This window comes from Oncorhynchus mykiss, chromosome 3 (genome assembly GCF_013265735.2).
Source record: "Oncorhynchus mykiss isolate Arlee chromosome 3, USDA_OmykA_1.1, whole genome shotgun sequence".
NCBI lineage: Eukaryota > Metazoa > Chordata > Actinopteri > Salmoniformes > Salmonidae > Oncorhynchus > Oncorhynchus mykiss.
This window is the reverse complement of record NC_048567.1, coordinates 55,831,847-55,973,260: the sequence shown is the minus strand read 5'-3', so window position 1 is coordinate 55,973,260 and position 141,414 is coordinate 55,831,847. Positions and strand designations below refer to the sequence as shown.

The following is a 141,414-nucleotide window of genomic DNA, read 5'->3' as shown; positions in this document are numbered from 1 at the left end:
TTACCATTACTAGTACACTAGTACACCTCTCCTCCCTGTAGTTAAAACAATTCAAAAGTGAGTTTTAACCCATTTTTTCCACATTCTAGCAATTGTTTTCATACCATAACATAACTTACCATATCCACAGCCAAGGACAGTCCAAAACCTCTTTCTTACTGGCCCTGCTTAGCTGCGCTCTTCCCATGACCATCCTTGACTAATTGCAGCTTGCTTTTATGCAGTAAACAAGCCATTTGTTTGTGTCATTCCTTTATCCCCAGAAATACCAATCACCTCTGTGTTTCAATTTAAGCATAAAAGTAAACAATGACACTGTGCTGGAAAGCAAAATGTAATTTCATGAACATTACATAGGTCTCTAGTCAACGGTAGTTGGCTATGCTGTAGGCTTATGTCAATAACAGCCAAGTAATGAAGCCGGGAAGCAAAGGTTGATATAATGTAGTTTGTTTTTTATGACAGGCGATGTATAAGACGACTTATTATTTTGGCAGGCTGATGGAAAACTAACTGAAAAGCCACATTTGCCCCACAATACGTTTAAGAAAGACCTTAATCACAAAGTACTTGTGACATCCAGATCAAAACGTCAAAACACATTTATTAGTCAAAAGCATTGAATCGTCCATAAATGCTCATTGTTGTTCCATAGAAGGCCTGAAGGTTCTACCGTGAAACTGGCGAATGTTAGAGCCTTGTACTTCACAACTTTATATAAGAACTGTCTTGTAATGTGAAAGGGGATGTGAAATAGGGTATAACAAATGACTGGCTTTAGTGTAAACCCAGTGGCCAAAGCTGGTTGAAATGCATCCATTGGACTAGTTGTACTGTCATTTCAACCTGTTTTGCCCACTACGAAGGGTCCAGTTGTACCTCACAACCCCCAGAGACTAGAAGAGTGTCTAGTTATTGGCCATGCTTTGTTGTTGTCTATAGTTAGTTCATGTGCCCATGCAGAGCTGCTGTATCATTCAGAGACTGGGTTCATGCACTGAACAACGAAGTAGTAACTTTTCCATCTCATTTCATGAAGCATCCCAGGACATGAGTGGTGCCTGTTGAACATAGATGATCATGTGACCTGTAAATGTCTTATGTATGACTTGACTCTTGGAACTTTTACATGAACATTGTGAATGTTATCTGTTATCAGAATCTGTCTTGTCTTACCCCACATCGTATTGCTTTATTACTTGGCTGTTAAACACAAGATTACTTTATGTTGAGAGGGGTAAAGTAACGTGTGTCAAGTTGTGACACGATGTGATGCCACTACGAAGACTGTGGTAAGTGGAGCAGAGAGTCAGTTAGGTTTATTGGCATGTTAAGGAATTCTCAAGACGTTTAACACACACTGACCAAGACAAAACGCAGCTTAACAAATATTGCCCTTAGAAATATTGAAATAATTGTATTTTACAAATATTGTTGGTTATAGTACATAGCTCATTAAACTCTGCATCTAACCAGAGAATGATCCAGTATCCTTATTGTTTTCCTTTAAATATTTGTATCTTTCTATTATTTGATAGGTGCGTTCTTGTAAACAAGCTGCATTCATATATAATGAAATATGACATATAAATAAGATCAAAGGAAGAAGTAAGACCAAAACAACCTTGTAAAAATCGGATTCTTCTCGTTTAACTGTAGCAGGTACCGAGAAATAAAAGGAAGTGATTAACAGGTATTTGAATTATGGTTTGTACAATTAGTAAACATATTTACATGATGTTCATCAATGCATTTTTATGATCCGTAATAATAACTGTATATGATTTAGGCACAGTTAAAGTTTCAATATCACTGCAACTATATGAATGTAGGATTTACAGGGGCACTCATCATTATTGATGGGATGCCTCAAATTCACTACGTTCCCCAGTCAGCACTATTGTATACAGTTAGGATCATGGTATGGATAAATTCAGCCACAATACATGTACAGCTGGCTAATCCCTTATGGGGCACCAAACAGGGAGAGAGCGGATTCATGCTTTGTCTGATTAACAGGCCAAAACACACTAGGCCACACTAGGCCACTAAGTACGAGCGATAGCTGTAACGAAAAGTATTTTCTCACGTATAATGTGGGATTTGGTGATTAATCTCTATTTTTATACATGAAAAAAATATATTCTAGTAATGATTAGGTGTTTTGATATGTAACAAGGAACATTCATGGTTGTGGTGCTGTGCTGATTTGTGTAGGGTTTAGATATCTACAGCCTACTGTAGAACAAGATAAATAATCTATCTCTAATGCTGTATCAAGAAGCGTATTTGGACTGCATGAAGAGGTTTATTGAAATCAACAAACTTTGCATGAATTATCAGTGAGGGTTTCTAGCAATGGGGTTGAGTTCTGAGAAGATACCAATAACCTTCTCAAAGAGAAGTGGAAGACATAAAAGTTTTTTTGATTACGAATCAAAGTTTATTGTGGACAAGAGTGACAGTTGATAGTTCAAATTGGAGCTCTCGTTCAGTTGAAGTCGGTGATCCTTCTGAGGGAGCCGATCTTGGGGCTCAAGCCTCCCCAGTCGTTGAACCTCCTGTACTCGCCGGGCCTCACATAGTACTGCCTGCCCTTGTAGTTGGGCTGGTCGTACATCAGCCAGTGGCCGTCCATCACGTTGCAGGAGTTGATGTCGGACATACGGAAACGGTCCTGGACGTTGGGGCAGTCGTCGCTCAGCTCATTCATCTGGCCGCCCATGTCAGGACGATCGTACATTCTCATTCTGTACTGGCCACGGTGCTGTAACGGGATCAAACAGGTGTTACATAGTTATTAGACAGTAACTGCATAGTTACTGCATAGTTATTACGTAGTTAAATAGTTATTACATGGTTACTGTATGCTCAAATGCAGTGTCATTTGTATATTTCTTACATTGACTTAAATATAATGGTGATTTCAGAGATAAACGTTGCTACAGGCTTTAGTTGGCATTTAGACTAGAATGTTAGAATGTTACATTCAACAAATGTGTGACTGATTCATCTGATGGCAGCTTCATGTTATATGTAGGTAGCTTATTTATGCACAACCACTCTTTCATAATTAATCAATAAAATACATGTAATACAATTACAGAATTCAAATGTATCTGGTTATGACTTTGGCTCTGCTATAAAACTAAATATATGCATATATTTGCATAATTCATTGATAAACTGTTACTTTCCTTCAACCCACCGTACAACGTGTTGGCCCTAGATGTATTACATGTATTACTTGTATTTGTATTTGTGTTACTTGTATTTGTTTTACTTGTATTTGTTTTACTTGCATTTGTGTTACTTGTATTTGTTGTACTTGTATTTGTTTTACTTGTATTTGTGTTACTTGTATTTGTTTTACTTGCATTTGTGTTACTTGTATTTGTTGTACTTGTATTTGTTTTACTTGTATTTGTGTTACTTGTATTTGTTTTACTTGTATTTGTGTTACTTGTATTTGTGTTACTTGTATTTGTGTTACTTGTATTTGTGTTACTTGTATTTGTGTTACTTGTATTTGTTTTACTTGTATTTGTGTTACTTGTATTTGTGTTACTTGTATTTGTGTTACTTGTATTTGTTGTACTTGTATTTGTTTTACTTGTATTTGTGTTACTTGTATTTGTTTTACTTGTATTTGTGTTACTTGTATTTGTGCTACTTGTATTTGTGTTACTTGTATTTGTGTTACTTGTATTTGTTTTACTTGTATTTGTGTTACTTGTATTTGTTTTACTTGTATTTGCATTACTTGTATTTGTGTTACTTGTATTTGTTTTACTTGTATTTGTGTTACTTGTATTTGTTTTACTTGTATTTGCATTACTTGTATTTCGAACCTCACTCACCATGGGGATCATACGGCAGGACCTGATGCAGTCATTGATGCCAATCATTTGCTGGTTATCTGAGTACTCTCCCCTCCTCACAAAGTACTGGTTTCCCATGTAGTTGGGGCGCTCGTAGACCATGAAGCATCCGCTCTCAACTTTGATGGAGTTGCAGCGGTTGAAGTAGGAGTGCAGGTCGGCACAGTCGCTGCTGCACTCATGAGAGTGACCCTGGAAGTTCCTGTCTTCGTAAAAGATGATCTGCAACCAACCACATCACAGAACATCATTATCCCTAAGATCTACAGGACTACTGTTGCTGAACTGCATGAGATCTGTCTGCTAAACTAGTAGCATTATTTTATGTATTTGTAGAAACTGTGCATGTAACATTTATTAAATACTATAAAATATTACTGTGAAACTGTTCCGTTTTAATGCATACAAATCTGGAATGTTGTAAAACCATGGCCTTCTTCCTTACCTTTCCCATAGTCATGTTGGCGGTGGATGGGGGTGACGGCTCAATGCTCAATGTCCCTCAATCCAGCACTGTCTTTTATAAAAAAAAATCACACACACAGGGCAGCTGTGTGATTGCACAGCACAAAGTATTGTCATTCAAATATATCCCTCAGTCATAGTGTGTCAATGGTGGAGGTGGGTGAAAAAAATCTGTTTCTGTATAGATGGCAGCGCGTAACCAGTTATTGTTCTCTCCCCCATATTCATCACAATTCTCAGAAAACACTACTGTATACCAGACTGATACAGTACACTGCACAGCATCAGCAAAACCTATCAACACCATATTCATTATACAGTGGTAGCCAGCTAGATGTTAGAGTGCCCATACACGGACCTGAAATGAAAAAATAGTAGTATTTCTTTGAACTTTTTAAGAATCCACTTAGCCTAGTTTATTCATATAATTCAATCTTTGTCAAATAAATACATGGTAATTATCCATTTACAGTAGCATATGTGTTGTATACTGCATCTAATCAGAGTGATGAACATGGCCCACATAAGACATAGATCTACCTTTACCAACATGGTCTTACCTGTCCTCGATATTGAGAAGCCATGCATGGACACCTTTGCTTTATAATTCACTGTTTCATGAAGTCAAGGTTACATCGCATAGGGGCTGCAAATGAAAATAAGCTAGGTAGCTAAAATCCAGTGAAACAATTGTTTTGCATGGTCCCTGACAAATATATCAGTAAGATAAATAGCCAATCAAATAGAGCGATCAGAATATGCATCTCTATAATAAACCAATTGTCTGGCCGATATTTGAATTGTGTGATATGCCATCTGGTAATTGTGGTGGGATTATTGAATAGTTAATTACTAGAATATCAGAGTTCCATGTTTCCATTTGTTTATTGTAGCACTGAGTCATTGGTCAAGAACAGAGCCAGACTTGCTACCATTTGCAGACTGAATGTGATCAAATTATATAGTCAGAGATCATCATTGATAAGTATTGGTCCATCATATACAAATGTCAATATTACATCAAAAATTAAGAACCTGATCAGCTGAACATGCCATAACAATACAGGTATTTTAAAATTGTGAAGTGTTTATTGCATTGGTCCTCTTTGTTTTTGTCTGAAGATATTCCAATTTAAAAGTATAATTTTTGCCCATAGGCTTTGTAATCAGTTGTCTCTCCTTGGAACTTCTTATATCCCATTATGTCGTTGTGGTTTGTTCGACATCTTCTCTGATTTAATTTTCACCTTCTCTATACTTTTATGTTTGTGTTTTATACCAATAACAGGAAATTAGATTATCCATTAACGTGCAGTGAAGGTGGGGTATACAATCTCTTGACTTGAGTGATTGAGCTATTGTCCCACCATGAGTCCTAGCTATCCACAGAGATGCCAGCCACAACGTCCAATTAATTGATAGGATGGTATGTTTAGTAGTCCATGATTCGTCGAATAGAACCCACTCTGGCACTCCTGCCGCCCCATTCGCTGAATCTCCTGTAATACCCAGGCTTTATAAGGTACATCCTCCCCCTGTAGTTTGGGTGCTCGTAGAACAGCCAGTTTCCTCCTTTCACATTGCAAGAGAAAATGTCATTGATGTTGAAACGATCCATGACGCTGGGACAGTCATCCACCAGATCCATTATCTGCCCACCATACTCTATTCTCTCAAAGAGACGCATGTTGTAGGATCCAGGCACCTGATATTGATTTGAGAAGGTGAAAAAAACATTAGAATTGTGCCATCTTAGAACTTCTATCTTTATGTGATAATCAGAGGAGCGTTACAAATCATTATGGTTACACACCCCCACCCCCAACCCCACCCCCACCCCTACACACACACACCTGCACCAACTTGTTACAAATGTAATAAGTGACATTTCATCACAAGATTAAAACCCTTCAAGAATTTAGCAATGATCTCTCAGGAGCATGTTTATGCAGAATTCCACACTTTATCATTTGCATAATTTATGCCCCAAATTAGAATGCTCCAAGTTTACCTTTTGAGAGTGAAATATATATAGATTCCACTATATATACATCTGAACATACTTTTATAGCGAATGTACTATTTGTACCATGGGAAAGTGAAATAAACATAGAATACAAGTAAATGTTTTGCTTTTATTTCAGGAAAAGGTTAACTGGAGCAATATATTCATGAACTTTTGATAAACTGTTCATGAATATACATTTATTAACTTCATTTTTGTAATGGCAGTCCTACAAACAGAGAGCTCACCGAGGAGATGATGTGGCATGAGTTGATGTTGTCATTTGTGCCCATCCAACGATTGTAGTCAGGATACTCTCCTCGACACAGGTAGTACTGTTGACCAGTGTAGTTGGGCTTCTCATAGATCATGAAGCATCCACATGTCACCTTGATGGAGTTACACCGGCTGAGAAGGCCGAGCATGTCTGTGCAGTCACCATTGCATTCAAAGTGACGGCCACCATAGTCCTTGTCTTCGTAGAAGATGATCTAGGCATAAAGTTTACATCATGTTGTTAATATTCATAAAGACAGAACATTGAAGATTGATCAAGGATTAATACAAAGATTAATTGATCAAGGATAAGCTTAATCCTTTCAATTCTAATCAATGGTGGTACAAGAATACCAGAACACAAAAACACTCACATGAATTCAATGGGAATGCCTGAAATTGATATTGCCATGCACACCCTTTTTACTATTCTACTCTATGATCCCTCATAGCTGTTTCGAAGGTTTACCTTCCCCATGGTAGCTGGGCTTGTTGTGCCTTGTCGGTGTGGTCTGCCCAGCCCTTTGAAGACTCCACCTGTCACATATATAGTGAACATGAATTGCAGACTCTGCATGTGCCATTCATATTGTAATACCCAGTGGTCCTTTGCACATAGTGCCATTGTGTCGTCCTGAAGAGGTCAAAGGGGAGGAGAAAAGGTTGGGTACACCTTTTTTCCCAAATGGACAGGTTATGGTAGCATTTGGCTATGACCAAGAGATCATGTAGCTTTATTTTGTATGTACTCAAACATGGCAATGCATGACCGTTGGTTGGTTTGGTAATCGTAGCTCCTGCAGTGTTTCTTTCTTTTAGATTTCGTGCCAGCCATTAGTTATAATTATTTGAAGTTATTCTCTCTTTATGAAATATACATTTCTCTATTAAATATATTATGTTATTCAATACATTTTTGTGAATATTTCATGAATTACACATTTTGTAATCACAACCATTACACTAAGTAAACCCAGGGTATGGACACCTCTTTGTCAAAAGGTTTTAATGATAGACTAGAGAGGTTAATCCTATAGTGAATATCACATACATCTTACCATTATATAACGAGACAATAATACAATAAGTGGGATTCACACAAGGAAATATTTGTCTGTTTGGTCTTTTTCACCTTTTTGTATGTTTCTGCTTTTCTTCCAATTGAAATGTGATGTGCTTTCCAATGTCTCCACACTACATAACTATACTTTGATGAATGGGTTGAACTGAACTATTTGGGATGGGTGGAATCTATCACACATATTTCTTTCAGTATATAGTATATGATAGTATAGATTCTGTTCAGTATATAGTATATGACAGTATAGGTTTTTTCAGTATATAGTATATGACAGTATAGATTTTTTCAGTATATAGTATTTGACAGTATAGGTTTTTTCAGTATATAGTATATGACCGTATAGGTTTTTTCAGTATATAGTATATGACAGTATAGGTTTTTTCAGTATAGGTAATCTAAAAAACAAATGTATTTGCATGTATGTTATTATCTGTACTTGGTATTATTTTGCCACCCTCAGTATAGAAATAGGCCTACAGTGGGAGATCCTATTTTAAATGCAGTTACAAAAATCCCAAATTGTATGTAGCTTGGCACTTAAAATATATTATTTAATGTTGTATTTTCTTAAATTAAATGTAATTATGAAATATTTTATACATTAAATATTAAATGTGAAGACTAAAGATTGATGTTGAAATTGAAATACAAGTGATGTATGTTTACAAATGCATGTCTCAAAATATAAACTTGATGTGAGTCACATTCGTATGTTATTTGAAAAGTATTTGATTTATTGTTTCAGTTATATAGGATAGTATGTTTCCAATCAAATCCTTCATCCTATCCTTACTATCTATACATAACTCTGATTTCTTTGTTCGATTCAGTTATTTGTAAGAAATTGTTCTTATATGTACTATTCTCCAACATAATATGTTCTCCAATAGCATGACAACACAACTCGCTACTAGGTAGTATGTAATCAGACATATGAGCATACAAAATTGACTAACTATGATAGTTTATGCATAGACAAGATAGTTCTGGCCCTTCAAATATTTAGCTCTATAGGCTTCACATATCTGCACCCTTGGCCTCCAGTGGAAGCAGGGAGGTCCTGACGTCTATGAGGCCTAGTAGAGATAGCCACATAGTACCTTGTTACGTTAGAAAGGGCTTTATGAATGCATTTATCTGTGGATGTGTAACTCTGCACAGCAGCCACAAATGCACAATATCGAGTACAGTATGTTAACTCCATTAAGGAGGATAAACTTTTCAGTTGAATGGCCTTTGTGTTTTTAAGACATCTCAGAGTATAATTTTCTCATAAATCACTGGCCTTTAGACCGCTGTGAGCACTGAAACTGGTTTGTTTGGTTAACACTGAACAGTAATGAGGGTAGAGCATGAATGATCCAGTACAGTATAATAGAGATCACGCTTTGACTCCTGTCTGATCAATACTGCAATAGCTTTATTGATCCCTCTAAGCAGAGCGAGGATGTCGGGTGTCGTGGTGCCACCCCTGCTGCTAACATCCACACTGGAGAGCAGGCCTGCAATGCTCAGAGAGCAAGAACAAAACTGAAAACACTTGAGCACTGACACCATTTTATTCAGTGTGTGAAACAAGGCATAAAGTAGACATTTTACAAGGACCTTTCCTTCTTTAGAGGTCCATAATGCGCCTGATTGAGCCGATCTTGGAGCTCATGCCTCCCCAGTCGTTGTATCTACGGTACTGGCCGGGCCTCAGGTAGTAGTGGCGTCCTCTATAGTTGGCCTGATCGTACATCAGCCAGTGGCCGTCCATCACGTTGCAGGAGTTGAAGTCGGACATACGGAAACGGTCCATACAGTTGGGGCAGTCGTCATCCAGCTCCATCATCTGGCCTCCCATGTCAGAGCGGTCGTACAGCCTCATCTTGAAGTTACCACGGTGCTGGAGGGGACAGAAAAGAAAACAGGGTTATATTCCATGATCATCTGTGTTCTAAATATAACTTTTCTTTATTGTTAATTAACACGCCAATACAAAAACGACTATTTAGATGCTCACAGAAAGGCTAGCAATCTAACTGATTTAAGGAATTGAAGATTGATTATGTAAATGTTTGATGATTAACCACTAAGGATAACATGATACACCCCCCATAGATGGTTTGGTGATATACTATGATCAAAACCTAGATTATGTGTAAGTACTCTCAAATACACAGTGATACAGTAAGTAGATCATATGTGTTTGAGAAATAATGGTATGGGACAGTTCCCTTACCATGGGGATCATGCGGCAAGACTTGACACACTCGTTCATTCCCATCATGCGCATGTAGTCGGAGTACTCTCCCTTCCTCAGGAAATGCTGGTGTCCCATGAAGTTGGGGCGCTCGTAGATCATGAACATACCGCTCACCACCCTGATGGATTGGCAGCGGTTGAACATGGAGTGAAGATCAGCGCAGTCACTCATGCACTCATGGTGACGGCCACCGAAGTTCTTGTCCTCGTAGAAGATGATCTGATGGAAGAACAAGGATCATGTTTGAAGTAGCATTAATAAGGAAATCAATGGAAAAACAACAAAGTAAAGATGTGATATAGGCAGCCTACAGATATACTGTATGATGAAATTAGTCTAAATAACACCATATATGTGTTTGATTAAATATACAATGTGTTTGTATGTGTGCTTGCATATTTCGTTTCTGTAAATGTATAATGGCCTAAAATACAAACCTTTCCCATCATATTTGCGTTTGGTTGGTGAGCTGCTTGTTCTGCTTGCTGTGCTGGTGGCCAATGAGGTGGCTTATCTTTATATACATTCCCCTAGGGGGAAAGGTAACATTGCATGTGTTGTTATTCAAATCAGTCATGCCAGCATGTCAGCACAAACACAACATACAGGAGTTTTGCTACTCTTGTCCAACCATGGTGATGGCTGTGTTCACATCCTAGCGTCCAGAAAAAGCCGCACCCATCATTGACAGGCAGGCACTGGAAAGATCAATGAGCTGATGCCAGTCAGAGAAAGTATCACAATTGCTAAACCAGACCCAGGTTAACAAGCAATTTAATCAAATTAAGTAATTTGCCATCATATTTAATTTAATATTGTGTACTCAAATCATCACAAATGTATGCATTTCAATCACTTGAGGTTGATGGACTAAGTGTTGATATGTATTATAGCTATACTTTTTTGGTATAGTCAAAATACTTCATAATGATCTTATAAAACAATTTGATCTGTGATTGTGCATGTTTAGCTGGGTGGTATGTTGATTGATAGATCTGATAGCCATTTACTGTATATGATGAGTAAACAGTTCTCTTTACAGGAAGATACCAAACACGTGTTGCTATGATATGTGTTACATATTCATAGGAGGATCCTTTCAAAACAATAAAAACTCACACATGAAATTCCATGCTTTTGTGTGTGGCCCGTTTTTCCGATTGGGAGCTTTGCCAACATGGTATGTTTTTAACAGTGTAATCCTGTGTTGTACTATTTATGGCATAGAACCCTGGGTGAACACATCTATAGGAGAGGCAGCCAATAGCACCCAGACCCCGCCCGCCCGCCATCCATCCATCCACCCTTCTCTCTAAAGCTGTGCGGAAGAGTGCTGTGTCACTGTCTTCGGAGGACTATGCAGACTTGATATCAGAATGGGCTGTATTCTATTGTCCATGTCAGATTTGCATATATGCCATTAGCAAATCAATTGTTTTCCTCTTACTTTGATCTGAGAGAGAGCACACAACTTCAGGCTATATTATACTCCTAAACCAATGATTTAAATATACACTAGATCACAAATGGGGGCGCTGTGTTGAAGCCACAGTGCCACCATCTTGGCACTCCCCCAACGCTGTAAGTACACGATTTGAATATGAACTGGGTCCATATCAAAATGGTTCCCTTACTACTGGCCTATCACCAAACTGCATTTACAGTATGTGTTGCAGTGAATTGGTTTCAACTTCACCCAAACTGTTTAGCTAGCCTATTCAACAACAAAAAATCACAAGAAACATTCACAATAGATTAATTTATTCAGACTCATTCAGAGTTACCTTTGTAACTTAATAATGACCAAATATCTATTTCAAATTCATAAAATATATTGACACAGTCCTGTGTGTTAGAATAGGCATACTCTTCTATTGACAAGCCAGTGCCAACTAGAGACGAGCTGCGTTTAGGGAGGCAGAGAAGGTGTTCTTATCTAAAACTCGGTGATCCTACGGAAGGAGCCGGTGGTGGCACATGTGGCGCCCCAGTCACTAAACTTCCTGTACTCTCCAGGCCTCATGAAGTACTGGCGGCCGCGGTAGTTGGGGTGTTCGTAGAGGGTCCAGTAGCCCTCCAGAACGTTACAGGAGTAGACATCACGGCTGCGGAAGCGTTCCTGGACAGACTCACAGTCCTCGGCGAACTCCATCGTCTGGCCCTGGAAGTTGGGGCGTTCATAGATGCGCATGCGGTATGGGCCTCCGCTAGTCTGCAGGAAGGGAGATAGGAATCAGGGTGTTCAGGACATTCTAGATTCTTGCTGTATTGTGATATTGTGTTGCTCCATGTCATTCAATATAATAACCGTCATGTCCTACCAAGGAGATTCACCCACTCAATCAGGTTCTCATCACAGAACCTAGGAATTTGCTGTTTTTTTGTAAAGAAGAAACCCAAATGTGTTGCATTATCAACCTGCCCTCAGAATGGATGTGAACATTCATAACCACACATCAATCAGAAGGTAACCCCATTCACTCCATAGGTAAAATATTCTACATTCAAAACTTTGTCATCGTTTGATTGATGTCTGAAGTATTACTGAATGGAGTATCAGCCTGGCAGGATAACACGGCAACACCTCAAAGACAATTAGGTTGCTCACATAGGAGAAGGTACGGCAGGAGCGGATGCTGTCATTGTATCCCATCCAGTGCTGGTACTCTGGGTACTCCCCTCTGGTCAGCACGTACTGATAGCCTGTGTAGTTGGGACGCTCGTACAGCACCCAGCAGCCGCTATCTACCTTGATGGAGTTACAGCGGCTGAAATGGGGGTGCATGTCAGCGCAGTCTGCATCGCACTCATAAGAGCGCCCCTGGAAGTTGCTGTCCTCGTAGAAAGTTATCTGTAGTCGAAATGGGAGGTAGGAGAGCACACAACTTAAGACCGTAGTATACACCTGAACCAATTGTTTATATATTCACTAGATCACTGATAGGGGGCGCTGTGTTGAAGCCACAGTGCCTCCATTTTGGCACTCCACTCTACATTTGTTTTTGCCACATTTATTCCATTACAGACACCTTAATGCATACTTTGAAATTATATTATGTGAGCTAAACATAAAAATAAAAGTATCATTTTTTTAGATTACTAATGTTTACTGTCCACACAACAACAAAAAAAGACTTAAATACATGTAATTTTGTCCTTGAAACATTTAATTGAAATACTGTGGAATTCCATTCATTCCTATGGAGGACTGCTCTCCTGGTGAGTGCCAATATGGCCAACAGGTGGCTTCAAACCCTCTCATTGGCCAATATATAGAATCAGCAATACAGGGTTTATATACTTCATGGTCCTGAAACCCACAATGGACTCAACCGTCATATGTTGTTAAATGCATGCATATGATTTGTGTCATTTCCTCAGTCTAATCAACATCACCAATTTCAACACAATGCCAATGTTTCAAAGTCTAGGTAATGACAATAAATGTGTGGCCTTACTGTCCTGTTCAGAGACAGTTAGACCCAGGGGCGCCATGCCGTAAATCCTGAGAATTTTGATTTAATGATTCATTGTGTGTGTGTGTGTGTGTGTGTGTGTGTGTGTATATACATACACACACACACACACACACACACACATACATATACAGTGCCTTGCGAAAGTATTCGGCCCCCTTGAACTTTGCGACCTTTTGCCACATTTCAGGCTTCAAACATAAAGATATAAAACTGTATTTTTTTGTGAAGAATCAACAACAAGTGGGACACAATCATGAAGTGGAATGACATTTATTGGATATTTCAAACTTTTTTAACAAATCAAAAACTGAAAAATTGGGCGTGCAAAATTATTCAGCCCCCTTAAGTTAATATTTTGTAGCGCCACCTTTTGCTGCGATTACAGCTGTAAGTCGCTTGGGGTATGTCTATCAGTTTTGCACATCGAGAGACTGACATTTTTTCCCATTCCTCCTTGCAAAACAGCTCGAGCTCAATGAGGTTGGATGGAGAGCATTTGTGAACAGCAGTTTTCAGTTCTTTCCACAGATTCTCGATTGGATTCAGGTCTGGACTTTGACTTGGCCATTCTAACACCTGGATATGTTTATTTTTGAACCATTCCATTGTAGATTTTGCTTTATGTTTTGGATCATTGTCTTGTTGGAAGACAAATCTCCGTCCCAGTCTCAGGTCTTTTGCAGACTCCATCAGGTTTTCTTCCAGAATGGTCCTGTATTTGGCTCCATCCATCTTCCCATCAATTTTAACCATCTTCCCTGTCCCTGCTGAAGAAAAGCAGGCCCAAACCATGATGCTGCCACCACCATGTTTGACAGTGGGGATGGTGTGTTGCTTTTACGCCAAACATAATGTTTTGCATTGTTGCCAAAAAGTTCAATTTTGGTTTCATCTGACCAGAGCACCTTCTTCCACATGTTTGGTGTGTCTCCCAGGTGGCTTGAGGCAAACTTTAAACAACACTTTTTATGGATATCTTTAAGAAATGGCATTTTTCTTGCCACTCTTCCATAAAGGCCAGATTTGTGCAATATACGACTGATTGTTGTCCTATGGACAGAGTCTCCCACCTCAGCTGTAGATCTCTGCAGTTCATCCAGAGTGATCATGGGCCTCTTGGCTGCATCTCTGATCAGTCTTCTCCTTGTATGAGCTGAAAGTTTAGAGGGACGGCCAGGTCTTGGTAGATTTGCAGTGGTCTGATACTCCTTCCATTTCAATATTATCACTTGCACAGTGCTCCTTGGGATGTTTAAAGCTTGGGAAATCTTTTTGTATCCAAATCCGGCTTTAAACTTCTTCACAACAGTATCTCGGACCTGCCTGGTGTGTTCCTTGTTCTTCATGATGCTCTCTGCGCTTTTAACAGACCTCTGAGACTATCACAGTGCAGGTGCATTTATACGGAGACTTGATTACACACAGGGGGATTGTATTTATCATCATTAGTCATTTAGGTCAACATTGGATCATTCAGAGATCCTCACTGAACTTCTGGAGAGAGTTTGCTGCACTGAAAGTAAAGGGGCTGAATAATTTTGCACGCCCAATTTTTCAGTTTTTGATTTGTTAAAAAAGTTTGAAATATCCAATAAATGTCGTTCCACGTCATGATTGTGTCCCACTTGTTGTTGATTCTTCACAAAAAAATACAGTTTCATATCTTTATGTTTGAAGCCTGAAATGTGGCAAAAGGTCGCAAAGTTCAAGGGGGCCGAATACTTTCGCAAGGCACTGTATATATATATACACACACACACACACACACATATATATATGTATGTATATGTATGTATGTATATACACATACATACATACATACATACATACATACATACATACATACATACATACATACATACACACACACACGTCTATTTTTATGCAAATCTAAGCATACCTCTTAAGCTGTCTGCATCCTCCTGACTGGTGGTTATTTTGTTTAAAGAAACTAAATATTCTTCTCTGCTTAAATCTGGGTAAAATATTGAAAGTAATGTGAGTATTATTCAGTACATTTAGTCATTGGTTCCTTTTCTAAAGTATACCAATCTTGCCAGCAGGCATACCAGATAAGATAGTTAAACAGCCTACCTACTCTAACTTGATTGACAGCCTGAAATGATTTCAGGCGGTAGCTAGTTATGAGGTTGTGAGTTTGGGAACCTATCTGGGCAAGCTAAAGCCAACTTCATACAATTGCTATGTGGCTAGTAGTAGCCTATTACAGAGAAAAAACTAACAAAAAAATAAAGTGCAGCCCTAATTTTTTTAGCAGGACAAATCTGAGGGTGCACGTGCCCCCTATGGGCATGACGCCTTACTTTGACCTAATATAGTTCTGCTATGATGCATGTTTAGGCTGTGAGTTAAGTTGCAATGGGTTAGCAGAGGGCTGGGAGGAAGTCTACACTGGTTCGGCCCACTATCTTACAGTGCAATATAGAGACAGATAGTGAAAGTGTCCCCTCCTCCCAAGGTCTTACCTTACTCATCCTGGTAAATCTCCCTGGAGCCCGTCCTCTACAGGAGTGATGATCTGGCTCACCAGGCCCAGGGACCACTATATAAACCTCAATCGGCGGATAGGCTGATCCCACTTTATTTGTTATTTTAATGAACAGGGATTTGGTGGCCTGGCTGCGCTGCCAAAAGTCTTGATCCTGGGCATACAGTAGAGTTAAAAGCCCTGATTCATCAGTGCTAAAAGTCCTAGCGGGCACATTACAGACCAGATCTGACCCTCACTTTTTTCTATGTCCAATCAGACTGTACACATTTATCCACTGATCCGCCAAAACAGGATTAATGTTTACCACACAGAATGTTCGAAGTCATCACAAAGGCAAAGCAACCAAGTGTCTGTCTAACCATCTGGTGAGAGAGGGTGAGATATGGGTTCATGTAGTCAGGAGTTAAAGTGGGGGAGCCCTATTTGGGGAGCGGGGTTCTCAACCTAACCCTCCGGCTCAAACCTAACTTAATTTCCACACACAGGCTCAATCCTAACCTCATCCCTTACCCTAGCTTCAAGGCCACACCACATCTCAAACCTTAATTCTAGCCAATGCCATAAACTCAATCCTAACACTAGCATAATGCCTAACACAAGCATAATGACCACACCTCAGTTTAACTCTAACCCTAGCCATAATTGCAATCCTAACCCTAATTTAATGTCCACATCCCGGCTCCTGTTCCACCATCCCAGACTTCCATATTCAAATAGGGCCCAATTCAGAATTAGGAAAATGTACGCCTTTCCTAGGCACTTCTTAGTAGATGGTATTCAGACTTACCTTATGCAGGTGCTTAAATGGGCTTTGCAGGCGTGATTCACCTGCACGCACTGAATGCCTTGTTCACGTCATGTCAGAAACTCGGGACATCACAGTTAAAATTAACAATAGTTATTTGCGTAGAGCTTCCCATTGGTTGATTCTGGTACCTCCCAAGTGGGAAACTCGAGATCCAACTCTTCCACCTAGGTTAGCAAGTCAGAAATGTCAGTTTCCGACATGATGTGAATGCAGCATTAATTTTATTAAACTGCTGAAAACCATCCCACCTGCTGGCCAACAGATTGTTCTCGTGGCGATTTCATTCAATCGGGTTTTCAGTATATTTATCTAAAGTCATCCATTTGAATGTTATTTGGTGTACCTTTAATTAGAATTCTCTCGACAGACTCACTAGAATATCTGAATATTAGGGATCAATTAAAGAAAGTCATGTAAATATTAGTCTCCTTTTCATCACCAACTGGTAGATTAAAAAATATTCTAATCTTGCATAGTATTTAGGGTAGGAAAGTATTTATGAATAATAATAAAAACTGGTTTGGTTTGGAGAGCCTTCACACACTAAATGTATAGTGGTTTGATTCATCCTGAAAGTTACCATATTCAATTGTTCAAGCCATTAAATATTGAAATGTGAGAAAAGTGTACAATAGGTGTTGAACAGTAGTCTATATAGTAGTCTATAAATCTACCCTAATAATCCTCACTAAACATGGAACTGTGATGACAACGGTCCAGACGTCGTGAAAAGTGCTCCAGGCACAAGGTTTAAACTGCTACTTATGATCTGTGTTCCATAAGGCTACATGTCCCGAATTATTGCACAACTTGTAATACGTTAGCCTAATATGATCGACTACTCCTAGCAATCCACAGGAACAACCACATAAACATGACAGAAGAAGGAAAGGTAAACCAAGGATGTAATGGAATGATGCAAAATGTAAGGAAAACAACACTAAGGCGACAGTTATAAATGTATGTGGGTATTACTGACGGTGGCTACCAGATAGTGGCTAATAATATTTATATTGTGTAATATTTTACACAATATAAATACCGTGTAAAGTCCGGCATATAATTAAAACATTCTACAAATCATAAATCAACTTGGTAAATTTGGCGCTATACTGTCATTTGATTGGGTCTCCAAATGTCATCCCTGCAAATTATAAGGCCATATGACTGGTTTCACATTTGTCTCCAGCGATCACAAAGTAAAATATAGTAGATCTAAAACAATTGTTATTTACATTTACAATCCTCTTATCCAAACGGTTTACTAATTGACCTAGCTTTTGTCAATAGCTCTCATCAAAGTGTAAATTACCGTGCATGGATAATGATGTTATCAGAAAAAAGCAGATGTTGTTCCACTTGGAACCGACAGATTGCTCACGTGTAAAGGAATTGGAATTAGGAGGGAATTAAGTCAAAGTCAGAATACAGTGTATACAATGGGGCAAAAAAGTATTTAGTCAGCCACCAATTGTGCAAGTTCTCCCACTTAAACAGATGAGAGAGGCCTGTAATTTCATCATAGGTACACTTCAACTAGGATAGACAAAATGAGGAAAAAAAATCCAGAAAATCACATTGTAGGATTTTTTATTTATTTATTTGCAAATTATGGTGGAAAATAAGTATTTGGTCACCTACAAACATGCAAGATTTCTGGCTCGCACAGACCTGTAACTTCTTCTTTAAGAGGCTCCTCTGTCCTCCACTCGTTACCTGTATTAATGGCACCTGTTTGAACTTGTTATCAGTATAAAAGACACCTGTCCACAACCTCAAACAGTCACACTCCAAACTCCACTATGGCCAAATCCAAAGAGCTGTCAAAGGACACCAGAAACAAAATTGTAGACCTGCACCAGGCTGGGAAGACTGAATCTGCAATAGGTAAGCAGCTTGGTTTGAAGAAATCAACTGTGGGAGCAATTATTAGGAAATGGAAGACATACAAGACCACTGATAATCTCCCTCGATCTGGGGCTCCACGCAAGATCTCACCCCGTGGGGTCAAAATGATCACAAGAACGATGAGAACCACACGGGGGGACCGAGTGAATGACCTGCAGAGAGCTGCGACCAAAGCAACAAAGCCTACCATCAGCAAGGGCATTGAAGATGAAACGTGGCTGGGTCTTTCAGCATGACAATGATCCCAAACACACCGCCCGGGCAACGAAGGAGTGGCTTCGTAAGAAGCATTTCAAGGTCCTGGAGTGGCCTAGCCAGTCTCCAGATCTCAACCCCATAGAAAATCTTTGGAGGGAATTGAAAGGCCGTGCTGCCCAGCAATAGCCCCAAAACATCACTGCTCTATAGGAGATCTGCATGGAGGAATGGGCCAAAATACCAGCAACATTGTGTGAAAACCTTGTGAAGACTTACAGAAAACGTTTGACCTCTGTCATTGCCAACAAAGGGTATATAACAAAGTATTGAGATAAACTTTTGTTATTGACCAAATACTTATTTTCCGCCATCATTTGCAAATAAATTCATAAAAAATCCTACAATGTGATTTTCTGGATTTTTTTCTCTCATTTTGTCTGTCATAGTTGAAGTGTACCTATGATGAAAATTACAGGCCTCTCTCATCTTTTTAAGTGGGAGAACTTGCACAATTGGTGGCTGACTAAATACTTTTTTGCCCCACTGTATGTTGACACAACTTCCTCTCTTTGATCTCCACCCCAAACGAATAGCGGGTGATTGGCATGCTATTCTCAAGGTCAGAATATGCATAGAGAAAAAAAAATGCATAAAAAATACATTCCATTTAGGAGCGCTTAACTCGGGTCAGAATTCCCCCATAATTAGCACTTAAACACTACATGCCTGATTGTCACATAACTGATATACATATGTATTTTTTAATTGAACCTTTATTTAACTAGGCAACTTTGTTACAGACAGTGAATGGTTTATTGTACAGTAAAGTGTGTACAGTAATGTCTGATGTAGTCAAACATTTGTATTGCTTATAGATGGACATGGTCTGAGCTACAACCTAATATAGACGAAACCCCTAGTGACATGATAACACACTGGAGGATTGATACTTACTATTGGCCAGGGTTCCTTGAATGTGAAGGCCCAGTAGTAGCAGGCTCATAGTAGCAGGCTCATAACAGGGACGTCACAAATTTCACCCAGTGTAATAACACAGGAATAACCCTGTAATAACCATGTAATAACAATATAATAATGGTGTAGTAACACAGAAGAGGAAAGGACTTTGCTTAATCCTGTAGAGATTATTGTGGTACTTCATAATGCTCTGCTTGTTCTTTCAAGGACTCACCACTGTCCTGTGTAGGGGACAGAAAACATGGACAGTAAAGAGGAGTTCTAGTTCAAAACACAAGAAAGCAGTAGAGTCCATTCCAGCAGTATTTTTCTACTTTATAACAAGGTTGGGATGTTTGTTGAAATAATGATCAAATTCACAACTGCTTTAAATGTCACGTCTACACTCCCCTACATACTTATTTGGAAAGTGAAGCTAAAACTTTTAATTTGGCTCTACACTTCAGCATTTTGGATTTGAGATCAAATATTTCATATGAAGCGACAGTAGATTCATACTGTTTTACTGTTTAGAAATGAAAGCACTTTATGTATCTAGTCCCCACATTTGACGGTGTCATAATTATTTGGACAAATTCACTTATAGTGTATTACATTTAGTCAAAAGTTTTGTATTTGGTCCCATATTCCTAGCACGCAATGACTACATCAAGCTTGTGACTACAAACTTGTTGGATGCATTTGCAGTTTGTTTTGGTTGTGTTTCGGATTTGGTTGTGCTCAATAGAAACTAATGGTAAATTATGTATTGTGTCATTTTGGAGTCACTTTTATTATAATTAAGCAATAAGGCACGAGGGGGTGTAGTATATGGCCAATATACTGCGTCTAAGGGCTGTTCTTAGGCACAATGCAACAAACCCCGGGGTGCCTTATTGCTATTATAAACTGGTTACCAATGTAATTAGAGCAGTACAAATAAAGGTTTTGTCATATCCGTGGTATTCGCTCCGTTATAAACTGGGTGGTTAGAGCCCTGAATGCTGATTGGCTGACAGATGTGGTATATTAGACCGTATACCATGGGTATGACAAAACATTTATTTTTACTGCTCTAATTACGTTGCTAACCAGTTTATAATAGCAATAAGGCACCTCGGGGGTTTTGGTATATGGCCAATGAGCATTTAGGGCTCAAACCACTCAGTTTATAAATAACAATATAATATGTTTCTGAACACTTCTACATTAACGTGGATGCTACCACGATTACTAATAATCATGAATGAATCATGAATAATGATGAGTGAGAAAGTTACAGATGCATAAATATCATACCCCAAGAACAAACTTCCCTGTTATTGGTAATGGTGAGAGGTTAGCATGATTTATTGGATTTTCCATGTAGTCTATATTAAAGGCAACTCCATTTAATATAACAGGCTTTTCAAATTCAATATTGGTGCACAATTTCTACTTAAAATATCAAAGGGAGATAAAAGGTACTCTCGTGGAACGACCCTGCTCAGAATATGGGACCAAAAAACGAAACTTTTTCCTGAATGTAATACACTATAAGTGAATTTGTCCAAATACTTATGACACCTTCAAATGTGGGGACTAGATACATAAAGTGCATTCATTTCTAAACAGTAAAACGGATATGTATGAAGAACCAAATAAAAAAATGTAGCTTCACTGTCCAAATACATAGGGGAGTGTATGTCTATGATTGCCACTCACACAGAGAAAGGAGTTAGATGTGGATGAGGAGGACTGCACCAAGGCCCTCCGTCCATCAGGGGCAGCACCTCGTTTACCCTGCACAGATAGCCATCGCTTCAAATTCTGGGCTGAAGGAAAATAATCAGAGAGAAGGTCGAGCCAATACTGGTCAGGGTTCTTACATAACTTGTTCTATACCGTAAACACAAGTGAGGAATGGCAAGTCACATGTGAGCAAGGTAGAGGGAGACTGGCATAGTTGATGCGTTTAACGAATGGTAGTGTAGGATGAACACGCACGCACACATCTCTCATACACACACACTGACATACTGTGCTTTCTGGAGTGGTCCACGGCCTTGAATGAGCCCAGCATGGCAAACGGGTGATAGGACAAGGTGAAGGGATGAACAATGGCGCTCTGTAGAGACAGTCATCAGATACATTTTTCTATTTTTATTTTAAGACCTTCTAATTAATGTTTTATAATGTAGTGGTACATTTAGGCCTACTGAATATGTGTACAGAGCAACACAGCATTATACCACAGCAAATGATCATTATAGACGACCAGATAACACTACACTGAGGCTGAAGGCCTACTTACTATACACTGAGGTGTTTTTAATGTTTTATACACTCAGTGCATGTTATATATGATATCCCATAATACCTTCTTCCCACACAGACAAGTCTAGGCTGTAGGATTAGGCTATACTAACACTGGGGAAATGTGCAGTATTCTAAACTCAGTCTACCTTGGAGTGCTGGTGGGGATAAGCGGCAGACGGTTTGGTGGTGTAGAGGGCAAGAATGTCTTTTACAGGCAAGCTATTCTGGAGCAGAGAGGACAACAGAACGGAGGTTAGAGCAGAGGGGAAATATAGTTAGTAACACAAATCGCAATAATCATAAAAGGACCACATGGTCAACCCAGGGAAAGATCATGATCTAGGCAATGCTGCCCAGTTTGAAATATACTGTTGCAGTTGATTTAGAGATTAAAGGGGGAACTTAAACTCAACAAATTTGTAACATTGTACAAATTGCAAGCGTAACATACTGGATCATACGAAATAGATGACGTAATACACAATTGTGTGCTTGAGACCCGTTTTGGCTCGTGAGCACTACTTTCAAAACTACTGGTGGAAATTATACAAAACCTTTATAACGTATCTTTAGTCAAAGTTTAGCAACAGAGGAGCATGGCTTTGGAGACTGGTGATTCATTGTGTAGTAACAAGGGAGGTTAGCTTAAGGGTCATTGACACTTTGGACTGAGCCGTGGTAGTAGACTCCCAACTCTGCCAAACGCTTCTAGATTACAAGGGTTACTAAGGGTCAGTAAGACTGCAGACTGAGCCATGCTAGACTCACAACACCTGGCATACTGTATGCCCAAGTACTCAGTCTACTCACCAGGATCATCCCAGCGAAGGAAGAAAGGATCATGGCTTCTCTCTCCAGGTGGTTGGGGTACTGGTCATTATAACCTGGGCTGCCCACTCCACTACAGGGAACAAAGTCAATCAATCCAATTTGATTTAGAAAAATCATTTTCATATCATCAGTTGTCATAAAGGGATTTACAGTAACCTGGCTTAGAGCTAAAGCCAATGCAGTAGATAAGGAAGTTAGTAGAAGTCTTCATGTCTCAGATAAGGTTACTCAGGACGACACAATCAAGTGGTATTGTGTTTGGAAGTCAATGTTTCAATGTACTTACACAATGTCTCTGTCCATCACATCATGTCGCTCCTCTTTCTCTAGCCACCAAAGGGCAACACTTATGGCCAAGTCATAATGGGCCTGGATGGAAGTACAGACAGATTAGGTACAGGGTTTGAATAAATGTTGAAATAATCATAAAAACAGTCAACCGTTTAACTGTATATAACATCCCACATTAACCCCTGGTGGAGGATGGTGCACTCCAGAACGTGTGTTGAGATTCCTACCAGGTCATCCAGCATGCTAGTGGATCCTTTCCCCTTGGGGTCAAAGCCATTCTCTCTCAGTTTCTGACCAATGTAATCTCCCCTGTTCAAAACACAAAACTCTTTCAAGCGCCTGAAGAAATAGAATGGCAATTCATCTAAATTTCCTCTTCCCACAAACCATTCCTCTAAATCTATAATTTTATAATCCACAGAAAGCAACTCACAGAAGGGCTTCAATGTCTCTTCTCAGTCGCCTTGTCTCCATTTCTCTGAGATAGCGCTACTCATGCAGAGGGATAACTCCTTGGGGGTCCTGTAGCCTACACAAAACTAGGTTTGCAAATATAACGTCAAAGTACTTGACAATGACCGTAGGAGTTGGCATGGCAGCACAAACCGATCTTGGACCAGGGTAAGAAATTGGAGGAAGGGAAGTTACATTGTAGATAAAGGATGGAGATGGAAAGAAATCAACAGGTGATGATATAGTATGATACTGCATGTCTGTTTGCGTATCCACGCTGACCTCAGCTGGGGCTCATATACAAGACATAGTATATGAGACATAAGACATAGTGCAGACTGCAGAGTAGTCTTGAACCTGGCACCTCTCTGGCCCTAGACAGGGTCCAGGAAATGTGATACAAGCCATTAAACTCACATCCAGCAGAAGACAAATATGTTTTTACTAAACCTTTAATCACTGACGATTATTGTGCAGGCTGAAGTGCTTAAGCAAGGCAAAAGCAAGGCGATTAGAAGTAGGTCTAGACTTTGTCTGACAAAGATTTGGCCTCACAACCTTTTCCCACAACTAGTCTCCAAAATGAGATGTTGACCTAAATAGGTCACTGTTGATTTACATAACATTTTATGTAGCATGTGCCTGGTAAAATGGGTGCTTATTCAAATCTGAGTTACATGATCAAATTGGCTATCTAAATCCATATAACATTACAGCTGGTCATATTTTTAATACAGAGACACACATTCATGTTGTAAAGCAATCTGTACTTACCACACGATGCAGAATTATCAGCAATGGTTACACCCAAAAACTGCAGTACTACTCCAAATGTCAGAGTAGCACAAAATCACAAATGTGTTTCATGTAAATAAACCAACCAAAAGACACACTGCAAACGGTAGCCGCTTCAGGGGACACCTGCTTGTGGAAAGGCTGTGTACAGTAGAGACCGAGGGGAGCAGAAAGACAACCACAGCCTCCTAAGTGAACAGCCTACTCTGAATAATTCACACAGGGCCTCCAGTCAATCACTCACACAATACAGGTCCAGATTATTTTAGAAACATAAGGAGGTGCGTTGGTCGGCACTTAACCATGATGTGATCCAGCCATAGATTAGCTAGATGGTGCAGTCAGTCACCTAAGGATGAGTTGAACAACCTTAAGCAATAGCTAGCTGCCCCAAAGGGTATAATTAAAGTTGTTTTGTAACATGCTCCTTTGAATCATATTGCAACAACTTTAAATATACCATTAGAGGCAACTAGCTATTGCGTAAGGGTGTTCGACTTACCCTTAGGTGACTGACTGGACCATCCAGATAATGTATGGCTGTATCACATATCTGTTACTGTCACAAAACAAAAAATGTGGTATTTCTTACAGGCTTATTCAATTATTTATTCCTTCATGACTAATAAAGTGGGTGCTACATTAACAAAAGGATTTTCAACCTAAAATGTATTGACATTTTATTTGTAAACTTATATTAAAACAAAAGGGAAAAACAATAAAAGCATTGGCAATACGTGTAAGAATTAAATTAGATCACAGAATAAAGTCAATTAACTGAATGCATGTTCTCCAAACTGTCAGGTTTATGTGTGTCCTTCTGTTGTCGTCTTTTCTTCTTCTTCGCTTTAAAAATGGGAGAACTCAGGTACTTGGTGTCTGAGAACTTATCTCCACGTCTCATTTTGCTGTTAAAAGAAAGAAACAGTTGAATAATCAAGGGCTGGTATCATAGCCTGATAGAACCAACCTGACCACTAGCAAAACCAACCTGATCACTGTGCAAGCTACTGATAACATACTACTAAAGGTAAGCTTTAGTTTCATTTCCAGAGCATTCCTCACCAGTTAATGGGTGGCAACTTGTAGCTAATGGCAGCTCCCCGTCGCCTGGCCCGTCCTGTGTCCTCATCATCCGTCCAGTTGGTGTTGGTTAGTGACTTCAGGGCTCTTTCTGCTACTGTTGGTAAAACATAAACCAACCATTAGAATACCTACATCTCACACAAATAAAAATACAGTCAACAATAAAATCCTTCGTACCTGGAGATCTTTCAGCCATAACCTCAGCCGACTCTTTATATACAGCAACCTTGTGAGCAGAAGAAGCAACCCTTTCAGGGCTTGAGGCTGGAGTGTCAAATCCAGTCTCATTTGAACAGCTGACATCCACAGAGGACTCCCACGGAGGCCTATCGTCCATGAGCAGCTCCCTCAGGCTCTGACGTACTCCCTCACCACTGTCAGGCAATTCTGTGTTGGTCTCAACAGTTGATAATGACACATTAGATGTCCGGCTGTTTGTGTCACCATCATCCTGGGACAAGGAGTCAGGAACAATGTGGTTCTTCCCGTTTCTGGTGGAATCGCTAAAACGATTGGGTATGACAAAAGTGGCTCTACATCTCGGTTTAGGGCCATGGTTGGACCGGGGCTTGAAGCTGCTGACTTTGAAGTCTGGACTCAGGACCTCAAGTGAAGACAAACGTTCATGAGTTTCACAGCTCTCCTCAGCGGTGGCAGAATGTGTGAAGACGTGCAAAACTTTGGGATCCGCCACAGGCTGTACTTCTGCATTTTGTGCTGCAGTGCGTACACCTATACTACTCTGGCTATCCAGAGTAGACAAAATATTACCTGCAACCCCAGGCGCCAATTCTTTAGTGATGCTACTTTTAGTCTTTTTTTTCCTTTCCTTCACAGGGGCAAGACAGTAACCCTTCTGTGAATCACTCTTCATTCTTGATTTTGCCATCTCCACTCTCCTGGCTTTCTTAGGCTTTTGCTTTGCAGCAACTGAAATGGGGTCACCGATCTCCCATGGGGGCATTTCTTCCTCAACGCATAAGCTTTCTTGGCCCTCTGAATTCCTTGCAGGTTCCTGGGTAGCAAGCCATGGACGTTTAGAGGAGGCATGAGTTTCTTCAACCCCAGAGTCTGTAGTCTTGCGCCCAGCAGCTAGACAGTGATCTGGGTGAGGTCCAGTCAGATGCTCCTCTATGCTTTCTTCCCAGACCGTTTCTTTCCCTTCTTCTGCAACAGAGTCATACCCTGTAGTCGGAGTGCACGCCAGCTTTTCAGCCCAAGCATCATCTAATATTGTACTGTTCAACGAGGAGCTGTCCCTGTTCACCGAGACCACAAACGTCCCTCTGCCTTTCACTTTGGTGGGTCTCTTACTGCTCCGTGTAGTGGACCGAGGTCTGGAAGCCCTGTGTGATTCCCTGTATTCATGCAGGGTGGTATCCATGTCTACATAGGCTGTGCACCCTTCAGGAGAATGAGACTCCTCTTCAATGAGAGATTGAGGCAGAAGGAATGGATCCTTTTCTGTTTCAATGAGTAATTCATGGTCCACCATGACAGGCTGTGCTTTAGTCTTCCTGCGTTCTTTGGATTTCTTCTGGCCCTTTCTAGATGTAGGCTCATTAGAAATCACAAAATTAGAAATCACAAAAGTCTTGTGACCTTTAGTTTTAGTGACTTTGTTCTCCGTGGCATCTATGACCAATGGGTTTGCCCCAGCTAGTTTAAATACAGACTTCTGAGCTTCAGGGTCATTGAAAAAGTCATCTTCAAACGGGTCAGGTGAGACACTTCGATGGGATTTGGATTGGAGAGGCACTCCAAAAGTTTTTCTGGGGTCAAACGTTTTTGGAAAATCTTGTGTTGTTTTATGGGATTCTCGGGTAGGTTTTTTGTGTTTGGTGATGCGAGAGGTGACATAAGTCTTTCTGCGGGCAACAAGGGATTCTATTTCACTGTCTGAGTTCTCTATGAAGTTCTCTTCTCGGTGTTCGACATCCACACCCTCCGCTGTAGGGTTGTCTGTATGTAGTGGTGTTGCGGAAAACACCTTTTGTATCGCTGTCGGCAGCTCCACGTTTACAGCAGAGCTCTTCACCTCTAGATTCTCAACAACACGTGTTGGCCCACAGTTCTTATTTCCAACCTTCACTAATAGACAAGGGATTTTTGTCTTTGGCACCTTCAGTTTCTTCGGTCCACCAGCTTTCTTGGGCTTGGTCTCCACTGTAATGATTTCAGCAGCGCTGTCCCCAATAGTTATCTCCATCTCTGTATCATTGATGGTGGTCTTCTCTGCTTCCCCGACAGCAGTCTTTATTGCATGCGCCAATGTGGTCTCCACCTTTAAGCTGTTTGGATGGTGCACAACTTTATCAGTACCAGAGGGCTGTAGAATATTAGTTGTGGAGACAACAGAAGGCAAGACTGCTGGGATAGGGTCAAGTCCAGCGTCAGAATAAATCTTTGACCACTTTTCCACCTCATCTTTTAGGCTACTGGATTGCCGGGATGTTCTCTTTTGGGTCGATTTCAAAGTATTGTCCACTTGTTGCTCCATCTTATTAATGCTGTCTGTAGGTTAAGAATAAATGTGAGTTACTGAAAACCTTCAATAACCAACCTAATGCTGAAAGGTCATGCATTCCAAAATGTGGGGTAGTTCTGAATTCTCCATGCTCCAGCCCCCTTACCTTTACTGGCATTGGACTCTGATGACCTACTTTGGGTCCCAAAAGGATTTGTGGACGTGGTTCCTCTGTCATTTACTACAACCTCTTGGCTCATGCTGGTCTGTTTTGAAGGGGACACCAAATCCCTGGACTGCTCTGCTATGATAAGAGGTATCTGAACCGCTACCCTAGAATGAAAATAAATATGGGGGGAAATGTGTGAACAGAAATAATTAACAATAAGACAGTAACTGTATTGCTGTAACAGCAAACATGAATAGGAGTCTCATTATTACCTCTCCATCTGACCATTTTCCTCTTTTTTATCGGGGGGTGGCTTACTGCGGTCTTCAGATATTTCAGGGGAATCCTTTAAAAAAAAGAAAAACAATTTAGCAGGGCTTTACGCTGACATTTTTTTTTACAAGGAGCACGTGCTCCTAAGTAAAAAGTTTAAAAAAATGTTGTTTTTTAAAATTAGGAGCACGGTGAATGTATTTGAATAATAAGAAATGTGTACTCATAAGAAATAACTAAAACTTCATGAATAAAACGTTTCTGGGGCATTCCATGCTCAATCAAGTACAATGCACCCTCAAATATTTGACTCACTTGTGAGACAAAAACCTTCAGCTGCCCCTTTAAGGGGCGGGAGCCGTTACCGTGGTAATGGTGGGACTCCCATTCAAAATGAGATTCTCCAACGTCCCTTCCCTAACAGTCGAGAAAGTTCAAGCTAGTATGTGAACAAAACGATGTAAATAGCAAAGAAACACAAGAAGAAAGTCACACTTTAATAGACTTTTGGGTAAACTCAACCAACTGTATGCCTGTGCACTTCTAAAAATGAATCCTTCAGCACTACACTCAGTGAGCACAGGGTCCCAGGCACTGTTGCTGCTCCCCAGACCACTGAGGTAGATATTACTGTATGAGCAGATACTGTTGCACAAGGTGAGATAAATAACTATGTAGAGTCCTGTGTGATTAGCTACCAGTTATGAAACAAATTGGCAGAAATAGTTTTGAAAATAGCTACGGTAGCAATTTATTTAGCTATAAATCACAACTTACACATGTGCTCATACTCTACTTTTTCAGTTCGCACACATCTACTTTTAGGTGCATATGTGAGTAAAATGGTTGCAATGTATAGAGCCCTGTTTAGCATAGTAGCATAGAGGACATACTGGAAGAGGACTTACATTTTCATCAGAGAAGAGGTCCACAGCCCTTTCCAAGTTATCCAAAGTGTTGCGTTGAAGGTCTTTCAAGATTATAATCTAAAAGGATATGTTGTTTTTAGTTGTTGCTTTACAGCACGAGATTTCTTTATGTAATGAATAGCGCTATAGAAGTTGAATAAACAATTTTTCTCATTATTACCTGTCAACAACTACCATGCTTTTATGTCAAACTAACACTGAAGTCTGTGAGAGAATAGATCAATATTGTTACGAAGAGCACCTCTAAATAAGTGACCTGGTAAGGAGCAAAATTTGGATCCCACTAGGTCTTATTCAAAGAGATGGACTCAGAGTCCCTCTCTAACCCACCAGTTGGTTGTGCTTGAATCTGCGAATAGCCAGGTCAAAATTCAGAGACTCCACTTGTTTCCGTAGGTGCACAGTTTCCACTTCAAGCTGTCTGCTTCTCTCCCTCTGAGCCACCAAGGCCAGAGCCAGAGCCTTGTTGTTAGTCTTCAGGGAGACCTTGAAGAACGAGGATGTGTCTAGAAAATACATCAAACAGAAATTCTAAATAAACATATGATAATGCAGTATGACTTACCAAGTTACCTGTCATTAACCAACAATAGGCTATTACGCTACTTACTGAGAATCTTGGTCTTTATCTTCGATGCCACTGTTAGGGAGTTATTTTTAGCAGCCTTCGAGGGCATAGGTTTCTTCCCTGGTAACATAGTTGAGAGGATGGTCCTTCCCTCAGCTGACATGTTCATCCTGATCCTGGAAGCATAAAAAGGACAGTTGATCAGCCTTTAGTCGACAATCAATCTACCAATAAAGAATGTGCACGCGCCTCCTAACTACCAAAATGAATATGCAAAATCACAACTGCACAGTTTCGCTACTAAAAATAGCTATAGCCTGCTGTCAGAACTAACGTTATCTAGATAGTTATAGCAATGATACTTATTGACATTTCATCTGTTATCATAATCGTTAACTACAATATACCTAGTTTACGTTAGCTAGCTAACTTGCTAGCCAAAATTAAGAAGTTAACGTTAGACAGTTAGCATAGCTAGATTACGTTAACTTGCTAACGTTACTTACCGGGCGTTATGTCTTCTTATTTAAAGTGGACGGATTTGCTATAGCTATGTAATTGGAACGTTAATATAGCCGGTGAAAACGTTAACTAGTTGTATTTACATGCTAGCTAGATTACCGGTGGCTCAGCTTAAACATAAACATTCTAGCAACCAACCGGCGCCGCTGTTTCAAGTAAAAAATAGGCGTGCTCTTTGGACTGCAACGAGCTAATCACAGCTGAGATCGCTCATTCTAAATTCTAGCCCTGTCTGGGTATAGACCAATCATGTCTATAAACCCTGGATAAACAGACCAATCATGTCTATAAACCCTGGATAAACAGACCAATCATGTCTCTAAACCCTGGATGACTAAGAGGGCGCTGTATTGAAGCCACAGGGCAGCCATCTCCTCAAGTATAAATGTTTTGGAAGCTATAGAAATGCAATTATTCATGTCTACATTCATTTTTACACGTTTATTCTATTACAGACACTCTAATGCACACATTTAAATTATATTATGTGAGCTAAACATAAAAATAAAAAGGAAAAATATATTAAAACATTTTCCTTAAAGTATTATTCTTTAGAGAGTACTAATGTTACTTTCCCCAATAAAACAACAAAAAATACTTAAATACATGTCATTTTGTCCTTGAAACATTTGATTGAAATAGTGAAGAATTCCATTAATTCTTATGGAGGACTCCTGCTAGTGGGAGTACCAATATGGCCGACCGATGACCTCAAAGATTCGCAATGGCAAATACATACCGTTTGCAATCCAGTGTTAATATACGTCATTGGTCTAGACTAGCCAGACAAATCAATCTAAATTCTTCCCCTGCTCTGTGGTTTGCTACAAACTTGCAAAGAAGAATCGAACGTCCGTGGGGCCTGATCGAGAAAAAAAATAAACAGGGATGTGAAGAAGATGATGTAGGAAGTAACAAAAGTGGATCAATATATTAGTAATACGTGTATTCCTGCCTTGACGTGTACATATATTGTTCAGGGGTTCAAAGGATCCCATGAACGCTATAACTGGAAGGAGCAGGTGTATTCATTCCTGAGTTCTGCGTTAATCTATGCAAGAGGCCAACAAATGATTACAAGAGACTAACAAATGATTCATGTGTATTCAACAGAAATGGTTGCGGTAATTGTTCAGGGGGTGCTCTTCTGCACACCAGTATCTCTACTTGCACATCATCATCTGCTCATTTATCACTCCAGTGTTAATCTGCTAAATTGTAATTATTTCGCTACTATGGTTTATTTATTTTCTACCTCCTCACGCCATTTGCACACACTGTATATAGACTTTCTTTTTTTATATTGTGTTATTGACTATGCTTGTTAATTCCATGTGTAACTCTGTGTTGTTGTTTGTGTCGCACTGCTTTGCTTTATCTTGGCCAGGTTGCAGTTGTAAATGAGAACTTGTTCTCAACTAGTTTATCCGGTTAAATAAAGGTGGAAAAAATAATAATAATAATCCTTACACTTTCAAAAATACTAGTCGAGTAAGACATGGGAGAGAGGACGAATTTTGGCAAAGAGATGTATTAAATCAGTAGCGGATTTAGGTACGGGCGAGAGAAACATTTAGCAATTTTCTAACAAATGTAATGCAAAACTACAAATTTTTCAATGGGGCAGAGAGAAATGTGCCGTTTTGAAGCTTATTTCCTGCAATTCTACCAATTTTGCAATGGTGTGGAAAAATATTTTCGCAGTTTTAAACACCCACATAAACTGAAAGACAATGCCTATAGCTTATCCATGATGTTGCGAAACAATTTAAATCAATACGTAATCGTTCAGGTAATCCTTCGCGCTTCAGCAAACAAAGGAAATAATTAGTCGAAGTAAGACATATTTGGGGTTGAAAGGGGAAATACGAAGTGGTAACTTTGGATATTTTCCATGCCAATTCCATCTGTTTCCCCTATGAAATGACGTGCTAATACTTTGTCATCTATGTTTCGTTTCAGGGCAGGGCTTTTATCTGAATGTTATCACCCACCCGCATGGCATTGTTTAGTAATGCGAGTAATGAAAAGCCACCCGCGAAAGAAAATTCCACAGACTTCTTTATCTATTTTGTGCTGTTGTTACATTTGTGTTAGTGTTTCGTTTCGTGTCCAATGCGCTCAGGGTGTTGTTACATACAGTATCATTTGCGCCAGCATCATGAGCAAAGTAATTGTTGCCTATCATTTCACTTTCCCTAGCCATGGCATGAGCACAACCGTTGCACCGTGTCCATTACAAAGTCAAATCTAGTCTGAACCGTTAAATAGTTAGGCTATCCATATAACCAGATGTTATTTAATATTTCTATGGCGGATTCGCGGCAGCAATTTATGAAACGTGCAAAAACTTTGGACGTAACAATATATGGCAAGGATATTGGTTTTCCCTATCCATCTGTGGCAAAGTTTCCCCTAAATACTTATGTCAAATCCAGCTCCAGAACTAACCATAGCCTAGCCAGCTGGCTAATCTTTTGGATAAAGTATAGCAACAACACATTAGCCATTAACTAGCTACAATTGAAGTTGGAAGTTTACATACACTTAGGTTGGAGTCATTAAAACTCGTTTTTCAACCACTCCACACATTTCTTGTTAACAAACTATAGTTTTGGCAAGTCAGTTAGGACATCTACTTTGTCCATGAATCAAGTAATTTTTCCAACAATTGTTTACAGACAAATTATTTAACTTATAATTCACTGCACCACAATTCCAGTGGGCCAGAAGTTTACATACACTAAGTTGACTGTGCCTTTAAACAGCTTGGAAAATTCTCGGCCTGGTCTCAGGATGGTAAGTTGGTGGTTGAAGATATCCCTCTAGTGGTGTGGGGGCTGTGCTTTGGCAAATTGGGTGGGGTTAAATCCTTCCTGTTTGGCCCTGTCCGGGGGTGTCATCGGATGGGGGCCACAGTGTCTCCTGACCCCTCCTGTCTCAGCCTCCAGTATTTATGCTGCAGTAGTTTGTGTCGGGGACTAGGGTCAGTTTGTTATATCTGGAGTACTTCTCCTGTCCTATCCGGTGTCTTGTGTGAATTTAAGTATGCTCTCTCTAATTCTCTCTTTCTCTCGGAGGACCTGAGCCCTCGGACCATGCCTCAGGACTACCGGGCATGATGACTCCTTGCTGTCCCCAGTCCACCTGGACATGCTGCTGCTCCAGTTTCAACTGTTCTGCCTGTGATTATTATTATTTGACCATGCTGGTCATTTATGAACATTTAAACATCTTGGCCATGTTCTGTTATAATCTCCACCCGGCACAGCCAGAAGAGGACTGGCCACCCCACGTAGCCTGGTTCCTCTCTAGGTTTCTTCCTAGGTTTTGGCCTTTCTAGGAAGTTTTTCCTAGCCACCGTGCTTCAACACCTGCATTGCTTGCTGTTTGGGGTTTTAGGCTGGGTTTCTGTACAGCACTTTGAGATATCAGCTGATGTACGAAGGACTATATAAATAAATTAGATTTCATTTTATTTATGTTTGGAGGAGAACACCATCCCAACCGTGAAGCACTGGGGTGGCAGAATCATGTTGTGGGGGTGCTTTGCTGCAGAAGGGACTGGTGCACTTCACAAAATAGATGGCATCACGAGGGAGGACAATTATTTGGATATATTGAAGCAACATCTCAAGACATCAGTCAGGAAGTTAAAGCTTGGTTGCAAATGGGTCTTGCAAATGGACAATGACACCAAGCATACTTTCAAAGTTGTGGCAAAATGGCTTAAGGACCACAAAGTCAAGGTATTGGAGTGGCCATCATAAAGCCCTGACCTCAATCCCATAGAAAATTTGTGGGAAGAGCTGAAAAAGTGTGTGTGAGCAAGGAGGCCTACAAACCTGACTCAGTTACACCAGCTCTGTCAGGAGGAATACGCAAAAATTCATCCAACTTATTGTGGAAGGCAACCCAAAACGCTTGACCCAAGTTAAACAATTTAAAGGCAATGCTACCAAAATACTAATTGAGTGTAAACTTCTTGCCCACTGGGAATGTGATGAAATAAATAAAAGCTGAAATAAATCATTCTCTCTACTATTATTCTGACATTACACATTCTTAAAATAAAATTACTTAAAAATCATACAATGTGATTTTCTGGAAATTTGTTTTAGATTCCATCTCTCACAGTTGAAGTGTACCTATGATAAAAATTACCAGACCTCTACATGCTTTGTAAGTAGGAAAACCTGCAAAATCGGCAGTGTATCAAATACTTGTTCTCCCCACTGTATGTATGTACAGTGGGGCAAAGAACTATTTAGTCAGCCACCAATTGTGCAAGTTCTCCCACTTAAAAAGATGAGAGGCCTGTAATTTTCATCATAGGTACACTTCAACTATGACAGACAAAATGAGAAAAAAAATCCAGAAAATCACATTGTAGGATTTTTAATGAATTTATTTGCAAATTATGGTGGAAAATAAGTATTTGGTCACCTACAAACAAGCAAGATTTCTGGCTCTCACAGACCTATAACTTCTTCTTTAAGAGGCTCCTCTGTCCTCCACTCGTTACCTGTATTAATGGCACCTGTTTGAACTTGTTATCAGTATAAAAGACACCTGTCCACAACCTCAAACAGTCACACTCCAAACTCCACTATGGCCAAGACCAAAGAGCTGTCAAAGGACACCAGAAACAAAATTGTAGACCTGCACCAGGCTGGAAAGACTGAATCTCCAATAGGTAGGCAGCTTGGTTTGAAGAAATCAACTGTGGGAGCAATTATTAGGAAATGGAAGACATACAAGACCACTGATGATCTCCCTCGATCTGGGGCTCCACGCAAGATCTCACCCTGTGGGCTCAAAATGATCACAAGAACAGTGAGCAAAAATCCCAGAACCACACGGGGGGACCTACTGAATGACCTGCAGAGAGCTGGGACCAAAGTAACAAAGCCTACCATCAGTAATACACTACGCCGCCAGGGACTCAAATCCTGCAGTGCTAGACGTGTCCCCCTGCATAAGCCAGTACATGTCCAGGCCCGTCTGAAGTTTGCTAGAGAGCATTTGGATGATCCAGAAGAAGATTGGGAGAATGTCAGATGAAACCAAAATGTAACTTTTTGGTAAAAACTCAACTCGTCGTGTTTGGAGGACAAAAAATGCTGAGTTGCATCCAAAGAACACCATACCTACTGTGAAGCATGGGGGTGGAAACATCATGCTTTGGGGCTGTTTTTCTGCAAAGGGACCAGGACGACTGATCCGTGTAAAGGAAAGAATGAATGGGGTCATGTATCGTGAGATTTTGAGTGAAAACCTCCTTCCATCAGCAAGGGCATTGAAGGTGAAACGTGGCTGGGTCTTTCAGCATGACAATGATCCCAAACACACCGCCCGGGCAACGAAGGAGTGGCTTCGTAAGAAGCATTTAGAAGAAAATAAATAATTAAAATAATTAAAAAATACAAATACAAAAAAATACAAAAAAACAAAAAAATGTATTTGTATGATAATGTGTAGATAGATATATGTGACGGCAATCCTTAGCGCCCCCACCCCTCTCCCCCCTCACAGTTGTGAGCTATAATTTTAATTGATTTTTTTATTTTAAATTCCACAAACTAGGGAAAAGAAACATTTAAAACTAATCTACGCCTGTTCTGATAAAAACCTTAGGGCATCTAGCCTCGGGGGATGCCTTGCTTGACCACACCCTCCTTCCTTGCTCCTGGCCTGCCCTGCCTCTTCCACCAATCCATTTGTTTCTTATGGACAGAAACGAGCAGAAGCTCTGAGCTGTGCGATCAGGTCCATTGTTTACTGGTCCATTGTCTCCTCTTATTATCTTTGGTTCATGCGAAAATAACAAGCATGGCGGCGCCCGGAAACTATCCATCGTCAGATTACTTTCGATTTCTAGAGAGTGTCAGTTATTTCGATCAATGGTGAGCTTTCCCGTGATGTGAATAATTATAGATAGTAATTGCTATTAGCAAATTCATATTGTAGTTTCTGTCAGCCGAGAGTTATTAAAATATGACGCTTGTGTGTTGTCAATCTTTCCTCTGTTAGTGCTAGGACAAATGTAGTCTACATTTTTCCGGTTTGGATGATTGTATTATGCTGTAGCTACTTCTGTGAATGTCTGAACATTGCATCCAAAAAATAAACTGCTCACATTCTGGACTTTGTAAGGACTGTGTTTGTGCAAAATGTTTCTGAAAAAAGTGTGGCCAGCTCAAATACTGATTGTTGCGTCATACCGAAACTGGAGGTTCTAAATAAGCGTTCTAATCACCGGTTTGATCATATACTACAGGAACCACTGTAGAACGATCCACCCGTATGTTGGTACGTGTGATGATGACCTAGTGCAAATACAAATAATTGTTGTGGTTAAATTCCTATCGCATTTTAAACTCTGATGGTTTTGTCACATTTTTGTTGCATTATATATCGAACATACCCTCTGGTATTGACATGTGCTCTCTAGCCATCACCTGGCAGTAGATCGTCTACAGTTGGGCTAGGCCTACAGGCTTCATGAGTTGGTGCGTTCATGAATTCACTTTGGAGTGCCAGAGTGCGCTCTTGATGTTCGCAAATTCAGAGCGCCATAGCAGAGCTGATGAGGTTGTTTTCATCTTATCTATAGCGTTGGTTGGTGACTAACTGCGTCTTGCAACAATTGAATTACGTTTGTTTTGCCTACTTTTACCAACAACTTCAGTCATATTCAACTGAGTATTGCGCATTCGTTAATTCATCAGTTATTAAATTATTCTTGCACACTCAAACAAGAGTGCTCTGAAATCGGAGTAGATAGCCAGAGTGAATTTACGAACACAACCTATGTAAGGGATACTCAACCAAGCCTTGGTCCAAGGGCTGTAAATTCTACGGAAAATAATGAATGACGTGGAAGGTGTTTGACCTTCCACCGAGTTGCATTTTCCAGAGAACGCAGTGAGCCCCAAGTTGAGTATCCCTTTCATACCATGGCTATAATTGAACACGTTTTCCACTAGAAATGTGTTCAACATTCACTGAAGTAGCTAGCAAGTGTGCTAGGTAGCTACAGTATAGCTACAAACAGACTCGCTGTTTGCCTTATTCTGGAACGTCAGTGGTCGAAGCGAGTTCGTTGCAATTGTGTTTTTATTTAAAAAAAATAAAATAGTGTTTTTATTTCCGGCAACATTCGCGTGACGCTAGCGCACGCAAGAGTGGAACTTTCGTTGAGAGCTTGATAGTTTTTCACTGACAGAACCGCACAAAATCCTAAAATCGATCAACCTGACAAGCATTATATGTTCAGTACGAGGCTGTCACAATAATTGGATGAAGAGGCAGTTTTTACATTGTTTTGAACACCAACCACCACTACGTCGATCCCAATGTACCCGTGGAGCCCAATACACCGAGGTAAAGTTTCAGGTTGGATATTCGCCTGTAATTTTCCTTACGTTTACCAACAGCAGTTAGGGACCGTCAACATAGTGACAAATCAAATGTTCCCAATTTCAATAGCTATTTAACCATTACCATTAAATTAGTTCTAGCTAACCCAATGGCATAGACACACATTGCACATTTTTATTTTTTGTCGATCTGCATCTCGCACTATTTTCAATTATTTGTTTACATTTTTGAATTTTAATAGCTCCTTGGTCATGTGACCTAATGACTTCAAACAAGGTTCAGTATGTCCACTGACGACCCTTCTATATTGCACACCCTTTAGTTAGTCCATTTTCCATTTTCATCTCATTTTACATGAATTTTTCCAAATTTAAATAGCTCCTTGGTCATGTGACCTACTTACTTCAAACGTGGTGCAGAATGTACCCTTCTGTATTGCACACTTGTTTGTGTACTGTACAATAACGCGGTTTAATGTACATTTTTCAGTTTTAAATATCAATAGCTCCTTGGTCATATCAATTACACACCTAAGAAGCGTGCAGTGGATATACACCCATAATGCATAACCTCGTATGTCTCTTCTATATTGTTGTACATTAATATTAGTTTGATAATTAGGGGGGTCAGTCCAGTGTTGTGTTTACCCTTTTCTTTAATATTTATCTATACAAATTGGTAGTTAAGTACTTATTTTCCCAGTTTTTTTTATTTTTCCACAGTATTTAACAGCTAACAACAATAGGAGAGAGACAGATAATATCTCCTTTCATCGTTAATATCAACTATAAAGGAAAAGAGCAAAGTACGAGAGTCATGCTATTAATTGTCCAAAGCAGGGATGGAGAGTGAGCTAGTGAGGTAGGCTGGTCAATACATATACTGAACATGTAACCATGGTAATGGTGGCCAGTAAAGCAATTAATAAAAATATAATATTGACAAATTAAACAGAAATTGTAGACCTTTAGTCTTTCCAACATGTCAACAGACACTTAACTTCAAATAAGTATGAAACATTTCACAGTGTTAACTTTCTCTTTATCCCTGGTTGATGTACATTTCAGAGCCTCTTCAGTGTGGATGGGGTATAGCATACATTTTCAACAACAAAGACTGTACTTCCAGTTTGTGTTCTTTACTCTGTTGAACTGTTTTGTCTTCATTCCTAGTTACAGCACATGGAACCACCGTTGGCATGCAAACATTCAATCTAAAACAAAACAAAGCGTAACACGTTATAAATAATATCAAATGTCAATGTAGTATGACGAATGATGAATTAGCCATCCATTGTGTTATATCATAAATTGTCTTACATGCCATCACTGTTGTCAAAAGATTAACCCAGTCAGTCTTTGGGCCATATCCAGGTTCTTTATCAGTGGCACACATGAAGCAGTTGTTGGCTTTGTTGAACTCTGAAATCATAGGCATGAACTGAACATATGGCTGTCCGACACAACTACATAAAAATAAAGAATTTACATTTACTTTGAATTTAAAGTCATTACATACCAGACATTTTTTGAATATCCTCAGCCATTTCTTTTCGCAGTTGCTCCATATGTTTTTGAAGGTTCCATATGAATTTGGGAGGGGATGTTGGGGAAGTTCTGTGCAACTTCCTTGGCCATCTACACCAAAAAATAAAATAGTTTTTTTTACCTAATTGTCACATAACAGCTAACCATTCATTATTGAAAATATAACTATCAAACCTGCATTATAAAGACCCCACAGCTGAAGGTGTCCTGCTGCATGGTGTGAGTTATTTCCCCTCCTTTACACTTTATGGGGTGGCAGGGTAGCCTAGTGGTTAGAGTGTTGGACTAGTAACTGGAAGGTTGCAAGTTCAAACCCCTGAGCTGACAAGGTACAAATCTGTCATTCTGCCCTGAACAGGCACTAGGCCGTCATTGAAAATAAGAATTTGTTCTTAACTGACTTGCCTAATAAATAAATAAAAATGTCCACCCAGTCATCTTTTCCATGGCAGGATCTTCTCATTTTGAAATATTCTCCTTTTTATGTAAACATAAAGGAATTCTGCCTAGTTATAGGCAAATTAATACGCAAGCCAAATTTGTATGCTGTTTTCCTTATCACTATAATCTAGTAGTAATTTAGTAGTAGAGGTAATTTCCTTTATGCCCCATTCTACACACACAGCCTAAATTATAGGCACTGAACCATTTACAGGACAATAATAAAAGTAGCATATAGGATCCAATATAGGATCCAACCCTATCACAGAGTGAATAAATGTAGAGCGTTTGTAGACTTTAAGAAAAAAATAGTAAGTAACAGTTTCATCAGTACGTGCTTAAAGAAAGTAATATCACAAAGATCACAGATGACAGTGCCCACCAAATCTATGACAATAGAGAATGAATTGTAAGCACCAAAGTGTGTTTGTCGAAATAATATCTGAAAATGTCAGTTGTTGAACATAATCATTTTATTTACAATAGCAATTTATGATATATGCAGTTGAGGAATATAACATGTACCAACACTACATGTAGGACGGACGTAAGACATTCCCACATACAGTATTTGATTTTTTGGATTTCACCTTTATTCAACCAGGTAAGCCAGTTGAGAACAAGTTCTCATTTACAACCTGGCCAAGATAAAGCAAAGCAGTGTGACACAAACAACAACACACATGGAATAAACAAACGTACAGTCTATAACACAATAGAAAAGTCTACAGTGCCTTGCGAAAGTATTCGGCCACCTTGAACTTTGCGACCTTTTGCCACATTTCAGGCTTCAAACATAAAGATATAAAACTGTATTTTTTTGTGAAGAATCTACAACAAGTGGGACACAATCAGGAAGTGGAACGACATTTATTGGATATTTCAAACTTTTTTAACAATTCAAAAACTTAAAAATTGGGCGTGCAAAATTATTCAGCCCCTTTACTTTCAGTGCAGCAAACTCTCTCCAGAAGTTCAGTGAGGATCTCTGAATGATCCAAAGTTGACCTAAATGACTAATGATGATAAATACAATCCACCTGTGTGTAATCAAGTCTCCGTATAAATGCACCTGCACTGTGATAGTCTCAGAGGTCCGTTAAAAGCGCAGAGAGCATCATGAAGAACAAGGAACACACCAGGCAGGTCCGAGATACTGTTGTGAAGAAGTTTAAAGCCGGATTTGGATACAAAAAGATTTCCCAAGCTTTAAACATGCCAAGGAGCACTGTGCAAGCGATAATATTGAAATGGAAGGAGTATCAGACCACTGCAAATCTACCAAGACCTGGCCGTCCCTCTAAACTTTCAGCTCATACAAGGAGAAGACTGATCAGAAATGCAGCCAAGAGGCCCATGATCACTCTGGATGAACTGCAGAGATCTACAGCTGAGGTGGGAGACTCTGTCCATAGGACAACAATTAGTCGTATATTGCACAAATCTGGCCTTTATGGAAGAGTGACAAGAAGAAAGCCATTTCTTAAAGATATCCATAAAAAGTGTCGTTTAAAGTTTGCCACAAGCCACCTGGGAGACACACCAAACATGTGGAAGAAGGTGCTCTGGTCAGATGAAACCAAAATTGAACTTTTTGGCAACAATGCAAAACGTTATGTTTGTCGTAAAAGCAACACAGCTGAACACACCATCCCCACTGTCAAACATGGTGGTGGCAGCATCATGGTTTGGGCCTGCTTTTCTTCAGCAGGGACAGGGAAGATGGTTAAAATTGATGGGAAGCTGGATGGAGCCAAATACAGGACCATTCTGGAAGAAAACCTGATGGAGTCTGCAAAAGACCTGAGACTGGGACGGAGATTTGTCTTCCAACAAGACAATGATCCAAAACATAAAGCAAAATCTACAATGGAATGGTTCAAAAATAAACATATCCAGGTGTTAGAATGGCCAAGTCAAAGTCCAGACCTGAATCCAATTGAGAATCTGTGGAAAGAACTGAAAACTGCTGTTCACAAATGCTCTCCGTCCAACCTCACTGAGCTCGAGCTGTTTTGCAAGGAGGAATGGGAAAAAATTTCAGTCTCTCGATGTGCAAAACTGATAGAGACATACCCCAAGCGACTTGCAGCTGTAATCGCAGCAAAAGGTGGAGCTACAAAGTATTAACTTAAGGGGGCTGAATAATTTTGCACGCCCAATTTTTCAGTTTTTGATTTGTTAAAAAAGTTTGAAATATCCAATAAATGTTGTTCCACTTCATGATTGTGTCCCACTTGTTGTTGATTCTTCACAAAAAAATACAGTTTTATATCTTTATGTTTGAAGCCTGAAATGTGGCAAAAGGTCGCAAAGTTCAAGGGGGCCGAATACTTTCGCAAGGCACTGTATGTACAATATGTCTCTTTAGTATCTTAAACACAGACTGTCTGAGCAAAATTCGGTGCCGACCTTGCTAGGGGCCTCTGAGAGATGAGGGAGGACAGGGAGTACTTCTCACGGTCCCTAATCTTTGTCGGCTGGGTATTGATAAAGTATGTGCGTAGGATACCTACTGTTCGTGTGTATGTAGGTGCGTATGATATCTACTGTTTGTGTGGAAGTATTTGCGGCGCTATAAAATTGACGTCTTTGTATAGTGGACTTTAGAACGTTCTCGTGAATAAACTGTACTGACCTTTTGCATAAGCTGAGTCTTTGACTAATTATTATTAAACCTATGGTCTTACAAACCTTGGGGATTGGTCAAAGCTATTGATTGTTATTATCATTGGGATTGAAAATTCTCATGACAAGCTTTCAATCTACTTTTCCATGGCTGGAGCCTGCCTAGGAACGAACACCCTAGCCAGCCTGTAGACCTCCCTGGCTGGATGTGTGTCCCAGTGCTTTGACAACTTTGAAGGCCAAGTGGAATGCATCATGGAGAAGGTCAAGCACCTCTCTCCAATCCCCATCTTTCTCAATAGCTCATCTGTCTTGGCACCATACCCACATGTTTTTGCTGTTCCATTCACTAGGTAAGAGCCCAGATCCTCCATGACATTGTATGCAGACACTTCTGTGGGATGGTGGGTTCTTTCCAGGAGTGACAGAGCTGTCATCACCCATCTTCTCTTTCTGGCAGGCTTCTTGAGGAAGACAGATGTCATCCATGTCACAAGTGATCCAACTTAAGAGACGTATTTGTAGTGCTGCCAGGTCTCACCCACCAGATTGATGACATGGCAGAGACAGGTTACATGTACACTGTTGGCCATCACTCCTTTCAGAACCTCCTTGTATGCCTTCAGGCAGTAGGAGGCATTATCTGTGACCACTGCTCAGGCATCATTCAGGTTCAGATCGTTGCTGTGGAGGGAGGCTAGTATAGCTTTGGGAAAACGTGCAGTAGTTGCATCTGTCCATGAAAATGACATCCACCAGAAAGTATTGGTTTTCAACACCTGCAATGAAAGATAAGGAATAACTTGAATTATGTTTTAACCAAAATGAGTGTTATTTAAATTAAGTGTAAACACAATGTAGATACAGCTATAGTTAGTTAGATGGAGAGGCAGACAGCTGCTGACATTATACATCGCTATATTTCACCACGACAGCTTGTCGTTTGGAATTTCACAATTTGCATGCGGACAATTCACATTGCAGGATGTAAATGAACCCTATTGCAACGGTATACTAATAGGCTGTTAAGTTAACTCACCAATGACGATGTTTAGAACGCTGTAATCCCTTGCATCTGTTGTCTCGTCAACAACCACCGCAAACTTCTTCCCACGGATCTTCAGTAGAACGGCAGTCATATGTTGGTCGAACACATCAGGCAGTTGAGTTTGACAGATGCTGCACTCATTTTCGGGCAACGATCCTCCCTGTCTGCAATGCTTCACTAGAAACAGCTGTAGCTTTCTTATCTTTTCTAAGGGGATGTCAGACACCGTGCACACAGCCACAAGTCTTGAATCTGCTGATGTGTTTGCACTAGTAATGGTAGTTTCAAGAGGCCTGCTCTGGCTAAGACTGTGCTTTTCCTTGTTCTTCACATGGACTTTGACTTTAAGTTCTCATCACACGTATTTTTACGGGTCCAATCAATAGTATGTTGACAGAATTTGCAAAACAGCTTATCGCCTCACTCAATAGTACAATGGGTATTGCTCTGCTCTGAATTTAGGGTTGATATTTTTTTTTACTGCTTGCCCGTCTGACGGCCTCTTCGACATGTTTCTCAAAGTGACAGCAAAGTTGTGAGGTGACGTAAGGGTCCCACACACGACAAAAGTAACTATGTGGTCCACAGAGTATCCACAGTCTTCCAGCCACTGGGAGGCCATCAGCTCATTATCTTCAAATACATTAAAATGGTACAGCCACAAATAAATATTCCTTTCAGTCCAATTTTACCTGGGATGCTACTGACTGTTGGTTCAGCATTAACACACTTATAGAGCAGACTCCCCACAGGCAGATTCAGGTGTCTCAGGCTCCTATTCAATTCCTCCTACGAGTGGAATGTAGGAGTGGGAAGCAGGGTACACTTTTCTGCATATTGGTCACTGGCCACTGGCGCAGCGGTCTAAGGCACTGCATTTCAGTGCAAGGGGCGTCACTACAGTCCCTGGTTCGATTCTAGGCTGTATCACATCCGGCCGTGATTGGGAGTCCCATAGAGCGGAGCACAATTGGCACAGCGTTGTCCGGGTTTGTCCGGGGTAGGCCGTCATTGTAAATAAGAATGTGTTCTTAATAACTGACTTGCCTAGTTAAATAAAGGTTAAATAAAAAATAAAAATGTTAAGCCTGACTGTTTTATCATTCTGTGTCTAGATATGGCAGTATTGCGAACTTTCATCTATAAAAGGAACGAAGAAAATAGACTATAAACATCAATTACATGACCAAGTAATGCGAAGATTGATCATATCATCTAAGAACTCTATCATAAAGTTAGCCTATGGATTGTAGTACCTGTCACCACAACACATGTAGGCGGCTTGTAAACTGTAATCGCTTATGTTGAGTAATGTTAGACATAGAAATGCAAGTGACTTTGCTTACGAAAATCATCCAGCCAGCTCTATTTCTTCTAGGGTGGGGTTTATCGGCGGTTGGCATCCAACGTTATGGTGCATTACCGACACCTACTGTACTGGAGTGTGGGCCAGAGACAGGGAGAAACTAAATCCTACCTGCCAGCCCCGTTGCTCTTTTAAAAAATAACAAAATATTTGAGACTATATCTAATGACTTTCTACTCAATATACTATTTAAACTAATTCCTGTATCCCCCCCTTCTAGATCTCATCCTCCCTCTTTCCCTCCAATGTCCACACTGTAGCAATACATGCTCCACTGTCTGTTTCCTGGCAATACTCACATTTTCCTGTTGGATGCTTTCCTATCACATGTAAGGTCTTATTCAACTGGCTGTGTCCCACTATTAATCTTGTAAATATAGCCTCTCTTCTGTCTCTTCCTGCCGTTCTCCCCTCCCCAACTTTCCTCTGTACTTGAAATAAATGCCTGCCCTCAGTATCTCTATTCCACTGCTCTTGCCATTTCTCCACCATCACTTTTTGCTTCTGCCTTGCTCATTGAAACTACCACATCAACATCCCCACTACTTAGTGCTTGTTTAGCCAGTATATCAACTGCACTCCCACATAAGCTGGGACCCATGTAAATATTAGCTGTATATCCATTTGTTTACTCCTGCCATGGGTTTGTAGCACCTCGTAAAGCAGGTCTTGTCTTGATATAAAAGGACTGGAGACTCAGCATCAAGACTTCTCTTAAACAAATCAGATGGATCAACACCCTCCCTATCTTTCTGTAGTCTCTCCAATACGTTTAGATCTACTACTGGAGGTGGGAGTAGCCATGGTGGATTTACAGGAATAGCTACCGTTGGGCTAAACTCCCTTCCATACATTCCCATCTCCTTCGCATGGGTATTACCCACCCAAACCTCTAGTTATGTCTTCGCTCATGTTCCCAGCATGCCTGTAAAATCCCTCAGCCGTCTCTACTGATCCGTTGTAGGATACAAGTACCCAAGTAGAGTGGTAAATTGATTGATGCTTGATTGGCTGGGCTGAACATCTGCCTTCAAAAATACTAATCCCTTTCCCTCCTCCTGGTGAAACTATTTGTGTTTTCCCAAATGTGAACCATGTTTTGTTTTTGTTTATTTGCTAAGATGTGTTAGCCACCGCTCTGAGGTAATTCGCTAGCGTTGACGGAAGTTGTAAAACGGAAACAAACACAATCGCGTTCGAATGGAACTGTGTCAAGTGGGCGGGGCTACACAAGGCGGTAGCTATGTTTCGCTAACCAGAAACAGAATCGGTATTGTTGAATTCGATGCTCATAATAGCAAGCTAGTTCGGATGGTTTGGTTAAAAATACATTTTAAAAATTAAAGTTTGGTTAGCCAAAAATATATCATGTATGTTTGTTTGGTTACCACGACAACTACTGTAGCGATCTGGTAAACGTGTTATTCTTCCAGCAAATGAACATATTTCTAGTGGCAAATGTGTTCAATTGTAGCCTTGGTATAAAAAGGATAATCAACTAGGGGCTCTTATTTTCTGGAAAATAATGCAACTCTGTGGAAGATCAGATCAACTCCTCTAGCGCGGTGTGGAGCACACCTTCCACATAATTATTTAAAGCATAGCCCCTCTTTGATTATTCCTTACTTGTCAAATGGCAGCCTAGCCTCGATCAACCAGAATAAGACCCTCGATATTTATTGGAAAATAACATCAAGCTCATCACCTTGCACTTTCACCACCCTGTGAAGTTCATCATAGTTTAATCTCTAGCCTAATAGACTGCACGATTTCCCGAAAAGTCGTATAGTGCGAGGATAACGTAATCGCTTAACTCCACGTTTATTTCAATATGATGGTTATTATATAAATATTTGCGCATTAAAGCGTTTCCACCTTCATTTCTCCCATAATTGACTTTATCAATAACAAAACGATCACACCTTGTCTAGCAAAACTTGTTTTATCAACAAATGTGTTGTTTCCATCAGGCCTGTAATTACATTTTTTATCCAACATGTACTTTACTCGCATAAAAAGGTCGGATGGAAACCCTGTTAGAAACCAATATGATTTACTTCACAGGCTGGTGAAGGTACAAATTGATGAGCAATCACACTGTCAGCAGCATCTCTAGTTGCCAACTAGAGCCGACTGCTAGCTGGTTTCACGTCTCAGGCCCTCAGCCTGTGTGGCGAGAGGGCGGAGTTAGCAGTTTGAGAGTGAACAAGCAAGCCACTGTTCATAATTCCACTCGAACGCGAAGAGGCAGGCGCGATTAGAACTCAGTCAGATCAATCATATAAACGTTCTGAGCTTTGATCAATGCTGGGAGCAATATTCAGATATTGACCCGTAATTGATTGTCTTTATTGTGTACTACATATACACTATATATAGAAATGTATATGGACACCCCTTCAAATTGGTGGATTTGGCCATTTCAGCCACACCCTTTTGCTGATAGGTCTATAAAATCGAGCAAACCGCCATGCTATCTCCATAGACAAATATTGCCAGGAGAATGGCCTTACTGAAGTGCTCACTGACTTTCAACGTAGCACCTTGATAGGATGCCACATTTCCAACAAGTCAGTTCGTCAAATTTCTTCCCTGCTAGAGCTGCATGTTCAACTGTAAGTGCTGTTATTGTGAAGTGGGAATATTAAGGAGAAACAACAGCTCAGCTGTGAAGTGGTAGGCCACACAAGCTTTCAGAACAGGACTGCCTAGTGATGAAGCACACAGCACATAAAAGTTGTCTGTCTTCAGTTGCAACACTCACAACCAAGTTCCAAATGGCCTCTGGAAGCAACGTCAGTACAATAACTGTTTGTCGGGACCTCCATGAAATGGGTTTCCATGGCCGAGCAGCTGCACGCAAGCCTAAGATCACCATGCACAATGCCAAGTGTCGGCTGGAGTGGTGTAAAGCACCCCACCATTGGACTCTGGAGCAGTGGAAACGCATTCTCTGGAGTGATGAATCACGCTTCACCATCTGTCAGTCTGACGGACGAATCTGGGTTTGGCAGATGCAAGGAGAACTCTACCTCTACCTCCTGCAATGCATAGTTCCAACTGTAAAGTCTGGTGGAGGAGGAATAATGAACCAAATCTTGGCATTGCGCATGGTGATCTTAGGCTTGTGTGCAGCTGCTCGGCCATGGAAACCCATTTCAATAAGCTCCCGACGAACAGTTATTGTGCTGACGTTGCTTCCAGAGGAAACTTGGCAGTGAGTGTTGCAACTGAGGACAGACGGTTTTTACGCGCAATGCACTTCAGCACCCGGCTGTCCCATTCTGTGAGCTTGTGTGGCTGAGCCATTGTTGATCCTGGGAGATCCCACTTCACAATAACAGTGCTTACAGTTGACTGGGTCAGCTCTAGCAGGGCAGAAATTTGACGAACTGACTTGATGGAATGGTGGCATCCTATGATGGTGCTACGTTGAAGGTCACTGAGCTCTTCAGTAAGGCCATTCTACTGCCAATGTTTGTCTATGGAGATTGCATTGCTGTGTTCGATCTTATACACCTGTCAGCAACTGGTGTGGCTGAAATAGCCAAATCAACTAATTTGAAGGGGTGTCCACATACTTTTGTATATATAGTGGGGGGGGGGGGGGCTTTCACCAAATTATAAAGAATTACAGGTGTCCTCGTATGTAGTTATGGCTACTCCCTGTATATAGGCATGTTATTTTTACTTTTTATTGTTTGTTTTTTCACTGTATTTATTCCTTGTGTCACTATTTCTATGTTTTATTTTATTTTTTTATCTTAAACTCTGCATTGTTGGAAAAGGACCTGTAAATAAGCATTTCACTCTCAGTCTACACCTGTTGTTTACGAAGCATGTGACAAATAAAATGTGATTTAATATAAACAAGTTCAAACCACGCAACAGTCAGTAGCTGAAAGCAGTTTGAACCATTAAAGGTTAAATAACTAATTTCCTTTAGAGGCATTCATGGATAACTATAAACTGATATCACATGACAGTCACATAAGCAAAACTGCAATGACTGATGAAATAGTAGATGGGTTGACCAGAAAATAGGTTGTTCACAGTTCATGATCTCTTCAAAGTAAAGCAGGGATGGATTCTGTGCGCTCATAGCTACTGGCCCAAAACAGCAGAATAACCAGGCTCAGGTAGGTTATATTTGGCATACCTCAAGCAATACTCTGAATAAAGTAATTGTGGAGATATGCAGTCATTTATTGATACATATTAGTGCACAGGGCACTAAGGACAGATATATTCATGATATTTTTATCTTTACAATAAATGGGGACAAAAACATCCACAAGTAACACAACTCAGGTATACTAAAGTTTTCACTTATAGCTAAATTACATGGCAATTGTTGTTCTCTGAAAGTGTCTGTTCACAAGAAACTAAGTAAAACATGCTATGGTGTGTGTAGTGAACGTGTCATGTCAATCGATTAAATAGGTAGTAGATGCGCGCTGCCTTGTTTCGTAATCACAACGCTGTAGTGGAAACCAAGACTGTTCTCAGGGCGGGTCTGCCGGTTTTGACCTAGCAGAAGTTACTTTTCGTGGCAGGTTATGATAATTCGATCAAGTTTAGGAAAATGGTTACGGTTAGATAAAATGCAAAAACACACAACATACTGTATCTAGCTACAACCAGGTCTGCCCTGAGAACACTCTTGGTTTCTACTAATGCGATCACAACAGTTGATCGAACTGTTGTGGTCACGACTTGTCCTGTCTTGCTCAGGACTAGTCTGACTGCTTGAAATACATATCTCAAGATAGGGCGGCTACTCGACTTCACAGGAATTTACCTAATGTAATTTATTCATACAGGGATGTCCAAGGAGACCAACACACAGGTAATTTGTGTTATTTAGTGGAAATTCGATTATATGAGTGTTCACTTCACTCTTCCTTCATTTAGCTAACTACAGTGGGCCTGCTAACGTTAACTGCTAGCTAACGTTAGCTCACTGACTTGCCGGGCACAGTAGCGAACACAGAGTCTGCAACTGTAGTTAGTATGTGACAGCTATTCAGATCAATGATTTTTATCTGCACGATACTTCTTTGCAGTGGTTAGTTGGGTTAATTTATGTTTGTATTCTTGCACGGTTTCGCGGTGATAGCAAGGGAACGTTAGCTGTGTTACCAAATATTTGTTATAATTAACCCTATATGTGTTGTTACTGCTGCTTTGATGCACGCTAACATTAGTCAGTTTGTAGTATTATACACCAACAGTATGGCTATGTAGTTTACACACATTCACCTAGTTGCCTCTTTAGCTGAATGTGAGGCCGTGGGCATTCAAGGCTGTTGATGCTGGTTAACTCAGCTGCCATCATCAGGCCTATGGTCACATGACGGGGTGGAAATTATTGCTGGTGAGGTTTTCATTTTCCTCTGGTCCATCCCTCACCGGTGGCATCTACTGCTGTCAAGAGCAACGTTTTATCTTAGTTTGAAGAAAAACAGCAAAAGTCAGTCCCATTTGTTTTTATCAAACAGTAGCTTAATTTTAGCCTTATTGACATTTTATAAACTTAGCTCCATCATTAAACGTTCCTTAGTACAGTGACAGTGTATTCTCTCTAATTCTCTCTCTCTCGCTTTCTAATTCTCCATCTTTCTTTCTCTCTCTCTGTAGTTGGTGGAAAACAAGATTGTCTACATTCTCTTTTAAAAGGGACAGGATTTTCTTTCTTATTGTTATTTTTTTCAGATATGTGTTTCACAGTGACACTGTTTTCTTTACACCTCTGAGTTCCTCTTTGCTCTATTATAAAATACGCTGAGAGTGAATCTTGTGTCTTTGTTGAGGGTAAGCCTGTAAAGCATGGTTTGCAACCGACAGTAGCTCTGGGCTGTTCTGCAGTCATTGAGTTTCTTAGAATTATGACCTACCTAAGCTATGGGCTCAATTTTATTAAACCAGAATTGCAGGTTTCCATTGTCAAATAAAATCACACAATTTTGTGTACTTTTAAAAACCTGCCACCAAAAATATTTTCAGTTTTAGTAGAAATAACAGTACTAATGTTTATTTTGGTGTTGGTTCTCAATAAACAACTAAATGGGTATTGTGGAAAGGTGAGTGGCTGAAATGAGAAGTAGAATAACTCAGGTCAGAGGCTAAAATGTCTCACTTGCAGCTCAGTTAGACAGACTACTGAGGAATCATTGAAGTTGCTTATTTCAGACTAGAGGAACAAATCACAGGTAAACTGTTCCAAAGTAATAGTTTGAATAGCAAGAAAGTGTAACTTGTTTACCATGATCATTGAAATGTTAGAGGCAATGCCTAAGTTTAGGGCTGCCTGTTTACACACGGTTAAGCAGAGGATCACCATGTCACCACAATGTTCCAGTCTCATGTGATCATTTGTCTTTCCAACAGGAGCAGTAACATGGCTGCTGACGACAAATCCTCCTCCTCATCCTCTACGCTGGATTGGAGTGTGGCGCCTCCTATTTCCCCTGGCAGCCCATCTCACCTGACACACTTCAAACCCCTGACTCCAGAGCAGGACGAGCCCCCGCTCCGATCAGCATACAGCTCCTTTGTCAACCTGTTCCGCTTTAACAAAGGTCATTACTAAGATAACACACGTGATACGCATGATGAAAGCAGACAAGATTTCAGGGATTGCAGACATTCACACAAACTTACTTAAATGACACTATTTGTAATTGTTTTGAGATGGTTGACAGTCATCTAGTAGACCTGTGCATTAAGATGAGGAGACAAGACAAAAAAGTGGAATAATTGAGTCGTTGTTTTGTCACACTGTTATTTCTTATTCTGTGGAGTGCCCTATAGCAGTCAATACTATGCAGTACTGTACAGTCTAGGCTACTGTACTGTACCCTAGGATGCAGGGAAAGGTACTGTAGCATTGACCACCAGCCGGGTTTACAGTCAGTCAGTTTAATGGTCTGGGGCCGTTTTTCATGGTTCAGGCTAGGCCCCTTAGTTCCATTGAAGGGAAATATTAACGCTACAGCATACAATGACATTCTAGACGATTCTGTGCTTCCAACTTTGTGGCAACTATACTACATGACCAAAAGTATGTGGACAACTGCTTGTCGAACATCTCATTCCAAAGTCATCATCAACATGAATATGGAGTTTGTCCCCCATTTGCTGATATAACAGCCTCCACTCTTCTGGCAAGGCTGTCCATTGGAACATTGCTGCGGGGACTTGCTTCCATTCAGCCACAAGAGCATTAGGGATGTTGGGCGATTAGGCCTGGCTCGCAGTCAGCATTCCATTTCATCCCAAAGGTGTTCGATGGGGTTGAGGCTCTGTGCAGGCCAGTCAAGTTCTTCCACACCGATCTCAACAAACAATTTCTGTATGCACCTCGCTTTGTGCACGGGGGCATTGTCATGCTGAAACAGGAAAGGGCCTTCCCTAAACTGTTGCCACAAAGCACAGAATCGTCTAGAATGTCATTGTATTCAATAGCATTAAGAACCATAAAAAACAGCCCCAGACCATTATACCTCCACCAAACTTTGCACTTGGCACTATGCATTAGGGCAGGTAGCGCTGTCCTGGCATCCACCAAACCCAGATTCGTCCATTGCCCTATAGCAGTCTATGCAGTACTGTACAGTCTAAGCTACTGTACTGTACCCTAGGATGCAGGGAAAGGTACTGTAGCCTTGACCACCAGCTGAGTTTACAGTCAGTTTAAGATTAACAGGAAGCAGAATGGAACAGAATGCAACTCAGAGCAGAGCCCATGTCCCATGAGGTCATGTGATGTGACACTGCCTGTTGGCTAGGTGCAAGGAAGGGGCCGGCCAACCACATGGTCCATCATGTCTCCCTCTCTCCAGGCCACGTCCTTACTGGCAGGCCCCTCACCAAGGCAGCAGGGCTCTGCTCATATACTGTAGCATGGAGCTTTAACATTCTATTTCACATTTTTTTAATTATTTTTTTAATATATTTTTTTATTTAATGGAATCATTAGAGGGATGGTGAATCACTTTACGCTGATAAGATTAGATCTAGAGAGAGCAAGGGAACAATTATGGACACCAGCAATGCATACACATATAAGTACATTCATGTACACACACTTAAAGCTGCAATATGTAACTTTTTGGGTGACTCAACCAAATTCACATAGAAATCTGATTTGTAAATCTGCGGTATAGCTTAACTTTCTTTGTGCACTATTTCTATGCTTCCTGTTCTTAAGTTTCGGTTTTGTACACCAGCTGAAAATACAATATTTTGGGGTATGGAAAATATATTTCACAGCGGTTGAGATGGTACAAGGATTATACTTGCTTTTTTTGTCCATTAAAATAACATCAAATTGATCAGAAACACAGTGTAGACATTGTTAATGTTGTAAATGACTATTGTAGCTGGAAACGGCAGATTTTTAATGGGATATCTACATAGGTGTACAGAGACCCATTATCAGCAACCATCACTCCTGTGTTCCAATGGCACGTTGTGTTAGCTAATCCAAGTTTATCATTTTAAAGGGCTAATTGATCAATAGAACCATTTTTAAATTCTGTTAGCACAGCTGAAAACTGTGGTTGTGATTAAAGAAGCAATAAAACTGGCCTTTAGGCTCGTTAAGTTTCTGGAGCATCAGGTTTTGTGGGTTCGATTACAGGCTCAAAATGACCAGAAACAAAGAACGAAACTCGTCAGTCTAGTCCTGTTCTGAGAAATGAAGACTATTCCGTGCGAGAAATTGCCAAGAAACCAAAGATCTCGTACAACGCTGTGTACTACTCCCTTCACAGAACAGCGCAAACTGGCCTAACCAGACTAGAAAGAGGAGTGGGAGGCCCCGGTGCACAACTGAGCAAGAGGACAAGTCCTCAACTGGCAGCCTCATTAAATTGTACCCACAAAAGACCAGTCTCATCGTCAACAGTGAAGAGGCGACTCCGGCATGCTGGCCTTCTAGGCAGAGTTGCAAAGAAAAATACATATCTCAGACTGGCCAATAAAAAGAAAAGATTAAGATGGGCAAAATAACACAGATACTGGACAGAGGAACTCTGCCTAAAAGGCCAGCATCCCGTAGTCGCCTCGTCACTGTTGAAGTTGAGACTGATGTACAATAGTCATTTACAACATTAACATTGTCTACACTGTATTTCTGATCAATTTGATGTTATTTTAATGGACAAAAAATAATATGTGCTTTTCTTTCAAAAACAAGGACATTTCTAAGTGACCCCAAACCTTTCAACGGTAGTGTATATTAGAACTATTAGAATTTCTGCATAGTGCACCTTTAAGGGTAAAGTAGTGTTTTTTTTAGACGCAAAGGCAAACTTCAAGGAGTAGGACATTCAAGGAGTTGGTCTGATGGTACCCTTTGATGGTATCGACTTCCCCTTTGCTTGTGGGAACAATAGAGCGTGTTGTCCTAAAAAACGGAAATTAGTTGCCTCTGGTTTGTTCAGCTATTCATACGGGGAAAATGAATGGGGAAAGAATAGGGTTTTGGGATAAATACCGAAAATAAGGTCCGAGGTTGACACAGGCTTAGAACATTTTGTTCTATGAGATTTCAGTCAGTTAACATGACCTTTCTGAATTATGTAGCCTTTATGTGCTTTTTTAAATGCCATAACCCCCCCCCCCCCCCCATGTCATGAGGATAACTGTGCCATCTAAAGATGTTACTTTTGTTAAGTAAATCAGGTGTTCAATTAGGTAAAAAAGAGACTGGAGTGTCACTTTAAATGACCTGTTCTAATTAATCTATGTGTACAGAGGAGGGGCGGCCACCCTCAGTGACAGAGAAACCGGATGTGGTTGTGGCGTCACCCACTGGGGAGCGTAGGAACTGGACCATACCAGCACACTCAATCCACGGCTCTGGGGCGCATAGGAAACAACACCACGATCTTTTACGCAGGACTTCTACTGCTTCAGGTACCACACACACACACACACACATTTATTCTAATACATCAGATGTACAGTATACTTATACAGTGGGGGGTTGAATACTGCGCTGTTCGGTAGGGCTTGCAAGTTAAGCATTTCACTGTACTTAGGCATGTGACAAAAATAACTTGAGTGATTCTTTGTGCTTTCATTTATATTTGGAGTGATTGCATTAACTGTCTCTCTGGCTCGACCTGATAATGGTGATGAACGTTTCATGCTGATAGGATTACTCATCAGTCAGAGATCCGAGTCACTGGAGGCGTTATATCCACTAGGCAAGCTTAAAGGAGAGCTGCTGTGTTTCTACCATGGGCTAGAATACGTATTGAACTAGTGCTCTTTTTGGGAGGGCTATCCATTTTGACATTTTCTAGTTTTAAGTTAGCGACGTGCAGATAAGAATGGATGCACAGTGTGAGTAACATGACATCTATTCAAAAAAGCTGATGTATGTCTTTTCTTTTTGCAGTGGACTGGCCATTATGGCCTGGTGAGGGTGAGGGCCTTCTATACTGTGTGTTTGCTAAGAATTCTGAAATGTTTTTTGCGCTTGATTTTTTTAACAACCTGGTTTCATAGAGTGGGCGGCTAACCCAAGCACCTGAGTGGTTTTGGTGTGAGTGTGGTTGATCTAGCTACTTTTGGCATGTATGGATAAAGTGCCTTCTGATGTTATTTTGTTGCCAACACTGATATTTGATCAGTTGTATGTGTTTGCATAATGGTATAAGAACTAACATCATACTACCTTTTTTTTTGTTTCTCATTCAATGGCATTTGTCCAATTTGCGTTATCTGTATAATTTTATTCATAACCATAATTGTTCACTAGAGCCTAGTTTATGGCTACTGATATACTGGTAAGCTTCTGTTGTGTTATTGTGCAATCCTTTTTTAACTTAACCTGCCATTATCAAAGCAAATCCTTGTAGAGATTGTCAATTTCCATGCCCGTTTTGGGCTATAACCTACCTAAGAGAGGTATAAAAAAAAATGTCTCTCCCAGTCTCCCTCCTTTACCTTTCTGCATTTTATTTGCATGAAAAGGGAGCATTTGCATGACGTGAATGGTTAGACGAAATCTGCTATGACGTGTGTGTTGAATGGCTGCACCATGTGTGTTTCTTTTTGTGTGTGTGCGCTCCTAGAGGGCCGTAGGAAATCGGAAACCCCCCTGGGCACTCACGATCCTCGTACGGCTGTTCAGCTCCGCACTGCTCTGAAGAGACTCAAGGAGATCATGGAGGGAAAGAGCCAGGTATCTACCATACCATTTCACAATCACACTGCTGCTGTTGTTTATTGTACTTCACATTACACTGCTGTTGTTTTACACACCGTTACTCTAGTGCTGCTTGTTTTTACTTGGAGAAATATAACTTAGCTTACTATCACAATCACACACAGGCAACTGTTCCAAATATGGGACAACATGTAAAGACACCTCTTATTTATTTCAAAGTAGGCTGTTATTGTTTCATCTAACTGTTTAATTTCAGTGAAATATAGTTTTCATATACTTTGAAAAGATTGCTTCAGCATTACTTTATACCTCAGTGTTAATTGGTCCACTAAATAAAGAAGGCATATTGCAGGACAGTGACCTGAAGCAGTACTGGATGCCAGACAGCCAATGTAAGGAGTGCTACGACTGCAATGAGAAGTTCACCACCTTCCGCCGCCGCCACCACTGCCGGCTCTGTGGCCAGATCTTCTGCAGCCGCTGCTGCAACCAGGAAATCCCTGGCAAGTTCATGGGCTACACGGGTGAGTGCATTGGGGACTCACAGGAGGGGGTGGGGGCATGACCTCAAGACCATGCCTACCCTTTGCCTGCATCATCATCATCATTATCCCTAGTGACCTCCTGAGGAGAGGGAAGACAGCCCCTAAAGAATGATCCCAAAGCAGGGTCACAATGTGTTAGAGAGGTCCAATGGAAGAGATCTAGTTGAGCCACTGCTGAGATCACGTGTATGTACAGAGGTCTATGGGTGCTCAGCATGGTGTTTTTTCTGCTGTGGTTGTGTGTGTTACTAAAGTTGGACTTGGGTAAGTTGACCAGTGACCTTTGAGCTAACATTGCTGTGATGTGAGAATCTGAGACCAAGATATCTATTCAATAGCATGTTTGTCCTTTGATGATGATGTGCTGTGACCTAACCATGCCATGCAGTGACAACACCACAGTAACCACGATACTGCCTCCATCCTAGATCATAGCAGGACCTGCTCTTCCTCTCACTGACTCCTACCCGTCTCGCTGTCTCCCTCCCTCCCGCCATTGTCTGTCTGTCTGTCTAGGAGACCTGCGGGCCTGCACCTACTGCCGTAAGATTGCTCTGAGCTACTCCCACTCTGCAGACTCTGGCTCCATAGGGGAGGACCTGTCTGCTCTGTCTGACTCCTCACCCTGCTCCACCTGCGTCCTGGAGCCCAGTGAGCCTCGCACCCCGGTCGGTGGACGGAAGGCCAGCCGCAACATCTTCCTGGAGGAGGACCTGGCCTGGCAGAGGTAAAATAAGGGTGCATCCCAAATGGCCCCAACCCTAAGAACACAGACCGAGAGGAGGAACCATAGAGATAAATCATAGGTTTAAGTCTGTGGAAGGAACCATGCATGCACTCTCCAGTCTTTTGCATCCTTACTCTAGTAATTTTGTCCCCTTCCTGTCCTACGAACAATGCATGCACTTCTCCTTCGCATTGACCTCTAGTCTTTTGTTGTCTTCTCTTCACCTCTCTTGTCCACAGTGTATTTATTTCTGTCTGTGTATATCCTGCATGATTTTCTGTGTATCCCTACTCTCATATCTTTGTTTTTTCCTTCAAATGCAGAGTTGAAGAGACAGAGAAGAGAGAAACATTCAGCACTCTTCATCCCCTATATCCTCTCCCCTCCATGTCCTCTCCTCTCCCTCCCTGCCCACTCCATCCTTCTCCTGTCTCCTCTGTCTGCCCTCCTTTTCTTCCCCTGTATACTGGGTGGGTTCCTTATCCCTGCTTGGTCCACGTGCATGGTTTTATTGGCGCTCTACTTCCTCTTAACCAATCAATCAATCATATTACCTTTGAGAGGGGTGCCTTTGAAAAACGTACATTTCTCAGCAAAAGGGATTTCAAATAAATGTTTGACTTTAAAAACAAAGAATACCAAGAGGTATTATTATTCGATTGAACATACTTTTCCTATTATTTTTCAAATACATCCCTTTGTTTGATTTTGACAGGGAAGCATGCTTTTATATTTTGTTTAGCTCTAATAAAATGCCATCCCTTTGAACTATATAACCAGCTTTGATCCCATTTTCAGTGTTCCGCTCTTGCTCAAATGAAATATTTTCCCCTTTCTCTCCTGGCATAGAAAAACTCCCATTGGGATGAGAAAGAAGTGAGTCCTGCTGTTACTTTTACTAACGTTCCAACTTCTCTGACAGCTTGTAACAGTTTATTTTTTATTTTTGACTTGAGCTTTACCATTCGAGCCCTACCATATTGAGACTTCTGCATGCGTCTACCATAGCAAGTTCCGGTAGTGTTCTATTGACATCAAAGATGGATGTGAAATGATTTAGTTCAAGAATGAATTTGTTTGTATGTATGTCTGTGTGTCAGTTTGATTCACCAGGACTCTCAGAACAGTGGCATGAATTCTAGACGGAGCACGCTACAAGAGGATGGAGGCAAGTCCCCAATAAGGAAGCGGTGAGTGTCTGCTTTTGGTCCAACATCTTTATATAGAACCCTTTTACAGCTTCTTTTACATTCTTCCAGCTATGTTTAGGGTTTGTATTTTGGTGCCCTATTTTCTGATAGTGCATCCCACAGAGAGATATTTCTATGAAGTTCAAGGTTGGTTTCTTTTACAGAAACAAAGCATGTCTGACTTTAGTTAATAGGAAGGAAATTGTCCAAGCCATTTTTGTCTCTTAGATTATGGGGACATTATCTATATGCATGCAGCAGCATTTACACTTAAACCACTAGATGCTGTTTTCCATTATGCCCTCGGGTTTATTACTGGTCATGGTTCTAGAATTCACTATTGTGTTTTGTATTAAAAAGTGGATTGTACCTCATTGTATGTAAGGAGAGAGCAGCATTTTCTTGTTTATTTACAAAGCACTCATGCAGAAACATCCTATCATTAATTACATTTAGACTTCCAAATGACCAAACCCGGTCTCAGGCTTGGATAACCCTGGAGGCCCCTTCGGTCTCTACATAGTTGGGTAAAGCTGATTTTTTTAGTTTTTTTGGGCCCTTTATGTGGAACAACTTCCAGAGCTCTCTGAAATGAGATGTTCTGGTCCCAGTTGGTCAGTTGAGAGTCATGATCAGAGACTTCTACGTTGATAAATGTGTCTATCTGCCTTGTAATTTTGTATATTGTATATGTTTGATGTATTTATGCAGGGTTCGTCTGTGAAAGACAGCCTAGTGTCCCTGTCAAAATAAAGGTTAAATAAAATCTAGAATAGTTATAATAGTGTGTTCATTCTATTTCTGTTGGACCCTTTTTGACATCTATTAGTTCCCTCCCTTTCCACTCTAGGGGTTTGGCACAGTTATTGTAATATCCGACAGGACGTTAGTATTAGATTACTTGGGAGAGTATTCATTTTTGAGAAACAAAAAAAATATAGACCTATTTTAACAATGAAAAGACTTTGTCTGAAATTAAGTATAATTATTTATGTGATATTGCTACATAGCCTTCAAGGATGGACCATTACATTCCAATTTTATTAAAACAATAGTTTTATGACATTTTTTACGAGTGCCTCCCATTAACAAAAAAATCACTGGTAGCCTACACACGTTTCGCACGTGTAGCTTGTTATTGTCATCAAGGTCAGAGGTCATGTGTAGCAAGTGTAGTGGGAGAATCGTAATGAATGCATAATGGAATTAAAATGACGGAATTCAATTGGCTGATGGAGTAGGCTACAATGTTCCACCAACATGTAGGCTGTTGTTTAATATAAATGGAGTTGTTGTAGACAGGGATGGGGAGCGCAGCAAAATAGCCTCCATTAGCTAGCCTTGCTACTTTACAATGCTTTGACGCAGCCAAGACAGACACTACCAGATGGTATGGTAGATAACCTATGGCAGCAACAAGTTTGTCCAACTTGCGTGAATCGTTTTGGCTACTTTATCTCTCTCTCCCTCTGTGTTACACACTGGCCCCTGCTTCTCTCTCGCACCTCCCCCACCCTTCTGCTGGAACAAGCAGAGCTCATCGCGCCGGCTCTCAAGGGTTGCACAAGCAAGTCCCCATTGAAGTAAAAAATAAATAAAAAAATGTATTTCAATTATTCAGAAAAAAAGTAATATTATTTGAATAGTGAAATAATTTCTAATCCCTATTACACAGAGACACAGACACACACACACACAAGTTAGAGAAATATAGTATAGAATGAGAAGTAAGGTACAGAATGAAAATGTGTTGCTGCATCTATTGAGTGATGGCCCTGTAATGCCAGCCCTGTCTTATCTAGGTCAGCCAGTGTGACCAACCTGTCCCTGGACCGGTCTGGCTCCTCCATGGTGCCCTCCTATGACAGCTCAGTGAGCCCCCAGACCAGCAGGGCCATGCCAAAACCTGACCACAGCGAAGAGGAGAGGAAGATACTGTTGGTAATGATGCTCTCTTACTTTCACTCCCTCTTTCCCCTTATTCTCTCTGTTCATTTTTACCCCCTTTTTCTCCCCAATTTCGTGATTACGATCTTGTCTCATCGCTGCAACTCCCCAACGGGCTCGGGAGAGGCGAAGGTCGATTCATGCATCCTCCGAAACATGACCCCCCCAAACCGCGCTTCTTGACACCTGCTCGCGTAACCCGGAAGCCAGCCGCACCAATGTGTCGGAGGAAACACTGTTCAACTGACCACCAAGGTCAGCCGCTAGAGCGTGATGAGCCAAGTAAAGCCCCCCCGGCCAGACCGTCCCCTAACCTGGAAGATGCTGGGACAATTGTGTGCGCCCTATGGGACTCCCGGTCACGGCCGGTTATGACACAGCCTGGGATCGAACCCCAGGCTGTAGTGGCGCCGCAACACTTCGATGCAATGCCTTAGACAGTTACGCCACTCGAGGGCCCCTTTCACCTTATTCTATCTCACTCTGTATCCTGCTCTCTCACTCTGACACTCTTTCTCGCTCGCTTGCTCGCCCTCTCTCTCCATCTCGCAATTACTCTTTCGCTTTCTCTCTCTCTTGCTTCCCTCTATCCTCAATCTTTCCCTATATCTCTGTCTGTATAATTTGTTCTGTCCAATTTACAATCCATTCTTGACAAAGCAAACATAAGTCATTTTTGACTGACTGTGATGACATGTAGGACTCATCCCAGCTCAAAGACCTGTGGAAGAAGATTTGTCACAACACTACTGGTATGGAGTTCCAGGACCACCGCTACTGGCTCCGTACATACCCCAACTGCATTGTGGGGAAGGAGTTGGTCAACTGGCTGTTAAGGAATGGAACTATCTCCACAAGGTAAAGACAGACATCATGCTGAGTGAAAACCATTCTGGATGTCTGAGAAAGCATCCTGTTGTATTAAGCAGAGATTACATGAGTTACTAATGTTATTTTTCCCTCATCCATCCTCTTTCTCTGTCTCTCTATCGCTCATTCACACTCTTGCACACTCTTGCAGGGCACAGGCGATAGCCATTGGTCAGGCTCTGGTAGATGGTCGTTGGTTGGACTGTGTCACTCACCACGACCAGCTGTTCAGAGATGAGTACGCTCTCTATCGCCCCCTACAGGTGAGATACTGTTTTGTGGGAATAAGGGGAAGAGTACATTAACAATGCTGATGGGGGTGGTGTTGATCAAATCAAATGTATTTATATAGCCCTTCGTACATCAGCTGATATCTCAAAGTGCTGTACAGAAACCCAGCCTAAAACCCCAAACAGCAAGCAATGCAGATGTTGACGCACGTTGGCTAGGAAAAACTCCCTAGAAAGGCCAAAACCTAGGTAGAAACCTAGAGAGGAACCAGGCTATGAGGGGTGGCCAGTCCTCTTCTTGCTGTGCCGGGTGGAGATTATAGCAGAACATGGCCAAGATGTTCAAATGTTCATAAATGACCAGCATGGTCAAATAATAGGTCTGGGACAGGTAGCACGTCAGGTGAACAAGTCAGGATTCCATAGCCGCAGGCAGAACAGTTGAAACTGGAGCAGCAGCACGGCCAGGTGGACTGGGGACAGCAAGGAGTCATCATGCCAGGTAGTCCTGAGGCATGGTCCTACGGCTCAGGTCCTCCGAGAGAGAGAAAGAAAGAGAGAAAGAGAGAATTAGAGAGAGCATAACCCAGCCAACCCAGACAGGAAGATCACATCAGTGACTCAGCCCACTCAAGTGACGCACCCCTCCAAGGGACGGCACGTACCAGTAAGACGGCATCTACCAGGCATGTACCAGCAACCAGTAAGCCAGTGACTCAGCCCCTGTAATAGGGTTAGAGGCAGAGAATCCCAGTGGAGAGAGGGGAACCGGCCAGGCAGAGACAGCAAGGGCGGTTCGTTGCTCCAGAGTCCTTCCATTCACCTTCACACTCCTGGGCCAGACAACACTCTAATCATATGACCCACTGAAGAGATGAGTCTTCAGTAAAGACTTAAAAGGTTGAGACCGAGTTTGCTTCTCTCACATGGGTAGGCAGACCATTCCATAAAAATGGAGCTCTATAGGAGAAAGCCCTGCCTCCAGCTGTTTGCTTAGAAATTCTAGGGACAATTAGGAGGCCTGCATCTTGTGACCGTAGCGTACGTGTAGGTATGTACGGCAGGACCAAATCAGAAAGACGGGTAGGAGCAAGCCCATGTAATGCTTTGTAGGTTAGCAGTAAAACCTTGAAATCAGCCCTTCCCTTGACAGGAAGCCAGTGTGTAGGGAGGCTAGCACTGGAGTAATATGATCAAATTGTTTGGTTCTAGTCAGGATTCTAGCAGCCATATTTAGCACTAACTGAAGTTTATTTAGTGCTTTATCCGGGTAGCCGGAAAGTAGAGCATTGCAGTAGTCTAACCTAGAAGTAACAAAAGCATGGATTAATTTTTCTGCATCATTTTTGGACAGAACGTTTCTGATTTTTGCAATGATTTTTGCAATGATGGTCATAATGGTGAGGATGATGATCATGACGATAGTGGTGAAGATGGTGATGCTATGACGATGATGTGAAGATTATGATGATTGTGTAGTTGATGATAGTGTTGATAATTTTTTTGATGACGATAATAATGATGTTGGTGACGCTGTTGCTCATGACTGATGAAGGTGTCTTCTATCCTCACAGAGCACAGACTTCTCTGAGACCCCGTCTCCTGACAGTGACAGTGTCAACTCTCTGGAGGGACACTCAGAACCTTCCTGGTTTAAAGACATCAAGTTTGACGACAGTGACACAGACCAGGTGGCTGACGAGAATGACTATGTCATGCCCAGTAAGTATCCCTGCCTGCCTTGTGACTCTTGCATTACAACAACTAGCCTCATGTCCATGTCTGTTGCTTTCCTAAATAATAGGTAGTTGAGTCCTTCTGTAATGTCTGAGATGTTTCTTTGTGTTTATCTTGAACTAATAAAGGAGTCTAAGATCCCTTTTGTATTGGCTCTGATGTCCCTTCATGTGTATCCCCCTCCATGCTGCTATGCATCAAGAAGACAAATATTATTATTTTTTTACATGACTAATAAAGATCAATCAATTAATGCCCCCCCATCAGATTCGTCCAGTCCTAGTAAGAGGACGTCAGTCAGCAGTTTCCAGTCAGCGGTGGACAGTGACTCTGCTGCCTCCATCAATCTCAATATGGAGCAGGACAATGTCAACTTCCACATCAAGAAACAGTCCAAGTACCCCCATGTACCCCCGCACCCTACGGAGCAGAAAGGTACTGAGCCACACACACAAACACACAAAAATAATGATTAGTTGCTGTTGTCTTGCTGTAGGCAAACACCTTTATACTAAGGCTGTGTTTACACAATCACCCAAAATGTGATGTATTGGCATATCTGTTCCTTATCTTTTCTAGAATTTGTTCTGTTGAGTTCACATTTGTACGGCTGTGTTAACAGTCAGTCCATTTCGGTTCTTTTTTTGACTAATTGGTCTTCTGACCAATCAGATCAGCTCTTTTGCCAATAATTGGGCAAAAGATCAGAATTGGGCCTGCCTGTGTAAACGCAATCCTGATACAATTCCGATGTTTCATATGCGACCTAAGTGTGAAAGCTCAATTCAGATTTGTTTTGCTCTAAAGTGGGAATTTTGCACATGACCTGTTGTTACAACAACAACCACCCCAACATTTAAAGGAACAGTGACAGGAAATGAGCTATGCATATAAATGAGTGTGGCGTTCAGAAAGAAATATAGGATAGCACACAAAGTTTGCGTAGACAGTTTCCATAATGGGTATATGTTTTTGGAAGGTGGAGTTGTGCGTGTGTTGATGCATTTCTCCGCTTTCTCCTATCAGAGTACCTGGTCTCAGAGGAAGGAGGACAGAATATCTCCATTAGCGACGCTTTCATCAAAGGTAGGAGGGTCGTTCCACAAATTCGGTGCCTTTTGAGAAGTGTTACTGTCAACTGGGGAGTTGTCATACTGTCACAAAAGGAGCATGACAGAATTATTAACACAAGTTTTCAAATTACCACTTGTTTCTTTGGGAAGATGTATAAAGTGATCTGTGCATTTGAACAACAGCATAAATACACCAATTTATTTTTGGATGTAAAAACTGAATCATCTCTGCTGCACATGCTGCCACTGTTTTGAATAACAAAGTTATTTTTAGAACAAGCAGCTTGCAGCCAGCTCACGAGTGCATCGAAGGGAAAACGCAACAAAAAGCACATGCGACAAGTGAAAACAAATTGTCTAACTGGGGATAGCTAGATAGCATGATGAACTCACCAGTAACTTTAGTTGGAGTTGATGCCATGCGAGCTAACTAGCTACCGGTATGCGAGCTAACTAGCTACCGGTGTGTGAGCTAACTAGCTACCGGTGTGCGAGCTAACTAGCTACCGGTGTGCGAGCTAACTAGCTACCGGTGTGCGAGCTAACTAGCTACCGGTGTGCGAGCTAACTAGCTACCGGTGTGCGAGCTAACTAGCTACCGGTGTGCGAGCTAACTAGCTACCGGTGTGCGAGCTAACTAGCTACCGGTGTGCGAGCTAACTAGCTACCGGTGTGCGAGCTAACTAGCTACCGGTGTGCGAGCTAACTAGCTACCGGTGTGCGAGCTAACTAGCTACCGGTGTGCGAGCAAGCTAGCTACCGGTGTGCGAGCGAGCTAGCTAGCTACCGTTGTGCGAGCGAGCTAGCTATTTACCCCTGTGTGTGCGAGCGAGCTAGCTAGCTACCGGTGTGCGAGCGAGCTAGCTAGCTAGCTAGCTAGCTACCGGTGTGCGAGCGAGCTAGCTAGCTACCGGTGTGTGTGCGAGCGAGCTAGCTATTTACCGGTAGCTAGCTAGCTAGCTAGCTATTTACCGGTAGCTAGCTAGCTAGCTAGCTACCGGTGTGTGTGCGAGCGAGCTAGCTATTTACCGGTGTGTGTGCGAGCGAGCTAGCTAGCTACCGGTGTGCGAGCGAGCTAGCTAGCTACCGGTGTGCGAGCGAGCTAGCTATTTACCGGTGTATGTGCGAACGAGCTAGCTAGCTACCGGTGTGCGAGCTAGCTAGCTAGCTAGCGGTGTGCGAGCAAGCTAGCTAGCTACCGGTGTGCGTGCTTTACGGTAGCTAGTACCCACTAGCTAGCATCTAACAGCAGGAAACACAAAATAGTGTTGCGAATTGGGCATAGAACCATGTTTTTTTTGTCCTATCAGATCCATGAGAAGGTCTTAGCAAGTTTATCCCTTTGTCCTTCAACTGGTGATGGATGTGGATGTCCGGTTTAGGTCCCAGGCTCCCAATGACTATCATGATTATTTATTTACTAGGTCATTTGCAGAGTGAGCAGACTCAATACCAAGCAATGTAAGAGCTGGCAATGTAATCCGAGTGATGTGCGGCAGGCCGGATGCCCAGTGCTGCTGATGGCAGAGCAGTTGATAACTTTTTATTTTTTTCTATTTATTATTTTTCACTTGTTTAAACCAACCAAAGGTGGGGCACTACCCCTAATGCCCTAATGGACGGGCCGCCACTGTTCGCCATATTAAAACGACAGTTCAGTTCACATAACAGGGTTGACCTTAAAATGAGGGACAGACATAAATTAATCACATATAGATAATCATCATCAGAAATGACTTCGTCAAAGCAACAAAATAACTAGGGCTTTACAATGATGTTGAAACTTGGAGAATGTTGGAATTAAGTGGGTTGAAACCTTCCTAGAAGTGATGCCATGGGGTCGATGAAGAGAGCCTTTAATCATATTTTTTTATTTTATTGAATTCTCCATGTGATCTATGTTAAAGGGCACTTCATTTAATATAACAGGCATTTAAAATTCAATATTTGTGCACAATTTCTACTTAAAATATCAATGGGATGCACGCAAAAGGCACTATTTTCATGGAATGACCCAGGAATTCCCCACTTCCTTATTTAGTTCAAGTGTTGCTTCCTTTTCAACTCTTTTGCAGCTGTGTATTCTTTCTGTTGAACAAGAAGTTGGTACTGAACCTAATGTATTGTAGCTGTAAGCCAAGCTAACATTCTCTCTATATCGTGCTCTCTCACTCTTCTCTCTGTCTGTGTGTGTGCTGTAGAGTCCCTGTTTAACCGTCGTGTGGAGGAGAAGCCTAAAGAGATGCTGTTCACTCCTCTGGGCTGGCACCACAGCTCCCTGGACCAGCTCAGAGAGGAGAATGGAGAGAAGAAGGCCATGGAGAGGCTACTGTGAGTACAGTCCGATAACTTAGAGGTTTCAAAGTTGCTCAAATGTTTTTGTCATTCCATTTCTTTATTTGTTATAGGTATGTTGGATGTTTGGAAACTAAAGACTAGTCTTTAGCTTAGTGAAGTAAAACTGGTATGTTGGATGTTTGGAAACTAAAGACTAGTCTTTAGCTTAGTGAAGTAAAACTGGTATGTTGGATGTTTGGAAACTAAAGACTAGTCTTTAGCTTACTGAAGTGAAGTAAAACTGGTATGTTGGATGTTTGGAAACTAAAGACTAGTCTTTAGCTTACTGAAGTGAAGTAAAACTGGTATGTTGGATGTTTGGAAACTAAAGACTAGTCTTTAGCTTAGTGAAGTGAAGTAAAACTGGTATGTTGGATGTTTGGAAACTAAAGACTAGTCTTTAGCTTACTGAAGTGAAGTAAAACTGGTATGTTGGATGTTTGGAAACGAAAGACTAGTCTTTAGCTTACTGAAGTGAAGTAAAACTGGTATGTTGGATGTTTGGAAACTAAAGACTAGTCTTTAGCTTACTGAAGTGAAGTAAAACTGGTATGTTGGATGTTTGGAAACGAAAGACTAGTCTTTAGCTTACTGAAGTGAAGTAAAACTGGTATGTTGGATGTTTGGAAACTAAAGACTAGTCTTTAGCTTACTGAAGTGAAGTAAAACTGGTATGTTGGATGTTTGGAAACGAAAGACTAGTCTTTAGCTTACTGAAGTGAAGTAAAACTGGTATGTTGGATGTTTGGAAACTAAAGACTAGTCTTTAGCTTACTGAAGTGAAGTAAAACTGGTATGTTGGATGTTTGGAAACTAAAGACTAGTCTTTAGCTTACTGAAGTGAAGTAAAACTGGTATGTTGGATGTTTGGAAACTAAAGACTAGTCTTTAGCTTAGTGAAGTGAAGTAAAACTGGAACTGAAGTGGAACATATTTGAGTCATTCTTTTAGATGAAACAACATCTCAGTATGAATTGGAGCATACTATGGTGTTATTTTGGACTCCAGAGTGACGCAGCGGTCTAAGGCACTGCATCTTAGTGCTAGAGGCGTCACTTCAGACCCTGGTTCAATTCCAGGCTGGGAGTCCCATAGGGCGGCGCACAATTGGCCCAGTATCGTCCAGGTTAGGGTTTGGCCGGGGTAGGCTGTCATTGTAAATACGAATTTGTTCTTAACGGACTTGCCTAGTTACATAAAAATGTAAAATATTTAGCTGGTGAATCCACATGGTGTACTGGCCTTAAACTGCTGTTTTCTTCCCTCCCTTACCCAGCTCTGCCAACCACAGTCACATGATGGCGCTGTTGCAGCAGCTGCTGTACAGTGAGTCCCTGTCCCTCTCCTGGCGTGACATCATTGTTCCCGTGGTGAGGCAAGTGGTGCAGACGGTGCGGCCAGACGTTCGCAGCTGTGATGATGACATGGACATCAGACAACTGGTCCACATCAAGAAGGTAGCTCACTGACAGTAACCTCATACAACCATCCAGAAGTCTCACAAGCTTACATTCTGTAGCACAGCTGTAATTAGTCAGGTAATTAAGAGGCTACACTCACAGTGCTTTCAGGGAGGTATTCTGACTTGGGATTTGGGTGATTAACTTGACTTTCTGTGCAAGTCTCCATATTGAATTTAATCAAAGATTTACGCTAAAGTCCGAGTTGCCTGCACTTATCTCAACTCTGAATCAGGTTATTTGTCATGTATCTGTACTTATACTGCACCCACTGTAGGGGTTGAATTTTGAGTAATTTAACGTGACCAAAATGGCTATTTTATTATTATTTATTTTTTTAGATTCCTGGAGGGAAGAAGTTTGACTCTGCCGTAGTGAATGGCTTTGTCTGTACCAAGAACATTGCCCACAAAAAGGTAGGTTCCCTCTCCTGTAAAAATAAGCACCATCTCTCACTGTAAACCGAGCCAGAACGACACTGTTTATTGCTTGTCTATGTGCAGATGAACTCAATAAAGTATCATTTTGTCTTAGATGAACTCGTACATCAAGAACCCCAAGATCCTGCTGCTGAAGTGTTCCATAGAGTATCTCTATAGAGAGGAGACCAAATTCACCTGCATTGACCCCATTGTGCTTCAGGTCAGTCAGACACTCAGTGGGTTGTGCTGTCCTGTTGATTTAAAGCATGAATGATTTATGTAGCTAAATTAACAAGATGACAAGTATAATGTCAAATAACCTAATCAAGAGCTAGGCATTAAGACAAACACATTTAGAATACATATTTCACTAATTCCTGGACTCCTGAGTGGCGCAGTGGTCTAAGGCTCTGCATCTCAGTGCCACTGGAGATTCTGGGTTCGAGTCCAGGCTCTGTCGCAGCCAGCTGCGACCGGGAGACCCATGGGGCGGTGCACAATTGGCCCAGCATCGTCCAGGTTAGGGGAGGGTTTGGCCGGCATGGATGTCCTTGTCCCATCGCGCACTTGCGAGTCCTGTGGCGGCCTGGGCGCAGTGCATGCTGACACGGTCGCCAGGTGAACAATGTTTTCCATTGGTGCGGCTGGCTTCCGGGTTAAGTGGGCATTGTGTCAAGAGGCAGTGCGGCTTGTCTGGGATGTGTTTTGGAGGACGCACGGCTCTCGACCTTCGCCTCGCCCGAGTCCGTACGGGAGTTGCAGCGATGGGACAAGACTGTAACTACCAATTGGATACCACGAAATTGGGGAGAAAACGGGGTAAAAAAAAATGTATACAGTGCCTTGCGAAAGTATTCGGCCCCCTTGAACTTTGTGACCTTTTGCCACATTTCAGGCTTCAAACATAAAGATATAAAACTGTATTTTTTTGTGAAGAATCAACAACAAGTGGGACACAATCATGAAGTGGAACGACATTTATTGGATATTTCAAACTTTTTTAACAAATCAAAAACTGAAAAATTGGGCGTGCAAAATTATTCAGCCCCTTTACTTTCAGTGCAGCAAACTCTCTCCAGAAGTTCAGTGAGGATCTCTGAATGATCCAATGTTGACCTAAATGACTAATGATGATAAATACAATCCACCTGTGTGTAATCAAGTCTCCGTATAAATGCACATGCACTGTGATAGTCTCAGAGGTCCGTTAAAAGCGCAGAGAGCTTCATGAAGAACAAGGAACACACCAGGCAGGTCCGAGATACTGTTGTGAAGAAGTTTAAAGCCGGATTTGGATACAAAAAGATTTCCCAAGCTTTAAACATCCCAAGGGGCACTGTGCATGCGATAATATTGAAATGGAAGGAGTATCAGACCACTGCAAATCTACCAAGACCTGGCCATCCCTCTAAACTTTCAGCTCATAAAAGGAGAAGACTGATCAGAGATGCAGCCAAGAGGCCCATGATCACTCTGGATGAACTGCAGAGATCTACAGCTGAGGTGGGAGACTCTGTCCATAGGACAACAATCAGTCGTATATTGCACAAATCTGGCCTTTATGGAAGAGTGGCAAGAAGAAAGCCATTTCTTAAAGATATCCATAAAAAGTGTCGTTTAAAGTTTGCCACAAGCCACCTGGGAGACACACCAAACATGTGGAAGAAGGTGCTCTGGTCAGATGAAACCAAAATTGAACTTTTTGGCAACAATGCAAAACGTTATGTTTGGCGTAAAAGCAACACAGCTGAACACACCATCCCCACTGTCAAACATGGTGGTGGCAGCATCATGGTTTGGGCCTGCTTTTCTTCAGCAGGGACAGGGAAGATGGTTAAAATTGATGGGAAGATGGATGGAGCCAAATACAGGACCATTCTGGAAGAAAACCTGATGGAGTCTGCAAAAGACCTGAGACTGGGACGGAGATTTGTCTTCCAACAAGACAATGATCCAAAACATAAAGCAAAATCTACAATGGAATGGTTCAAAAATAAACATATCCAGGTGTTAGAATGGCCAAGTCAAAGTCCAGACCTGAATCCAATTGATAATCTGTGGAAAGAACTGAAAACTGCTGTTCACAAATGCTCTCCATCCAACCTCACTGAGCTCGAGCTGTTTTACAAGGAGGAATGGGAAAAAATGTCAGTCTCTCGATGTGCAAAACTGATAGAGACAAACCCCAAGCGACTTACAGCTGTAATCGCAGCAAAAGGTGGCGCTACAAAGTATTAACTTAAGGGGGCTGAATAATTTTGCACGCCCAATTTTTCAGTTTTTGATTTGTTAAAAAAGTTTGAAATATCCAACAAATGTCGTTCCACTTCATGATTGTGTCCCACTTGTTGTTGATTCTTCACAAAAAAATACAGTTTTATATCTTTATGTTTGAAGCCTGAAATGTGGCAAAAGGTTGCAAAGTTCAAGGGGGCCGAATACTTTCGCAAGGCACTGTATATTTCACTAATTCCTAATTTGCTGACACCCATCCATAATTTCTAGAAATTAAGAAAAGGAAACAAATCTTTGTCTGTCTTTGTTCCCCAGGAGCGTGAGTTTCTGAAGAACTATGTTCAGCGTATAGCGGACGTGCGTCCCAACCTGGTGCTGGTAGAGAAGACTGTGTCTCGTATCGCTCAGGACATGCTGCTGGAGCACGGGATCACATTGGTCATCAACGTCAAACCAGTCAGTACCTCTCTAGCTCTCTGTACTGCTAGTTACCTTATTAGCTGTGGTTATCAATGTCAAACCAGTCATTACTGATATCTCACTAGCTTTCTCTAGCCCTCTGTTCTGCCCTCTGTCACTACTTACATTACTGCTGGTTATTGACCTCAAACCAGTCAGCCAGTCTTTCTAGCTCTCTGTACTAGTTACCGTATTAGCATGGGTTATGTTTCCAAACACACCTTAATTAGCTTTAGAACATGTTACATACAGGTAACTGCCAAAATAAAGGAAACACCAACATAGGGCCACCACGAGCCAGAATACACCTTGGCATAGATTATATGTTTCTGGAACTCTATTGGAGGGATGCAACACCATTCGTAAACAAGAAGTTCCATAATTTGGTGTTTTGTTGATGGTGGTGGAAAACTCTGTCTCCTGCGCCACTCCAGAATCTCCCATAAGTGTTCAATTGGGTTGAGATCTGGTGACTGAGATGGCCATTACATATGGTTTACGTCATTTTCATGCTCCAAACCATTCAGTGACCTCTCATGCCCTGTGAGTCTGCCCAGCATTTCTGTACCCTAAACATGATGGGATTGCTTAACTAACTCAGGAACCACACCTGTGTGGAAGCACCTGCTTTCAATATACTTTGTGTCCCTCATTCACTCAAGTGTTCCCATTATTTTGGCAGTTACCTTCATGTAGCTGTTAGCTTTTTGTTTTTAACTCTTTTGATGGTGTCTTTAGCCATGTTAGCCTGTTCTTCTGCTTAACCCATTCAACTGTCTATTAGCCGTACCTGCCCTCAGTCTCTCTTTCCCACCTCTGGTTCTCTGCAGCAAGTCTTGGACAGGGTGAGTCGTATGACCCAGGGGGACCTAGTCATGTCCATGGACCAGCTGCTCACCAAGCCTCGACTGGGAACCTGCCAAAAGTTCTACCTACACTCTTTCCAGCTGGCCAATAGTGAGTGGAAACTACTCTGTCTGTTAGATATTGTAAGCCGTTCATAAAACTTAATTCACTTAAATAATCCAACACATGAAACCTACTGCAACCAGGTGCGTTCATTCACAAGTTCCTCCCGCCCAGTCTAGATTATCTCCAGGCTCCTCCTTCTGACTCCCCTGTGTTCCACAGCACAACTATGTAATGTGTTCTCCTCTCTTCCCTTCTCTCTCTGTGACAGATGAGTTGAAGACTCTCATGTTCTTTGAGGGCTGCTCTCCCCAGCTGGGCTGTACCATAAAGCTTCGCGGGGCATCTGAGTATGAGCTGGCCAGGGTTAAAGAGATCATCATCCTCATGGTGTGTGTGGCCTACCACTCCCAGCTAGAGATATCCTTCCTCATGGATGAGTTTGCCATGCCTCCCAGCCTGGCCAAGACCAACTCCTTCCCCTGTCTCCTGGAGAGCACTACTGTTGAGGAGGAGGAGGAGGAGAGCCAGGAAAATGGGACCGACCAGAGCACCCTCTCGCAGGGAGGAGAGACTGTGCTGGGGGAGGAGGAGGAGAAGTCTTCCCTTGGGAAATCTGTATCAGAGTCATCCTCGCCTAAAGATGTCCATGGTGCAAAAGTCAACAAAAAACACTTCCTGTCCTCTTCTTCCTCCTTGGGGGCTGAGGGGGTGGAGTCAGCAGAGGTCATGACCTCCACGCCGTTGTCCAATCGCCAGGTGCTGCCACCTCCAGTGTCCCCACCCTATCTTATTGATGACCTGGAGGAGTTGGTAGATGAGATTGGGTTGGGGAAGGGGGAGACTGAGGGGGGGAGCGGGTCGGGGGTTCTGGGGAGGGGTGAGTCGCGGGAGGAGAGCTCGGGTTCAGAGACGCCCCCCAGGCTGTTCAGAGACCCCCTTCAGGATGACACAGGGCTGTTTGTCACAGAGCAGGTGAGGGAGAAAAAAAACTGATTAAGGATACAGACAGAAACATGTTGGTTTCCATTGCCCTACAATATCCTCTTCTGTTTTGCCACCGAGCAGGTGGCCTCAACGGACGACCGTCTCAAGACGCTTACGGCAGGCTTCAAACAGGAGCTGAAGGACATCATCCTTTGTATCTCCCCCTTTATCACCTTTAGAGAGCCCTTCCTCCTCACGCCTGCTGGCCTACGCTGCCCCAGCAGAGACTACTTTCCTGAAAAGGTCTGTTGGTTTACATTCACTGAAGGTTTTTCAACCTGCTTTATATCAATTCGCTCAATGTAGTTCAGTAATGTACAATAAATATCAGGTCATCTGTTCACGTGACCGTTAATTCCTCTGCACTCAGTTGTTAGTTATAGTGGAGATGTCTACCAAAATAGTTGTTGTCATGCGTATGCATTACACACATCTCATAACACTTAAGTGCTAGGCGAATGAGCCGATATGCTATTTTCGTATTTGAGATGTAACAAACTAGTTCCTCGTGCAGGTGTACCTCTCTCCGCTGCTCAACAAGGACTTCAAAGAACTGGACTGTCGACGTAAGCGACAACTCCTCAAAGATTCCGCTCCGTCAGGTGGAGGCATCGCCAACGGAGTCCCTCCCCCCCGCCCCTTCCAGGTGTTACCCTCCCACCACCTTACCAGCGCCCGCATCGCAGAGCAGCTGGGCAGCAGCCAGGACCTGGCCAAGATGCTGGCAGACTACCGTGCCCAGGGGGGCCGCCTCCGGCAGGAGGCAGACCCCTTCACCCAGCCCCTGCCTCAGCCACCAGTCCGGGAGGCTCCACCGCCCAAGCACCCCGTCAAGGCTGATAGTGAGGAAGAGAAACCAGCAGGACAGAACGACATGACCTGGGCCTCCAAGGTGAGTCTTGGCCAGCTAGTTAGCACATCCACACACCACAATAATAGGAGATGGATGGGACAGATAGGCAGAGGAGGGAGACAGATCTCCAACAGTCTCACTGATGTATCTGTGGCGTTAGATATTGTTCTGATGTATATTGAGGGTTTTTCCATTACAGACAACCTATGTTAACATCTCCCTTGGTCAGTGCTAGTTTACTGCTCAGTGTGTTCCATTGATGAGCACACCACCTCACTCACTCTCCAGAGAGATTAGGGGAGGTCTGAAGAGGCGAAGTGCGCTCTTGAATTGTAAAGCATATGTGCTTGTTGTTGTTGACCACCATTACTTCTGTGTTTTTAGCTGGACTGCCTGAACCCGGTGAACCACCAGAGACTGTGTGTTCTGTTCAGCAGCTCCTCAGCCCAGTCCAACAACTCCCCCAACCCCTGCGTCAGTCCCTGGTAAACCCCACTCAACCCTGGTGGTCTTCAATTCAGTACAGCTTTATTTATCCCCTTAGGAGCAATAGAAATCTTGTGAACCCACTGTGAAAGACCAGCTGACTGAACTCTGAAAGGTCAGCTATTCACAAAGACTTATTTGTTCTCAACAGGATTGTCACGATGGAGTTCTACGGAAAGAATGACCTCACACTAGGAATATTCTTGGAGAGATACTGTTTCAGGTGAGGGAGAAATATCAGAACCTGACAAATTATTTATTGAATTTCCGATCAAATATTTGACCATGAAGTGTGTCATTGACATGTAATAAAATGTCATTCAATGAAACCCCTCTTCTTTGCCCTGACGTGTCTGTCTGTCTGTGTGCGTGCGTGTGTCTGTGAATGCATGATAAAGGCCATCCTATCAGTGCCCTAGTATGTTCTGTGAGACTCCCATGGTGCACCATGTGCGGCGATTTGTCCATGGCAGTGGCTGTGTTCAGATCGTACTGAAGGAGCTGGACTCTCCTGTGCCTGGATACCAACACACCATCCTCAACTACTCCTGGTGCCGCATATGCAAACAGGTACAGTAACTTGTTCATCTGCGTTTCCTTATCTGTTCCATGACTAACCCCAGGACTTGCTCTATAGCTATCACACCTAACTGTTTGTTTTAGTTAATAGCGAGATGATAACCTAGTTCAACTAATCAAATTCTTGCTAATCAGAATTGCCAGTTTTTGGCTCGAGCAACTAGCTGCTGTCCAGGTCTGCTTAGTTTCTATCGCTCACAGAGCTTTGATCCTTGTATTCTGCGGTCTCTGTAGGTGACTCCTGTGGTGCCCCTGTCCAATGACTCGTGGTCCATGTCCTTTGCTAAGTACCTGGAGCTGAGGTTCTATGGTCACCAGTATACCAGGAGGGCTAATGCTGAGCCCTGTGGCCACTCCATCCACAAAGACTACCACCAGTACTTCTCCTACAACCAGATGGTGGCCTCATTCAGGTGGGAAACACAGGCCAAGGCTTTTATTTTCATCCATCCAACCTGCCATCCATTCATACATCTATCCATCATTTATCATTCCTACAATTTTTTTCTTATCATTTTTGCATCAATTCAAAACATCTTCAACCTGTATATGCCCATGCCATTCCACTTGTCTAACCCCCAGCTACATCTCAGTGAGACTGCTGGAGATCTGCCTCCCTCCTCCTAAGATCTTCATCAGGAACCAGGGGCCCTCCAAGGCAAGCATGCAGCAGGACCTCAAGGACTTCTCACAGAAGTAACTGTCTACCTGTCTACCATGGCCTTAAGTAGCCTGGTCCCAGATTTGTGTTTTTTATTTGACCTTTTATTTAACTAGGCAAGTCAGTTAAGAACAAATTCTTATTTTCAATGACGGCCTAGGAACGGTGGGTTAACTGCCTTGTTCAGGGGCAGAACGACAGATTTTTACCTTGTCAGCTCGGGGATTCGATCTTGCAACCTTCCGGTTACTACTCTAAACACTAGGCTACCTGCCATTTGTGCCATTTGTGCTGTATAACTGAGTCCTATGGTTATTGTCCTCTGAGTTGGCAAGACAGTACAAACAGATCTGGGACCAGGCTCCAACTGACGAATCTGAATAATCTAGTTTGACTAGGTTTTTACCTTCTTTCTAGTTCTGACCAGTCCTTTTCCATTCTCTCCCTCTTGTCAGGGTGAATCAGGTGTACCTGGCCATAGAGGACCGCCTCACTTCCCTGAAGACGGACACCTTCAGCAAGACACGCGAAGAGAAGATGGAGGACCTGTTTGCACAGAAAGACGTAGGTTCCCCCTCGAAGGGTGGGAGCTACACTCCAAATATGTCTGGTGTATGTATAGTGCAGTGGAGGCTGACTTTTCATCAGTGTTGTCACTGTAAATCGGAGGACGGGCTCATTATAATGATTGAATGGAAAGGTATCAAACACATGGTTCCCATCAGTTTTCTTTGTGTGTGTTCAGATGGAGGAGGCAGAGCTGCGTAGCTGGATAGAGAAGCTGCAGGCTCGTCTCCAGGCTTGTGGTAGTGACTCCCCCCAGCAGCTCCAGACTGTACTGGAATCAGTGGTAGTGAAGAAACAGAGCCTGTGTGAAACACTGCAGTCCTGGAACAGCAGGTGAGAACACTGATATCGGAGCAGCTTGTAATGTTAGGGGTGGTTTCCTAGACACAGATAAATGAATCTCCAATAAACACGCGTTTTTAGTCTAGTACTAGGCTTCATTTTTGATCTCATATAATTAATTTGTTGAACCATTTAACCTCCAGGCTGCAGGACCTATTCCAGCAGGAGAAGGGCAGGAAGCGTCTGTCTGTCCCAGCCAGCCCTGGGAGACACAGACCGACAGACGACAGCAAGGTCAGTGCAATATATACCTGATATGATTCAGATGATAGGATGAGCTCAGTATATGATAAGGACTTAGTGTATCATAAAGGATGGAATGTTACGTATTTATTTTGTTTAACAGACCAGTGTTCTGGAGTCTTCTCCACGCAACCCCTCCCCTGTGGTACAAAATGGTGACAAAGGTGAGGGGATTTTTTTCCCCAGCTTTCAGTCAGAATGCTATAGTACTTCTCTCATTGGTTGACAGTAGTTGATGGGCGTGTCTGTTTTTCAATTGACAGAGGACCGTCACCTCACTACCCTGCCCTCGAGCTCGGGGTCGTCATTGCTAACGTTACCGTCACCAGGGGAACCAGGCTCAGAACCCCTCTCGTCTGGACCATCCTTTCCTGACCAGGACTCTGTCAGCATCCCAGAGGGTGAACACACACACACACACCTGTAGAATCACAAACACAACCCCCCACGTACGCTTACCATTCACTTTCTCTAGAGCTACAGTGTGTATCTAAATACAGACCTCTCTGGTCTAACTCCATTCTTGTTGTCTTCTAGATGTGTTTGATGGACACCTGTTGGGCTCCAATGACAGCCAGGTGAAAGAGAAGTCCACTATGAAGGCCATTCTAGCCAACTTGCTGCCAGGCAACAGTTACAACCCCATCCCATTCCCATTGTGAGTACAGTATGCCCTTCACATCTGAATAAGCTTTTTGCCTGTAGTATAAATTAATTCATGATCAGCCATATAAGATAGCATTTGATATAATGCCAATGCTATATTGAGCCCTGTTCATTTTCTTACTTTGTTGTAATGTTTAGCTTGAATCCCGGTGTTGACGGGAAAAATCACCACTATATCAGGTGCCACCTACTGCCGATGTGCCCTTGAGCAAAGCACGTAACCTCTAACCTGCTCCAGAGAGAGCTCTGCGCTGCTCTGCCGCTGACCCTGTGCTGTTGTTTTGTGGTGGGGCTGAGCACTGTGAAAGCCAAAATAACAAATGTCCATTGTATCCAGGGACCGGAACCAAAATTATTTTCCAATTGTCTTCATTCTCTGGTCCAACGTTAGTTAAGCCAACTCTCTAAAGTTCAAAGACTTTCAGAGATCCTTCATAGAAGCCGCTCCTTCGTGGGTATAATTTGTGGAACTAATTCAGATAATGCATGTCATAACAACAAGATGCCCAGCGATTCATGCCCAGCGCTCTCCTCACCTGCAAAAATTCAGTCGCATATCACACCCTACACTACACTTGTCTGTCCAATGCATGTACCTAGAGCAGCTTGGTGAAGAAGTGTCATGTTGAGCTAGATGTAGAAAAATACATTTAAAACAAGGTGTAAAAAGGAACAGAAAGGAATGATAAACCATTACTTTTTGGGGTTTCGAACTGGTTCACAATTATTTTGCTGGTCGGAACTGTGGAACGAAAACAAATTTAAAAGATGGTTTGTGAACCAGTTCGAACCCCAAAAAAGTAATAGTTTATATCATTCCTTTCTGTTCCTTTTTAAACCTCTTAATTTTTTTATATATTTTTTTCTACATCTAGCTCAACATGACACTTCTTCACCAGTAGATAGCTTGCCTGCTCCATAGCAAGCTGCTCTAGGTACATGCTTTGGACAGACAAGTGTAGTGTAGGGTGTGATATGCGACTGAATTTTTGCAGGTGAGGAGAGCGCTGGGCATGAATCGCTGGGAATCTTGTTGTTATGACATGCATTATCTGAATTTAGGTCCACAAAATTATACCCACGAAGGAGCGGCTTCTATGAAGGATCTCTGAAAGCCTTTGAACTTCAGAGAGTTGGCTTAACTAACGTTGGACCAGAGCTAGCCCTTGATCATGACTCTCAGTTCCATTACACATAATGCCATCTAGAGTTTGAGAGCTAGACCAGAGCTAGCGAACAAGCTTGTGTGTTCAGAGCGGCACCAGAATTAAAAAGGTATTTTTGTAGCTAATAAATCAATGTGAAACGTCATAACTATAATAGCCTTAACTAGCATTGGAAAAGTGAATCCGTTATCTATTTTTTTTTATTTTTTAAATCGAATCAAATTTTATTTGTCACATGTGCTGAATACAACAGGTGTGTAGACCTTATCAATACGGAGGCAATATACAGGCGGTACCGGTACAGAGTCAATGTGCGGGGGTACAGGTTAGTTGAGGTCATTTATACATGTAGGTAGGGGTAAAGTGACTATTCATAGATAATAAACAGCGAGTAGCAGCAGTGTAAAAACCAAGGGGGGTGTCAATGTAAATAGTTTGGGTGGCCATTTGGTTAATTGTTCAGCAGTCTTATGGCTTGGGGTTAGAAGCTGTTAAGGAGCCTTTTGGACCTAGACTTGGCGCTCCGGTACCGCTTGCCGTAACGTCAGTAGGCTACATTAAACTATGCATGCTTCGGAGGGAGGGGCAGGTAGCCTACAAACACTGGGAAGGATTTTCAGCAGGCAGACACTGGAATATGCTTCTGAGTGACAGTGAGGGCTATGCAGAGGTGCTTTGTGTTTTTTGTGGGACTTGAAAAAAATTCCTGGAATGTAAAAGAACGCTCTTAACCAGTTCCTGTGCTTCTGAAATAACAGTTCTGTTTCAGAACAGTATAGATCCCTGTTGTTCTCGGTTCTGTTCTTCGAAAAACGTTCTTTTACAGTTTTCGGTTCTGTTCCCTGAATCGGTTCCAACCCCAGGTTGTATCCTCTGTATAATGGACAGATAAGTAGTGTGCTGTATTATTGAGCCCTGTGTGTTTTCTGACGTTGTTGTGATCTTTGTTTGTCAGTGACCCAGACAAGCATTACCTGATGTATGAGCATGAGAGAGTGCCCATAGCCGTGTGTGAGAGAGAACCCAGCTCCATCATTGCATTCGCTCTCAGGTAACCACTCCGCTCTATTTCTTCTCCATTCTCTGCACGTCTTACTCACTGATGTGTTATGTTGTCTTGTTGTTCTGAAGTTATTGTCGTTATAGTGTTCTAATGTTATTTGAATGACCTCGGCCTGACCTCTAGCTGTAAGGAGTATAAGACCGCTCTGGATGAGCTGTCAAAGACAACGGTGAAGGCTGGAGGCGAGGACACCACCCAAACCATCAGGTACACACAAACTCTGCTGATGTTGACTGTGTGTATGTTACCTGATGTATAATGTTTCATCCTGTCGGTGTGTAGCTCCGGAGAGAGCCGGGCCAAGAACAGCCCAGCCAAGCCCAATGAGACGGCCTCCTCCCAGATGGGTCCGGGCCGCAGCAGCATGGACGCTGACCCTCTCAGTGAGTAGTGGATCCTCTCAGGGTAAACGGGAAACATGGGAGGGGGGTGCTAGAAAGTATTTTGTACCTCAGTTCACTTCTGTTCTAATGGCATTCCTATCATCCTTTTTATTTTTATTTGAACAGAAGATGCAGACATAGGAGACAAGCACAAGAAGTCAGCCGGAAACCCTCATATCGAATTACGTGAGTGTTTCTCATTTGATTTATGTGCCCTTTGGGATGGCGTTACCTGTGAAGTGCTTAGCCCGCAAACGTTCTCTCAATAACAACAATAAGGCCTAGTCAGTAATCTCTCTCTCTCTCATTCGTAGAGTTCTCTGATGCCAATGCTAAGTTCTACTGCAGGATCTACTATGCAGAGGAGTTCCACAAGATGAGAGAGGAGATCATGGACAGTACGGAGGATGACTTTGTCCGCTCGCTCTCCCACTGCGTCAACTGGCAGGCCCGTGGCGGCAAGTCTGGGGCCGTCTTCTACGCCACCGAAGGTGTGACCCTCAACACCAGAGTCATATTGTTTTATTTAACTTGTATTTACCAGGAAGTCCTATTTGGGGGCAAGATAACTCCTTTAAATATGTGCTGTCCATGTCACCCACCTGTAGTGCTATTTATTTGTAGTGGTTATACCTATCACTCTCTCTCCCTCCTTCCCTCACTCAGATGACCGGTTCATCCTGAAGCAGATGCCCAGACTAGAGGTTCAGTCCTTCCTGGACTTTGCCCCTCACTACTTCACCTACATCACCGGAGCTGTGCAGCAGAAGGTAAACTACACTACCCATATAATTACATTTGACTTAGATAAATATGAACTATTTTGGTGATCGAATTTCCTCAAATAAATTACTTTATACATTTTTTTTCAAGGAGTTGTCCTATTGTCTGTGTGATGGATGTTTATTTTCTGAGATTAGAACACATTCCTATCCTAAACCCCCCTGTCTGTCCCACAGCGACCCACTGCCCTGGCTAAGATCCTGGGTGTGTACCGGATCGGCTACAAGAACTCCCAGAACAACTCAGAGAAGAAGCTGGATCTGCTGGTCATGGAGAACCTGTTCTATGGCAGGAAGATGGCCCAGGTGTTCGACCTCAAGGGTTCTCTGAGGAACCGCAACGTTAAGACAGACTCTGGGAAGGAGAGCTGTGAGGTGAGCATGGCACAAGGCCAGCAACACCGGGTTGTGGGTTTGATTCCCGCTGAGGCCACATACAACATAAATGTATGCACTCACTGTACAGTCAGTAGCTTTGTTTATTTATGCATGTATCTTTACTTGACCAGGTATGTCATTGAGAACACATTCTCTTTTGAAATAACAACCTTTGGATAAAAGCATCAGCTAAATGGCATCATTCTATATTAGGTGGTTCTGCTGGATGAGAACCTACTGAAGCTGGTCCATGACAACCCTCTGTACATCAGAGCCCACTGCAAGGCCATCCTGAGGGCGGCCATACACAGTGATGCCTACTTCCTGTCTAGTCACCTGATCATAGACTACTCTCTGCTGGTTGGACGAGATGACACCACAGACCAGCTGGTGGTGGGAATCATAGGTGCGAGAAAAGCTTTCAAACTTGAAAATGTATTTTCATTGGCTATAACATTGATAACTGTTTGCTGGTGCTTACAGAAAAAACATCTAATTTCTCCATGCATGCAAATGAATTTGTACTCTGCTGTATTTATAAAAGAAACGTTCCTTCCATTGTGTCAGATTACATTCGGACATTCACATGGGATAAGAAGCTGGAGATGGTGGTGAAATCCACAGGGATCCTGGGAGGGCAAGGTAATTCATCATCTGTCAGACGTCACCTTCCCCCTACATTAGTCCTTGAAGTCTCTTTTTAGGTTGTGCCCTTTCACATTTAGCTTTGAGATCTCTAGTAGTTAGTTTTTTTATTATACAAAGACCTTTTGATTTCTTCCTGTAAATGAAAATTCCTATTGTGGTGTTTTGTGTCACTCACAGGTAAGATGCCCACAGTGGTGTCTCCGGAGCTGTACCGATCGCGTTTCTGTGAGGCCATGGACAAATACTTCCTCATGGTGCCTGACCACTGGACAGGTCTAGGGGTCAACTGCTAACTGACACCAGGGAGCTAGCCTGAGTTCCAGATCTGTTTGTGTCGTCTAGCCAATTCCTTTGTCATTGTCACGGCATGTTTGGCAACACAGCATAAACGGATCTGGGACTCCGCTGCTAGCTGCAGAACACAACATGGGCATCAGTTACCAGGGGGGACAGGAGATTACAATGCAGAAAAACCCTTTGCCCAATAAGGAACCATAAAAGCATACTGGAAGGATTGATGAAGAGTAATGCAAGGCCAGTATACAACGACTCAATCATTCCATAGTATTATGATGATCTACTAGACTGTAAACGAGTGACTAGAGTATTATTGGAAGTCATGACTGTCCAGTAAAAGCTGGGCCCTAATTTATCCTGACATGGAAAGAACTTAATTCCCTAATCTTGACGTGTCAAACTGTTTCACGCGGGCAAAGTGAGATGGCACTGAAAAAAAAAAATCTTACTTGGTGGTCCTAGTTTGGTGAACAAATGTGATGTAAATGTACAGAGAGTATGTAATTAAAGATTAACACTGATTTCACAAATGTTTTAAACCTCCGTGTCAATGAGATGTTTTGTTTGTCCCATCTTGTGAAACTACATAGATGAGGATAGTCATTGTTCATCAGCTCAGATGTCCCGACTAGACTTCACCATGAAATGCTCACATGAAGGGGGAATTGTTTTACTGGTATGTTGACTCCTTGCAATCTATGTAGAGGCATTTGAGGGTTCTAAGGCCGAAATGGAGGATCCATTCTCATGTTTTTGGCATTACTAAGAAGTTATGTTTTAACTTGATATCAAATAGGAAAGTACGGACATGACACACAGCACTAAATTAAAACAGATGTTTATATTATTGTACAATTCATTCATAAAAAGACAAACAGCCTTGAGCATTTCATACTGCATCAGGAACTGGTATGAAAATCAATCTGATCCGATTGTCACAACTGACTGGTGGTGTGATGCTCCTTCTGGCATAATACTGATCCATGGCAGCATCCTAAATGGCTATATTCCCTATAGTGCACTACATAGGGTTCTTCTCAAAAGTATTACACTATGTAGGGAATAGGGGTCCATTTGGGACACAGACCCAATCTCTTGTTACTTTCATTATCAACAAGCCTTGAGGTGTTTAAACTAACACTGTGCTTTTTAAAAAGTGTGTGCTATGGGGTAGAGTTATTACAGACAAGGCTGTGCTTTACAATGACATGCAGAACGACATATTGTTGCAGACATACACACGTCTCTGATCATAGGAGTGTAAAAACATTGGTGTTTTTTTTTCTTCAGGGTTAGAAGTGACATGACCCCAAGAGTTGATCAACTCATCTCAGTCACATACATCCATAATACACAATCTAGGGCTCTATTCAATCTGTACAGTTGAAGCGTGACAGATTCCGCTATAGAAATGTTACGGTCGTCTCCGCTCAAGCAGGAACATTGCCTTTAAATGTAAAGCTGAACTTCTGCGATACGGATTGAATAGACACCACACGCACCAGAAGAATGCGTACACTTTTTTTGGAAAATGTAAATTAAAAAATGAATACAAAGGTTTAACAAGGCACTGGACAAGTTAGACTGGCACATTGCTGGTAGGTAGACAAACTAGATGGGAAAGGGGGATGGAGAGAGGTCAAGGTCCTGCTCTCCTTTACAGTTTAAGTGCAAGCAGTATTCTGTACCATAATATAAGCGTTAATAAATACCGTACAGGTGTCAACCTCTTCACTGGAGACCTGATCATGTAAACTACTGAAGCACTGTGGTCCTGTAACACTAGGGACAGGATCAGGAACAGTCCTAGTCACCTATAGCCAATAACTACAGCCCAGAGCTTTTCCAGGTTAGTTGACGTGGGTGATTTCTATTGGTGTGGAAACAAGAAGTTGAAAGGGTACCACTTCTATCCGCCTCATGCCATCATGTTTCTTTATAATAGATTTAAGTCAATTGTAGAATTGTGCTTTAGTTGGTTTGTGCTATACTCACATCTCTGGGCAGATAAGTATGAACGCTGACACAAAAATATACATATACTTGTGTTAACTACAGGTATATGTCAATATTTGGTACATCAATCAACCAAAATAAACTTTTTTTTTTTTTAAAAGGTCCTCTTTCATACAAACAAAATGGCTTTAATTAGAAAAGTCTCAGCTGCTGTCATAGATAGCCAAGCTGAGACGGAGTACCTAGATTGATCTGGATAAGAAACACCAGCAGCTAGGATCACATGATTGAGCTCCAGCCATTAGGGGGGGACAAAGTCCTGTACAAGCCCCCACACAGGTTCTACTCTTGGGACACAAGCGAGGGATTCGTGGTGGTGGGAAACTGCGGCTCTGCAGACATCCTGGTAGTCTTTTAAAAGTCATAGGGGTCAAAAGGTTTCTGAGTCTGAGTCGTTTTCAGTGGTGCCCTGACTGGCACTTCCCTCGCTGGAGGGGCCAGAGGGGGCCTTGGGGCTACGAGGGTCCCGCGAACCCTTCTGCCTGGATAGGGCCCTCAGGAGGGAACCTGGGGAGGGGACTCCGGAGCTGCAAGGGGAGCAGAAAGGCATCATGGTAGCCAGAATGAGAGCCAGACAGTCAGCCACCTCCCTGCTAGGAGCGCAAGCTAGAGCAGGCGTCAGACCTGGGGGAAGAGAGAGGAGGGCAGAGAAATAGGGAGAAGAGGATAGGGTGGGGAGAAATAAGTAGGGAAGAGGAAGGGAAGATGGACAGAGAGAAAGAGGGGGGAGTAAACATGGAAGAAGCGGGGAGGGCAAAGCGACAAGGGAAGAGAGGACAACGGGAGAAAGCAGCATTCCATTAGTACACAGCCAGCGCAGACAGTACACAGACAAGCAGACAGGGAATGCGTACAACCTAAACCTAATTCATTATAGAGATAAGGAAAAACTCCTGGCCCTAATAACAATACTTGACAGGTGGAACTGGGACAGAGAGCTACAAACCAGTTAGATGCACACACACACACTCTCGAGCCTACCAGAGCAAAGAGAAAGAGACCGCTGTAGCTAGCTAATGTACATAGACATGCCAACACCACAGGCAGCTGATATAATAGCAGCATGCAGTTAGATCCCTTTAACACACTGGTACTGATTCATGCCCAGACCAGACCTTAAGACCTACCATTCTCATCCAACATCTGAACACTTGCCCCCCTGGACAGCAGGTCCTGGACAGCCTGTTTCAGACCGCTACGAGCTGCTAGGTGGAGCGGCCTGGGAGGGACAAACCAATCAGAAGGTTTGTAGTGGGGAGGGGCTAGACATTTCCACCCCAGAATAAATGCAGGTTGCTAGCGGACATAATATTTGGTTCTCGGTTCCAAGACTAACCATGGGCTATCTGACAAACACTTACGTCTGCAGTGCTGCGTTTGTGGCACCTATGAGAACAGTATCCTTTAGCCTCTCCAGGATGAACAGAACACAATCCTCTTTTCCCTGAAGGGGGGTGAAGCCAAATGAATATATTATGCACTGATTGTAAATATAAACTCAGCAAAAAAAGAAATGGTCCTTTTTCAGGACCCTGTCTTTCAAAGATAATAAAAAAAAAACTCTAAATACCTTCACAGATCTTCATTGTAAAGAGTTTAAACACAGTTTCCCATGCTTGTTCAAAGAGCCATAAACAATTAATGAACATGAACCTGTGGAACGGTCGTTAAGACACTAACAGCTTACAGATGGTAGGCAATTAAGGTCACAGTTATGAAAACTTAGGACACTAAAGAGGCCTTTCTACGGACTCTGAAAGATGCCTAGGGTCCCTGCTCATCTGCGTGAACGTGCCTTAGGCATGCTGCAAGGAGGCATGAAGACTGCAGATGTGGCCAGGGCAATAAATTGCAATGTCTGTACTGTGAGACGCCTCAAACAGCGCTACAGAACAGACAGCTGAACGTCCTCGCAGTGGCGGACCACGTGTAACAACACCTGCACAGGATCGGTATATCCAAACATCACAACAGCAACTGCCCGAGTTATACCAGGAACGCACAATCCCTCCATCATTAATCAGACTGTTCGCAATAGACTAGAGAGGCTGGACTGAGGGCTTGTAGGCCTGTTGTAAGGCAGGTCCTCACCAGACATCACCGGAGACAACGTCACCTTTGGGCACAAAACCCACCGTTGCTGGACCAGACAGGACTGGCAAAAAGTGCTCTTCACTAACGAGTCGCGGTTTTGTCTCACCAGGGGTGATGGTCGGATTCGCGTTTATCATCGAAGGAATGAGCGTTACACCGAGGCCTGTACTCTGGAACGGGATCGATTTGGAGGTGGAGGGTCCGTCATGTTCCGTCATGTTCATCATCGAACTGAGCTTGTTGTCATTGCAGGCAATCTCAACTGTTACAGGGAAGACATCCTCCTCCCTCATGTGGTACCCTTCTTGCAGGCTCATCCTGACATGACCCTCCAGCATGACAATGCCACCAGCCATACTGCTCGTTCTGTGCGTGATTTCTTGCAAGACAGGAATGTCAGTGTACTGCCATGGCCAGCAAAGAGCCCGGATCTCAATCCCATTGAGCACGTCTGGAACCTGTTGGATCGGAGGGTGAGGGCTAGGGCCATTCCCCCCAGAAATATCCAGGAACTTGCAGATGCCTTGGTGGAAGAGTGGGGTAACGTCTCACAGCAAGAACTGGCAAATCTGGTGCAGTCCATGAGGAGATGCACTGCAGTACTTAATGCAGCTGGTGGCCACATCAGATACTGACTGTTACTTTTGATTTTGACCCCCCCTTTGTTCAGGGACACATTATTCAATTTCTGTTAGTCACGTCTGTGGAACTTGTTCAGTTTATGTCTCAGTTGTTGAATCTTATGTTCCTACAAATATTTACACATGTTAAGTTTGCTGAAAATAAACGCAGTTGACAGTGAGTGAGTTTCTTTTTTTGCTGAGTTTAGTATTTGTATGTGGTATGTACAAATGTCATGTCAAAGAAATGGGGAGAGAAATCTCCCTAGAGGACACTCACGCTACTGCAGGCCAGGTGGAGGGCTGTGTTGCCATTCTGGTCGACCAAACCTAGGCTGGCGTTAGCACTGGTCAACAGCACCTCTACAGCCCCCACTCCTCCCTTCTCTGCAGCCATCATCAGCGCACTGCGCCCTGATTGATCCACAGCATCCACAGGTGCATCATGGGACAGAAGCAGCTGGACACAGTCCACATGACCAGAGAACGCTGCAGCATGGAGTGGAGTCCTGGGAGAGAAAGGGGAGGAAAGCAGATGGAGGAAGAGAACACAGAAGTTAGAGATTGAGGCTGTGTTAGATACAGCTCCATCTGATCCAGGGCAACTCCAATATGTATCTGAATCGGGTGTGTGACGACCAGTGGTGTAAAGTACTTAAGTAGTTTTTGGTGCATCTGTACTTTACTATTTATATTTTTTACAGTTTTTACAGTTTTTACTCCACTACATTCCTAAAAAAAATAATGTACTAAAAAGTACCATGCATTTTCCCCTGACACACAAAAGTAATCGTTACATTTTGAATGCTTAACAGGACAGTAAAATGGTCCAATTCACACACTTATCAAGTTAACATCCCTGGTTATCCCTACTGCCTCTGATCTGGCAGATTGACTAAACACACATGCTTCATTTGTAAATGATGTCTGAGTGTTGGAGCGTGCCCCTGGAAATCTGTGAATACAAAATAAAAAATAAAAAATGATGCGGTCTGGTTTGCTTAATATAAGGACTTTGAAATTATTTATACTTTTACTTTTGATACTTAAGTATATTTAAAACCAAATACTTTTAGACTTTTCCTCAAGTAGAATTTTAATGGGTGACTCACTTTTCTGTTAAGGTATCTTTCTTTACTTTTACTCAAGTATGACAAATCGGGTACTTTTTCCACCACTGGTGACGACCTACCTATCTTTAGTATCCTTACAGCTGGCGATGTCTGATCCCATGGCCTCCAGCAGTAGTGCGGCACAGGATTCATGATCATTCACCCTGGGAAGCGAAACACAGAATGTAAACACTGTTGTCCATGAGGCAAAACACAGTCAACACTGACATCTATGGGCAATACTGTGCAATTTGTACATGTATGTGAAGACTTACACAGCACAGTGCAGGGGAGTGAAGGGGTTCCCATCGATACAGCGACAACCTTTCTGCTCCAGCAGTACCTCCACACAGCCCTCGTGACCTGGACACACACACACACACACACACACACACACACACACACACACACACACACACACACACACCCACAATATTATTAGAACATGCCAACACAAAAGGTATTTCACATAAAATATACACGTAGAGACAAAATCCTCAGGCACACTGATTGGAGATTCAGACTAAAAATGAATGGTTTGAGGCAGGCCTGCAGGAGGTAGGTCTAGTGACTGACCATAGTAGCAGGCCCAGTGTAGTAGGTAGGTCTAGTGACTGACCATAGTAGCAGGCCCAGCGCGGGGGGGTGGTCTAGTGACTGACCATAGTAGCAGGCCCAGCGCAGGGGGGTGGTCTAGTGACTGACCATAGTAGCAGGCCCAGTCCAGGGGAGTGGTCTAGTGACTGACCATAGTAGCAGGCCCAGTGTAGTAGGTAGGTCTAGTGACTGACCATAGTAGCAGGCCCAGTGTAGTAGGTAGGTCTAGTGACTGACCATAGTAGCAGGTCCAGTGTAGTAGGTAGGTCTAGTGACTGACCATAGTAGCAGGCCCAGTGAAGGGGGGTGGTCTAGTGACTGACCATAGTAGCAGGCGCAGTGCAGGGGGGTGGTCTAGTGACTGACCATAGTAGCAGGCCCAGTGTAGTAGGTAGGTCTAGTGACTGACCATAGTAGCAGGCCCAGTGCAGGGGGGTGGTCTAGTGACTGACCATAGTAGCAGGCCCAGTGTAGTAGGTAGGTCTAGTGACTGACCATAGTAGCAGGTCCAGTGTAGTAGGTAGGTCTAGTGACTGACCATAGTAGCAGGCCCAGTGCAGGGGGGTGGTCTAGTGACTGACCATAGTAGCAGGCCCAGTGTAGTAGGTAAGTCTAGTGACTGACCATAGTAGCAGGCCCAGTGCAGGGGGGTGGTCTGGTGACTGACCATAGTAGCAGGCCCAGCGCAGGGGGGTGGTCTAGTGACTGACCATAGTAGCAGGCCCAGTCCAGGGGAGTGGTCTAGTGACTGACCATAGTAGCAGGCCCAGTGTAGTAGGTAGGTCTAGTGACTGACCATAGTAGCAGGCCCAGTGTAGTAGGTAGGTCTAGTGACTGACCATAGTAGCAGGTCCAGTGTAGTAGGTAGGTCTAGTGACTGACCATAGTAGCAGGCCCAGTGCAGGGGGGTGGTCTAGTGACTGACCATAGTAGCAGGCCCAGTGTAGTAGGTAGGTCTAGTGACTGACCATAGTAGCAGGCCCAGTGAAGGGGGGTGGTCTAGTGACTGACCATAGTAGCAGGCCCAGTGCAGGGGGGTGGTCTAGTGACTGACCATAGTAGCAGGCCCAGTGTAGTAGGTAGGTCTAGTGACTGACCATAGTAGCAGGCCCAGTGCAGGGGGGTGGTCTAGTGACTGACCATAGTAGCAGGCCCAGTGTAGTAGGTAGGTCTAGTGACTGACCATAGTAGCAGGTCCAGTGTAGTAGGTAGGTCTAGTGACTGACCATAGTAGCAGGCCCAGTGCAGGGGGGTGGTCTAGTGACTGACCATAGTAGCAGGCCCAGTGTAGTAGGTAGGTCTAGTGACTGACCATAGTAGCAAGCCCAGTGTAGTAGGTAGGTCTAGTGACTGACCATAGTAGCAGGCCCAGTGTAGTAGGTAGGTCTAGTGACTGACCATAGTAGCAGGCCCAGTGTAGTAGGTAGGTCTAGTGACTGACCATAGTAGCAGGTCCAGTGTAGTAGGTAGGTCTAGTGACTGACCATAGTAGCAGGCCCAGTGAAGGGGGGTGGTCTAGTGACTGACCATAGTAGCAGGCGCAGTGCAGGGGGGTGGTCTAGTGACTGACCATAGTAGCAGGCCCAGTGTAGTAGGTAGGTCTAGTGACTGACCATAGTAGCAGGCCCAGTGCAGGGGGGTGGTCTAGTGACTGACCATAGTAGCAGGCCCAGTGTAGTAGGTAGGTCTAGTGACTGACCATAGTAGCAGGTCCAGTGTAGTAGGTAGGTCTAGTGACTGACCATAGTAGCAGGCCCAGTGCAGGGGGGTGGTCTAGTGACTGACCATAGTAGCAGGCCCAGTGTAGTAGGTAAGTCTAGTGACTGACCATAGTAGCAGGCCCAGTGCAGGGGGGTGGTCTGGTGACTGACCATAGTAGCAGGCCCAGCGCAGGGGGGTGGTCTAGTGACTGACCATAGTAGCAGGCCCAGTCCAGGGGAGTGGTCTAGTGACTGACCATAGTAGCAGGCCCAGTGTAGTAGGTAGGTCTAGTGACTGACCATAGTAGCAGGCCCAGTGTAGTAGGTAGGTCTAGTGACTGACCATAGTAGCAGGTCCAGTGTAGTAGGTAGGTCTAGTGACTGACCATAGTAGCAGGCCCAGTGCAGGGGGGTGGTCTAGTGACTGACCATAGTAGCAGGCCCAGTGTAGTAGGTAGGTCTAGTGACTGACCATAGTAGCAGGCCCAGTGAAGGGGGGTGGTCTAGTGACTGACCATAGTAGCAGGCCCAGTGCAGGGGGGTGGTCTAGTGACTGACCATAGTAGCAGGCCCAGTGTAGTAGGTAGGTCTAGTGACTGACCATAGTAGCAGGCCCAGTGCAGGGGGGTGGTCTAGTGACTGACCATAGTAGCAGGCCCAGTGTAGTAGGTAGGTCTAGTGACTGACCATAGTAGCAGGTCCAGTGTAGTAGGTAGGTCTAGTGACTGACCATAGTAGCAGGCCCAGTGCAGGGGGGTGGTCTAGTGACTGACCATAGTAGCAGGCCCAGTGTAGTAGGTAGGTCTAGTGACTGACCATAGTAGCAGGCCCAGTGTAGTAGGTAGGTCTAGTGACTGACCATAGTAGCAGGCCCAGTGTAGTAGGTAAGTCTAGTGACTGACCATAGTAGCAGGCCCAGTGTAGTAGGTAGGTCTAGTGACTGACCATAGTAGCAGGCCCAGTGTAGTAGGTAGGTCTAGTGACTGACCATAGTAGCAGGCCCAGTGAAGGGGGGTGGTCTAGTGACTGACCATAGTAGCAGGCCCAGTGAAGGGGGGTGGTCTAGTGACTGACCATAGTAGCAGGCCCAGTGAAGGGGGGTGGTCTAGTGACTGACCATAGTAGCAGGCCCAGTGAAGGGGGGTGGTCTAGTGACTGACCATAGTAGCAGGCCCAGTGAAGGGGGGTGGTCTAGTGACTGACCATAGTAGCAGGCCCAGTGCAGGGGGGTGGTCTAGTGACTGACCATAGTAGCAGGCCCAGTGTAGTAGGTAGGTCTAGTGACTGACCATAGTAGCAGTCCCAGTGTAGTAGGTAGGTCTAGTGACTGACCATAGTAGCAGGCCCAGTGTAGTAGGTAGGTCTAGTGACTGACCATAGTAGCAGGCCCAGTGTAGTAGGTAGGTCTAGTGACTGACCATAGTAGCAGGCCCAGTGTAGTAGGTAGGTCTAGTGACTGACCATAGTAGCAGTCCCAGTGTAGTAGGTAGGTCTAGTGACTGACCATAGTAGCAGGCCCAGTGCAGGGGGGTGTACCCCTGGTGGTCTCGGAGGCGGGGCGTGGGCGGTTCAGAAAAAGCGATACTCAGCAGCTCAGCAAGCCAGGATGCGTGGCCCCTCGCTGCAGCCAGATGGAGGGCTGTTCGGCCCCTGGAGTCCCCCAGCAACACAGAGGCCTCCTGCTCCAACAGACACTGGACACACTCCTCCTGACCACACAGCAGCTGGGAGAGGAGGAAGAAAGAGGAGAAAATGGGTACGAGACAGAGATCACCTTTAAACTTTTAGACTGGACAAAGAGATCATGTTGTTACAAGCTACCCAGAATTCAGTACAATCACACACACAGCCATACACACACACTCACCCCAAGGTGCAGGGCAGTCAGGCCATGGCTGTCTGCTGTGTCTACAGCAGCCTCTCTCTCCAGCAGCAGAGACACAGCGTCCACATGTCCCCCTGCCACCGCCAGCATCAGAGGAGTCCTGACAGGGACAGAGGGGACATTCAGAGTAGGACAAACAGATCGGTAGACACACACAATCCCAAATCAAAGCCCATGTACTAGTATTGTAGGTTCGGTGGAATTTATCATATTACTTCCATCCATCCAATCAGATCTGAAAGGATTAGATGAGTGTAAGCCATACAGCCCACGTTTTACCTCGCTTATCAGGAGAGAAAGGTGAGCGCAAGATATTACCATATAATATATACCTATCCAGTCCCTTTATAACTATACTAAATAAAAATATAAAAACGCAACATGCAACAATTTCTAAGATTTTACTGAGTTACAGTTCACATGAGGAAATCAGTCAATTGAAATGAATTAATTAGGCCCAAATCTATGGCTTTCACGACTGGGAATACAGATATGCATCTGTTGGTCACAGTTACATTAAAAAAAGGTAAGGCGTGGATCAGAAAACAAGTCAGTATCTGGTGTGACCACCATTTGCCTCATGCAGCATGACATCTTCGCATAGAGTTCATCGGGCTGTTGATTGTGGCTTGTGGAATGTTGTCCCATTCCTCTTCAATGGCTATGCGAAGTTGCTAGATGTTGGCGGGAACTGGAACACGCTGTTGTACACGTCGATCCAGGGCATCCCAAACATGCTCAATGGGTGACATGAATGGTGAGTATGCTGTTTTTTCAAGAACTGGGACATTTTTAGCTTCCAAGAAATGTGTACAGATCCTTGTGACATGGGGCCATGCATTATCATGCTGAAACATGAAGTGATGGCGGAGGATTAATGGCACGACATTAGAATCTCATCACGGTTTCTCTGTGCATTCGAATTGCCATCGATTAAATGCAATTGTGTTCGTTGTCCGTAGCTTATTCCTGCCCATACCATAACCCCACTGCCACCATGGGGCACTCTGTTCACAACGTTGACATCAGCAAGCCGCTCGCCCACACGATGCCGTACACGCTGTCTGCCATCTGCCCAGTACAGTTGAAATTGGGATTAATCCGTGAAGAGCAGACTTCTCCAGTGTGCCAGTGGACATCGAAGACCCTGGTGAAGACAACGAGCACGCAGATGAGCTTTCCTGAGATGTTTCTGACTGGTTGTGGAAACCCAGTCTCATCAGCTGTCCCAGTGGCTGGTCTCAAACGATCCCGCAGGTGAAGAAGCCGGATCTGGCGGTCCTGGGCTGGCGTGGTTACATGTGGTTGGATGTACTGCCAAATTCTCTAAAAGGAAGTTGGATGCAGCTTATGGCAGAGAAATTAACATTAAATTATCTGGCAATAGTTCTGGTGGACATTCCTGCAGTCAGCATGCCAATTGCACGCTACCTCAAAACATGAGACATCTGTGGCCTTGTGTTGTGTGACAAAACAGCACATTTTAGAATGTCCTTTTATTGTCCCCAGCACAAGGTGCACTTGTGTAATAATCATGCGGTCTAATCAGCTTCTTGATATGCCACACTTGTGAATGACAGGTGTGGCAAAGGAAAAATGCTCACTAACAATGATGTAAACAAATTTGTGCACAAACTTTGAGAGAAATAAGCTTTGTGTGTATGGAACATTTCTGGGATGTTTAATTTCAGCTGATGAAACATGGGACCAACACTTCAGAAGTAGTGTTTATATTTTTGTTCATTGTACATGAATGGTCAACATGTTTCTAAAACCAATCCAATAGATGTACAATAGATGGATAGAAGAATGGATTGGTCAACTCACTGTCCCCGAGAGTCTGCAGCATCCACCAGGTCTGCACTGTCTTGGTCATCCAGCAGGAGGCGTACACACGAGGTATGGCCATTCATCACTAAGGACAGAGAGGAGGGAGAGAGAGAGAGAGAGAAAGTCAGACAGAGGAAACTGAGTACAGATCTAGTGCACACGGACCTGTGGAGGCTGCTGAGTGGAGAACGGCTCATAATAATGTCCAGAATGGAGCAAATGGAATGGCACATGGAAACCATATGTCTGATGTATTTGATACCATTCCACTCTAGCTCCAGTCATTACCACGTGCCCATCCTCCCAAATGTAGGTGCCACCAACCTCCTGTGACAGGACCACAAAAAAAAAAAAAAAAAAAAAAAAGAGTATTTCAAATTCTGACAAACACGCACACACTGGTCTCCATTACCTGCTAGGTGTACAGGGGTGCGTCCCCTGTTGGTATCTGTGGTGCGTGGCGAGGCCCCCTGGCTGAGGAGGGTGTGGACACAGTCCGTGTGGCCCCTGAGGGCCGCTAGGGCCAGAGGAGTACGACCAGCCTCGTCCCCCTGGTCCACTTCCCTCTCCCCCTGCAGCAACACCTCCAGAGCCTGGGCATGGCCGTGGTACGCCTGGAGGATGGAGAGACACAGACAGATTACACACATGCCAGCTGTTGGCTTTCAAAGACACAGTCCTTGCAATGTATACTCTGTGGTACTGTATGTATGGCTGTATGTAAGTGATAACGCCAGTTATCCATTGACCAAATAACTAGTCTTTCTCCTGCTCAGGTCAAAAGATCAGGAAGAAAACCCTCTTCACCCCCTTTATAATGCATGGCTAGAGTGGATATGTGATAATGTATGCCTGCGTATGATAATGACTCACAGCGAGGTGCAGGGGGCTCCTGGCACACAGAGATTCTGGGTGCTCCTGTTGACTCTCGTCTCGGTCCAACAGCTGAAACCACAACCACAGACTACACAGTTCACATCAAAACAAATCATTTAAATTCCCTAAGTGGTATTTGTGAGCTGCGTGTATTGGCGATATCTTGTGAAACTGTAGTTGAAGCTCTACACACAGATTCCATTAACTAGCGGATGGGGCAAATGACAAGAGCCATCTCTAGATTATATAACCCTCAAAAAATTGATTTTCTTCATGTGTGGCTTGCGCAGATTTTGCATAAGCGTGAGAGTGTGTGTGTGCTCACCAGCTCTAGACAGTGTCTGTGGCCATAGGCTGCAGCATAGTGGACAGGACTATAGCCCTGCTTGTCTTTCAGAGAGGCAGTAGCACCACTTTGCAACAGGAACTCCAGACATCTAGTAGAAAAAGACAACATCGTCAGACGCAAACACTAAAATAAAATGTTCCTTCAAAAGTGAAAAAAGCCTCAGACTGGGAGGTGATATGCGGGAGAGAGAGAGAGAGAGAGTCAGACATGTTCAACAGACACATGCAAAAGCTATTCAAACAAGCTGAGAGACAATGACAGAAGGTATTGTCTGTCTGAACTGGTCTGTGTACACAGAGTAGAGAAAGAGAGAGATAGGGTCGTTCTCAAATAGAGATAGAATAATACTCGTAGAAATAAAATTGTGTACTCACAGTGCAGCCTCCTTCTCCTTCTCTGCCTGCACCCCTTCACTCTCTGGCTCCAGAGCCTGACGTCGCCTTCACAAGACACACACAGCAGAAAAATATTACGACATTCTGCATTTACCATTTTTTCTGACAATAGCTTATGCAAAAATAAAACCTATGAGAAAAGTGGGGTTTAGATGGACCCTCCATCTAGAATTCAGGGTTCGTATTCAGGGTCATCAGGCGTTTACAGCTGTGCTAAATGTCCTGGTATTAAGACTACTCAGGGGTGTGAACACTGGACAGACTAGGCAGCAGACTTGGGATGGACATTTGAAATGACTTCACAATTCAAATAATATTATAACATTTCTTTGGATATCCAGATAGGTTTTTGACTTGTATCCTCTGGTAGTTTTCAGCTAACAGTCAGCAACAGTGACAGAGATGTCTGATGTCCACTGTGATAGAGTCCGTTTCCAAAAACGTTCTGCATTGATCTGTGTCAGGTATTGTGAAATCTCCGTTCGATGTGTGCCTGTTATCACTAGGCTATTTGAAGAAAATACAACAGACTACCGTTGTCAGGGCTGACTGGAGGGTGAAATGCACTGGATGCCTTTTCATCTAAAGCGCAACAGGAGAGACAATTAACTTGAAAATAAAACAATTACTTTGTGCGTCCTCAGAACTGTAGGCTGTTGACAGTGCTAACTATAAAAATGTATAATCACACGCGATCGAATACTAACGCCCATTCGGATATTAGAATAACTGTGCCCATCCCGAGTACGTACAGACACCTAGTTAGTTCATAGTTAGTCATCTTTAATGAATCTCTCCTCATTGGTCTTTCAAGCATCCACGTGGGTTTGTATCTTCCTGATAACCAATGAGGGGACTTTCAGCGCATCGAGCCTCTCAATTAGAACCATGTTTTAGCACTTGGCTACGCAGACACTTGTTCACATGAGCGAGCGGTGTGGGTGAAACTATTGAATAACAAGTGTACGTTTATTTTGCAAAGCTCGTGCACGCTTTGTGAGGTGTGCATGTAAGGCAAATGTTCACTTAGTCATGCATTGCTGTAAATGGGAGACTAAGTGGGAATTTAACTCTAATGCGGAAGTTAGGATTCGTCACTAAGTCTGGTCAGGGAGCTTCACCTTCTGTCCAGGTCGGAGGCAGCTGCGTAGTGCAGGGCAGAGCGCCCCCACTGGTCAGTGGCATTAATGCAGGTCCCACACGACACCAGGGTCTCCAGGCACTGATAGTGACGACTGGCAGCCGCATAGTGGAGAGGGGTCCTGGAGAGAGAGAGAGACACACACACAGAGATGGCCAGACACACACAGAGAGATGGCCAGACACACACAGAGAGATGGCCAGACACACACAGAGAGATGGCCAGACACACACAGAGAGATGGTCAGACACACACAGAAGGACAGCGTAAATGTCTGCACATTGATTTGATTCACACTTTAGAGATCTAAAAAGGTTGAAGAGAGTTAACTAAAGTGTTGAGTCAGAGGACTGAGGAAATGGCTGTGACCACACAAACACACCTACACAGGAACTGGAGAGAGGAACTGACAGAAAAAGACCACAAACGGATGCAGCCCCCACTCTAAGCTCTGTTCTCTTTCTCCAAGATCTCCTTTCAGCAGGGTCTTCAGCTCAGTAAGAAACAGCTTTCAACAACTGTCGTCCATACACACCAATTCACTGTCCCCACTAAGGCCCCGTTCATCTGGCCCTACCTCAGACCTCCCCCACCCTTCTACCTGCCCTCTAAGAGAACCCACCTGCCACACTTGTCCCTCCGGTTATGGTCCCCACCGCTGCTCAGAAGCAACTTCACACACTCCACATTACTGCAGAACGAAACAGAGGGAGAGGAAGAGGAGAAGACATTTCAGAATCATGACAAATTCTGTTTTGAAGAGTACAGTGACATGAAGCAAAATGTACAGACACAAACACCCGATGAAGCCCTTCTGACAGAAATGTTGAAATAATGTACAGGAGCATACACACTAGTGTGCAGGTATTTATCTTACTCAGACACACACACACACACACTCACCCCCCGGCGGCGGCAGCGTGTAGACATGTCCTCCCCAGTGCGTCTGGGGTGTGGATCTGGAAGCCTGCAGACAGAGCCGAGGACGAGGGGTCGTTACTGAGGGGACACATTATGCTATACCTCCTTCCTACAGGGGGTGATGTACACAGAGAGAGAGGCAACATACAGCCACATAGCAGGGAAAACAGACAGAGGAAGAAAGTGGGAGAGACACACAGGACAGGGAGGTGGAGAAAGAGACGGCTGTTAACGCAGGAAAACACACAGGATTACAAGGTGAGGTAAGGTGAGAGAAAGGCAGGCTAGAAAACACACATGCTGAGATAGTCTAATACTCTTACTTCTACACGTACTTATACTCTGAAAGCACACAAAACAGAAAAAGAGAGAAAGACTGTAGGCAGGGGAAGCATGCTATAAGTTAAGGAGTGTTCGTGCAGAGTTCTATTTGCATCCCCATCACGCTGTCACACTTTGGTCTTACCTAGAATCTGAGTATGCTGGGTCAAACCATTCTAGTCAATTAAGGGGGAGGGGGGTTAACAGCTATGGATACTGAAGGCTATGAATATTGCCCTTAAACCACCCCTCTAACCCTGAGGTTCAAGCCAGCTGTCTCCTCAGCACAAATAAAACTGTGCAGCTGCACAGAGTGCTCCAGCTCATGTAAATCACTCAACATCAAAGGCCTTCCTTTGTTGATTTCCTACAGTAGAGGCCTCAGAGCCCTCACAGAGCTCAATTTCCTCCTACCGTATGTGTCTGACCCCACAGTCAAATGAAACTGCACAGCTCCTTTCAAACAGAGCCTGAGACTTCCAGACTGGAGCCAAAATTGTCTCTAGATAGAGGTTTGCCAGTATCTATCAAACAATCAGGTCTCTTATTTCAAGAGGAGCACTGGCTTAGCCAAAGTCTTGTCTGCAAGGAGAGAAACCACTAGAAATGCCTGATCAGACCATCTCTGTATGCTGGCCCAATGCCTGATCATACAATCTCTGTATGCTGGCCCAATGCCTGATCAGACCATCTCTGTATGCTGGCCCAATGCATGATCAGACCATCTCTGTATGCTGGCCCAATGCCTGATCAGACCATCTCTGTATGCTGGCCCAATGCATGATCAGACCATCTCTGTATGCTGGCCCAATGCCTGATCAGACCATCTCTGTATGCTGGCCCAATGCCTGATCAGACCATCTCTGTATGCTGGCCCAATGCCTGATCAGACCATCTCTGTATGCTGGCCCAATGCCTGATCAGACCATCTCTGTATGCTGGCCCAATGCCTGCCTGTGTTTGTATGCCCATTGCCTTGTATTGCTGTTAGAGGAACAATGTGACTTCAATCTGACCCAGGCTGAATAGTTCCCCCTGTAGAGGAATTCAGGACTGGAAAGCAGCAATAAGACATTCCTGTTCTTCGTCCAAGGAAGAGGGTAAAACAGGGTACACACAGCCAATGGCTTTGTGCTGGTGCTGGTAGGTTACCTGAGGAGAGCAGCTTCCGGCAGCAGTCTGAGTGGGCGTTCATTGCCGCCAGGTGCAGAGGGAACATACCATGGACTCCTCGTCTGCAGAGAGACAGAGGCAGAGAGAGAGAGAGAGCGAGCCAGAGAGAGAGCGAGCCAGAGAGAAAGAGAGAGAGAGCGAACCAGAGAGAGAGAGCGAACCAGAGAGAGAGCGCGAACCAGAGAGAGAGCGCGAACCAGAGAGAGAGCGCGAACCAGAGAGAGAGCGCGAACCAGAGAGAGAGAGCGAACCAGAGAGAGAGAGCGCGAACCAGAGAGAGAGCGAACCAGAGAGAGAGAGCGAACCAGAGAGAGAGAGCGAACCAGAGAGAGAGAGCGAACCAGAGAGAGAGAGCGAACCAGAGAGAGAGAGAGAGCCAGAGAGAGAGAGAGAGCCAGAGAGAGAGCGAGCGAGCCAGAGAGAGAGAGAGCGAGCGAGCGAGCCAGAGAGAGAGAGAGAGAGCGAGCGAGCCAGAGAGAGAGAGAGCGAGCGAGCCAGAGAGAGAGAGAGAGAGAGAGAGAGAGCGAGCCAGAGAGAGCGAGAGCGAGCCAGAGAGAGAGCGAGAGCGAGCCAGAGAGAGAGCGAGCCAGAGAGAGAGCGAGCCAGAGAGCGAGCCAGAGAGCGAGACAGAGAGCGAGCCAGAGAACGAGCCAGAGAGAGAGCGAGAGCGAGCCAGAGAGAGAGCGAGAACGAGCCAGAGAGAGAGCGAGAGCAAGCCAGAGAGAGAGCGAGAGCGAGCCAGAGAGAGAGCGAGAGCGAGCCAGAGAGAGAGCGAGACAGAGAGAGAGAGCGAGACAGAGAGAGAGCGAGACAGAGAGAGAGCGAGACAGAGAGAGAGCGAGACAGAGAGAGAGCGAGACAGAGAGAGAGAGCGAGACAGAGAGAGAGCGAGACAGAGAGAGAGAGCGAGACAGAGAGAGAGCGAGACAGAGAGAGAGCGAGACAGAGAGAGAGCGAGACAGAGAGAGAGCGAGACAGAGAGAGAGCGAGACAGAGAGAGAGCGAGACAGAGAGAGAGCGAGACAGAGAGCGAGACAGAGAGCGAGGTGAGGTCTTTACTATACATACATGCTGTACTGCTATATTAAATACACCAAAACAAGTGAAGGAAAAGGGATCCAAGTATCCATTCCACACACACCTTGTGCAGTCGGCTCCACTGGTGATGAGTGTGTTAATGAGGAGCTCGTGACCATAGCGAGCAGCGATGTGAAGAGGAGTGTTTCCATCCTTGTCCACACTGTCAATCTCCCCACCTACAGTACAGACAGCACAGTTTGGTTAATAAGGATACTTATAATAATACTACTGATCTCACACACACACACACACACAGGTCTTACCATTCTGGATGAGTGTCTGGGAGCGAGTGAAGCGGCCATGGACCGCTGTCATGTGGAGGGGGCTCTTCCCATCCCGACTCTAAGAGAAAATATGGGAGTGATACCCACAGTGGAATAGACTGACATAAAGACTAACAGGAGAGTCAGTCACAGAAAGACCGATCCATCACCCGACAAATGGCAGTTGATAGAATAACCATGACGCAGTAAACTTGCCGACCCACAATGCTATAATGTCTGGTCCTCCTGCTACGACTTGGAAAAGCATGCACACTTCCTTAGGCTACAGATGAAATAAGTTATGATGAACTTCACAGGTGGTGAAAGTGCACAGTGATGAGCTTGATGCTGCTTTCCAATAAATATTGAGGGTCTTCATTTGTATGCTGGTGACATGATCGGTGCTTGGCTCCCAATTGACAAATACAAATGATCCTGCTCTTATACATAATCTCATCATGTACGTCTGCACTGTATCTACCAGCTGTTGGCTGGAGCGCATGTGGCAAGACCAGTGGCCACATTTGCTGTTTATCACAGACATTTTGATAAGAGTTATAACCACTGATAGAGTTATAACCACTGATAGAGTTATAACCACTGATAGAGTTAAAAAGTCTGATAGAACTTCTGCTTTTTATTTGGTCAATGAACAGTTACACGACAAAGTGCTTTTTATGTGCACTACAAGAAGCCAGTTTGATGGAAACACACCTCCGCTGGTAAAATCCCCATTTTTTTGTGCGAATATTACAATATTCACTTGAAAATCTTTCCACAAATTGATGGAAACCTAGCTAGTCTGACCATCCATTCTCTCCAAGATAGAAACAGTGTCTGTCCTCACCTGGACGTTGACGTCAGCCCCGTTGTTGACCAGGAACTCCAGACAGAGGGCTCCGTGGGTGGAGGCTGCAGCGAAGTGCAGGGGGGTGAAACCCTTGTTGTTGGGCTGGCTGACGTTAGCCCCGTAGTCTATCAGCTCACTGACCACAGCATCCTGACCGTTGAAACAGGCCAAGTGTAGAGCTGTGTTACCAAACGCATTGGTCTCATCTATCTGCAGTCACAGAGGAGCGGAGAGCAAGTCAACATCCACATGATTTATGTATTTATGTATGTATGTACGTACAGTGCCTTGCGAAAGTATTTGGCCCCCTTGAACTTTGCGACCTTTTGCCACATTTCAGGCTTCAAACATAAAGATATAAAACTGTATTTTTTGTGAAGAATCAACAACAAGTGGGACACAATCATGAAGTGGAACGACATTTATTGGATTTTTCAAACTTTTTTAACAAATCAAAAACTGAAAAATTGGGCGTGCAAAATTATTCAGCCCCTTTACTTTCAGTGCTGCAAACTCTCTCCAGAAGTTCAGTGAGGATCTCTGAATGATCCAATGTTGACCTAAATGACTAATGATGATAAATACAATCCACCTGTGTGTAATCAAGTCTCCGTATAAATGCACCTGCACTGTGATAGTCTCAGAGGTCCGTTAAAAGCGCAGAGAGCATCATGAAGAACAAGGAACACACCAGGCAGGTCCGAGATACTATTGTGAAGAAGTTTAAAGCCGGATTTGGATACAAAAAGATTTCCCAAGCTTTAAACATCCCAAGGAGCACTGTGCAAGCGATAATATTGAAATGGAAGGAGTATCAGACCACTGCAAATCTACCAAGACCTGGCCGTCCCTCTAAACTTTCAGCTCATACAAGGAGAAGACTGATCAGAGATGCAGCCAAGAGGCCCATGATCACTCTGGATGAACTGCAGAGATCTACAGCTGAGGTGGGAGACTCTGTCCATAGGACAACAATCAGTCGTATATTGCACAAATCTGGCCTTTATGGAAGAGTGGCAAGAAGAAAGCCATTTCTTAAAGATATCCATAAAAAGTGTTGTTTAAAGTTTGCCACAAGCCACCTGGGAGACACACCAAACATGTGGAAGAAGGTGCTCTGGTCAGATGAAACCAAAATTGAACTTTTTGGCAACAATGCAAAACGTTATGTTTGGCGTAAAAGCAACACAGCTCATCACCCTGAACACACCATCCCCACTGTCAAACATGGTGGTGGCAGCATCATGGTTTGGGCCTGCTTTTCTTCAGCAGGGACAGGGAAGATGGTTAAAATTGATGGGAAGATGGATGGAGCCAAATACAGGACCATTCTGGAAGAAAACCTGATGGAGTCTGCAAAAGACCTGAGACTGGGACGGAGATTTGTCTTCCAACAAGACAATGATCCAAAACATAAAGCAAAATCTACAATGGAATGGTTCAAAAATAAACATATCCAGGTGTTAGAATGGCCAAGTCAAAGTCCAGACCTGAATCCAATCGAGAATCTGTGGAAAGAACTGAAAACTGCTGTTCACAAATGCTCTCCATCCAACCTCACTGAGCTCGAGCTGTTTTGCAAGGAGGAATGGGAAAAAATGTCAGTCTCTCGATGTGCAAAACTGATAGAGACATACCCCAAGCGACTTACAGCTGTAATCGCAGAAAAAGGTGGCGCTACAAAGTATTAACTTAAGGGGGCTGAATAATTTTGCACGCCCAATTTTTCTGTTTTTGATTTGTTAAAAAAGTTTGAAATATCCAATAAATGTCGTTCCACTTCATGATTGTGTCCCACTTGTTGTTGATTCTTCACAAAAAAATAAAGTTTTATATCTTTATGTTTGAAGCCTGAAATGTGGCAAAAGGTCGCAAAGTTCAAGGGGGCCGAATACTTTCGCAAGGCACTGTATGTATGTATGTATGTATGTATGTATGTATGTATGTATGTATGTGTGTATGTGTGCATGTGTGTGTGTCTGCATGTGTGTGTGTGTATGTGTGTGTGTATGCATGTGTGTGTGTCCATTTCCCCATACCTCCACGGCCAGGTTGAGCAGGTGTTTGACCACAGCGATCTGACCGTTAGAAGCGGCCGTGTGTAGAGAGGTGTAACCACGTTTATCCTTACAGCTGACCTCTGCCCCCTGGCTGACCAGCAGACACACTACATCCAGATGACCTGCAGGGGGCACACCACAGCACACTCACTGTACAGTCCTCCGTTTAAAAAACTAATATTACCATCATATGTTCAGCAATATGAGGAATCTTACAAGAAAGTAACCATTCAAAATCATAATGTCTCCATCAACTGTTCAGGGATAAGAGCAATCCCACAAGAAAGCAACCAATGTTGTTTGGCTCTGTTTTCTGACTATTAGATGACTCATACATATCATTTCCGTTTCACGAATGAAGATATGAATGCCTGAGGCTGACTTGGTACAAAGAGGCATATATGTCTCACCCATATATGCTGCCCAGTGCAGGGCGCGGCCATCTTTCTTATCGAAGGCATTAATGTTGGCTCCCTTAGCCAGTAGCAGGTTAACCATCTGAAATGGAGAGGGGAAAAGATAGTGAGAGACAGAAAGAGAGTGGAAAGGAGGGAGTGTGAGCGGTTTGTTTTTCAGTGGTGAGTCAGGTCTGTGTGTGTGTATGTGTATGTGTATGTGTGTGTGCGTGTGCCTCAGAGGGCCAAGAGTGGACGAGGCTCTTTATGTAAGCATTCTAAATACGTCAATCAGACTAGTGTTTAAGCAAAAACAGCAATTCAAATATGTGCCTGTGTGACTTTACCTTTACTACCTACTATGATGCTTGTGTGGGACTGTTTTTTTCTGGACACAAAAATATTTTAATACAGTTGTTGTCACTCACTAGCCATTCCGAGGGCAAGATGGCACCATTACCACATTGCCTACACCTCTATCCAAGTCTTTCAGATCTACAATTAATGAAAATATAAACGCAACATGTAAAGTGTTGGTCCCATGTTTCATGAGCTGAAATAAATAAATATGGACATTTTTGGTGATTTTCTAAGCACAAAAAGCGTATTTCCCTTAAATTGTTTGCACAAATTTGTTTACATCCCTGTTAGTGAGCATTTCTCCTTTGCCAAGATAATCCATTCACCTGACAGGTGTGGCATATCAAGAAGCTGATTAAACAGCATGATCATTAACAGGTGCACCTTGTACTGGGGACAATAAAAGGCCATTCTAAAAATGTGTAGTTTTGGCACACAACACAATGCCACAGAAGTCTCAAGTTGAGGTAGCGCGCAATTGGCATGCTGACTGCAGGAATGTACACCAAGGCAGTTGCCAAAGAATTTAATGTTAATTTCTCTGCCATAAGTCACATCCAAAGTCATTTTAGAGAATTTGGGAGTGCGTCCAACCGCAGACAGCGTGTATGGCGTCGTGTGGGCGAGCGGCTTGCTGATGTCAACGTTGTGAACAGAGTGCCCCATGGTGGCAGTGGGGTTATGGTATGGGCAGTCATAAGCTATGGACAACGAACACAATTGCATTTTATCGATGGCAATTTGAATGCACAGAGAAACCGTGACAAGGTCCTGAGGCCCATTGTCGTGTCATTCATCCGCCACCATCATCTCATGTTTCAGCCTGATAATGCATGGCCCCATGTCACAAGGATCTGTACACAATTCCTGGAGGCTCAAAATGTCCCTGTTCTTCCATGGCCTGCAAACTCACCAGACGTCACCCATTGAGCATGTTTGGGATGCTCTGGATCGTGTACGACAGCGTGTCCCAGTTCCCGTCAATATCCAGCAACTTCGCACAGCCATTGAAGAGGAGTGGGACAACATTCCACAAATCATCAGTCTCATTAACTTTATGTGAAGGAGATGTGTCGCGCTGCATGAGGCAAATGGTGGTCACACCAGATACTGACTGGTTTGCTGATCCACTACCCTACCTTTTGTAAGGTATTTCTGACCAACAGATGCATCAGTATTCCCAGTCATGTAAAACCCCTACAGATTAGGGCCTAATAAATTCATTTCAAATGATTCATATCCTGATATGAACTGTAACTCTGTAAAATCTTAGAAATTGTTGCATGTTGCATTTATATTTCTGCTCAGTGTACATGGAGTGCCTAGGCCCTAGGTGATAGTCTCACTGGAGGTTGATTTCAGGAAGTGAAATGCATTGGGCCTGAGCCTAACTGTGAGCATTTGTATGGCTGTACATAAGAGATGTAAAAAAAAAAAATATCCCCCAGTCTGTAGTACCTCAGTGTGCCCGTTGAGGGCAGCGTGGTGCAGGGCGGTGCGCCCCCCGCGGTCTGACACATTGACGCTGCTCAGCAGGGGGATGATGACCTCAGCGCAGCGCAGGGCATTGTTGGCCGCGGCAACGTGAAGCGGCGTCTGCCAGTTCTTATCCCGGGCATTCACATCAGCAGAGTGACGGATCAGCACGCGAACGGCCTCCTGTAGACCAGCGTGATAGAACAACATGACGTATGAGGAGAGATGGTACAATGTGTTTATTCTGTAAGCAGCATAGAGAGACGAACATGTATACAGGAAATGCCTTTAAAAACATGCAAACATTCAACAACTAGGCATTTAATAAACCTATGCATTCATTTATAGACATAAACCAAGATGCACATATTCATAGTTCATACACAGGCACACACATTAGTGATTCAGTCGATCCTAAGCTATCCTAGCCATGTTGAACTACCACTTTCACTCCAGGGGACTGACACAAGAGTATTGTGTTGGCTGTGTTGATAAATTGATACGGCTCTGCTATCGGTCTGGTTCTAGTTTTTATGCTGAATGTGCAGAGAGTGTTCGACGATGGTCAGACTGGTGACGGTAGTCGAGTGTCCTCTCCTCTCCACCACAGATCCTGCTTGGCAGCTTTGGCTTAGTTTAGCATCTTACCACCTGAGTCTCAGCATGGGGCCCTGAGAATGTGTCGCCATGCTGTTTGGCCTGTCACTGTATGTCATGAGAAATGTGTGTGTGTGTGTCAGGGCCACAGTACACTGAGTAGACCCCATGCAGTGTGGGTGGGTGGGTGTGTGTGTGTGTGTGTGTGTGTGTATCCACCGACCCACCTCGCTACGGGATGCCACCGCGCGGTGTAGAGGGGTGAGCCACATGTTGTCTTTGGCGTTGACCCGCGCCCCTACAGATGGAGACAGAGAGAAATATAAAGAGAAGCAATCTAGCATTAGCAGGGAGGGAAAACGAAAGATCGTAGAGCCACATTCTCCAAACAATGTGATAAAAGATACTTTCTACTCCACACACTGTAACCATATAAATTCTTATTTTTTTGTTGCTAAGGCTGTAAAACAGGGGATATTGTGTGAGGGGAGAGGGAGAGCGAGAGAGAGGAGGAGAAAGACCGTGGAACGAAGTTGGTTTACCGGAGAGGATGAGAAGCTCAGTGATCTCAGCATCACCCAGAAAGGCTGCAGCATGGAGCGGGGTACGCTTGTCTGCATCCTGGATGAGAGTGGTAGGGAGGGAGATTTATTAGGAGATATATATATATATATTGTGTGTACAACATCCAGGAGCACTGGTACAATTTTTTGTACAGTTTAACCCAACTGAAGTCAGACATTTTAGGCAGAGTTAGGCCAAAGAGCCCAACTCCATCTACAATGGCAAGGGAAACATTTTCAGAGCCCATGGGTATGACAGTTAGCTTGGTGTGGAGTTCGAGCCTCTTCTGTGCTAGGCTAATTCTAACAGTTAATATATGCGATGAGCTAAGCAAATGGTTACTGCGCGCTGTGTCAAAATATCCATTATCCTGGTGGCCACTGGCCATTTAGCACACAAAACAACCCCTCAAATCCAGCTGGCCCGGCACTCCACTGCCTCTCAAACAAAAAAACACATCTAAAACTGGACACTGGCTAGGCTTCCATCAAATTGGCAACATATTTTCATGCAAATATTCTAAAATACACATAAAAACAATATGTGCATTTTCCCACCAGAGATGTGTTTGCATCAAATTGACTTGTTGCAGATTAAAGGCTGTGTGTGGTGACGGAGAACACATAAAATAACTTGTGTGGTTAAATTCCCATGTACAGGATAAAACATAAGAGGTAAATGGGTTTACATCGCATTTTCAACTCCACTGATAGTTTTGTCACAAAACATGTTGCGTAACAGGCTGACTACACTGCTCGCGTCGCAAAATAGATGTAGAAATCTATATTATTCAATTATTGCACCCACACTGCTCGTGCGCGCCAACGAGCGTCTGCGTTGCCAAGGGCTAAAATAGAAATAAATTCTATTTGTGACGCAGATCCCGCTGCAAGTCCTGCCTCTCCCATCTCCTCATTGGTTTATAGAAGCAGGTACCCACGTGCCATCTTGATTGGTGCCTCATTGGTTATACCCACGTGGGAGACTAAAATACGAACAAGGTCAGTGGTGGTAATGCACCTAATTTATGAAAGTTGCCAATTGCAATAAAGTCAAGAGAAGAAAAAGCCTGGAAGGAGGAGAGATGACTAGAAACGATTCGGTTGACCGTTTTATGTGTGGATTAATTGTCGGAGTAGAGGACCTTGTGCATTTCAGGTAAAGTAACAACTCAATGTTTATATCCCTGGGCAAATTAGCTAGCAACAGCAAGCTAGCTAAATAGGACAAATTAGCTAGCAAGTGCAATCTAGCTAGCTAAATTGCCATAAATGTTTAATGCTTTTCGACCTGTCCCCAAATTAATATAATTGGTTCAAAGTCTGTTTTGATTTTGATATTTTAATATTTGATATTGATTTTAACCTGCGTGTCGTGATCGTGTTTGGTGTGGGGGGACAAAATACATTTATGCACGATGGCGCACGCACAGTTTGGGTTCCGTGTTATACTGAATAGCGAATGTGCTCACTGTGGTCTTGGCACGTGCGCTCCAGCCAACAGCTGGAAGATACAGCGAGTGTATAGCCTACATGATGAGACTATTAATGACAAAAGAGAAAAAGAGTAATTTTACTTGTCAAACGGCAGCCAAGAATCGATCATCATGTCACCAGAATCAGAACCTTGATATTTATTGGAAAGAAGTATCAAGCTCATCACTGTGCACTTTCACCACCCTGTGAAGTTCATCATAACTTATTTCATCTGTTGCTGCAAGCTTTCCTGAGTCGTAGTGGGAGGACCACACAACGTATTATCGCGTGACTCCAAGTTTACTTCAATATTATGATTATTACATCAATATTTGCGAATAAAAACATTTCCAACGCCATTTCTCAACATAATTAATTTTACAGAAACAAAAAGATCACACCTTATTTAGCATATTTTGTTTTGTCGACATTTGGAAAGTTTACCATCAGGCCGGTCTTGACATTTTCTATCCGACATGTATTTTAAATCGCATAAAAAGGTAGGCAACCTGGTTACTGACAGCGTTCTCATTGTAGAGCCTCAATGTCTAGTGGTCTTACCAGAGCGTTGATGTCTTCCGATTTGTAGATAAGCATGCGTATCTCCTCAGGGTCTCCATTGAAGATGGCCTGAACCAGCGGAGGCTGAGTTGAAGGGAGAAAGAAGAAGGGGTCAGATTGAAGTCATTCACTAATCCTCCTCTATAGATCCTTGGTCGTTCACCGATCCTACTTAGCCTAATAATAGAACAGTAGAGGAAACCTGCACTGCCCTCGTATGACATTCAAACATCAACACACGTGGATACATGTCCAAAACACAAGCAGGGCCAATGCAAGTCTCCCCAAATACTGACCAGGTCTTTCTCCAATACGTGTCTAAACAGTGATCCTACAATAAATCTCAAGATATCAGATTTATCAGCTGTGAGTGTAAACAAGGGAAGAGGGGGAGTGGTCCTTTCCCAAACTTAACATGTGCAAATATTTGTAGGAATATAACAAGATTCAACAACTGAGACATAAACTGAACAAGTTCCACAGGCATGTCACTAACATAAATTGAATAATGTGTCCCTGAACAAAGGGGGGGGGGGTCAAAATCAAAAGTAATGGCCAGTATCTGATGTGGCCACCAGCTGCATTAAGTACTGCAGTGCATCTTTGCCCGTACTTGCTGTGAGACGTTACCCCACTCTTCCACCAAGGCACCTGCAAGTTCCCGGACATTTCTGGGGGGAATGGCCCTAGCCCTCACCCTCCGATCCAACAGGTCCCAGACGTGCTCAATGGGATTGAGATCCGGGCTCTTCGCTGGCCATGGCAGTACACTGACATTCCTGTCTTGCAAGAAATCACGCACAGAACGAGAAGTATGGCTGGTGGCATTGTTATGCTGAAGGGTCATGTCAGGATGAGCCTGCAGGAAGGGTACCACATGAGGGAGGAGGATGTCTTCCCTGTAATGCACAGATTGCCTGCAATGACAAGCTCAGTCCGATGATGCTGTGACACACCGCCCCAGATCATGACGGAACCTCCACCTCAAAGTTTATTTAGCAGATGTTACTACGGATGTAGCGAAATGCTTGTAAAGGAGCAGCAGTGTGACGCTTCAATCTGTTTTTAAAAAGCTGGAGAATTTAGTGACTGAGACTCACTGTAGGCCTACATTTGGTATAGGCCTAGTGGTGTAGTTAAGACTGTGGTGGGTTTTATAAGACAACTGTATGTAGTTATTTACAAAGAGGGATATAAAAGGCCTCAAACTCAACAAGAGAACAGTACAGCAGCATGTAGAGGCCATTATCTTAGTCTGGTGAATGAGGTCACAGTGCCTCCTGCCTCTCTCTCCCCAACCTAAATTAATGTCCCAGACATCGCCGGCATGCAGACACAAATTATCAGAGTGTCAATCAATACTTGGCCTTAGATCAGCGTGCTCAGTCAGCTTTCTGAGTAACACAGTGGAAAGGGCTAACTGACTGGCCAAGGCATGATGGGGACTGGTCACGGCATGTGGCCACGACATGATGGGGACTGGCCACGGCATGATGGGGACTGGTCACGGCATGATGGGGACTGGTCACGGCATGTGGCCACGGCATGATGGGGACTGGTCACGGCATGATGGGGACTGGCTATGTTCTAATACATGTAGGCTGTAGAATAGATTCATTCCTTACAAATCATTCCTTCAAGGAAGGCCCCAAAATGTTGAGATACCCCTACCTACCCCTCCCCTTTGAAAGTCAATAGTCACTGATCTGACCAGGTTTGATTGGTGAAAGCAAAGTAATATAAACTCTGCCTTTCTTTTATCCAAGAACACACAGATATGCGATTACCCTCAAGGAAGGGAGGAAAGAAGAGCGCCCAGTTTTTAAAGTACCCCAACAGGACCTTCCTAGCTCTAAGTCTTTGTGACAGACAAGGGGAGCCATGGTTCAGAGGGCGAGACAGACTGGTTCCATATTGATGCTGTTTCTGGGTGCTGCAGAGTAGGCCCTCGTCACGTGATGATGACTGAGCGGGAAATTGTTTCCACAGCTTGTTAGTTACATACAACATAAAGGTTCATGAAGAGAGACAGGAAGAGGATTGAGTTGGAGCCCTGACTGACTGAGCCCTATGTACTACAGTCAGACCTGACCATGTTGCTGCATCTTGACTTGCTGTCCCTCCTCCACCTCGCCGCCTGACTTCCTGTTAAACTCTGTCACCTTCTCAGAATCGACACGCAGAGAGGAAGCCTAGCTAACTCTGCATTTTCAGTTCCGCTTCTAGACCACACACACCCACACTAGCCTACTGATCCTATAATCTGCAAGGACCTGCACAGAAAATGTGTAGGCCTATATGAAACAGCAGGTAGAGAGACAGAGGCGGGCAGGCCACAGCATAATACTCTACAGCCTCCCCACATCCCAGCTTTCCCATGGTGATCTAAACAACCACAGGGGCCACTCTGCCAGAGGAGTGTTTTATTGGAATGGGCCTCTCCTCCTTATGGATTGATTTGGAACATTTTCCTGCCTTTTCTCACACCCCCACACCCATAATTCATTTCACTCTACTAAGACAGGAAATGCAACTAATAGCAGGATCTGTGTGGCCATGTGGGCGACACAAGTCCTTAAAGAGAATAGTTTGGCTAGATATGGTTCACAATCACACAAGAAGTTGAGGCAAAGAAGAGCTGTGCCTTTAAAACAGAGATGAGAGAGCACTTGGCAGCATGTTGCCTTATGTTTTGCTGTCTCTTTCAAGTACTCACACACTCACACAAACAGCTGGCATCACCTACTGGTCACAAAGCTGGTGTCTGTCACTTTTTGTAATTGCACTGGGGATTTGGGGGACAGGGCTACCAAGCGCTGGGGAGAGGGGAGGTCCTGGCTGAAAGCAAGCAGCCGTCCTGAATGAGGACATTCCCCAAACCACCACCCCTCCAGGCAAACCAAAAGCCTCTAACACTGAGCCCATTGTTGCCACGGCACAGCACACTACCCTCATCCTCCTCCCTCCTCCTGACTCCAAGGGCCAACGAATGTTCTCAAAACTACCCCTTTGTCCAATAGGAGAGTGGCATCTTCCTTGTCTACATTTAGAACAGCCGTAGAGCCAGCCTCTTAAATCAACTAGTCCTGTCTCAAAGATTCCCAATGGAATCAATAGCGGTCCCCGGCATTTGACAAAACAAATGGATGTTTCCCCTTCAAATCGCTCTCCATCTCTCTCTCCATGTTCACCTCATCCTACACAAACTTCCTGCATCTGATAAAAACTTTGTTTTCATTCTTTAATCTGCAAACAACACACATGCAATCTGGTTCGTCCATGCATGACCACACTGACACACACAAAGCACTTTCTGGGCTTTTCTGCGATTGTTCTTCCATAACATAAGAATGGTGAATAATCAGAGCCGCATTGTAATTGGTGCCCAAGGGTACAGAACAGATCTGAATCTCCACTCCCACAGCACAGCTCCAAAATGAAATGCTGCTGATGCCGATGATGTCCCACTAAAAATGAATTGCAGAATTAAAACCATGCTGCGCACGACAGTGTTTCCCTCTCCTTCGCTCACTGCTGGCAGCGTCACAGAAAGAGAGGGGAAAGATAAGTCTGTGTGTGCGTGCGTCTGTCTATGACAGTAAACGCACATATATGGGTTGTGTAGGCGTTTCTCCTGTTAAGGAGATATTTCTATCTGGAAGCCCAGCAGCATTCAAAACAAGGAAAAGGGAAAAAAACAAGACAATATCTCATGAGCACCCACACACACACACACACACAGATCCCACACACACACACAGATCCCACACACACACACACATACATACCCAGATGAACAACCCATGGGATCAAGGAAGAAGAAAAATGAAGAAAGGGGGAGGGGGATGATAAGACCCAATAACGTCCTGTCCCTTTCCTTTAACACAGAAGAGGGATTACACTGGACACAACACTCACTGGACAGTACACACACACAGACGACAGAGCCATATGCTTGTATAGTCTCTCTGCAAACATACACATCCGTTGGGTGGTTCCATATGATTTCAACCACTTTTGGACTGCACCCCTTTTGTTTTGAACAAAACCTTGCATACATGTTTGTCCACATAGAAGTGGTCAGAAAGTGATATTTTGGACCTAAATACTAGAACAATCAGGAGATAGAAGTGCTCAAAGTTGACTCATTATGCATACGGGCAATTCCATGTTAACAGAACTACACAAGAGTCCACATTTTCACTTTAGAATGTATACCAAACAAAAACCATTGATTTGAAAGTTTCACAAACCATAGAACTCTATGCAAAATTACTACTTTTAACAATTTCAAAAATGTTACAGAAACACATTCATAGGAAGAACTACGCAGATACAAAGTTCGGTAACAGAATACAACTGAGGGAGCCTTTACTGTAATTCTGTTACCAAACTTTGCATCTGCACAGTTTAAGTAAAACATGTTTTACTGTGTAAATTGTTCAAAGTGGTCATTGAGCATAGAGTTGTATGGTTTGTTAAAGGCCCAGTACAGTCAAACACATGATTTCCTGTGTTGTATACAGTGGGGCAAAAAAGTATTTAGTCAGCCACCAATTGTGCAAGTTCTCCCACTTAAAAAGATGAGAGGCCTGTAATTTTCATCATAGGTACACTTCAACTATGACAGACAAAATAAGAAGAAAAAATCCAGAAAATCACATTGTAGGATTTTTAATTCATTTATTTGCAAATTATGGTGGAAAATAAGTATTTGGTCACCTACAAACAAGCAAGATTTCTGGCTCTCACAGACCTGTAACTTCTTCTTTAAGAGGCTCCTCTGTCCTCCACTCGTTACCTGTATTAATGGAACCTGTTTGAACTTATCAGTATAAAAAGACACCTGTCCACAACCTCAAACAGTCACACTCCAAACTCCACTATGGCCAAGACCAAAGAGCTGTCAAAGGACACCAGAAACAAAATTGTAGACCTGCACCAGGCTGGGAATCCTGAATCTGCAATAGGTAAGCAGCTTGGATTGAAGAAATCAACTGTGGGAGCAATTATTAGGAAATGGAAGACATACAAGACCACTGATAATCTCCCTCGATCTGGGGCTCCACGCAAGATCTCACCCCGTGGGGTCAAAATGATCACAAGAACGGTGAGCAAAAATCCCAGAACCACACGGGGGGACCTAGTGAATGACCTGCAGAGAGCTGGGACCAAAGTAATAAAGCCTACCATCAGTAACACACTACGCCGCCAGGGACTCAAATCCTGCAGTGCCAGACGTGTCCCCCTGCTTAAGCCAGAACATGTCCAGGCCCGTCTGAAGTTTGCTAGAGAGCTTTTGGATGATCCAGAAGAAGATGTCATATGGTCAGATGAAACCAAAATATAACTTTTTGGTAAAAACTCAACTTGTCGTGTTTGGAGGACAAAGAATGCTGAGTTGCATCCAAAGAACACCATACCTACTGTGAAGCATGGGGTGGAAACATCATGCTTTGGGGCTGTTTTTCTGCAAAGGGACCAGGACGACTGATCCGTGTAAAGGAAAGAATGAATGGGGCCATGTATCGTGAGATTTTGAGTGAAAACCTCCTTCCATCAGCAAGGGCATTGAAGATGAAACGTGGCTGGGTCTTTCAGCATGACAATGATCCCAAACACACCGCCCGTGCAACAAAGGAGTGGCTTCGTAAGAAGCATTTCAAGGTCCTGCAGTGGCCTAGCCAGTCTCCAGATCTCAACCCCATAGAGAATCTTTGGAGGGAGTTGAAAGTCCGTGCTGCCCCGCAACAGCCCCAAAACATCACTGCTCTAGAGGAGATCTGCATGGAGGAATGGGCCAAAATACCAGCAACAGTGTGTGAAACCCTTGTGAAGACTTACAGAAAACGTTTGACCTCTGTCATTGCCAACAAAGGGTATATAACAAAGTATTGAGATAAACTTTTGCTATTGACCAAATACTTATTATCCACCATAAATTGCAAATAAATTCATAAAAAATCCTACAATGTGATTTTCTGGATTTTTTTTTCTAATTTTGTCTGTCATAGTTGAAGTGTACCTATGATAAAAATTACAGGCCTCTCTCATATTTTTAAGAGGGAGATCTTGCACAATTGGTGGCTGACTAAATACTTTTTTGCCCCACTGTATATACACACTGAGGTTAGAATAATACTGTGAAAATTATTATAACACCCTTTTAGTGTAAGAGCTGGTTGAAAAGTTTTGGTGGGATGGAGTTATGGCCTTCCATGGTGACATCACCATGCAGTAAATTAGTTAAAAGACCAATAAGAAAGAGGATTCCAAACCTCCCCACTCAGACCACATTCTAAATTCTTGTTTGAGAAATTGCCCTTTGGTAAGAAGCTATTTTTTTTTACCATTTTAATTTAAAACAATCACAGTAAGGTACTTCATTGTTACCCCAAAATTATTTGATTTGAGATTTTTTTTTAATATTTAAAAAAATAGTTGCATTAGACCTTTAAACTTTGAAATCAGTGTTTTTTTGTTTGACCTCTGTAGATGTTGTCATTATTATCCCTTTGACCCTGTCACTCAGCACCTCTAGAACCAAAACAGACCCTTACATGGTGAACAACCAATCAAATATGCCAGTGGTGCCAGAAACATTGCATTGTGGCCAATGGCTGTAAAACATATTGTATATGCTCCCATGGTGAAGTTTGAAGTAACAGAAGTAGGCAATTTTTGTCAACATCCTACAGAAGAGTAGGATGTTGAGAAAAATTGCCTACTTCTGTTACTTCAAACTTCACCATGGGAGCATATACAATATTTTTTACAGCCATTGGCCACAATGCAATGTTTCTGGCCGCACTTGCTAAATATAATTTAGGAGGAAGAAAGAAATGGGGAACTTGATTAGGCAAGCCCAAAATGCAGAACACTGTCTTTTGAACAAGAATGGAGAGTTAAAAGTAGCCATAAAGAGAGTCAACTTGAGATAACTTTAAATATCACAAACAGGGGCAGACAGCAACATTGTCATTAGAGACGATTAAGGAATTCACAGCTGAATTCCGATGGCGGTGATACAACCAGGGTACATATTCTTAATCAGAAGAGCAAGCAGGAAGTCACCCCGAATCCGTTGTCCTAATTTTAAAAAGGTGAGCGGAACAAAGTACTAAAGAACTACTACAAATGCCTCTATAAAATGCGATAACACACCGCTCGCTCGCGTAACGGACCACATCTGTTCCTTATAGGCACCAGAAAATCCATTTCCTCTCGCTTGCATGCGATGCATTAAGAATAATTTCTCAAATACGTTCCCAAAAACATTCTGCTTGCCCAGGACTTACTTAGGCATTTCTTTAGAGAGTAACCACAATGGTAATGCTTATAGACCATCTATGAAAAACGAAATATAAATTATTAGTCGAATTGGCATAGCTACCTGCTCGACGAGTTTAAGAACAGCCATAATAATCTCGGTCAGCTTGGTCCGCACATCAACACACTCCCTCAAACATCAGATCATGCAATTGTCTTGGAACAATATTTCAGTAAAAAAAAAACGTTTTTTCCTTTATCGCTCTTGTTTGATGCAGCAGTCAGGGAAGTAAATAATGTTAGTTTTCTCATGCAACGCAGATCCTCGGTCAGGGCCCGGGCTGTATCACGGCCCCATGGCCAGCTCCACTGGCGCTATCTGCGGCGAAGGTGAGTCGAGGCAACCGCCGCCACAGTGAGCAGAAGAAGGAAAAGCTTATCCGACTAATGTAAACAATCTGCATTTACTGCTTCTGCACTGGGGACTTTCTCTCTAAATCGCCATACACTCCCTCTCTCTCACTTTACAGCTCCGGAAATATTCATATGTACTGTATGTAAAACGGGTGAACAGAGATTGCACACAGGAAGTTCCAGCCTCTCGCTCTCTCCTCCACTCAGATGCAGAATTTGAGGAGAGTCATCGCCGATTGTCAGCAGCAACGCTCGGTAGATCTCTCCCTCTGCTCCCCTCCAGTGGCTAGAATAGGAAAAACAACTATTCTTAGTCATGGCAGAGATAGTTTTTTAAAATATTTTTTTATATTGAACCTTTATTTCACTAGGCAAGTCAGTTAAGAACAAATTCTTATTTTACAATGACAACCTACCCCGGCCAAACCCTCCCCTAACCCGGACAACGCTGTGCCAGTTGTGCACCGCCCCATGGCACTCCCGATCACGGCCGGTTGTGATTCAGCCCACGATTGAACCAAGGATCGAACCAGGGTCTGTAGTGATGCCTCTAGCATAGATGCAGTGCCTTAAACCGCTGCACCACTAGGGAGCCTAAAATTGTAAATTGCTTTGGTAATGTTCAGTGGCCTACAGCTAGCTACACTACAGGTGAATTACCAAGAAAGAGTTACTTGGATCATCACGCTCTAGCGACTCCTTGTGGCGGGCCGGGTGCCTGCAGGCTGACTTCAGTCTTCAGTTGAACATTGTTTCCTCCGACACTTTGGTGCGGCTGGTTTCCGGGTGAAGCGAGCAGGTGTTAAGAAGCGCGGTTTGGTGGGTCATGTTTCGGAGGACGCATGAATCGACCTTTGCCTCTCCGGAGCCCGTTGGAGAGGTGCAACGATGAGACAAGATCATAATCACAAAATTGGGGAGAAAAAGGGAGGTAAAATGTATAAAATAAATTAAAAAGGGGTTATTTGAAAAACCCTTTAAAAGGGTTCTTCTAAGAACATATAGGGGTTCCCCCACAATTTCAATTTGAAGAACCCCTAAAGGATACTCCAGGAACCTTTTATTTTTAAACTGTAAGACCTCTATACCAGGCGGTGTCAGAGGAAGAGCCAACAAATGTTCAAAAAGACTCCAGCCACCCAAGCCACAGACTGTTCTCTTTGCTACCGCACGGCAAGCAGTACCAATGCACCAAGTCTGGAGCCAACAGGACCCTGAAAAGCTTCAACCCCCAAGCCATAAGACTTCTAAACAAGACTACTAAATACTGTAATCAAATGGCTACCCGGACTACCTGCACTGACCCTATGCACACTCACTGGACTCTATACATATACACACACATGCTTGCAAAAGTATTCACCCCCCTTGGCATTTTTCCTACTTTGTTGTCTTACAACCTGTAATTAAAAGGTTTTTGGGGGGTTTGTATCATTTGATTTAACAACATGCCTACCACTTTGAAGATGCAAAATATGTTTTATTGTGAAATCAATTTAAATTACAGGTTGTAATGCAACAAAATAGGAAAAACACCAAGGGGGATGAAATCTTTTGCAAGGCACTGTACACACACACTTTCACACTTACCACATATGCTGCGGCTACTGTCTATTATCTATCCTGTTGTCTAGTCACTGTATCTCAACCTATATGTACACTGAACAAAAATATAAACAAGCTGTTTTGATGTAGCGTGCAATTGGCTGCAGGAATTTCCACCAAGCCTGTTGCCAAAAAATTGAATATGAATTTCTCTGCCATAAGCCGCATCCAACGTCGTTTTAGAGAATTTGGCAGTAAATCCAACCGCAGACAGCGTGTATGGTGCCGTGTGGGCGAGCGGCTTGCTGATGTCAACGTTGTGAACAGAGTGCCCCATGGTGGCAGTGGGGTTATGGTATGGGCAGTCATAAGCTATGGACAACGAACACAATTGCATTTTATCGATGGCAATTTGAATGCACAGAGAAACCGTGACGAGATCCCGTGAAACCGTGATGAGATTGTCGTGCCATTCATCCGCCGCCATCACCTCATGTTTCAGCATGATAATGCATGGCCCCATGTCACAAGGATCTGTACACAATTCCTGGAAGCTGGAAATGTCCCAGTTCTTCCATGGCATGCATACTCACAGACGTGTCACCAATTGAGCATGTTTGGGATGCTCTGGATTGACGTGTATGACAGCGTGTTCCAGGTCCCGCCAATATCGAGAAACTTTGCACAGCCATTGAAGAGGACAACATTCCATAGTCCACAATCAACAGCCTGATCAATTCTATGCAAAGGTGTCGTGCTGCATGAGGCAAATGGTGGTCACACCAGATACTGGCTGGTTTTCTGATCTAGAGCCCTACATTTTTTTTAAGGTATCTGTGACCAACAGATGCATATCTCTATTCCCAGTCTTTTGAAATCCATAGATTTAGGGCCTAATGCATTTATTTCAATTCACTAATTTCCTTATGAACTGTAACTCAGTAAAATCTTTGAAATTGTTGCATGAAACACTTATCTCCCTCACTAGCTTTAAGCACCAACTGTCAGAGCAGCTCACAGATTACTGCACCTGTACATAGTCCACCTATAATTTAGTCCAAACAACTACCTCTTTCCCTACTGTATTTAATTGATTTATTTATTTTGCTCCTTTGCACCCCATTAATTTTATTTCTACTTTCCACATTCTCCCATTGCAAATCTACCATTCCAGTGTTTTACTTGCTATATTGTATTTACTTTGCCACCATGGCCTTTTTGCCTTTACCTCCCTTATCTCACCTCATTTGCTCACATCGTATGTAGACTTGTTTATACTGTATTATTGACTGTATGTTTGTTTTACTCCATGTGTAACTCTGTGTCGTTGTATGTGTCGAACTGCTTTGCTTTATCTTGGCCAGGTCGCAATTGTAAATGAGAACTTGTTCTCAACTTGCCTACCTGGTTAAATAAAGGTGAAATAAAAAAAATGTTGCATTCATATTTTTGTTCAGTATACAATACATAGTTACCTCAATACCTCGTACCCCTGCACATTGACTTGGTACTGGTAATCTCTGTTAATAGACATGTTATTACCTCGTACCCCTGCACATTGACTCGGTACTGGTACTCTCTGTATATAGACATGTTATTACCTCGTACCCCTGCACATTGACCCGGTACTGGTACTCCCTGTATATAGCCATGTTATTACCTCGTACCGCTGCACATTGACTTGGTACTGGTACTCTCTGTATATAGACATGTTATTACCTCGTACCCCTGCACATTGACTTGGTACTGGTACTCTCTGTATATAGACATGTTATTACCTCATACCCCTGCACATTGACCCGGTACTGGTACTCCCTGTATATAGCCATGTTATTACCTCGTACCCCTGCACATTGACTTGGTACTGGTACTCTCTGTATATAGACATGTTATTACCTCGTACCCCTGCACATTGACCCGGTACTGGTACTCTCTGTATATAGACATGTTATTACTTTGTACCCCTGCACATTGACTTGGTACTGGTACTCTCTGTATATAGCCATGTTATTACCTCGTACTCCTGCACATTGACCCGGTACTGGTACTCTCTGTATATAGACATGTTATTACTTCGTACCCCTGCACATTGACTTGGTACTGGTACTCTCTGTATATAGCCATGTTATTACCTCGTACCCCTGCACATTGACCCGGTACTGGTACTCTCTGTATATAGACATGTTATTACTTCGTACCCCTGCACATTGACCCGGTACTGGTACTCCCTGTATATGGCCATGTTATTACCTCGTACTCCTGCACATTGACTTGGTACTGGTACTCTCTGTATATAGCCATGTTATTACCTCGTACCCCTGCACATTGACCCGGTACTGGTACTCCCTGTATATAGACATGTTATTACCTCGTACCCCTGCACATTGACTTGGTACTGGTACTCCCTGTATATAGACATGTTATTACCTCGTACCCCTGCACATTGACTTGGTACTGGTACTCTCTGTATATAGACATGTTATCACCTCGTACCCCTGCACATTGATTTGGTACTGGTACTCTCTGTATATAGACATGTTATTACCTCGTACCCCTGCACATTGACTTGGTACTGGTACTCTCTGTATATAGACATGTTATTACCTCGTACCCCTGCACATTGACTTGGTACTGGTACTCTCTGTATATAGACATGTTATTACTTCGTACCCCTGCACATTGACTAGGTACTGGTACTCTCTGTATATAGCCATGTTATTACCTCGTACTCCTGCACATTGACTTGGTACTGGTACTCTCTGTATATAGCCATGTTATTACCTCGTACCCCTGCACATTGACCCGGTACTGGTACTCCCTGTATATAGACATGTTATTACCTCGTACCCCTGCACATTGACTTGGTACTGGTACTCTCTGTATATAGACATGTTATCACCTCGTACCCCTGCACATTGACTTGGTACTGGTACTCTCTGTATATAGACATGTTATTACCTCGTACCCCTGCACATTGACTTGGTACTGGTACTCTCTGTATATAGACATGTTATTACCTCGTACCCCTGCACATTGACTTGGTACTGGTACTCTCTGTATATAGACATGTTATCACCTCGTACCCCTGCACATTGACTCGGTACTGGTACTCTCTGTATATAGACATGTTATTACCTCGTACCCCTGCACATTGACTCGGTACTGGTACTCCCTGTATATAGCCGTGTTATTACCTCGTACCCCTGCACATTGACCCGGTACTGGTACTCCCTTTATATGGCCATGTTATTACCTCGTACCCCTGCACATTGACTAGGTACTGGTACTCTCTGTATATAGCCATGTTATTACCTCGTACCCCTGCACATTGACTAGGTACTGGTACTCTCTGTATATGGCCATGTTATTACCTCGTACCCCTGCACATTGACTAGGTACTGGTACTCTCTGTATATGGCCATGTTATTACCTCGTAAGCCTGCACATTGACTAGGTACTGGTACTCTCTGTATATAGACATGTTATTTTGACTCGTTATTGTTATTTGTTTTTCACTATATTTATTCCTCATGTCAATATTTCTATTTTTTATCTTTAAATCTGCATTGTTGAAAATGGATCCATAAATAAGCATTTCACTGTTAGTCTACACCTGTTTTCTACAAAGCATGTGACAAATACAATTTGATTTAATATGATTTTTTTTAACAAACAGGGTTATTTCTCATCATCAATCTGAAATGCTCTTTTCCTTATGCCTTAGTCTCTGTGTACAGTAGCAACAGAGATGTTTACTGTTGCCTATCTCAACACACACACACCACCTTTTGTGCAGTCAGCAGGTAGGATACTGCATGTGTTCAGGAAGATGCATTCCTGAGTCTATTGTGTTTTGGAGACCAAACAGGAAATGTCTCAGTCATTACCATACCTAGTTCTGGATTGTTAGAGAGAATCAAATAGCTCTTTATATAGTTACACGAGAATGGACATTTGGCACAGAACTATGGAGCACAAATGTAGCTTGTCCACTACAGTCAATTATTGTTGGGGTTACTGTTCTCTCCTGCATCTCTGATCTATTTCCTGTTGACAAAATCATAAAACCCACCTCCACCCCTAAACTAGTAGCCAGCCAGCCACACCACACCAGTCACACTAACCAACGACTACACTAAACCCTTCAGGGGACATCTGACCTGGCAAAGGCCCCACTAGTACAAAGTCGTGACTAAATGTCCCCACCCCCTGCCATGGTCGCCAGAATGGCTGACTTTTGACTTGAGGGAGAGAATCAAACTCTTCCTTCGTACATCTTCCTAATTTATGGTGCCATATCAAGTCGGATTCTCGAAAGCGAGCACGATTCACATTACTGATACAAATGATTACTACTCGATCCAGGGCCTCTTTCTCATCTCCCTCATCCCCCCTACAATGGAAACCCTCCCCCACCACTTATATCTTTACACTTCAGCAGTATCCCCCCTTTCACTACTCTGCATAGAGAACCATGCATGCGCTGCCTTTGACCCAGTTTCCAGGCAGACTCAGACTCCACCAAGCTCATTGCTCACTCAGCTCTATGATATAGTCTGAGTCTCTTGAGGACAGTGTGTGTGTTGAGAGAGCTGAGCTCTGAGTTCCTCTTATCAGGGCTGATTGGGAGACTGCCTGGGTGCCTGTCTGTGCGCTGGTTGCCCAGTTCAAGGACCACACTATGAAATGGTCTCCATTAAGAATTGGAGCTCTTCCTTGGTGATAGGTTGACTATAGCCATGTTACAGCATGGGGACAGAACTAGGTCCACTGCCTCGCTCCACTGGCCTTAACCCACACGACGAGTAACATATGTACCACTGATCTATTATGAAGGATGGTGCCTTTGCACCTTCTTGCATGACATCATCAGACCTTTAGAGTGGTTCTGTTAACAGATACATGAGTAAGTGTTGCTTCTGGCGTAAACCTGAGGGTGTCCCACAAACGTAAAGGGCCTGTTTCCTGGACAGATTAAGCAGTCCTGAACTAAAAAGCATGGGTAATAGAAATTCTCAATTTAAAGTGTCAGCAGTCTTTACCTATAGGCCTATTGGGGCCTTGCCCTTGATTCTCTCCCACCCACTGACTGTAGCCCAAACACACACGTCCTTTCCCAGAATCCCCATATAGCCTTAGAGGCACGCAAGCATTCGCTTCCACGTCAAAACCACAGGGCTAGCTACCCGGAGCACTCCTTCACCTTGGTCTGTTATGTCTCAGCAGGATGACAGGGCCTGATAAGGGAACAAAAGGCATTATAGAGGGTTGATTTCTGAACAAACTGTAGCCTTTGTAATGTAATCTTGTGGCATTTCTTGGTGAAATATAGCTAATTTGGTATGGTCGATGTTCTACCCCAGCTTGTGTACATTTAACTACATTTTTTAAATTTTTATCGTTCATCTAAGACTAGTAGTGCCTGTGGAACATGAGGATGTGACACAAGGTGGCAAAGGTGATCTGTGTGGAATTTGAATCTGGAGAATGCTGGTATGTTCTCACATATTCCACCAAGGAGTTATTTTCCCTCCAAGGTTATGACCATAGACATAGGGAAAGGAAGATGGTACTTTTCATAGACCGCTTTCCATATTATTACTCCTATGAGTAGTCATGTCTCATGCTTTACTTTGACCAACTCAATAAAGCAGAGGTTTTATTTTATACACAAACGTTTATTCAGTCAAATAAAGCAACATTCTGATAAGAACAGGGGGGTGATCACTGATAAGCGAGCAAAGCATTGAGAAGGAATGGTCAAGGCCGGTAAAAAGAAACCATGACAATATTTTAAAGAGTTTCACTGAGTTGCTTTTCCATTCCATAACAAGGCTAACTTAGAGCCTGCACTCCATCTACTGTACTGTCTGTCATTCCTTATAGAAATGATTAGAAAAAGGAGAAAACAAAACAATACATACAAGCTCTAAGAAGTTGTTCCATTTTATACTCCATTTCCCTATCATACACAGTTTTTATTGTATTAAAAATCAATCTCAGGCCACAGCCACTGTGGCTGTGTTGGATACAACCACTACAAAGACAGAGGAGATAAATAATATAAAAAATGGACCAAGTCCTATACACAAAGAGAGATAGGACAAAGAGAAGAGGGAGAGAAATCGTCAGAGTGAGAAGAGCAGAATCACAAGAAGTACTCCAGCTCATAGCGGAGGTAAGGGTTCTTCTCATCGTTGTAGACGTGTGGGTAATGAGCAATGAGAGCATCCTGGGAGCCGATGTAGATAGAGTTGTAGATCTTCCAGTAGACGTCTCGCACCTTCCTGGCTGGGTGGAACAGACCCTGGGGAGAGGAGACTGTGTTAGAGCATCACACTCAATGGCTGTACTTACAGTGCTACTATATTTTCATTACGTTTGTTATTTTTGCTAAATATCCACAGCAGTTCTTTCATGGACGTCATAAAGGGTAGGTTTCGGTTGATAGAAATATAAGTTCACATTTACATCCTTTTCTGGACATTTGATATTGATTCAACACTGGGCTATTCTGGAACTAGCTTAGACATACATATTTAGTAGTCTGCTACCTGTACCAAAGCAAGAAGAACAGTGATGTAGGTCAGGGGTGGGAAAACCTTGTGGCTTGCAGGCCATATCTGGATTTCGAAAGTCGGAGGTCCACAGATTTTTTTAGGGAGCGGCCATTTAAATCTGGGTGGCGGACGAGGCTCACCGGTCGTAGCTCACCCACCCTTGGTGTAGGCAGTAGTGATAGTAGTTACCTGTAGGCAATACTGCAGCATGCGGCAGGGGCCGATGGCCACCCTGAGGCCTTCCAAGGCCCCCATCACAGCCTGGATGACGTGGGGCGACGTCTCAAACACGTTGGGCCACACATAGTTGAGCAGGTGGTTGAGCGAGTCTTCACAGCCGAAGCCGTAGACGCCCAGGGACATGTGCTGCACCACGGCACTGGCTGTCTGTCTGTGGACCAAGTCTCTGTAAGGAGGAGAGAAAGTGGGGAAACAGGGTTAACATGGGTCCAATCAAAAGGTGGAAAGGGCCTTTGGAAAGTATTCAGACCCCTTCACCTTTTCAAAATGTTACATTACAGCCTTATTATAAATTGGATTAAATACATGTTTTGTCAGCAATCTCTACACAATACCCCATACCGAAGCGAAAATGGTTTTAGAATTTTTTGCAAATGTTTTAAAAATAAAAAACAAATACCTTTAGATAAGTATTCAGACCCTTTGCTATGAAACTCTAAATTGAGCTCAGGTGCACCCTGTTTCCATTGATCATGCTTGAGATGTTTCTACAACTTGGAGTCATCCTGTGGTAAATTCAATTGATTGGACATGATTTGGAAAGGCACACACTTGTCCCACAGTTGACAGTGCATGGAGTTCTACGGACAATTCCTTTGACCTCATGACTTGGTTTTTGCTCTGACATGCACTGTCAACTGTGGGACCACACATAAGGTCCCACAGTTGACAGTGCATGTCAGAGCAAAAACCAAGCCATGAGGTCAAAGGAATTGTCCGTAGAACTCCGAGACATGATTTTGTCGAGGCACAGGTACCAAAAAATTCTGCAGTATTGAAGGTCCAAGAACACAGTGGCCTCCATCATTCTTAAATGGAAGAAGTTTGGAACCACCAAGACTCTTCCTAGAGCCGGGCGCACGGCCAAACTGAGCAACCGGGGGAGAAGGGCCTTAGTCAGAGAGGTGACCAAGAACCCGATGGTCACTCAGACAGAGCTCTAGAGTTCGCTTGTGGAGATGGGAGAACCTTCCAGAAGGACAACCATCTCTGGTGCACTCCCACTAATCAGGCCTTTACGGTAGACTGGCCAGACAGAAGCCACTCCTCAGTAAAAGGCACATGACAACCTGCTTGGAGTTCGCCAAAAGGCACCTAAAGATGAGAAACAAGATTCTCTGGCCTGATGAAACCAAGTTTGAACTCTTTGGCCTGAATGCTCAGTGTCACGTCTGGAAGAAACCTGGCACCATCCCTACAATGAAGCATGGTGGTGGCAGCATCATGCTGTGGGGATGTTTTTCAGCAGCTGGGACCGGGGGACTAGTCAGGATCGAGGGAAAGATGAATGGAGCAAAGTACAGTGATCCTTGATGAAAACCTGCTCCAGAGCACAGACTGGGGCAAAGGTTCACCTTCCAACAGGACAACGACCCTGAACACACAGCCAAGACAACGCAGGAGTGACTTCAGGAAAAGTTTCTAATTGTCCTCGAGTGGCCCAGCCAGAACCCAGACTTGAACCTGATCCAACATCTCTGGAGAGACCGGAAAATAGCTGTGCAGCAACACTCCCAATCCAACAGAACTTGAGAGGATCTGCAGAGAGGAATGGGAGAAACTCACCAAATACATGTGTGCCAAGCTTGTAGCGTCATACCCAAGAAGACTCAAGGCTGTAATCACTGCCAAAGGTACTTCAACAAAGTACTGAGTAAAGGGTCTGAATACTTATGTAAATGTGATATTTCAGTTTTTTTTATTAGTTAGCAAAAATGTCTAAACTTGTTTTTGCTTTGTCATTATGAGGTACTGTGTGTAGATTGAGGGGGGGGGGATTTAATCAATTTTGGAATAAGGCTGTAACATAACATGTGGAAAGTCAAGGGGTCTGAATACTTTCCAAATGCACTGCATATTCTAAGGCTGAGGGTGAAATCCTCATTGACAATGAATTACACTTTACTTTGTAACCAACGGGTGCAGGGTGAGAACAGAAGTGAAATGATGTCACATCTGCCAGTTCTCATGTTGGTGTCCATCTAGCGAAGTACTAGCCCTGATCTGACCACTGATAGGTCAAACAGGCGAGAATGATTCGCAGGCATAATACCACCAAGTCAACTGCCTGCCAACACTGTTGACATACAGGGCTGAAACTCACCACGGCTAGTTGTTAAATGTACTGCTTGTAGATATAATGAATACTTATTAGGAGGGAAATGTTATGTTTATCTGGGTAGTGAAGGAGTTCATTGCGTTACTAGAACTGAAGCCAAAACATCACAATGCTGCAATCCTTTCACCTGTCCATCAGTGCATCCTCCAGCAGGGGCGTGACAGCGTAAATGTAGTCCTTGCCCATCTCCCCAATGTACTCAAACAGGAAGGAGAGGGACTTGAGCACGCCGTTCTGCACGTTGAGCTCTGGCACGCGGTACTCATTCATGAGCGCGGGGAGCACGGTGAAGGGAGAACAGGTCTCAGCCACGATGGCGATGGCTACAGTGGTACACACTCTGTTCTGACGCTCCTGAACCTTCAGGTTGTTTAGTAGTGTGGCCAGCACGTCATGGGGTCTGGAGGGGGAGAGAGGGGTCAGGAGGTCACCCACATGCTAAATCAGTGCACATTAAAAAACACAACAGCAAAAGGAATATGACCAAGCACAAATGAAAATGCTCACATTTGGGAGGGGAAAACATTCAATTGAACACAACGTCCTTGAGCAGACATTTAATTTCCAAACCGAATCCCTAATAGATGACAAACTGTGAGGATGGTATGGTCATGAATTAGCCAGAGACTGGAGCACTCACCCGATAGCCTTGGCGATGTATCCAAAGGTGTTGACAGTGGCTCTGCGGATGGCCTTCTTGTGGGCCTTGAGGAGCTCCAGCAGCTCAAAACAGATCCGCATCCACTCCCTGGCCGACACGTACTCAGCACCCCTACACAGACAGAGCAGGGTAGGAGTTATAACATGGTTGATGAAACATCTACTAGTGTATCAATTTCTGCACATATGAGTAGGCATCAGAGGCTCTCTCAATTCATCTTTCCTCCTCTCCCAGAGGGAACTGGAACCTTCTCCAATACGGTTGAGAAGGAAGAGACAGGATGTCGAGGAAAGTCGAATTGAGAGTCAAAGATTGAAATATACAAGGCCATCACCACACACATACCTGTCAGCAATCCTGCCCACCAGGTCAATACAGTTCTCCTGCACCTTCTCATGTCTGTTCTTCAAGATTGGCGTCAGGCGCGGCAGCAGGTCTTTGATTGGTGGAGTCATCTTATGCATGCCTATGAATGACAGGACAGACAACCAATCAGATGTCTGATGCATATCAACCAGTCTTACTACTACCACCACTACTACTACCATAACCACGCTTCTAATGTTAATAGTGTTGAACCCTCTGTACAGACCAATCCATGTTCTTCACTGAACTAACCCAATTCATTCATAGGCATTTCTCTTCCAACTTGAGTGCTTTCTCATAAATAATTGCAGCGTATGTTTCAGGAAGCGAGAGGAATGGTGTCCTACGCTATATAACAAGGAGAATAAATTGTGTTTTGGAAGACACTATATGCCAATTGACTTTTCATTTGTAACCAACGGGTGCAGGGTGAGAACAGAAGTGAAATGATGTCACATCTGCCAGTTCTCGTGTTGGTGTCAATCTAGCGAAGTACTAGCCCTGATCTGACCACGGATAGGTCGAACAGGCGAGATTGATTCGCAGAGAGAAGACCGGTGTCGTAGTGAGAGGGTGATGTTTACGTACCGATGACGTTGACGATGGCCTTGAGAGCACCGAGGATGCTTCCCAGTACTTCAGGATACTCCTCTCCTAGGTACTCATATAACACCACTCCCAGGTGACCCATCAGCTTCTCCTGTTGAGGGGAGAAAGAGAGGTTTAGAAAGGAAGAGAAACCCTGCACATCTTTAGTGACGTTCGTGGCGAAGTTTATGAGTGAGAGAGTACGAGTGTGTGTCTGTTTGAGTCAGTCTAACCTCCTGGCAGGTCTTCATGACCACGGCGGTACGAGAGATGAGGTCAGCTGCCTGCTGGCGGACCTTGGCAGACTTGTTGTTGAGACGCCACAGTACCGTACCACAGATCTGAGGCAGGTAGGGCTTCACCCTCTTCCCCAGGGCATTCACCACCGTGCCAAACCCGTTCAGCATTACAGAGTCCTACACAGGGTCAGAGGTCAACTAGAGTTAGTCTTAGTCTACAGTCTACACAGGTAGGCTAATGGACAGTGTCTGCTTTCAAAATGGCATCCTATTCCCGATATACTGCACTACATTTGACCAAAGCCCATAGGGCTCTGGTTTAAATGGAATAGTATGCCATTTCAGACACAGACGCTTGCCCATTCCAATCAATATGAATCTCCCATCAAACCTCAGACTACCAGAAGTCCACACTGCTGTTCAGACAGGGATAACTTGTTTCATCACAGGCTTTACAAAATGTCTATCTGAACATTCCCCAACGTTATGTCCCTAAAGTTATACCCTGAGCCAGGTTGTCGGCAAACATTCTGGAACCTTGTAGATAGAAATGTGATGAATAGAGCTGACACGATTCCTTATTCTACAGGTCATAAAGCCATATTTGTTCTACATAAACCATTTCTATCTGAACGCTCCACAACACTGTTCCTCGCTGAACGTGCCCCCAGGTCTCACCTCAGTGGTCTGTTCCTGGAAGGCGTACAGGATGCCGTCGATCAGCTGCTCCTCCAGCTTGTGGTCGATGTCAGCAGCTCCCAGGTTCCCCATGATCTTCTCTATGGTCTCCATCACCATCTTCCTGTACTGCTCTGCCTCGTCCTTCAGGTCATCTACTATACGAGAGATGATCTCTGCTGCTCCCACCTTGTTGGCCAGCTCTACTGTGGTGTCCACCAGCTGGAGAGAGATGGGGGGGAATTTGGTCAGTTCAAGCCTCGGGGGAAACACGGCAGTGATTAATTAACGTTGAACTAAACATTGAAATCCAACCATAAAATCTTCTGCTTATCGTTGCTTGGTATAGTTCAACTTAATGTCGAACTTTACTTAGTAAATCTAACTCTTAAATCACCAGTCATCTTCTGCTACAAGCCTTGGCACAGACCTTCATTTCTGCTTTTCTATTTATACTTGATACATAACTGCCTACTTGACCAAACAAATTCAACATGTCGTTAGTGTATGGAGTCATGTGTGTGTGTGAGTTGTGCGTACCTACCTGTCTGTAGTTGCGTCTGTCCAGGGCCATCCTGTGCTGCCAGAAGTGCTTGAAGAAGGGGGGCAGGATCTCTGTCTTGATGTAGTTGGCCTCCACACCGTCAGTACCACAGCACTGTTTCACCACCTGGAAGAGAGGGGGAACAATGGGGGTTAGAAACAGGCCACACATACACCAATTCTGTTTGAAGTGTACTAGCTAGCAACTTATTTCCATTTTGGAAATGTAACCAACGGGTGCAGGGTGAGAACAGAAGTGAAATGATGTCACATCTGCCAGATCTCATGTTGGTGTCCATCTAGCGAAGTACTAGCCCTGATCTGACCACTGATAGGTCGAACAGGCGAGAATGATTCGCGCACAAACACACACACAAAGTTAGGCTCCCTCACCTTGAGCACGATCTTCTTCATCTCCTCGTCAGGGGACTGGAACTCTCTGATGAGGATCAGCATGACCTCTCTGGTGTAGTAGTTAGCATACTCAGCATCCATTAGAGGGATCAGGTAGCCAATGGCCTTCAGGAACGCAGCCAGACCCTGGAACCCAGATGTTTAACTCAGTTACCAGGTCGACACAGCCAAGATACTCTGATAAAGTTGAATGTGATTTCAGGTAAACTTGTATTAACTACTTGTTTTAAGAATGTAACCAACAAGTGCAGGGTGAGAACAGAAGTGAAATGATGTCACATCTGCCAGTTCTCATGTTGGTGTCAATCTAGCGAAGTACTAGCCCTGATCTGACCACTGATAGGTCAAACAGGCGAGAATGATTCGCAGACATGTAACCGAAGGCAATGAGTCCTCAACAGTTTGGTCCTCTAGTGTTTTGTCCTCACCTTTCCTCTGTGCTGTCTGATACCCTTCCATAGGGGTTTGAGTACGGAGTCAAAGGACTCGATACCGTAGGGAGTGGCAGCCTCCGCCAGGGCAGCAATGGCAAGGGCACTGATGGTCCGCACCTTCTGCTGCTCATCCACCAGACCTGAGGGGGGCGCAAACAGTTAAGGTCAGTAAGAGATCATATTTTATCCTTCCTGGTAGTGTGTTTTGTGACCATGTGTGAAATGCACTTAAAAAGACAATTAACTTGAAAAAGCACACATTGTTTTTAAATAAAAAAGCTAAACTACGAATCACATTTACTAGATAGTAACGCCCAAAAATAACAAAATGACTATTACTAGATAGTAGAACTAAACTACCCCTTCAAGTCACATACTATCTGCGTTGCTCCCTCAGCTCACCATGCTCGATGATCTCCACCAGACTCCTCAGATGGGGCAGGATGGCACAACCCATGAGGATGGCGATCTGCTGGACAATCTTGATGCCCGTGTGGCGGGCCTGCCATGACTTCTTGCTCTTACACACAGCCTTGAGGAAGGGCAGCAGGGATGGGATACCCAGAGCGGACGCTACGACAGCGAAAGCTCTGGCTGTTGTATTTCTGACATACTCGTCCATGTTGTCAATATCAGGCCTCATGGTGGAGATCATAGTGGCCAGGCCGGCAGCCTAGAAAGGGAGGGAAGGAGAGAGACATGGAAAGAGATCAACAGATTAATTGGTGTTCATGACACTGCTTGCATAGACAGCATAAGTGTCTTTTTCTAATGTGATTTCTGGAGAGAGAAAAAAATATTCTCTACTCGCTGTAGGAATGTAACCAACGGGTGCAGGGTGAGAACAGAAATGGATGTCAAATTGGCTAGTTCTCGTGCTGGTTTTTCAGCTAGCGAAGTACTAGCCCTGATCTGACCACGGACAGGTCCAACAGGCATGTTACCTAACTAGGTCTGGGAGTGGGGCTCACCTTGGCCAAGTTAGAGATGATCTCTCTGCCCTCCACTCGGGCGTAGTAATCTTCATCAATCAGCAGGGGCTCAATCACCACCAGGATCTGGGGAACAGAGTCAATTAGTGAACCACACACAGTGCCAATCTCAGCACAGGAGACATAGTGTAACAGAGTCAGAGTACTGCCACTCACACACACACACTGACCCACCTTGTGTACGTATGGGCGGACGAGATCGTCCAGCTTGTAGAGGATGCGGTCAATGACCTTGACCAGTAGGTGACGCTCCTGGTCCTCCAGAGTAGGAGACATGAGCAGGGGCAGGATCTGGTTGAACAGGGGCCCTGCTCCAAACTCCCTCGCCTTGTCTGTGATCTGACGCAGGGCAGCCTGAGGAGAGACGCAATGGGGTTAGACTGGACAGTTGACTTTTCAGTGGTGAGAGTTCCATACCAAAAGGAAGATGGAGTAAAGACCATAGAGATACAATATGACACTAGAGTAGCCTATGTCATAAACCTTCATAGCTCGTAGAATGTGCGGATAATGGCAGTCATCTTGGTCAGGGAAAGTTCCATTTTTTTTATTCTGTGGTCAACTATGAGGACAGTTGGCAGCTGGTCTCACCTTTCTCATGGGAGGTGTTCCGTTCTTGATCTTCAGCAGCAGTTTCATGATCTTACGCTCCTTCTGTTCCTCTGGGCTCAGAGTGGACTCATCTACCTCAACCAGCAGTTTATCAAAGTACTGGATGTCGTCTGGTTTGAGGAAGGGCAGGTTCCCACTGGGCTGGTCGTTGATCTGCTTCATGGAGCGGTCCTCCTGCTGCATGTGGAAGCCCGTCATGCCCCCCATGGGGGTGGGTGTGGCAGACAGCTTCCGGGCCGGGGTACGGATGGGCACATAGCCTGCTGGTGGGGGAAGGACCTGTGGAGGGAGGTGGAAGATGAAACATCAGTACTGTTCACTTACTATACAGGTAACTTATTTTACAGTACGGTTTACTCTTTGTGTGTACAGGATTGAGGTCTTCTCAGACAAACGCCTTGATGTCTTCAGTAAGAGACACGCCGTTGTGGGGAACTGAACCCAGAGAGACAGAACGTGACACTGACCAGAGACAAACTGTCCTGTTCCAACTCATTATCATATCATTACTGAAGACTATTCACTCATTTAATATAGATATGATGTGATTTCTCCATTGTGCTGGTGAGTGCGAGAGAGTCTACTCTACCTTGTATCCCTCTGGGAACATGGCGTCCAGCTCATCGTCTGTGAGAGGTCGGTTTCTCTCATCGATCTCCCTCTCCCAACGCCACGCCTGCAGCTGCTCTGGGGTCATGCTCATCAGGTGACCTGACAGGATAGGAAACACAATGTAAAACACGCCTCAACCTAGTATCACGTCTTAGTGGGACATTCTACTACTTCTATTACTAGTCATTTATATTACTAATAAATGAACAACAAGTACCTAATAACAAACATGATTTGCCAACAGTTATCAGTTTTAAATGATATTCTACCTCTATATTGAAAATGGGTTGAAATGCAGGTTAGGTGATTGACAGTACCTGGAGAGGGAGTGGCCATATTCATGGCAGGGGTTCCAATGGGGGTCTTCCCAGGGGTCATCAGTGGAGTGGAAGAGCCCATCTGGCTGGCAGGGGTCTCGTCCCAACGGGACTTCCTCTTACTGGCCCCGGGGGTGGGGGTCTCTCCCACAGACTCGTCTCCTCTGTCTGTACGGGGAGTCTCAGCCCAACCACTACCATGACCAGGGGTCTCCCTCTCAGTCTTGGGGGTCTCATCCCAACGGTTTTTGCGCACGCTGCCTGTGGCTCCCCCATGTCCGGGGGTGGTGTGTCCCGGTGTGTCCCCCCTGCCTGGGGTGGCTGCTCCGGCCGGGGTGTGGCTGGGGGTTGGGTCCCACATCCGGGAGCTGGGAGTGGCCCCTGGGGTCTCGCTGCCCTTATTCCTGCCAGGGGTCTCGTCCCAGCGGCTGTTGGAGGGGGTGTGGCCAGGGGTGTGTCCTGGGGTCTGCTGTGGAGAGTGCGCGAGAGAGAAAGAGTCAGGGGATAAAGGGATCAATGAATTCTTACAGACCAGAAATGAAGCCAGGTTGATGTCCTTAGTTCCACTAGCATAAACTTGATTGATCTGATCAGCTAAGATGTTTTACCTCAGCAGACAGGTCAGCCTGGTCCCAGCTAGACATCTTCTTGGGTGTGCCGGTGTTGCTGGGGGTTCCTGATTGGTCCTGTTTCTCGGCCGTCTGGTCCCAGCGACGTTTGCGCTTGGCGGCGGCAGCGGCAGCCTGGGAGGCAGCAGAGCCGTTGACAGCCTTCAGGTCTCCCGTCTTGGCCTTTTCTGCCATCTGCTGACGGATCTCTTTCTGCATAAAGGGAGAAGAGAGAGTGAGAACACGAACCAGAGACTAACCACAACAGGGAAAAGTTTCCCGTGAGGTTTGTAGGACAGAAGTGTATTGAAGGCAACAAAACCCCACACTGAACAGACCCACATAATGAAATATTTATAACCCTCTATGGATACACCACTAATAGACACATTACCTGAAGACAAAGTTATGCCCTTGAGCTAAACCACAAAGGAGGTATATCTGGTCTGTCTTACCTCCTCTTTGGTCAGGTGCTGCTCCTTCATGACATCCATGTACGACCTGGACTGCAGCTTTGGGTCCGGCGTTTTGCCCCCTGCGCGAGAGAGCACCAACAAGACACAGGGCAGCCGATTAGAACACGCCCCAGGACCCGGATTCATAAAACACAGCAAGTAAAACACAGCCAGCTCAGCTAGGCCCTCACTTCTTTAGAAACTTTTACTGTATTAGTTCCTTAAGCTGAATCACAACAAGACAACCCTAGATACACAACATACAGGCAGTCCTCTCTTGCTTGCGTTACATACAAACATAGCTGAATAAAAAACAACAGGCAGATACATTGAGAAAGAGCTGAGGTGGGTTTTTTCTTTCTTTTAAGGAGATAACAGGCGAGGATAAAGCCATCACTGATGCAGGGGTCCTGGGCTGTGCTCTCCAGAATACGTACACTTTCAGTGCCAAGGGTCCTTCTGCAGTCAGACTTCAACCGGCAGAAAAGAAGCCTAGAAAATGTCTCTTTACCATTAGTAACACTTTGGAAAAGGGTTGGAACTCACACACATAAGCATACCACCTGTGATTTCTTTTTACGTCACTCAAAAGAAAAATCCTCCTGGGGCTCAAACCTTAAATAAATGAAAATATGTAAAATACCCTCTAGATTGTGAAGTATTGATTAATAAAATTAAAATCTAAATTGTTCCCAAATCTAGGAATCTTCTTGTGAGATAAATGTGTAGCTACTTTATGTAACCCAGGGTAGGGAGAGCATCTATATGTAGTTACACGTTTACATCAGGGGCCGTGAAGGCTACGATTAGTTCCAGGAGGGGGGGGGGGGGGACAGGCTGCCTGCTACTAAGCAGCTGGTAGTTTGACATCAGTCGATTACTATTTCAACTTCGTAAACGTAGATCTTGGCTTCCTTTTTAGAAAAATATATATTCTTTAAATTCATTACGAATTACAAAATCAATCTAAAGCAAAAGACTACCATGAAATTTAAATGTAATTTAAATGTAATGATATAAAGTCTAGGGTAGAAGACAAAATTAAAAAGGTTCTTATGGTAGAGGTTTATTGAGTAAGAGCTGCCCCCCACCCAGACAGACCACCAGCGGACCCTGACAAAACTGACAAGCACACGCTTCTGTCTGTTCACCATAACCTACACAGGATGAGTTGCTGCACCCTTAAGAGAGTGCAGTACAGGACTGGCAAAGCAGTACTGCTGTAGGAGAGAAATTAAGGACAGTTAGTATGGGCCTGTGGAATTGCGGCACACAGATTTCTTGATATGTTTCTATTTTACAAAGATGTAAAATAGAAATATATTTACACAACATCTTTGTATATGACAGAGCTGTCTACATGCAGGCTTGATACAGGCCTACCCAGACTACATAGAGGCACTGAGGCCACTTCATCTCAGAAAAGAGACATGGGTGCTTCAGTCGCTACAAACAAATTGTTGCATTGTGTAGATAAATACCTTAATCCTATTCTAGAATGTGTGTGCTTAGTTAATCAAATGCTCAATGGCTAGTCAAGCCGTATTTTGAGAGACAGGCCCTCCTTGTTAACTGATGGACTATTCAGTTCATTTAGGCTTTGAGGAATGTGAATATAGCTAGTTGACGGCTCCTTGCCCCTGTGAGGGGTAAGGGGCAAGACAAGCCCATTGCCAAAGATTAAACCGCAATTGTAATTCACTCTATTAAATCACACACTTGGAGTCCAAGTTACGACGCCTGAACCGACTTGGACCAAAAGCCAATTAAATGTGTGTTGAAATCTGAGACCATAACTCAGTAATGTTGATGACATACACATAATTTGTGACGTCCTGTCCTTTTCTAATGGAAGTTCCCCAACCCCTAGAAATCTGACAAGCCAACAGTGGTGGTAACTGACCATAAGCCTGCACAATGATACTGTAGTGAAGGAAGGGCCACTTGGAAGAAAAGGGGTGGTCTGATTGCATTGCTCATTTTATGTGTTCTTGTTCTACACAGAAATACTTCAGATCTGTACCCAGGTGGTCTGCCATCTAGGGGCTTTCAGTGACTTGGAGCCAAGCTTCATACAGCCAGCACGTTTCTGGGGTGGTGTGTATGGGGTCATTGTGTTCCCGCCTACTGGGCACAGTAGGGTGCAGCATATTGCACGAGCAGGTGAATTACCCCAAAGTTGACCATCAACCCCATATAGAAGTTTATTTTCTTTGCTACTCACATTACTTAATACCTTTCTTAAGAGTAAGACAGTTCTTTCCACCATCAGTACATGAGATAGCCACATGGGTATGTTAACCCTTCGAGACACACACAAGCTACCTGCCACCCATGTAGTGTTCGGTACGAAAGTCTAACCAAGACAACCGCAAACCACCTCTCCCTAAAACAAAATGGAACCCCTCACTGGCAGACATTTATTTTATGCTACTTAAATCCTGTTTACAATTATTGTCATTTTCCAAGAAGAAAAAAACCTTGTATCTGCATCGCAGACCGTTTGCCTCAAAGCAAAGAGATTTTATTGAGAGAAAATGATGAGTGATAAAAGGCGCAGTGACAAGAGAACCAACCGCCCTCGGGCCAGGAAAGATTACCACGGGAAGGTCTTAGTCTGGGGAGCAAGCCGTTGCACAGTGCTCGAAGGGCTAAGCAACAAGAGGTGGGTTGAAACTCTTGAAAGGCAGCCATGGGATAAGGGAGAGAGGGTATAACATGAACAGGGGAGGACACTATGGAGGGAGGATGGAGGGGTGAAATTTACCGTCTGCAAAGGGGTCGAGTCGCTCCGGAGAGATGATCATCTGTCGTCGTCTGGCCTTGTACTCGTCCTCACGCTCTGCAATCTTGGCGGGCCTGTGCTCGGCGAACGGGTCGTACTGAGAGGAGAGAGAACACAGCATTTTATTATACATGTCATCGTGGTAAACATACATTTAATGTGAGAACTAGCCATAATAAAATGTATATGACAAGATAGTAGCAGGAAAATTAAGCAAATCCAAAACTTGTGCAATAAGGTTCGGTAATAGGTTCTCTGTCAGGTTTGAACTCAAAAGTAGAATTCTACACTTATTGCAAAAGCTGGAGATGGTGTTACTGGGGCTAACCTGTTCATCTGACTGTGGTATCGCATTGAGTATAGCCACCGGAGCATGATACCCCGGTTTCTTCTGTCCAAGTAGACTTGTTGAAGAGTCCTCCTCGTCATCCTGAAAATAAGAGAGAGAAGAGTCTGGTCAAGCCTAGCCACTTAAGGCAGACTCTCCCAGCTCGCAAACAAGACATAATGGAGTAGTCAACACCATTAAAAATATGACGCCTCACCCCTAGGAAAAGAAGGAGGATGTCAGTGTTGCAGACAACATAAAACACTTTTATTTGACCATTTTCAAAGTAAAAAAGAAAACAAACAAGAATACATACATCAAAACACAGGATTTGACATGCAACACTTACATCCTCCTGTTCATTGGCAGCAATGGAGGTGACATATCCAGCGAAGCGGCTGTCACTGCCACCATAGATCTCCTGGTCGTAATATCCAGTTGAGTCCAGGCCCACACCCTGATCTGCTCCCTCCTCCACCAGGGCAGCCTTCATACCCTGGATCTCCAGGATCTGGGCCTCAATGTCTGGGGACAGGGGGGAAGAATAACACAACAGCCATTGACTTTCAGGGTGTTGAAAAATATGGACAAACGCATCACCTAAGATAAAGCATATTTCCAAATGATAATTAACAAAAACTCAAACAGCATCAGCAGTAGTGATAAGCTACATATTTCATTTTTAAAAATCTGCTGTTGTATTGTAATCAATTAGTATGCTTGTATAGCACGCATTTGCTCTCATCTGTGCTCAAATCGATCGCCGTGTTGACAAAGTAAGCAGCATTTCCCAAATTCGGTTCTGGGGACCCCAAGGGGGGCACGTTTTTGCCCTAGGACTACACAGCCGATTCAAATAATCAAATCTTAATGATTATTTGATTTTGTGAATCAGATGTGTAGCGCTAGGGATAAAACCTTAACCCTTGCTTGGTTTCCCCAGGACCGAGTTTGGAAAACGCTGACCTAGGGCCTGGTAAATTAGTTTCAATTTGAGCGCAATCAGACCGTACTGGTTGGACAAAGATTAGATTATCCAAATAACGTTGGCTATCATAGCTACTTAGCTACAAAATGTATTCATGATACGTGTAATCTGGAACACGTCAAACGTTATGATACTAGGATCAGTGCGGTGTCCGTCCGACATCATGCCATACTTCCAACGCCATTTTAGTTTCTACAACAACACTGACGCTGTTAAATAAATCTAGCCATATCTATACCATAGCAAGTTTCTTATAGCAACACCTACACAAATAGTATAATTGAAGAGCATACTGATCAAGGAAATCATGGTTGTAGAAATGTTGTATTGTCTAGCTAGCCTAGCAGGTGGGGGGGAGGGGGGCATTAGCTATCTGTCCTCGTTGCGTTTAACGTTAGGTTGTCACGAATGAAAATATTGCTAAAACATGTAGCTAGCTTCTAAACAATGGATGCATATTGATCCTCTTTTTAATAGGAACCCGACGTACGTCAAGTTAAATTATAATACCAATTTACAACATTTTCTAAATAAATAGTCTTACCTTCGTGTGTTTTGGCGACTTTCGCCATTTTGGTGGTTCGGTAAGACTGAAACCGGAAGTCCGAACTAATTCATATCCGTTCAGCAAAAAATTGATAAATCCTAGTCACAGATAGAACAATGAGAGTTGTACAAATCTTTAGCTCAGTGGTCCTGGACGAGAAAGGTCTTGAGTGCTTAATAACGGTCAGGAAACCAGGATTGACCCAGTAATAAACTGGAAATGAATATGCTCTGAATATTACTCTGATCTCGAGTTCAACAGTGGTGTGTAAAGTAAACATATTTTAAAGTACTACTTAAGTCGTTTTTGGGGGGTTATCTGCACTTTACTCATTCTATTTTTAACATATTTTACTTCCCTATATTCCTAAAGAAAATAATGTACTTTTTACTCCATATGTTTTCCCTGACACCCAAAAGTACTTTTTATGCTTAGTAGAACAGGAAAATGGTCAAATTCACTCACTTTTCAAGAGAACATCCCTGGTCACCCCATCGTTTAGGTCCACTCATATAATTTTTTATAAACTATTGATCTTCTGTGACTAAATTATGATCTCCGGTGTATTTTGAACATTGAGAGCAGAGCGGATGTTTAGCAGAGTGGCAGGCTGACTACCTATGACACTCATTGAGAGTGAGCTCCTAAGTCCTCCTGTGGTTGGTGGTTGCTGTAAAAAAAATACAAAATATACACTACATACATAATATATACAGTATACACTGAGTGTACAAAACATTAAGAACACCTTCCTAATATTGAGTTACACCCCCCTTTTGCCCTCAACACAGCCTCAATTTATTGGGGCATAGACTCTAGGTGTTGAAAGCATTCCACAGGGATGCTGGCCCATGCTGACTCCAATGCTTCCCACAGTTGTGTCAAGTTGGCTAGATGTCCTTTGGGTGGTGGACCATTCTTGATACACACAGGAAAATGTTGACTGTGGAAAACCCAGCACCATTGCAGTTCTTGACACAAACTGGTGCACCTGGCACCTCTACCATACCCCGCTCAAAGGTACTTAAATATTTTGTCTTGCCCATTCACCCTTTGAATTGCACACATACACAAGCCCTGTGAAAACCATTTTGGCCCCCCTAAATGTGGAGTATGAAATCATTTTTACATAACTAATGTTTTGCTATTGTTCTTTTTTTACATCCATTATTAGACAGAAAATGCAAAACATTGTTTAAGTATTAAGAACATGGTCTTTTGCCTGCTAATGCCTGCAATGCCGTGAAGAAAACGATATGACAACAATAACGTCTAATGTAACTGGCCCCTCTAACAGTACAACTGGCCCCAGCTTTGCCCCCCCCCCCCCCCCCCCCCCCCCCCCCCCCAGTTGAAATCGTCTAGAACCGCCACTGCGTTAAACCTCTGCATTAATCCGGCCCTGGATGTAGTATTTCATTATGTATTTTGTTTTCTTAGGGAAATGAGCACAATAGGTAGGATTTAAACCTTCCTTGTCTCTGATCTACACTCCAGTCCATTTGGTGTCGGTAATGCACCTTAAAGTTGGTTGCTAACTCCCATAGAAAATGCACAGAAGAAGAAAAATAAATAAATGCACACATGTAAACATTACAGTCCCTAGTTTCTTTTTTTAAATTATTTTTTGCCTGTTTTGCATGTTATTTTGGCATTAATACATGTCACATATCAGTTTGCAAACAATGTTAAAAAAATTATTGAGTTAATAAAGCCACATACAAACATGGTCTCTTTTTTTGCTTTCTTGAGTAAGGGAGTTCCAAAATGCAGGTGTTTCAGCCTAGCTCAGTGCTTTCTGTGGTGGTGGGGCAGCCAGCGGAAAATAAGGAACGCAGGGGTTGGTAATGTTCTCTAATTGCGCAGTGATTGGCTCAGTGTTTTGTCACTCATGGGGACACTATGTTGCCGCAAGATCTACGGGGAGAGATTAAAAATTCAAGCCCCTTGGGTGCTGCCATAGATTTACATTAGAAGTGCCCATCCAAGAAGGCTCAAGGTCATTGGCCACAGATATATCCACTGTAGCAAGCAGTCATCATCATGAAT

General features: G+C 43.4%; 9 protein-coding genes, 1 long non-coding RNA gene and 2 other non-coding genes across 28 annotated transcripts; 1 reads left to right on the top strand and 11 right to left on the bottom strand.

Annotated features, from left to right (window-relative positions):
- Window positions 1-2,317: 2,317 nt before the first annotated feature.
- LOC110520247 (gamma-crystallin M2-like) lies at window positions 2,318-5,072 on the bottom strand. The gene is made up of 3 exons (XM_021597419.2): window positions 4,327-5,072; window positions 3,861-4,103; window positions 2,318-2,767 (listed from the first exon to the last, which is right to left on the bottom strand). Exons 1-3 carry the CDS (start codon window positions 4,339-4,341, stop codon window positions 2,492-2,494), a joined length of 534 nt encoding a protein of 177 aa, XP_021453094.1. The 5' UTR covers window positions 4,342-5,072; the 3' UTR covers window positions 2,318-2,491.
- A 140-nt stretch (window positions 5,073-5,212) lies between these two features.
- On the bottom strand, window positions 5,213-7,169 carry LOC110520248 (gamma-crystallin M2-like). 2 transcript variants are annotated; one of them, XM_021597420.2, is made up of 3 exons: window positions 7,097-7,169; window positions 6,600-6,842; window positions 5,213-6,051 (listed from the first exon to the last, which is right to left on the bottom strand). In XM_021597420.2, exons 1-3 carry the CDS (start codon window positions 7,103-7,105, stop codon window positions 5,779-5,781), a joined length of 525 nt encoding a protein of 174 aa, XP_021453095.1. In that variant the 5' UTR covers window positions 7,106-7,169; the 3' UTR covers window positions 5,213-5,778. The 2 variants fall into 2 exon arrangements, with proteins under 2 accessions (XP_021453095.1, XP_021453097.1); XM_021597422.2 differs by having other exon boundaries at window positions 7,002-7,150.
- Window positions 7,170-9,248: 2,079 nt separating this feature from the next.
- Window positions 9,249-10,466, bottom strand: LOC110505308 (gamma-crystallin S-1-like). Its single transcript, XM_021584468.2, has 3 exons — window positions 10,394-10,466; window positions 9,933-10,175; window positions 9,249-9,596 (listed from the first exon to the last, which is right to left on the bottom strand). Exons 1-3 carry the CDS (start codon window positions 10,403-10,405, stop codon window positions 9,324-9,326), a joined length of 528 nt encoding a protein of 175 aa, XP_021440143.2. The 5' UTR covers window positions 10,406-10,466; the 3' UTR covers window positions 9,249-9,323.
- Window positions 10,467-11,765: 1,299 nt separating this feature from the next.
- LOC110504321 (gamma-crystallin M2-like) lies at window positions 11,766-15,930 on the bottom strand. Its single transcript, XM_036964987.1, has 3 exons — window positions 15,922-15,930; window positions 12,565-12,807; window positions 11,766-12,168 (listed from the first exon to the last, which is right to left on the bottom strand). Exons 1-3 carry the CDS (start codon window positions 15,928-15,930, stop codon window positions 11,893-11,895), a joined length of 528 nt encoding a protein of 175 aa, XP_036820882.1. The 3' UTR covers window positions 11,766-11,892.
- Window positions 15,931-19,388: 3,458 nt separating this feature from the next.
- Window positions 19,389-24,668, bottom strand: LOC110520246 (uncharacterized protein C2orf80). The gene is made up of 8 exons (XM_021597418.2): window positions 23,672-24,668; window positions 23,466-23,547; window positions 23,234-23,316; window positions 22,927-23,017; window positions 22,263-22,340; window positions 21,838-21,925; window positions 21,523-21,632; window positions 19,389-20,060 (listed from the first exon to the last, which is right to left on the bottom strand). Exons 1-8 carry the CDS (start codon window positions 23,710-23,712, stop codon window positions 20,007-20,009), a joined length of 627 nt encoding a protein of 208 aa, XP_021453093.1. The 5' UTR covers window positions 23,713-24,668; the 3' UTR covers window positions 19,389-20,006.
- A 472-nt stretch (window positions 24,669-25,140) lies between these two features.
- On the bottom strand, window positions 25,141-30,954 carry si:dkey-57a22.11 (Shugoshin_C domain-containing protein). 3 transcript variants are annotated; one of them, XM_036974673.1, is made up of 10 exons: window positions 30,485-30,720; window positions 30,021-30,154; window positions 29,741-29,916; window positions 29,390-29,467; window positions 28,797-28,898; window positions 28,481-28,554; window positions 28,206-28,372; window positions 25,750-28,086; window positions 25,552-25,666; window positions 25,141-25,394 (listed from the first exon to the last, which is right to left on the bottom strand). In XM_036974673.1, the coding sequence occupies exons 2-10, from the start codon at window positions 30,145-30,147 to the stop codon at window positions 25,256-25,258; spliced, it is 3,315 nt and encodes a 1,104-aa protein (XP_036830568.1). In that variant the 5' UTR covers window positions 30,148-30,154; window positions 30,485-30,720; the 3' UTR covers window positions 25,141-25,255. The 3 variants fall into 3 exon arrangements, with proteins under 3 accessions (XP_036830568.1, XP_036830569.1, XP_021453091.2); XM_036974674.1 differs by having other exon boundaries at window positions 25,150-25,394; window positions 25,552-25,663; window positions 30,485-30,954; XM_021597416.2 differs by lacking the exon at window positions 28,797-28,898 and having other exon boundaries at window positions 25,150-25,394; window positions 30,485-30,716.
- Window positions 30,955-38,198: 7,244 nt separating this feature from the next.
- On the bottom strand, window positions 38,199-39,698 carry LOC118962850. The gene is made up of 3 exons (XR_005050118.1): window positions 39,402-39,698; window positions 39,203-39,304; window positions 38,199-39,096 (listed from the first exon to the last, which is right to left on the bottom strand). It is a non-coding gene; the product is annotated as an uncharacterized LOC118962850 (long non-coding RNA).
- Window positions 39,699-49,377: 9,679 nt separating this feature from the next.
- Window positions 49,378-82,879, top strand: LOC110520241 (1-phosphatidylinositol 3-phosphate 5-kinase). Of its 9 annotated transcripts, none has more exons than XM_036974656.1 (46): window positions 49,378-49,762; window positions 51,304-51,494; window positions 54,676-54,837; window positions 55,325-55,351; window positions 56,004-56,113; window positions 56,451-56,622; window positions 57,160-57,370; window positions 58,220-58,246; window positions 58,471-58,560; window positions 60,363-60,501; window positions 61,208-61,365; window positions 61,529-61,640; window positions 63,182-63,329; window positions 63,612-63,779; window positions 64,371-64,430; window positions 66,619-66,748; window positions 68,031-68,211; window positions 68,556-68,630; window positions 68,749-68,856; window positions 71,187-71,327; window positions 72,161-72,287; window positions 72,511-73,214; window positions 73,308-73,469; window positions 73,741-74,118; window positions 74,464-74,564; window positions 74,717-74,788; window positions 74,964-75,135; window positions 75,379-75,557; window positions 75,727-75,840; window positions 76,261-76,369; window positions 76,551-76,705; window positions 76,858-76,948; window positions 77,061-77,121; window positions 77,221-77,358; window positions 77,495-77,615; window positions 77,762-77,803; window positions 79,745-79,840; window positions 79,976-80,059; window positions 80,135-80,235; window positions 80,362-80,421; window positions 80,550-80,726; window positions 80,902-81,005; window positions 81,195-81,392; window positions 81,609-81,801; window positions 81,963-82,037; window positions 82,221-82,879. In XM_036974656.1, the coding sequence occupies exons 2-46, from the start codon at window positions 51,314-51,316 to the stop codon at window positions 82,334-82,336; spliced, it is 6,330 nt and encodes a 2,109-aa protein (XP_036830551.1). In that variant the 5' UTR covers window positions 49,378-49,762; window positions 51,304-51,313; the 3' UTR covers window positions 82,337-82,879. The 9 variants fall into 9 exon arrangements, with proteins under 9 accessions (XP_036830551.1, XP_036830547.1, XP_036830548.1 ...); XM_036974652.1 differs by having other exon boundaries at window positions 76,261-76,417; XM_036974653.1 differs by lacking the exon at window positions 55,325-55,351 and having other exon boundaries at window positions 76,261-76,417.
- Window positions 82,880-83,162: 283 nt separating this feature from the next.
- ankrd44 (ankyrin repeat domain 44) lies at window positions 83,163-116,942 on the bottom strand. Of its 3 annotated transcripts, none has more exons than XM_036974662.1 (27): window positions 116,445-116,942; window positions 109,052-109,135; window positions 106,994-107,072; window positions 106,679-106,749; window positions 105,837-106,037; window positions 104,034-104,121; window positions 103,603-103,745; window positions 101,561-101,773; window positions 100,714-100,792; window positions 100,512-100,626; window positions 99,350-99,432; window positions 97,859-97,985; window positions 97,578-97,646; window positions 96,936-97,076; window positions 95,794-95,859; window positions 95,396-95,507; window positions 95,068-95,139; window positions 94,607-94,808; window positions 94,192-94,279; window positions 92,347-92,464; window positions 91,984-92,203; window positions 88,458-88,545; window positions 88,263-88,346; window positions 87,351-87,579; window positions 85,718-85,800; window positions 85,484-85,575; window positions 83,163-84,980 (listed from the first exon to the last, which is right to left on the bottom strand). In XM_036974662.1, the coding sequence occupies exons 1-27, from the start codon at window positions 116,469-116,471 to the stop codon at window positions 84,727-84,729; spliced, it is 3,228 nt and encodes a 1,075-aa protein (XP_036830557.1). In that variant the 5' UTR covers window positions 116,472-116,942; the 3' UTR covers window positions 83,163-84,726. The 3 variants fall into 3 exon arrangements, with proteins under 3 accessions (XP_036830557.1, XP_036830561.1, XP_036830558.1); XM_036974666.1 differs by having other exon boundaries at window positions 83,163-84,883; XM_036974663.1 differs by having other exon boundaries at window positions 97,859-97,922; window positions 116,445-116,941.
- Window positions 116,943-123,936: 6,994 nt separating this feature from the next.
- Window positions 123,937-139,518, bottom strand: LOC110520240 (splicing factor 3B subunit 1). Of its 4 annotated transcripts, none has more exons than XM_021597411.2 (23): window positions 139,363-139,517; window positions 138,180-138,355; window positions 137,831-137,932; window positions 137,485-137,599; window positions 134,718-134,797; window positions 134,263-134,475; window positions 133,655-134,120; window positions 133,315-133,436; window positions 132,705-133,004; window positions 132,288-132,467; window positions 132,093-132,179; window positions 131,524-131,794; window positions 131,116-131,261; window positions 130,667-130,813; window positions 130,275-130,400; window positions 129,731-129,952; window positions 129,047-129,229; window positions 128,814-128,925; window positions 128,205-128,325; window positions 127,839-127,970; window positions 127,326-127,598; window positions 125,029-125,245; window positions 123,937-124,586 (listed from the first exon to the last, which is right to left on the bottom strand). In XM_021597411.2, the coding sequence occupies exons 1-23, from the start codon at window positions 139,388-139,390 to the stop codon at window positions 124,428-124,430; spliced, it is 3,978 nt and encodes a 1,325-aa protein (XP_021453086.2). In that variant the 5' UTR covers window positions 139,391-139,517; the 3' UTR covers window positions 123,937-124,427. The 4 variants fall into 4 exon arrangements, with proteins under 4 accessions (XP_021453086.2, XP_021453085.2, XP_021453087.2 ...); XM_021597410.2 differs by having other exon boundaries at window positions 133,655-134,123; window positions 139,363-139,516; XM_021597412.2 differs by lacking the exons at window positions 137,485-137,599; window positions 137,831-137,932; window positions 138,180-138,355; window positions 139,363-139,517 and adding an exon at window positions 135,155-137,429 and having other exon boundaries at window positions 133,655-134,123.
- Window positions 129,438-129,507, bottom strand: LOC118964369. The gene has a single exon (XR_005051418.1). It is a non-coding gene; the product is annotated as a small nucleolar RNA R38 (small nucleolar RNA).
- LOC118964367 lies at window positions 130,918-131,056 on the bottom strand. Its single transcript, XR_005051417.1, has one exon. It is a non-coding gene; the product is annotated as a small nucleolar RNA SNORA72 (small nucleolar RNA).
- Window positions 139,519-141,414: the final 1,896 nt, after the last annotated feature.

Excerpts from the sequence above, each read along its gene's own strand:
- LOC110520248 (XM_021597420.2), bottom strand. Across the intron at positions 6,052-6,599 it reads CATGCCACATCATCTCCTCG|GTGCCTGGATCCTACAACAT; the intron begins GTGAGCTCTCTG and ends AATCAATATCAG.
- LOC110520241 (XM_036974652.1), top strand. The coding sequence starts at position 51,314 with ATGGCTGCTGACGACAAATCCTCCTCCTCATCCTCTACGCTGGATTGG. Across the intron at positions 77,616-77,761 it reads AACCCCATCCCATTCCCATT|CTTGAATCCCGGTGTTGACG; the intron begins GTGAGTACAGTA and ends TGTAATGTTTAG. Across the intron at positions 79,841-79,975 it reads ATCATTGCATTCGCTCTCAG|CTGTAAGGAGTATAAGACCG; the intron begins GTAACCACTCCG and ends CCTGACCTCTAG.
- si:dkey-57a22.11 (XM_036974673.1), bottom strand. The coding sequence starts at position 30,147 with ATGAACATGTCAGCTGAGGGAAGGACCATCCTCTCAACTATGTTACCA. Across the intron at positions 29,917-30,020 it reads GATAAAGACCAAGATTCTCA|ACACATCCTCGTTCTTCAAG; the intron begins GTAAGTAGCGTA and ends TGTATTTTCTAG. Across the intron at positions 28,373-28,480 it reads GAAAATGGTCAGATGGAGAG|GGTAGCGGTTCAGATACCTC; the intron begins GTAATAATGAGA and ends TTTTCATTCTAG.
- LOC110504321 (XM_036964987.1), bottom strand. Across the intron at positions 12,169-12,564 it reads CCTGCCGTACCTTCTCCTAT|ACTAGCGGAGGCCCATACCG; the intron begins GTGAGCAACCTA and ends CCCTTCCTGCAG.
- LOC110505308 (XM_021584468.2), bottom strand. Across the intron at positions 9,597-9,932 it reads CTTGCCGCATGATCCCCATG|CACCGTGGTAACTTCAAGAT; the intron begins GTAAGGGAACTG and ends TGTCCCCTCCAG.
- LOC110520247 (XM_021597419.2), bottom strand. Across the intron at positions 2,768-3,860 it reads CCTGCCGTATGATCCCCATG|CACCGTGGCCAGTACAGAAT; the intron begins GTGAGTGAGGTT and ends ATCCCGTTACAG.
- LOC110520240 (XM_021597410.2), bottom strand. The coding sequence starts at position 139,390 with ATGGCGAAAGTCGCCAAAACACACGAAG. Across the intron at positions 133,437-133,654 it reads TATGGCCACTCCCTCTCCAG|GTCACCTGATGAGCATGACC; the intron begins GTACTGTCAATC and ends CTATCCTGTCAG. Across the intron at positions 127,971-128,204 it reads GTGGGCAGGATTGCTGACAG|GGGTGCTGAGTACGTGTCGG; the intron begins GTATGTGTGTGG and ends CTGTCTGTGTAG.
- ankrd44 (XM_036974662.1), bottom strand. The coding sequence starts at position 116,471 with ATGGCTGTTCTTAAACTCGTCGAGCAG. Across the intron at positions 95,508-95,793 it reads AAGGAGAAGGAGGCTGCACT|ATGTCTGGAGTTCCTGTTGC; the intron begins GTGAGTACACAA and ends TTTTTCTACTAG. Across the intron at positions 95,140-95,395 it reads ACAGACACTGTCTAGAGCTG|CTGTTGGACCGAGACGAGAG; the intron begins GTGAGCACACAC and ends TTGTGGTTTCAG.
- LOC110520246 (XM_021597418.2), bottom strand. The coding sequence starts at position 23,712 with ATGGAGACAAGGCGACTGAGAAGAGACATTGAAGCCCTTCT. Across the intron at positions 23,018-23,233 it reads GTGATGGACAGAGACATTGT|TGGAGTGGGCAGCCCAGGTT; the intron begins GTAAGTACATTG and ends TGTTCCCTGTAG. Across the intron at positions 21,633-21,837 it reads GGACCACTCCAGAAAGCACA|CCCAGAATTTGAAGCGATGG; the intron begins GTATGTCAGTGT and ends ATTTTCCTTCAG.